At 47.8% G+C, this 136646-nt stretch overlaps 7 protein-coding genes and 1 pseudogene across 15 annotated transcripts; 4 read left to right on the top strand and 4 right to left on the bottom strand.

Moving 5' to 3' along the window:
- Positions 1-6878: 6878 nt before the first annotated feature.
- Positions 6879-8171, bottom strand: SPN (sialophorin; the record flags this gene model as incomplete). The annotated part of the gene is made up of 1 exon (XM_080678056.1): positions 6879-8171. The coding sequence occupies one exon, from the start codon at positions 8169-8171 to the stop codon at positions 6879-6881; it is 1293 nt and encodes a 430-aa protein (XP_080534182.1).
- Positions 8172-27289: 19118 nt separating this feature from the next.
- Positions 27290-27886, top strand: LOC308252662 (ubiquitin-conjugating enzyme E2 L3-like; annotated as a pseudogene). The gene has a single exon. The product of its transcript is annotated as a ubiquitin-conjugating enzyme E2 L3-like (transcript).
- A 13120-nt stretch (positions 27887-41006) lies between these two features.
- CD2BP2 (CD2 cytoplasmic tail binding protein 2) lies at positions 41007-44518 on the bottom strand. Of its 4 annotated transcripts, none has more exons than XM_080682363.1 (7): positions 44451-44518; positions 43841-43949; positions 42330-42465; positions 42057-42214; positions 41509-41944; positions 41332-41438; positions 41007-41253 (listed from the first exon to the last, which is right to left on the bottom strand). In XM_080682363.1, exons 2-7 carry the CDS (start codon positions 43916-43918, stop codon positions 41143-41145), a joined length of 1026 nt encoding a protein of 341 aa, XP_080538489.1. In that variant the 5' UTR covers positions 43919-43949; positions 44451-44518; the 3' UTR covers positions 41007-41142. The 4 variants fall into 4 exon arrangements, with proteins under 4 accessions (XP_080538489.1, XP_080538490.1, XP_080538492.1 ...); XM_080682364.1 differs by having other exon boundaries at positions 44286-44461; XM_080682366.1 differs by having other exon boundaries at positions 44333-44461.
- A 1711-nt stretch (positions 44519-46229) lies between these two features.
- Positions 46230-58878, bottom strand: TBC1D10B (TBC1 domain family member 10B). Its single transcript, XM_080682358.1, has 9 exons — positions 57677-58878; positions 53202-53301; positions 52793-52900; positions 52594-52700; positions 48975-49089; positions 48788-48853; positions 48416-48605; positions 47964-48118; positions 46230-47873 (listed from the first exon to the last, which is right to left on the bottom strand). The coding sequence occupies exons 1-9, from the start codon at positions 58729-58731 to the stop codon at positions 47190-47192; spliced, it is 2580 nt and encodes an 859-aa protein (XP_080538484.1). The 5' UTR covers positions 58732-58878; the 3' UTR covers positions 46230-47189.
- Positions 58123-64690, top strand: MYL11 (myosin light chain 11). Of its 4 annotated transcripts, none has more exons than XM_080682367.1 (7): positions 58123-58549; positions 63171-63266; positions 63511-63586; positions 63783-63887; positions 63983-64061; positions 64353-64401; positions 64493-64690. In XM_080682367.1, the coding sequence occupies exons 2-7, from the start codon at positions 63231-63233 to the stop codon at positions 64595-64597; spliced, it is 450 nt and encodes a 149-aa protein (XP_080538493.1). In that variant the 5' UTR covers positions 58123-58549; positions 63171-63230; the 3' UTR covers positions 64598-64690. The 4 variants fall into 4 exon arrangements, with proteins under 4 accessions (XP_080538493.1, XP_080538496.1, XP_080538495.1 ...); XM_080682370.1 differs by having other exon boundaries at positions 58319-58549; positions 63119-63266; XM_080682369.1 differs by lacking the exon at positions 58123-58549 and adding an exon at positions 59404-59514.
- A 382-nt stretch (positions 64691-65072) lies between these two features.
- SEPTIN1 (septin 1) lies at positions 65073-70001 on the bottom strand. 2 transcript variants are annotated; one of them, XM_080679299.1, is made up of 11 exons: positions 69744-69789; positions 69488-69578; positions 69318-69404; positions 68972-69095; positions 68513-68647; positions 68303-68420; positions 66671-66772; positions 66452-66551; positions 66046-66211; positions 65717-65825; positions 65073-65610 (listed from the first exon to the last, which is right to left on the bottom strand). In XM_080679299.1, the coding sequence occupies exons 1-11, from the start codon at positions 69744-69746 to the stop codon at positions 65524-65526; spliced, it is 1122 nt and encodes a 373-aa protein (XP_080535425.1). In that variant the 5' UTR covers positions 69747-69789; the 3' UTR covers positions 65073-65523. The 2 variants fall into 2 exon arrangements, with proteins under 2 accessions (XP_080535425.1, XP_080535424.1); XM_080679298.1 differs by lacking the exon at positions 69744-69789 and adding an exon at positions 69910-70001 and having other exon boundaries at positions 65477-65610.
- An 8493-nt stretch (positions 70002-78494) lies between these two features.
- Positions 78495-82248, top strand: ZNF48 (zinc finger protein 48). Its single transcript, XM_080678165.1, has 3 exons — positions 78495-78722; positions 78894-78986; positions 80200-82248. Exons 2-3 carry the CDS (start codon positions 78908-78910, stop codon positions 81990-81992), a joined length of 1872 nt encoding a protein of 623 aa, XP_080534291.1. The 5' UTR covers positions 78495-78722; positions 78894-78907; the 3' UTR covers positions 81993-82248.
- Positions 82249-117228: 34980 nt separating this feature from the next.
- Positions 117229-126826, top strand: LOC308253574 (uncharacterized protein). The gene is made up of 3 exons (XM_080679169.1): positions 117229-117278; positions 117621-117770; positions 125674-126826. The coding sequence occupies exons 1-3, from the start codon at positions 117261-117263 to the stop codon at positions 126568-126570; spliced, it is 1065 nt and encodes a 354-aa protein (XP_080535295.1). The 5' UTR covers positions 117229-117260; the 3' UTR covers positions 126571-126826.
- The last annotated feature ends 9820 nt before the right edge of the window (positions 126827-136646 follow it).

Below are 136646 nucleotides of genomic sequence, written 5' to 3'. Positions count from 1 at the left end.
TGAAATCAATAAAAATATACTAAAAAAAATCAACCAAGGAATGCATAAATAAGTGGAACAACAAATCGATGTTTTTCTCTCTCTCTCTCTAAAAATAAAAAATCAGATGATACTTAAACCCATATCTCTCACTCTGACATCCTTCCAAGATCCAGGTCTCTACTTCTAACCATCTCTAAACATCCCCCTCCTAACACTTCTAAAAATAAACTCAATATGTTTTCCCCCAAAATGCTCACCTCTCTGAATCTCCACATAATGATGTCAGCATCTGAATCTCCCAAGATAGAAACCTTGAAGTCTAACCTCATTCTTCCCCCATCACCTCAGCAGCCAATTAGCCCTAAACTGCATTCTCTGAATAAATATATTTCTGACCTGAACTCTACTTTCCTCTTGGGCCATGCTCGCACTATATTTAACTTGGACTAGAATAATGTCCTCGTCTTGGGGCCGCACTGCCTTCAGGCCATCCTCTGGATGCCAGGTTCACTCAAAAGACGGATCTGCTCTTGCCACATGTTTACTTAAAAACCATCATTTGGCCCTGGCTGGTTTGGCTCAGTGGATAGAGCGTCGGCCTTCAGACTGAAGGGTTGCAGGTTCAATTCTGGTCAAGGGCATGTTCCTCGGTTGCAGGCTGGATTCCCAGCCCTGGACCAGGCATGTGCAGGAGGCAACCAAGCAATGTGTCTCTCTCACATCGATGTTTCTCTCTCTCTCTGTCTCCCCCCTCCCTCCCACTCTTTCTAAAATATCAATGGGAAAATATCCTCGGGTGAGGATTACCAACAACAAAATAAATAAATAAAATAAAAGCAGTGTTTAAAAAAAGAAAAACAAACCCACTACCTCCATCATTGGTTCATTTATCATTTCATTTATCCCTCCATTCAGTAAACACATACCAGGTAGTTACTATGTGCCAGGCCCTGACTCTGGAGCCGCAAAGATGACACTTGGACTTGGAGGGGCTACACTGTAATGAGTGAGGACACCTTCACATAATTACAGCCCTGGTTTGTGCTGTAAGAGTGGAGGAGAAACATTGTCTGTTTAGGGTGGAGGCAGCAAGCGTGGCTTTAAAAAGGCAGTGGCATTAAAAATAAAAAAAGCAGTGACATTTGAGCTGAATCTTGACGGTTGAGTTTGGTGGGAAGTCAAGAAGTATGTGTGTGTGTGTGTGTGTGTTTTCTCTCCCTTTCCCTTCCTCTCTCTCTCAAAATTTTTTTAACTAATTTTAAAAAAAGTGTGTGTGTTGTGGGGCAAGCTGGGGGTGGGCTGGCTTCAGGCAGAGCGTGCACAGGTGTGCCGCGGTCCAGCCGGGCTGTCCTGCTGCCGCAAGATGAGCAGGCAGTCGATTGTCTCCAAATACCTCGGGTTCTGTTGTCTACTGCCTCGACAGCAAACCTGTCCTGAGCAGGACAGTCCCACTGTGCAGGCTCCTCACCCAATCCCCTTTTAGAGTTTGAAAGAGCTGGAGAGATCAGATTGGCAGGGGTCACTTCTGCCTGAAGCCCCAGGTAGCCCATCCTCCACAAGTTCTGCCTGCCAAGGGCCAAGGGTCAGAAATGGGGGTGCAGAGGAAAATTAGGTGTAAATGTCCGTTTCAGAGAGAAAATGTCCCTAAAACCATGCATTGAGGCCCCTTTCCTGTGTTTAATACGTTTCTCAAGGCCTTCCCCACCCAGACCCTCTTCCATCTGGAAGTTTCATTTTGGATGACAAAGCTTTATTTGTAACTCTGGTCTTAATGTGCACTTTTAACACTAAAATAGAAGCACGTATTTTAAAATGTAAGATGAAAAATAATACAATGTATACGATTTTGTCTATGTGAACCCTATTACTTAAGAAACTAGAATGTGTTGATAATTAACTTTTGCAAGAGAGGAAAAATGTTATTTTACTGTCTGGACAAAAATATTTTCAACTGCCAGGCCAGGGCATATGCCCAGGTTGTGGGCTCGATCCTCAGTGTGGGGCCTGCAGGAAGCAGCTGATCAATAATTGATGTTTCAATCTCTCTCTCCCTCTCCCTTCCTCTCTGAAATCAATAAAAAGATATATTTTTTAAAAAATCAACAGAATCATTCTGTTAGAACTAATTAGCTACACAGAATTTGTAATAAAGGATATTGTATATTTTTAAAATATATTTTTTCGGCTCTCTCTCACTCCCTCTCCCTCCCTCCCAGGAGCATGCCCTTGCCTGCCCACCTTCTTTCCCCACAGACCTGCATCTCCTAGACTCTAAGGGACCCCACAAGGCTTGCAACCAGGGCAGCAATGGGCAGCAACAGCTCATCCCAGGCAAACCCCCTGAGCCTGTTCCTAAGGCCCCCTTTTCTCTGATTTCTTAATGAGCCAAAGCAGGCCAATCTAGGCTCATTTCTCCAGCTCTTCCTTGTTTCACTGTTCCCAGCTTTAATAAACATCCTCTAAAATTAAAAAATATATATATTCAACATTTTTAAACATTGATTTCAGAGAGGAAAGGAGAGAGAGAGAAACATCAATGATGAGAGAAAATCATCGATTGGCTGCCCCCTGCACACCCCCTATGATTGAGCCTGTGACCTCCTGGTTCAGAGGTCAATGCTCAGCCACTGAGCCACACCACCTGGGCTATGTTCAACATTTTTAATTACCCCCCCCCACCCCCGCCAAGAAAAGCACATGGCATGTTCCGAGAGCTAGCTACAAGGAATTTGATGAGGCGGGAGAGCTAGAGGACTGACCAGACGACGGTGGGCAGAGGGAAAGCGAGGCCAGATCTTGGTGGGGTCTTATACTACAGGCTAAGGAAGGGGGGCTTGATCCTGACAGCCTTGGGGAGCACAGGGGTAACCTGGACAAAGTAGCCTTTTATTTATTAATATTTTAAAATTGATTTTTAAGAGAGAGGCAGGGAGAGAGAGAGAGAAACATTAATGTGAGAGCAAAACATGGATCAGCTGCCTCCCGCAGGCCTCTTACCAGGGTTCGAGCCTGCAACCCGAGCATGCGTCCTAACCAGGAATTCAACTGGCAACTTTTCGGTGCACGGAATGACGCCCAACCTACTGAGCAACACCAGCCAGGGCAGAGTGACTTTCTAGAAGTGTCACTGGGATTGCCGGGAGCAGAGGGTGGAAGGGATTGGGGTCGGGAAACCAAAAGGGCAGTCTCAGCAGGACCAGGTCAGGTTGGTGGGGCCTGGAGAGAAGGAAGGGCTCGCTGGGCCTGGGCACCTGCAGTGAGGACAGAGGAGAGAGCGAGGCTTTACAGGGATGCTCTCGTGTTTTGCTGAATGGCAGCAGTTTCGCCTGCTGTCCACGGGTAGAGCATTCCATTCCCATGAAATTTTCCCTGAGCTGAAATGGGCTAATGCAAAAATGCAATTACCATTCATTTACACGGAAAAATTGGGGGGGGGCGTTCCCAGAACCAAAAAATAACTTGCCAAACCATAGCAAATACTACACAAAACCTAAAATAACACCAACATATAGTAAAAGCGCTGACACGCTCGCTGCTCAGGGTGCGCGCTGCCCCTTTAACCACCGGCTACAAAGCAAATGCTGACCACTGTTTTCTCCTTTCGACTTTTTTAAATTTTTATTTTTAAAAACTTATTGTTGACAATGTTATAGATATTCCCCATTTCCCCCCCCCCTTACCTCCCACTCCCACCCAGCCCCTGCCCCACCCTAGGCCTTCCCCACACTCTGCTCTGTGACCATGGGCTGTGCACACGTGCATGTAAGTTCTTTGATTAATCTCTTCCCACCCACTCCCCTCTGAGCTCTGTCAGTCTGTTCCAGGCATCCCTGCCTCTGGACTTACTTTACATGTATTCCACATGTAAGTGAGATCATGTGATATTTGTCTTTCTCTAACTGGCTTATTTCACTTAGCATCATGCTCTCCAGTCGGATGAAAGTGAAAATCTTCTGTGGATTTCTTTCATTTAACAAAAACAGGTACTAATGTAGGTCTTTTGTAAAAGTGAAGTGGCAAACGAACATGAACCTTCCAAAAGCATGAGACACATACTATATATGTAGCACCTGCTGAGGCCCCAGACAGAGGCGTGAAGCTGGCTTCCGTTTAACTCCTCTCAGGCTTCCAGACCAACGAGAATGCTCCAGCCCTTCTTAGCATGGCTCCCACCGGCCTCTCCAGCCTCACCTCCTGCAGCTCTCCTCAAACCACACCCCCGCCTCCCCAGCCAAAACCTATTAGCTCATACTTTTTGTAATTGTAAAGTGATTGGTACTTATTGTATAAAATTTGGAGATATAGAAAAGTATAAACAAAATAAAAATCACCCATAAACCTTTATAGATAACCACGGTTACTATATATTCCCACTTGACATTATATTGTAGACATTTTTCAAAATCATGACATAGTTTTTTTAAACATTTTTAGCAACTATGAAAAGTATAATAAGCCGTTTATAGGTATTTTTTTTTTCCTATTTTGTCAGTTTATTTTATTCATTGGGTTCCACATGTGATATCATATGGCATTTGTCGTTCTCTGGGTCCCTCGTGACATTTATTTTATTTATTTATTATTATTATTTTTTTAATCCTCACCTGAGGATATTTTTCCATTGATTTTTTGAGAGAGTGGAAGCGAGAGGGAAAGACAGAGAAACATCGATGTGAGAGAAACATCCATTGGTTGCCTCCTTCATGCACCCAGACAGGGCCTGGGCCAGGGAGGACCCTGCAATGGAGGTACATGCCCTTGACCGGAATCGAACCCAGGACTCTTCAGTCTGCAGGCTGATGCTCTATACACTGAACCAAACGGCTAGGGCCCTCATGACATGTAGATTCTCAAGTTTCACTATCACTATCCAAAGTTCAAGTTAAGATCCTGAACGTGTGGACATAAATGTCCAAACTAGTCATGAGCTCTCTGAGGCAGCCAGGAAAGATGGCCAAGCGCTGACTCTGGCTCACAGGTGTGGGTTTCTGTTAGAGTGAAGATGTTGTAGGCAGCGGACTGGCACCGGGTGTCTGACCAGCAGGTTCAGACCAAACCTGGGTTTCAGCGACCTTCGTACTTGGGTTGTGGCTGGGAAAGAATTCAGAATCCAGACCCAAACTGTAAGAGAACACTTACTGGGTAAGTCACAGAGGTAGGAAAAGTAAACCCTGGAAGCAATGGGCTTAGGGAACAAGCTATAGAGCTAGAGGGGCCTTGGAGCTTGGGAATTAGGAAGCTAATCTACAGTGCTGAGTGAGTAGGGTGGAGGGCTGGCCTCTGAATTCAGGGACAAGATTTTCTGAAATCGGGGACTTGGTTTGATAAATCTAAGACAGCAGTTGCGGCACCCCTACGGGACTTTTGGAACTCCCTCCTGTTGCTCTGGGGCTACAGTCAGGCCAAACAGTGCTTGTGAGAAGTAGGAAAAGGTGCTCAGACACAGGCTCGTGGGCGCCCAGGCTGCATGGTGAAGGCCGGATTTCCGCCCCAGCCACTCTGTGCCCCTTCTCCCCCACCTCATGACCTGGCCACCAGGGCCCTTTCCCCCTCTGCCTCCTGGTGCCCCCCTGTCGGCCACATGGCAGTCACACTCACAGAGTTCCCTCCCGTCCTCTTTTTGTAGGTCAATCTGTCTGCTCTCAGCCACTGCACCCAGTGACTCAACAACTTCCTCTTTGCAAATTTCCTCTTTGCCCTGGGGAAATACCAACCGCCTCTGGCCCATGTGGCTCCCTGGGCGCTGGCCTGGGCTGGTCTCAGGGACAGCCAGTTGGGTCTTGTCCCCTCCTGCCTATCCCAGAGCCACAGGGGAAGCCCCTGGTGCTGCCGCCATCGCAGATCCTCTTTAGCTGGCTCTCACGGACTCCCATTGGAGAAGGGAAGGAACTTGCAAAAGACAAACACATTGCACATGTAACAGCAGAGCGTCACCAAGACCCGCTCCCAGGACTCCTCTCCCCTACCTCATGTGCAGGGGAGGCTGTGAGGGGGGCCGAGCTGAAGGACCAGGCTCGGGTCACACGCGCAGTCTTCCTATCAAGCCCAGCATTCTTTCATTGGGCCTTTTTCTACCTCCACCCCATCTGAGCAGAGATGAGGGCGCAGATGTTCTCAGCAGCTGGCATGTCCTCGGCCTCCAAAACCCTTCCTGCCTCTCCCTCACGTCCTCTGTACGCACCACCACCCTTCACAAGCCACCGAGCCCTTGCCTCCTGCACACAAACCACACCCACGAGTGGACCCACACAGGCGCTGGGGCTTCCGAGGACTCCACCTGCCCAGAAACTCTTCTCACCTCTGCCCTAGGAGGAGGAATAGCTGAAGCCTCTGGCTGCCTCGGTCCACAGGTGAGGGAGGGAGTGGTGGCTTGAGCCAGGGGCCAGCCTCGAGGCCAGGTGTGTCCCAGGTACACCCCAGGGCACAGCTGGATGACACTGCTCCAGGCTGGCCCAGCGCAGAGCACTGGGGCCCCGAGTTAAAGGAGTTTCATGGGTCGACCCAGTGGCTGTCCTAATCTATGGGGCCAAATGTACTTTACAGAGTAATCCTAGACGGAAGTTGTTGGCTTGTCATAGGTCAAGGAAATTTGGCATTATGGAAACTCAGCATCTGGTTTCAAAGACAAGACGTGGAGAACAGGTGATGGAGAGAAGTAGGGTTGATGAGGAAGTTTCATTCATTCAGTCTTGGAGCCTCCGTGCTGGGTTTGGGCGCTGGGTGGAGGTGCTGGTGTTGGGTGCGGAGGCTGGAAAGTCCAGGGTTAAGAAGCTGGATGAGGGGTCAGAGTGAAGATGCTGGGTGAGAACGCTGGGTGATGATGAGGTTGGAAGTGATGATAGGAGGTGCCGAAAGCTAGGACTGATTCTGACCTCCAGACTTGTTATTCACAAACACTAAGGGACCTCCACATCTCCCGCTTCTGGCCCATCAGAAGCGGGGCCCTCCACAGCCCCATCCTCACTGCCCACCAGTGGCTCTTCCTCCCCCATTAGGCTGGAGGCTGGCTCAGCCTTTAGCTCCTCCAGTGCCAAGGAGCCCTGGCGAGACTTCCGTCTACCAAAGAAAGTGGTGAGTGTGGGCCGACGGCCAGAACCCTCCCCTTCTGGGATCCCAGCGCCCTTGTCACCACCAGACACTCCTGCTGTTGTTATCACAGCCTCTTCGTCAGACACTCGGGCTGGCCCAGCCCAGGCATCTACCACCCCATTGCGCTTCCCACCTCTGTTTAGCGTCAGAGCCCCGGTCCTCCGCTTCTGCCGCCGGCGCCACAGCAGGATGAGTGCCAGGAGGATAATGACCGCCAGCAGGGCTACAAGCACAGCCACCACCAGGGTGTTCTTTGTCTTCTGATCTGAACTTCGGGAAGGCCCGCTGCCTTTGTTTGTGGAGATCGCTGGGGTAGACATGATGAATATTTTTACCCTAGAGTTGGGTGAGCCACTGGTCTCCTTGGGAGTCTCCAGAGAGCTGGTTGCCATGGTGATAGGGGGTCCACTAGTCACATCAGAGGTCTCCAAAGAGCTAGTTGTCATGGTGACAGGAAGTCCACTGGTCCCACTGGAGGGCTCCAGAGAGCTAGTTGTCATGGTGACAGGAGATTCACTCATCAACATCCCACTGGAGGTCTCTAGAGAGATAGTTGTCATGGTGACAGGAGATTTACTCATCAACGTCCCACTGGAGGTCTCTAGAGAGCTAGTTGTCATGGTGACAGGAGATTCACTCGTGAACGTCCCACTGGAGGTCTCCAGAGAGCTAACTGCCATGGTGTCACCAGCCGCAGTGTGAGGTCCCGGAGTAGTCATTGCTGGGACAGTAGGATCACTGGTTGCCTTAGAGACTTCCTGGAGCACTGGTAACTTCCTGGTGGGAGCTTCTTGGGTGGGTATTGCATCGGCCATAAGGCTGACGTCGGCTGCAGTGGAAGTCTCAGGAGAGGACACTTCGTATGGAGCTGAGGAAGGCAGGGAGATCTGGTGCCCAGCACTGCCATGTTCCTCAGGGACCCTTGTTATTGCATGATCGGAGGCCACTGAGTTAAGGTTTGAGGCCTCAGAGATGTTTGAGGCCAAAGAAAAAGAGGGCTCTCTGGGTGTAGAAATCTCCAGAGCCTCTGTGTCCACCTCGTGAGCCCATAAACCCCCAAAGAAGAGAAGAAGCAGGATCATTACCATGACAACAGACATGAGCAGGATGGGACCTGAGGGTGGAAAGTTGGAGAAATGGAACACATAAGAGGCTGGTGGTAGGATCTGTCCAGGCCCTTCCTCCTGCCGACTTCCCTGCCAACTGCCAGGCCTAACCTGTGGTTTAAAGGCTGCTTCCACCCTTCCTTTTACTATTATCAGAAATAACAAGGGAACAGATGCTGGGAGCTCCTCCATCAGCTCTATCCCCCAGGCGCCCTCCGGCCATAGCAGCCTGCAACCAGCGATGGCCACCCCTCCTGGCCTTCCCTCCGGAGACTCTGTTCAGCCCCAGTGGCTTCTGATCCTCTTTTCCCACCATTTGTTAGGGTCTTTTCGAGCCATTGGTGCATCCCTAGGTCTGATGAGACCCCCGCCCCACCAAGTCACACCCCCTTACCAGCTCACTTGATAAAGGCCCAGGCCTGGGGCCGGGCTGCTCCAACTCCTCCTGAAGCTGGGGTAGGACTGGGCGGACAGGGGCCCCAAGGGGAAAGGAAGTGGCCTTGGCTCCACCCACCCCACCCCAGCATCCTGCCCCACCCACCCTGTTCCCACTGCTGCCTTGTGAGGAGAGCGGCATCACTTACTCTTTCTGGGGTCTGAAGTAGTGCAGGGGCTCTGGGGTCTTAGCTGATGTGGGACGGGGAATCTGGGATCGGAAGTCCTCCATCTTAGCAGGGAAATGGGACGGCAAGAGGTTAAGCTGGGATAGGGTAGGGGGTCAGACCCGGGGTGATGGGAACCTGCACTTAAGAACTAGGGGGTGCAGGGAAGGAAATGGGAGGGGAGGGTGGTTTCCTTTGCATTTGTGGTCCCCAAGCTGTTAGGCCAGAATCCAGGAAGCACCAGGGGCACTGATTCTGCTGGGGGCAAAGAAAGCCTTTGCAGGCCGCACGGATCCCTGGTGGGCTCTTGACGGCTTCTCAAGAAGCTGGAGGGTTGCCACAGTGGCCCGTGTGGCTGCTTACCTACGTCCCGGCAGCTCCAGCACTGCACAGGTTATGATCTTACTCTGGTAGACGCCTAACAAACATGTGGCAATCTCCCTGGAAAGGGTAGTCTGGGAAGATCTGCTGAGGTTCTAACCAAGTCTCTGAGGACAGGTCTGAGCAGAGGTTCTTTATTTTCTTCTTTGGATGGTTGCTGTTTTCTGACTTGCCCCTAATTTGTAAGCTTTGACTTTTTTTTAAAATATATTTTATTGATTTTTTATAGAGAGGAAGGGAGTGGGATAGAGAGTTAGAAACATCAATGAGAGAGAAACATCGATCAGCTGCCTCCTGCACACTCCCTACTGGGGATGTGCGGGCAACCAAGGTACATGCCCTTGACCGGAATCGAACCTGGGACCCTTGAGTCTGCAGTCCGACGCTCTATCCACTGAGCCAAACCAGTCAGGGCGTAAGCTTTGACTTTTTTTTTCATTATAAATAAATCTTTATTGTTCAGATTATTACAGATGTTCCTCTTTTTTTCCCCCCATAGCTCGCCTTCACCTGATTCCTCCCCCCCATGCCCTTACCCCCTGCCACTGTCTTCATCCATAGTTGTAACATTTTTGTCCAATCTCTTCCCGCACCCCTCACAGCCCCTTCCCCCCGAGAATTGTCAGTCCACTCCCTTTCTATGCCCCTGATTCTATTATATTCACCAGTTTATTCTGTTCATCAGATTTTTCATTGACTTGATTTTTAGATTCACTTGTTGATAGATATGTATTTGTTGTCACTTTGTTGTTCATAATTTTTTTTAATACATTTTATTGATATTTTACAGAGAGGAAGGGAGAGGGATAGAGAGCTAGAAACATCGATGAGAGAGAAACATCGATCAGCTGCCTCCTGCACACCTCCCACTGGGGATGTGCCCGCAACCAAGGTACATGCCCTTGACCGGAATCGAACCCGGGACCCCTCAGTCCGCAGGCCGACGCTCTATCCACTGAGCCAAACCGGTTTCGGCTGTTGTTCATAATTTTTATCTTTACCTTTTTCTTCTTCTTCCTCTTCTTAAAGAATACCCTTCAGCATTTCATATAATACTGGTTTGGTGTTGATGAACTCCTTTAGCTTTTTCTTGTCTGTGAAGCTCTTTATCTGACCTTCAATTCTGAATGATAGCTTTGCTGGGTAGAGTAATCTTGGTTGTAGGTTCTTGCTGTTCATCACTTTGAATATTTCTTGCCACTCCCTTCTGGCCTGCATAGTTTCTGTTGAGAAATCAGCTGACAGTTGTATGGGTACTCCCTTGTAGGTAACTAACTGTTTTTCTCTTGCTGCTTTTAATATTCTCTCTTTGTCTTTTGCCCTTGGCATTTTAATTATGATGTGTCTTGGTGTGGTCCTCTTTGGATTCCTTTTGTTTGGGGTTCTCTGCACTTCCTGGACTTGTAAGTCTATTTCTTTCATCAGGTAGGGAAAGTTTTCGGTCATTATTTCTTCCAATAGGTTTTCAGTATCTTGCTCTCTCTCTTCTTCTGGCACCCCCATAATTCGGATGTTGGTATGCTTGAAGTTGTCCCAGAGGCTCCTTACACTATCTTCATATTTTTTTATTCTTTTTTCTTTTTGTTTTTCTGGTTGGGTGTTTTTTGCTTCCTCATATTTCAAATCTTTGGTTTGATTCTTGGGGTCCTCTAGTCTACTGTTGGATTTCTGTATATTATTCTTTATTTCAGACAGTGTATGCTCAATTTCTGACTGGTCCTTTTCCTTTTTTTTTTTTTTTTTTTGGCATTCTCATTAAGATCCTTGAAAGTCTCACTAAGTTCCTCGGAGGTCTCACTAAGTTTCTTGGCGATTTCTAGAAGATTCTTGAGTAACCTTGTAACTGTGGTTTTGAACTCTATATCCAGTCATTTGCTTTCCTCCATTTCTTTCATTCTTGACATGTTTCTTTGTCTCCGCATTTTGGCTGCTTCCCTGTGTTGATGGAGTGGCTTTGTGTGATAGGTGACCTATAGGGCCCAGTGGCTCAGCCTCCCCAATCACCTGAGGTGGACACTCTTGGTGCACCCCTTTGTGGGCTGGGTGCACAGTCTTGTTGTAGTTAAGCCTTGATTGCTGTTGGTACACTGGGAGGAATTGACCTCCAGGCCAATTGGCTGTGAGGATCAGCTGTGTCTATAACAGAAGAATTGCTGTGCTGGAGACACCCTTATGGGGCAGGACTTGCTTCAGTGGGGCTTTGGTGCTCACTGAGTCTGCCTCTTGAGTGTGTCACTTATGGATGTGAAGAGTTGAAATATGGTGTCATCTCACACTGACAACTAGGTACACTGGCTCCTAGATCTTCAAAGAGGTGCAAGTCAGCTACTGTCTGAGGCCACCCAGCAGGAACTACAGAGAGATCTGCAGATTTCTCCTCTTTGTTTGGGGTTTGGAAGTTTTGGAGCTGTCTGACCCAGCTGCAATTTGTTAGGTTAATCTGCAAAAGGGCAGGCCAGGGGTCCTCAAACTTTTTAAACAGGGGGCCAGTTCACTGTCCCTCGGACCGTTGGAGGGCCGGACTATAGTTAAAAAAAAAAACAACTATAAACAAATTTCTATGCGCACTGTGGGCCCAGGACGAGTCGGCTGCTAAGCAGGACAGGCAGTGGCACCCGGTGGGCTGGATAAATGTCCTCGGGGGGCCACATGTGGCCCGCAGGCCGTAGTTTGAGGACGCCTGGGGCAGGCCATTCATATGCAAAAGCCGCTGTGCACAGCTCCGGTGGGTTTGTAAATTGGGTGGGGCAGGGGTCTCAGGGAATCACTAGGGCATGGCAACCAGCAAAGGCTGCCAATCAGCCCTCTTTGCATCTCCACGTTTCCATGTCCCAGGGTCCTGTGCCCCAGTGCAGTAAACAATGATTCCTGTGCGCACCTCTGCGAGAAAGCCACCCTCACTTTCCGACCCGATGCCAGACAGTCCAGTTTCTCCCCGTAGGAGTCTGGATCCCCAGAGTCTCGCCGGAAACTGGAGTTCAGAGCTGTCGGGAGCTTGTGTCTCCCTCCCGCTTGAAAAAGACAACCGTGTCCTCAGTTGCCAGTGCTCTCCGCGCCTCCGTACCTCTGCTTTTCCGCGCTTGTGCACATCCTACCCCGTCTCAATGCGCTTCTTTCTTTCCTTCTAGTTGTAGAGCTTCTACTCCACCAGCTTTCCCGTGGTTCTGGGTGATAGTCGTTTTGTCTTTCAGTTGTAGTTTTGGTGTGGTTGTGAGAGGCAACACGTACAGGTGTTTACCTTATGCCACCATCTTGGTTTTTTTCAAGCTTTGACTTTGGTAAGTGTATGGCTTTGTTTTATGCCTTCTTTCTAAAAACATAAACACTGATTTTTATATTGTAAAAGCAATGGATGTACACATAGGTGAAACAAGCCAATGTCAGGCTGGGTCCTGCCCCACTCACAGGCTAACGAGCGAGTCTGACGCCAAGACCTGAGACACCTGGGTCAAAGACACAGGAGTTCAGTAGTCGCTGCACAGCAAGCAGCAGGCATTATGTGGTGACCAGCGCCCCTCGCCCCCGAGGCCCACAGGGTGACACAAAGAGGCTTGCCCCACAGCTGAGGAATTTCTCTTTTCAAGCAGGTGGTAAGGAAGCCTGCTCTTTGTCCTTAAGGGAGACATTACTTTGTCCCTTAGAGCTACTCACTGCAAACACAAACCTGAGAAGTGGCCCGATATAGAGTGGCTAGGACTTTGCCTTCTGGCATGCCAGCAGGAGCCACAGGGAAGCTCAGGGCCACAGCAGATGGCCTCTCCAACAGTCAGGAGAGCGTAAACTGGAAAGGCACCATTCACCACTAGCAGGTAAACATTCGTAACAAAGCCTTTACACATTCATGTATTTCATTATATTAGACTAGAGGCTCGGTGCACGAATTCATGCATGGGTGGGGTCCCTCGGGGTGGCCTGTGGGGATCGGGCCCCAGCTCGTGGCCCCAGCCTTGCAGCCCTGCCTGGCAACCCTCCATGGCACCCCGCCAGGGCCTGGCACCACCCCCTCACCTGCTCCACCATCCCGCCTGCAGGATGATCGCAGTCAGGCCTGGGCCCCCTGCCCGGCTCCCGCAGCACCTGGGAGCCGGGTGGCAGCCCCTCCCCTCACAGCTACTGCTGGTCACTGTCTATGGGGCAATTGGTGGGGCAATCAGGCCCTGCTCCCACCCACCTTGGCCTGGCACCGCCTGCTCACCTGCTCCACCATCCCACCTCGGTCCTGCTCTCGTCATCGGGGCCCATTGGGTTTGGCAGCACCTCCACTGCTGCTGGCTGCCACGCTGCATTGACGACTCCTGTCATGTTCCGCACCACCCCCTGGTGGTTAGCACACATCATAGCAAGCGGTCAAACTCCCAGTCGAACAATTTGCATATTAGGCTTTTATTATATAGGATTTCATTACATACACTGTTCTGTACTTTTCTTTCTTTTACTGAACTAATGAAAGAAGGAGAGAGGGAGGGAGGGAGGAAAGGAGGGAGGGAAACAGGGGAGGGGAGAAGAGAGGAGGGAGAAAGGGAGGAAGGAAGGAAGGAAGGAAGGAAGGAAGGAAGGAAGGAAGGAAGGAAGGAAGGAAAGAAGGAAGGAAGGGAAGAAGGAAATGATTCCATTGTTGGACCTTTAGGTTGCTGCAGCATTTTGCTACTGCAAACAGAAAAATAGGAATAATTGGCTGCAAAATAATAGGATGTTGAAAATGTTTTTAATTCTAAAAAAATAAAGATGTTTGGAAGACTGCACAAAGATTCCCAAATTTTCCAATCTTTAAAAAAAATAGCTAAAGCAAAATCTATCTATCTATCTATCTATCTATTTTTAATCTTCACCCCAGGGTATTTTTCCCATTAATTTCCAGAGAGAGGGAGGCAGGGAGGAGAGGGGGGAGAAAGAGAGAGAAACATTGATGTGAGAGAGACACATCGATTGACTGCCTCCAGCATGAGCCTCTACCAGGGCCAGGGAACCTCCAACCAGGGTTTGTGCCCTTGACCGGGAATCAAACTCATGACCCTTCGGTCTGAGGGCTGACGCTCTAACCACTGAGAAAAACCGGCCAGGATGCAAAATTTATTTTTGGCAAAATTGTCATTCCGACCAAATTGCTGCTGACAAAAGTGTATGTTCCCCAGGCTCTATGTGGGGCCTCAATTCTGGGGAAACCTGAGGTGATGTAGATGCGTCCAGCCTGAAGCACTCAAGAAACAAGACGTGGCCAGCACAGACTACGGACCCCGGGGTGGAGAGAGAGGTGATGGAATATGAACCAGGGGTGGTGGCCTCACGACATCACAAAAGGGCAATACTTTGGAAATACTCTTAGAAAATTCTGGTAGTAGCAGTTTTTCAGTACAAAATCTCTATGCAGTATTCCAGCCGTTCCTCACAGCAAGCCCTTTTTAAAAAATATATATGTGTGTGTATACATATACATATACATATACATATACATATACATATACATATACATATGTTTTTATAGATTTTTTTAGAGATAGAAGAAGGGAGAGTGATAGATAGAAACATCGATGGGAGAAACACCATCGATTGGCTGCCTCCTGCATACCCCCCCGTGGGGATGGAGCCCACAACCCGGGCATGTGCCCAAACTGGGAATCAAATGGTGACCTCTTGGTTCCTGCATTGGCACTCAATTGGGTGCAAGCTCATTTCACAGGTGAGGAAAAAAGGTAAGAGAGGTTAAGTAAACTCCCTTAGGCAGTTAGAATGGGCCAGGCTCAATGCCAAGCACTTCACATTCACATAGCATTTATGAGGTACCTATTATTACCCTAATTTTACTGATGAAGGAACTGAGAAACCAGTTAAGAGACTTGACCAGGTTCAGACTGTTGTGGAGCGAACGCGAGTGAACGACCACTGGAGTCCAGACCAAATTAAAATTTAGGGAGCCTTTATTAGCCGGCCGGTGACTGCTCTCTCTCCACGCAGGGAGTCCAGAGAGCAGCCCTGACCCTTTGTGCGGGACCACTTTTAAGCACATTTACCACATCCTGTTTTTGCAGAACAAGTAACCAAAGACAAAACAGTTTTTCCTAAGCAACGTCAGGATCATGCCATTGACGACCATGTTATTCACAGGGTCATCCTGTTCTTCAGAAAGCTGACAGTGTTCTATGAAAGAAGGCCTACATGCTGGGAAGGGGCCATGAGACCGTATCTCAAGACCTGGCCTGATGTCAGCACTGACAACTCTATCTGGGGCATAGTCCACGGCCTCTCTGGAATGGGCAAAAATTCCCACTCTCCAACACAGACAACCAACAAGTGCTAGAGATGAGCTTCAAAACCAGATGGTTGAAGGGCCCAAGGCCAAGAGTAAGAATCTCCAGGGCAGTACCAGAGTCTGTAAATTACCATGCTGCATTTAGAGACACGCTTGTGTATGAAGTTCAAATGATAGAAAACTTGCTAAAATAGAGGCTATATTCAGCCTTAGGGAGTGTCTAGGAATGCTACAGAAGACCAGAAAAAAAACCAATCCATGCCTAGAGAAAGGGAGTTACATTTTATTAAGGGCAGGGCCAGAGAAAAATGTGCCTTTCAAATTCTGTAGAGTTTAAAACAACCAAGTTATAGCCACCATGATAATTGATTCAGGTAAGGACGGGTGTTAAAACCATTGGGTGAAATTGGGGGGCAAGGGGTGCTGCATATAGGATAGTATTAGTCTTAAAGTATCTCCTCACAAGATACGTGTTCATTACCGAGGAAGAGTATGCAACTTTAGGTGGAGAAATCTTAACCAAGGGATCAAAGTTAACATCACCAACATGTGGTGGCTCCAGATGTGAAGGTGAGGGCACAGCGCCCCCTCTGTGGTAGCCCCAGCAAAAATGCATAACCCACGTCTAATTGTGAAGAAATATCAAGCCGCCCTGGCCGACTCAGTTGGTTAAGACCGTCATTCAGCCCTGGCTGGTTTGGCTCAGTGGATAGAGCATCGGCCTGTGGACTGAAGGGTCCCAGGTTCGGTTCTGGTCAGGGGCACTTGCACAGGTTGCAGGCTCGATCCCTAGTGGGGGTATGCAAGAGGCAGCCGGTCAATGATTCTCTCTCATCATTGATGTTTCTATCTTTCTCTCCCTCTCCCTTCCTCTCTGAAATCAATAAAATATATTTTTTAAAAAAGAAAGAATGGCATCCTGACACACCAAGGGTCAGGGCACATACAAGGACCAACCAATGAATGCACAACTAAGTGGAACAACGAAACAACGCCTCTCTCTCTCTCCATATATATATATATATATATATATATATATATATATATATATATATATATATTATGTATATATATATGTATATATATAAAATATTTATATATATATATAAAATAAAAGAGTAATATGCAAATTAACCATCACTCCACTATACCCACAAGCCACGCCCACCAGCCAATCAGGAGCGAGTATGCAAATTAACCCCAACCAAGATGGCTGCAGCCACGAAGTGAGCAGGAGGCTTGGGTTTCCCCAGCAATGGAGGAAGCCAAGCTTTCAACACACCCTGGCAGGCCCAGGCCTCCACTCAAGGCTACAAAGTTTCAATTATAGAAGATAAATAAATCCCAGATCCCAGGGCCTCCGCTTGGGTCTCTGGGGAACGTGGCCAGCCTGCAAACCACCACAGGCCCCTCGCCCAGGCTGCCCCACGCCCCAAGGGAACCCCCACCGTGATCCGGGACACCCTTCAGGGCAAACCAGCTGGCCCCCACCCGTGCAGCAGGCCTCTATCCTATCTAATAAAAGAGTAATATGCAAATTGACTGTCACTCCAACACACAAGATGGCTGCCCCTATGTGGTCAAAGATCTTGCTCCCATGTGGACACAGATGGCCACCACAAGATGGCCTGCAGGGAAGGGCAGTTGGGAGGGACCCAGGCCTGCAGGGGAGGGCAGTTGGGGGCTAACAGGTTGGCAGGGGAGCAGTTAGGCATCAGTCAGGCTGGCAGGGGAGTGGTTAGGGGGTGATTAGGCTGGCAGGCAGAAGGGTTAGGGGCAATCAGGAAGGCAGGCAGGCGAGCAGTTGGGAGCCAGCAGTCCTGGATTGTGAGAGGGATGTCCGACGGCCCGTTTAGGCCCAATCCTACCGGGATCGGGCCTAAACGGGCCGTCGGACATCCCTTGAGGGGTCCCAGATTGGAGAGGGTGCAGGCTGGGCTGAGGGACACCCCCCTTCCCCGTGCACGAATTTCATGCACCGGGCCTCTAGTATACTAATAAAAGAGAAACATGCAAATTACTGTCACTTGCTACGCTACCAGCCAATCAGAGTAAGTATGCAAATTTACCTGAAAACATGGCGGCAGCCCCGGGCCTGTGGGGGTCAGAGAAGTCAAGTGCCAGTGCCTGAGGCTGGCTGCAGCCGGGAGACAAAGAAGCCGCCTGCCCCATGATCCCAGGCCGCAGACAGCAGTAGAAGCCTCACGTCCGCCTGCCCCACATTCTGGGGGAGACAGAGAAACCGGGCCCCAGCGCCTGAGACTGGGTGCGGCCCGGGAGACGAAGAAGCCACCTGCCCCATGATCCCAGGCTGCAGCCAGCCGGAGAAGCCGCCCACACTGCATCCCAGGGAAGACAGAGAAGCCGTCCGCCTGCAGTCCAGGCGCCAGCACCTGCAGCTGGCTACAGCCTGGTAGACGGAGAAGCCGCCCACCCCACAGTCCCGGGCACCAGTACCTGCGGCTGGCTGTGGCCCGGAAGATGGAGAAGCCGCCCACCCTGCGGTCCCGGGTGCCAGCACTTGCAGCTGCAGTCCAGGCGAAGCCACCTGCCCACCATCCCCTGCAGCTACAGCTGGCCTGGGCACCTATGACTGACCAGAGGGAGGGAAGCCCGGATCCCGGGTGCCTGTGGTTGGCTGGAGGAGGGAATCCTGGGTCCCGGATACGGGGCCGAGGCAGAGGTGGTTAGGGGCAATCAAGCCAGCAGGGGAGCAGTTAGGGACAATCAGGCTGGCAGGCAGAAGCAGTTAGGGGCAATCAGGCAGGCAGGCGAGTGGTTAGGAGCCAGCATTTCTGGATTGTGAGAGGGATGTCCGACTGCCGGTTATCCCCTGAGGGGTCCCAGATTGGAGAGGGTGCAGGCCGGGCTGAGGGACACCCTCCCCCGCCTGCACAAATTTCATGCACCGGGCCACTAGATATATATATCACTCTCTCTCTCTCTCTCTCAAAATCAATCAATTTAAAAGAAATATCAAGCCAGTTATTGTAGAAAATAAATGTCTTGTACTCTTCAAAAACGTCAGTGTCTGGAAGAAAAAGAAAGCCTGAGACCTTCTTCCAGACCTTAAAAGAGGAAAGATGTGTGACAACTAAATGCAGTGTGGGGTTCCGAAACAGATCTGGGCTGGGGGAGGGGTAGAATGCATGGGGATAATGGCAAAATCCTAATACAGGCTTAAAGTAGACAATAGTATTGAATTAGCATTAATGTTCCTTAATTTAACAAGCATGCTATGGTTATGAAAAAGAATGTCCTAGTTCACAGGAAATATGTATTTGAAGTATGTAGGAGTGAAGGTGCACCATGCAGCAACTTGCTCTTAAATAGTTCCACAAAATAATAATAACAACAACACAAATAATAATACCAGAGAGAAAGTAGAGCCCATGTGGCCAACGTTAGCAGGTGGTGCAGGAGCTCCTGCTAGTGAATGGTGGCGATGTGGGAAGGATGGCGCACTCGGAGAGGGGGTGCTCTGCACCCTGTCCCCGTGCCCTGCCCTACGAATCTCTCCCAGCGGGCTGTTGCTGAGTTCTTTCCTTTTATAGCAAACTGATCGTCTAATATCTTCTAACATTTTCCTGAGCCACCGTCCTGAGCCTCCAGGTCAGACCCAGGGCTACAGGATTTGCGTTTGTTTCAAAGCCTGGGCCCTTTCTTCCCATCCACCCTCTCCAGAGAGAGGACTGGCAAGGCGAATGTATTCGTTGAACATCATTATTTCTTAATTTTTGTCAAATAACACATATTATAAGAACAAAGGGTTTATCATGAATGGTAATACTCTTCCTCTTCCCCTTCCAAGCCGTGGTCCTGGAAAGAAACTGCATTTTAAAATCTTTTTGACCTATTCTAGTCTCAGTTCTCCTGGAGGATCCATATACTTAAAACAGAATATGCTTGTTCTGCTGTTTCTTTTCTTTTTTTAATCCTCACCCAAGGATATGCTTCTTAGTATTTAGAGAGAGAGAGAGAGAAACATCGATCAGTTGCCCCCTGCATACTACCGGGGATCAAACCTGCAACCTAGGTATGTGCCATGACTGGGGACTCAACCCTGCAACTCTTCGGTGTACAGGATGATGCTCTGACCAACTGGGCCACCCAGCCAAGGCTGCTATTTCTTGATAGATCCATTTTGCCTGCCATTACCTACTGGATTCCAGCTCAATCGATGAGCATTTGGCTCACTGACACCAACCCATTGTTCAGGTCAGCTACATCCCTCTTTTTAGGCCCTTGGTAACGAAAGTGCTTTTGTTGCTTTAAAACACAGCCCTCTATGGACATTTTCCATATCAGCTGTTAGGCACAGCAGTGGTCGAGTGGGTAGACGCTAGAGCCAGACTTTCTGGCCCAGACCAAGGCTCAGCCACTGACTGAGTGAGTGACCCTGGGCCACAGATGTGAGCGTTGCCTCAGGCTGCTCATTCTCGAGGACAGGTTAACACGAACAGTCCCTGCCCACCCGCCTTGCTCTGAGGTTTAATGAGTTGGGACATGAGAGCGCTTGGGACAGTGCTGCGATCCCAACCCCGCAAAGGTGGCTCTTACAAATTCGTGGCTGTCTCCTTGTGGCTCCCTTCCTTTATCTCTTTTGTGCCCACTTTCTGCTATGTGCACACTGACCCTTCTAACGCTCAGGGTAGGTGGTACTGCATTCTCTTCCTCGCATGGCCTAGAGGTGCACTGTCCCATACAGCAGCCACCAACCACCGGGGGCTACTTTAATTTAAATTAGCCAAAATTAAGTAAGATTTGAAATTCATTTCCTCCATTACAACTAGCCAGCCACGTTTCAAGCGCTCAAAAACCACATGTGGCTAGTGGCTGCTGCACTGGACAGCACAGAGGGATACTTACATCATCTCAGAAATTCAAGATGAGCACTGTTTGGTCAGATGGAAAAAAGACAAGAAGCAAAGATTTCAATCCTATGTGGAGTATAAAAAGAGAAAACAACAAACAGGCAAACAAACTCATAACTACAGACACAGAACTGTGGTTACAGAGGGGAAGTGCGGAAGGATGAAGACGGGAAAGATACATGGTAATGGAAGGAGACTAGACTTTGGGTGAACACACAATAGAGTAAAGAGATGTTGTGCTATAAGGTTGTATACCTGAAATTTATATTATTAATTAGTATTACCCCCGATGAATTTAATTTTAAAAAAGGATAAAATATCTAGGAATAAATTTAACAAAGGAGGTGAAAGACCTATTCACTGAAAACTACAAGATATTGATGAAACAAATTGAAGATAACACAAATAAATGGGAAGATATTCCAAAAATTAATGTTGTTAAAATGTCCATACTACTCAATGCAATCTACAGATTCAATTTAAAAATCCAATGGCTGTAGTGTAGTCCTGTGCACTAAAGGGTTGCAGGTTCTATTCTGGTCAGGACACATACCCAGGTTGTGGGTTCAATTCCCAGGAGATCCTCTGTCAAGGAGCATACTGGAGGCAACCGATCAATGTTTCTCTTTCACATTGATGTTTCCTTCTCTCTCTCTCACTCGCACTCTCTCTCTCCCCCTTGCTCTCTTTCTGAAATAAATAAAAAATATATCATTGGGTGAGGATTTTTTAAAAAGCCAATGGTATTTTTCACAGAAATAGAACAAGCAATCCTAAAAGTATATGGTAGTATAAAAGATCCCAAATAGCCAAATAATCTTCCAAAAGAACAAGGATGAAGGCATCATGCTTCCTGATTTTAAACTAAATTCCAAAAACAAACAAATTATATTACAAAGCTATAGTAATCAAAACAGTTAAGTATAGACATAAAGTCAGACACTAGAACAATGGAACAGAAGAGAGAGCCTAGCAGTAAACCCACACATAAACAGTCTATTAACTTATGACAAAGAAGCCAGAATATACAAATGGGTAAAGGATAGTCTCTTCAATGAATGGTTCTGGGAAAACTAAAGAGTCACATGAAAAAGAATGAAAACAGACCCCTATCTTACACCATACACAAAACCAACTCAATATGGATAAAATACTTAAATATAAAAATCTTAGAAGAAAACATAGGGGTAAGCTCCTTGACATCAGTCTTGGTGGTTTTCAGATTTAGCACCAAAAGCAAAGGCAACCACCCTGGCCATTTGGCTCTGTGGTTAGAGGGTCGGCCCACGGATGGAAGGGTCTTGGGTTCAATTCCCGGTCAAGGAGCTCAAGGACATGTACCTCAGTTGCAGGTTCCCCAGCTCCAGTTGGTTGCGGAAGACAGCTAATCAATGTGTCTCTCTCAAGTGATGTTTCTCTCTCTCTCTTTCTCTCCCCCTCTCCTCCCTCTCTTCCACTCTCTCTAGAAATCAGTGGGAAAATATCCTTGTTTGAGGATTAACAACAATAAAAAAAAAGCAAAGGCAACAAAAGCAAAAACAAACAAATGGAACTACATCAAACTAAAAAGCTTCTGCACAGCGAAGGAAGCCATCAAAATGAAAAAGCAACCTAAAAAATGCAAGGAAACAGTTCAATCATATATCCGATAAGGGGTTAATATCCAAAATATACAAACAACTCATACAATTTAATAACAAAGAAACAATTTCAAAATGGGCACAGGATCTGAATAGATATTTTTCCAAAGAAGACATCCAGATAACCAACAGATACATGAAAAAAGTGCTCAATATCACTAATCATCAGGGAAATACAAATCGAAACCATCATAAGATATCACCTGACACATATTGGAATGGATATTATCAAAAGGATAAGAAATAACAAGTGTTGGTGAGTATGTGAAGAAAATGAAACCCTTGTGCACTGTTGGTGGGAATGTAAATTGGTGCAACCTTTATGAAAAGCAGTATGGAAGTTCCTCAAAATTTAAAAACTACCATCTGATTCAGCAATTCTACTTCTGGGTATTTATCTAAAGGAACTGAAAACACTAATTCAAAAAGATATCTGTACCCTACATTTATTGCAGCATTATTTACAATAGGCAAGATATGAAAGCAACACAGGTGTCCATCAATGGATCAACGAATAAAGAAAACATGGTGCATATGTATACAATGAGTATTATTTGGCCAAATAAAGGAAGGCAGTCTTGTCATTACAACAACATGGATGGATCTTGAGGGCATTACACTAAGGGATTATGTCAGACAGAGAGACACATACTGTCTGATCTCACTTATATGTGGCATCTAAAAAGCAAACAAAACAAAAAAACAACCTCAGATACAGAGAACAGATTGGTGGTTGCCAAAGTGGGGTGGACGAAATGGGCGAAAGGGGTCAAAGGGTACAAACTTCTAGTTATAAAATAAAAAAGTCCTGGTGATGTAATGCACAGCATGCTGACTATAGTTAGCAATACTGTATTGTATATTTATTTGAAAGTTGCTAAGAGAGTAGATCCTAAAATTTCTCATCACAAGAAAAAAATCGTAACTGTGTGGCAATGGATGTTAACTAGATGTATGTGGTGATCATTTCACAATATATGCAAACATCAAATCATTATGTTGTACAACTGAAACTAATATACTATTATATGTCAACTAGAGACCCGGTGCACGAAATCATGCACGGGTGAGGCCCGACCGGCCCGCCCCAATCGGGGATGATCAGGCCGTGCTGGCTGGGGGGGTGGAGGGGAGGTGGACCGCGGGAGGTTGGCCGGCTGGCCCCGCCCCCAATTGGGGTGGTGGGTGATTGGGGATGGGGCCAGCTGTGGGGAGGGGCCAGGGGTGGTTGGCAGGCTGGCCCTGCCCCCTGCTCAAACTCCCAGTCGAGCTCCTGGTCAAGGGAACAATTTGCATAGCCTTTTATTATATAGGATTATATCTCAATTAAAAAATGAGACCAAGAACAGCCCTGGCCAGGTAGCTCAGTTGGTTAGAGCAACATCCTGATATGCCAATCAACCAATGAATGCCTAAATAAGTGGAACAACAAATTGATGTTTCTCTCTTTCTCTCTCAAATCAATCAATCAATTTTAAAAATTTTAGTTAAAAAAATGTAGATTATAAGTTTAATAAAAATGAGAGAGAAAAAAATCAAGTGGAAGAAAGGGCTAATAGAGTGACCAACTTCACATTTGACTGAGCTTCCTGGGTTAACCCCAAAACAAACAATTTGCATGATGAGTTCTCTTAGTCAAAAAGGAGTCAGCGTGCCCTAGCTGGTTTGGCTCAGTGGATAGAGTGTCGACCTGTGGACTGAAGGGTCCCGAGTTCGATTCCAGTCAAGGGCACATGCCTGGGTTGCGGGCTTGATCCCCAATGGGGGGCATGCAGGAGGCAGCCAATCGATGATTCTCTCTCATCATTGATGTTTCTACCTCTCTCTCCCTCTCCCTTCCTCTGTGAAACCAATAAAATATATTAAAAAAAAAAAAAAAGGAGTCAGCGTGCTGTTGGCACTCACTTCTAAAATTGATTTTTACATAAGAACAGACTTTATACCACTTGATGTCATGTATGTAATGGCCAATGGGCAATGCATCTGTCATGAGCAAGAGCCTGGGCCTTGGAGTCTGACTGGCTAGCCTGACGGTGACTCTACCAGTCCTTAACAGTGTGCACTTGGACACCCTTTTGGGTCTCAGTTTTCCTGACCTGAGTGGTTCAGTTGGTTGGGCATCATCCAGTGCACCAAAAGGTTGCCAGTTCAATTCCTGGTCAAGGCACATGCCTGGGTTTCCAGGTCAATCCCTGGTGGGGGGCATGCAGGAGGTAGCCAATCAATGTACCACTCTCACATCCACATTTCTCTCTCTCTCTCTCTCCCCCCCTTCTTCTCTCTATAAAAATATTTTAAAAAGTGAAATAAAATGAGAATAACAGATTTACCTCACAATGTTATTTAACTTGTTCATTTATTCCACAAAATTTGTTGAGCACTATGTGTCAGGCATATGATACAGAATGAAGCAAATAAAATGCCAGTCATCTGTCCTCCTGCAGGTGACCATCTCTCAAAAGGAGACGGAGACTCTGCACAAATATATAATGTTAAGTATGATGGAGGAACATAACGCAGAAGCCTGAGGGAGTGAGGGAGCCAACCACGAAATCCCTGGGGAAGGGCATTACACAGGAGGACAAAGCCAGGCCAAAGGCCCTAAAATCGGATCGTGCCTGGCATGTTCTAGAAACCCCCAAGGCGGCCCTGGGGCTGGAACAGGGCACAGGACAGGGGAAGATGGGAAAAGGCGGCCCTGGGGCTGGACCAGGCACAGGACAGGGGAAGATGGGAAAAGGCGGCCCTGGGGCTGGACCAGGCACAGGACAGGGGAAGATGGGAAAAGGCGGCCCTGGGGCTGGACCAGGCACAGGACAGGGGAAGATGGGAAAAGGCGGCCCTGGGGCTGGACCAGGCACAGGACAGGGGAAGATGGGAAAAGGCGGCCCTGGGGCTGGACCAGGCACAGGACAGGGGAAGATGGGGAAAGGCGGCCACAGTGGAGACAGAACCAGGTTCGTTGAGGTGATCTTGAGGACTTTTGCTCTGAGGCCATGGGGAGCTGTTGGAGGGCTTTGACTTTGAAAAGGTTGCTTCTGGATGCTACAGATAAGACAGACTGTGGGGACGAAGGAGGGGGCAGAGGGACCAGTGAGGAGGCTCTTGCGCAGGCCCTGGTGAGAGATGATGGGGTCTGAATCAGGGTGATAGGAGATGTGGAGAGAAGTGGACGGTTGCCGAATACTTTTGAGGTAGAACCAACTGGGTTTTTTTAACATATGGGAGAGAGAGATTAAAGGACAACACCAAGGTCTTTGGTTTGACCAACTGTGAGAAAAGAACTGTTGTTTTCTAATATGGGAAGGCTGGGCAGAGCGGGTTTGGGGGAGAAGATAAAGAGTTCATTGGGGACATGCTAAGTTTGAGATGCCTATTAGACACTCAAGTGGAGATTTCAAAATGTAAATTTGGGGGACATCAGCATTTGGACAGTGTTTAAAGCCATGCGTCTGGAAGGGTTCACCTCAAGAGTGAGTGTTAAGACAAGAGGACCAGCACTGATGTGGGTGCTACTCCAATTACACAGCGAGCCATGGTATGTGACTTACCTAAGATCACCCCACTGGTAAGAGGCAGAATCAGGGTTCAAAGCCAGGCCCCAGGTTGCTCTCCTGGGAGCATGCCTTTGCCTTCCCCTTCCCCTTCTTCCTTCACAGGTCGGCATCTCCTAAACTCTAAGGGACCCCACGAGACTTGCAACCAGGGAGCAGTGGGCAGGGGAAGCTCCTCCCAGGCTAAGCCCCTGACCCTGCCCCCAAGGCTCCCTTTTCTCTGACTCTCCACTGAGCGGGCAGCAGCCCCCGTTGGCTCGCTTCTTTCCCATGAGCCAAAGCAGCCCCACCTAGTCCCTCTCCTGCTGCTCCTTCTACCCTAAGCCCTTCTTTGTTGCACTGTGCCTGGCTTTAATGAACGTACTCTCAAAATAAAATAAAAATATAAAATAAAATAAAAACCAGGTCCTAGTCCAGATCTTGTACTCCTCCACAGTGGCCCATGTAGGCTTCTGTCAATCTAATTGAACCCATGGCCATAATCTAGTAGATTCTAGACTACTGAGAGGATTTAACTGCAGATCTGAAAATTGCAGTCATTACTGAAGGTTCTCTTGGACAGCACTGCCCTAGAGCCACCTGAGTTGGATTCTGTTCCCTGCTGGAATTAACTGGCACATACCCCCACACCCATCAGAGCGAAGGCGCTTCCATCTGGTTTACATATTTGGGAATCCAGTTTAAACTGTCATTGGTCCTCCAGTATTCTAACAGGCATTCAAGACACCGTGTTTAGGAAGTGGCCTGGGAGCTGCAGAGGCCTGGGAGCTGCTCCGGCAGGCTTTCTGTGGTCGGAGGAAAGGGATCCAGAGCCCCTGGGAGGATGGTGCAGATCTTGGCCAATGGGGAAATCAAGCATGAGGACCCCTACCCTGCCTCGGAGTAGCATCCCTCAACAGAGCTTTCTTAATAGGGGCCATTATGCCCCCTGGGGGTCCTGGCCTTTCGAAGCTGGGAGGTTGCGGGGGGGCGGGGGGGGCAGACTGGCTGCTGCTTAGTTCCACTTTAATGACCTCAACCGGCAACTGGTGAACACGGGCTTCCCCAGTGGCATCTTGGCAACCACGCCATGGAGCCACCTGCTCCTCTTCCTGCTCGTGATGCTCAGTGTGCGTGGACTTACGCTGGTGGGCTCATCTACCTGAGTCAGCAGCGATCGCTGATGTGTGTTTTAGGGGGAGCAGGCAGAGGGGAGAGGGAGTTGCTAGGCCTTGGTGTGAGCAGGCGCATGGGGAGGGGACCCTAGCAGTGCCTTGAAGGTGTGCTCAGAGAACTTGGTTTCCACGTTGTGTTAACATGATTCAGAGGGAGTCTCTAGTCCAGCATTCCCAAAATATCAGGCGGCTACCCTCATTCTCTTGCGATGTTCTTAGGTAGTACGGGCCTGCATTAAGCACAAAGGGTAAAATAGGGGTTCCCTTTCCATTCTCAGCTTGGTGCCAGGATGTTCTCACGCCTCTGGGACACGTGCTCATCTCCTGCTTCTATGGAGCAGGCCTTGGGCTTAGGGCAGGTGGACAAAGTTCCCAGACTTTTAAAGATATACTTTTATCAGCTTTCTTTTATTTATGACAGGTGGCACTGGCACTCTATTTATCGTGGTGGTGCTTTCAATAAATAAATTTTAAATTTTAAAAAAACACCTTGTACACTGAATTGAAACATGTAATGGTGCAGCCACTTTGGAGAAGTTTGGCGGTTCCTCAAAATACTAAATGTTTTTAATCATATGGGCATAACCACATGACCCAACAATTCCACTCTTAGGTATATACTCAAAATAAATGAAAACTTATACACAGACCAGATCCAAGATGGCAGCCAGCAGGAGGCTGATGAAGGAGCTTGAAGAAACCTGAGAATTTGGAATGAAAACCTTCCATAACATCCAGGTTGATGAAGCTGATTTGTTGACTTGGCAAGGGCTTATTGTTCCTGACAACCTTCATCTGATTAGGGAGCCTTCAGAATGGAAATAAACTTTGCAGCAAATACCCATTCAAACCACCAAAGACCACGTTTAAAACAAAGATCTATCACCCCAATGTCGATGAAAAGGGACAGGTCTGTCTGCCAGGAATTAGTGCTGAAAACTGGAAGACAGCAATGAAAACCAACCAAGTAAGTAAGCCAGTCTCTCATGGCACTGGCGAACGACCTCACCCAGCCTGAGCACCCGCTTCAGGCTGACCTCGCTGAAGAACACTCCAAGGTCAGTACAAACTTCTGTAAGAATGCTGGAGTTTACAAAGAAATATGGGGAAAAGCGACCTGTGGACCAAAACCTGCCGCGATGGATTCCAGCGAGTGTGAGCAGAGACCCTGAGCAGTGCATTCAGACACCCCGCAAAGCAGGGCTCTGGAAAATTGACACCGGCCACCGCCTGGTATTTGCTTGTGGCAGTTACTAGCTTTCTACAGTTTTCTTTTTTTCTTTTTTTAAAGATACTCTTTCTTTTTTTAAAAAAAAAAATATTTTATTGATTTCAGAGAGGAAGGGAGAGGGAGAGAGAGATAAAAGCATCAATGATGAGAATCATTGATCATCTGCCTCCTGCACGGCCCCCACTGGGGATCGAGCCCACAACCCAGGCATGTGCCCTTGACCGGAATTGAACCTGGGACTCTTTAGTCCGCAGGCCAATGCTCTATATATACACTGAGCAAAACCAGCTAGGACTAGACCTTAAGGTTTAAAATAAAAGGTTGTGGCCCTGACCGGTTTGGCTCAGTGGATAGAGCACTGGCCTGCGGACTGGAGGGTCCCGGGTTCAATTCCGGTCAAGGGCATGTACCTTGGTTGCAGGCACATCTCCAGTGGGGAGTGTGCAGGAGGCAGCTGATCGATGTTTCTCTCTCATCGATGTTTCTAACTCTCTATCCCTCTCCCTTCCTCTCTGTAAAAAATCAATAAAATATATTTTTAAAAATAAAATAAAAGGTTGTGGTTCCCTTTCTTCCCATGCCCTTTCAACTCCCACTTTCTTGCATTCAGTTTATTTTTCACTTTCCCAGACCTAGACCCCACCTCCTCCACAAAGGAGAAGAGACAGCTCTGTTCGGTCTGGTGGCCTCTCTTCTCCCATGTTGCACTGCCCAGTGTGGGAGTTCGTTCAAGTTGTTCTGATCCAATTTATAACATCCTTTTTAAACATTTTTAAAAACAAGCAAACCATGACCACCACCAAAAAAAAACACCTGTGAAAAGGGAGGCCCACCTCTTATGTAAAAATCTGGCCAATGTTACCACAATAACACTGCTTAAATGGCAACCCTGATGTCTGTGTGTGGCCCGCCTGCTTGGGGAGACCCTGCAATATCAGGTCTGTGGCCACCCAGTGGGGGGGCAGCCAGCCAGAGGACACTACACTTGTTTGAGAAACTTCTTATCAGAGGCCCCTAAGGTCAAAGTTTTACGTCCGTCCCTGCAGCCATTTTAGAATATGTGCTGGTCGTTAGAGACAACACTAAACCCAGAATGTCCATTTGAAATTCCACACTCACCGGTCAGCAAGCTCCATCCGAATGTGCTCGTTCTCCACCTCCTCCATGCAGCAGCCCCACCCCAGCCCTCCATCAGCACAGTTTGACCCTTTGCAGGGTTGGTATTGGCAGGACTCAGCTGGAGCCTGAACCAGTCCAGGGTCACTGATGCCCTGCTAGCCTCTTCCTTCGAAGCAGCCAGCCAAGCCAGCTCAGGAACAAGATGGTCTTTCTCCCTCTGGACACACAGCCTTTGTAGAGTCACGCTCCACTTGGAGCTCACTCAGTAATATCCTTTACCTGTGTTTTACATTGTTTTGAATGCCTTTTTTTGTAGAAATAAAAATTGACTTTAGAATTAAAAAAACAACAACACAAGCTTATACACATGCAAAAACTTGTTCACAAAGCATCTATCCTATATAATAAAGAGGTAATATGAAAATTGACCATCACTCCAACACACAAGATGGCCGCACCCATGTGGTCAAAGATGGCCACCACAAGATGGCCAGCAGGGGAGGGCAGCTGTGGGTGATCAGGCCAGCAGGCAAGGGCAGTTGGGAGGGACCAGGCCTTGAAAGGGTGGGCAGTTAGGGGTGACCAGGCCAGCAAAGGAGGGCAGTTGAGGGGGACCCAGGCCTGCAGGGGAGGGCAGTTGGGGGGGACCAGGCCTACAGGGGAGGGCAGTTGGGGGTGACCAGGCCAGCAGGGGAGAGCAGTTAGGGGCAACCAGGCCAGCAGGGAAGGGTAGTTAGGGGTGACCGGGCCAGCAGGGGAGGGCAGTTAGGGGCAACTAGGCCTGCAGGGGAGGGCAGTTGGAGGTGACCAGGCCTGCAGGGGAAGGCAGTTGGGGGTGACCAGGCCGGCAGGGGAGGGCAGTTAGGCGCAATCAGGCTGGCAGGGGAGGGCAGTTAGGGGCGACCAAGCTGGCAAGGAAGGGAAGTTAGGGGTGACCGGGCCAGCAGGAGAGGGCAGTTGGGGAGGACCAGGCCTACAGGGGAGGGCAGTTGGGGGCGACCAGGCTGGCAGGGGAGGACAGTTAGGGCAACCAGGCTAGCAAGGGATGGCAGTTAGGGAGGACCAGGCCAGCAGGAGAGGGCAGTTAGGAGTGACCAGGCTTGCAGGGGAGGACAGTTAGGGGTGACCAGGCTGGCAAGGGAGAGCAGTTAGGGGTGACCCGGCCCACAGGGGAGGGCAGTTAGGGGCAATCGGTCTGGCAGGGGAGCAATTAGGCATCGATCAGGCTGACAGGGGAGTGGTTAGGGGGTGATCAGGCTGGCAGGCAGAAGTGGTTAGGGGCAATCAGACAGGCAGGCAGGTAAGCGGTTGGGAGCCAGCAGTCCTGGATTGTGAGAGGGATGTCCAACTGCCCGTTAAGGCCCAAACCACTGGGATTGGGCCTAAACGGGCAGTCGGACATCCCTTGAGGGGTCCCAGATTGGAGAGGGTGCAGACTGGGCTGAGGGACACCCCCCCCCCCGTGCATGAATTTCATGCACCAGGCCTCTAGTATATATGTAAAAGCCTAAGCGACTGTTATAGTCAAACAACCGGAACGACCGGTCAACCAGTCGCTATGACACACACTGACCATCAGGGGGCAGACACTCAACAAAGGAGCTGCCCATGGTGGTCAGTGCACTCCCACAGTGGAAGCACCACTCAGCCAGAAGCCAGGCTCACGGCTGGTGAGTGCAGTTGCGGTAGTGGTGGGAGCCTCTCCCACCTTTGTGGCAGTGCTACCAGCGGCAGCAGAAGCAGCAGCATCGGCAGGCTCAGCAGGCCGGGATGAGGGCAGTGGAGCTGCACCCAGCTCCGACTCCTCCCAGCTGCCTGCCACTTCGGCACTGCTACATCCCTCGGGGATCAGTCCAAAACTGGGCAGTCCGACATCCCCCAAGGGGTCCCGGATTGCGAGAGGGCAGAGGCCAGGCTGAGGGACCACACCTGTGCACGAATCCATACACTGGACCACTCGTTATTTATAACTGCCCAAAAGCAGAAATTAACCACATGTCCATCAACTGATGAATGGAATATTATTCAGCTTTAATAAGAAATGAGTAGTGACAGATGCTATAACACGGAACCTTGAAAACATTTTGGCAAGTGAAAGAAGCCGGTCATACAGAACCACATATTGTATGTATGATTCCATTCATTTGAAATGTTCAAAAAAGGAAAATCCATAAAAACAGAAATAGACTGGTGATTGTCAGGGCCTGGAAGGTAGAAAAGAAATGGGATTCGGGGTTTCATTTTGAGGTGATACAAATGTCCTAAAATTAAGTGTGGTGATGCCGTAGAACTCTGTGAATTTAAAAATTCATTGAGCCCTGGCCAGTGTGGCTCAGTTGGTTGATTGATTGGGCATGGTCCCGTGCACCAAAAGGTTGCCAGCTCAGTCCCCAGAAGGGAGCGTGCAGGAGGCAGTCAAACCAAATTCATTCTTGCATCAATGTTTCTCTCCCTCTCCTTCCTCTCTCTAAAAATCAATAAAAAATCTCACTGAGCCCTGGGCAGTGTGGCTCAGTTGTTTGGAGCATCATCCCGTACACCAAAAGATGTGGGTTCCATTCCCAGTCAGGGCACATGCCCAGGTTGCCAGTTTGATCTCTGGTTGCAGCATGTGCAAGAGGCAACCAATCAATGTTTCTCTCTCACATTGATGTTTCTCTCTCTCTCTCCCTCTCCCTTCTTCTCTCTCTAAAATCAATAAAAACATATTTTAAAAAATAATGAAAAATTTAAAAAGTGGTATGTTATTAGAAATATGGAGGTAAATAGCAGTAGAAACAGCTATAAGGAGATAGAACAGTTGTACAGGAGTCAGATTCGTGAGGGAGAGTGCAGGACATTGCTATTTTTCATTTGTTTATACCATGGAATGCTATCTGAATTTTTAAAACTATGTGCACTATTATTTTGAAAGAAAAATAAAAAATAAATTTTAAAAAAGACTTTTGCTACTGAAAACAATTACTTTAAGAAGTTTTTTAGGCCCGGCTAGTATTGCTCAGTGGTTGAGCATCTATGAACCAGCAAGTCACAGTTTGATTTCCGGTCAGGCACATGCCCAGGTTTCGGGCTCAATCTCAATCTCTCTCATCATTGATGTTTCTATCTCTCTCTCCCTCTCCCTTCTTCTCTCTGAAATCAATAAAAAACATTTAAGAAAGAAGTTATTTAGTATCAGCCCTCTGCTTGAAGACCTGTGCACTCAGGACATTCACTTTCACATAAATAATCTGGCAAGCGTCAGTCGTCTGCCCTGGTTCGACTGGGGGACAAAAACATTGTTCCATGAGCCTAAGACAGGGTGAAATAAATTCTCACAGAAGGAGGAAATGTGAGAGTGTTATCATAGACTGTCAGTCAGAGCGTCAGGGAGTATCCTCCATGGGCCAAAAGCTAGAAATATGAATGGACAGGACCCCTCCCCAGCACTCCAAAAGCTAGCAAGATGGAAAAAGAAGCCCTCCCTATCTCTATAAGAACGGCAGGCTTGAACAGGAAGAGGAGTGATCTCTGAGCAGGAAGGTGAGATTGGTTTCTGAGATGGGTTTCATTCTCCCAGGTCAGCCGTGGGCAAACTACGGCCCGCGGGCCGGATCTGGCCCGTTCGGCTGTTCTATCCGGCCAGCGGAGCTGAAAGAGCGAAGGGTTCTCTTGCTCTCCCCTCCGCTCCTTTACTTTGAATTTATATTAGTTCACACAAACACTCCATCCATGCTTTTGTTCCGGCCCTCCGGTCCAGTTTAAGAACCCATGTGGCCCTCGAGTCAAAAAGTTTGCCCACCCCTGTCCCAGGTCCTATGGCTCCTGAATAAAACTTTCTTGCTCTGGCCAGTGTTTCTCAGTGGTTAGAGCATCAAACTGTGCACCAAAGAGTCTCTGGTTCAATTCCTGGTCAAGGGCAGGTACCTAGGTTGCAGGTTCACCCCGATCGAGCTGTGTGCAGGAGACAACCAATTGATGTGTCTCTCTCACATAAGTGTTTCTCTTTCTCTCCCCCTCCCTTTCTTCCACTCTCTGAAAAGCAATAGAAAAATGTCCTTGGGTGAGGATTAACAACTACAACAAAACCTCTTTCCTTTTTCACCAGCACCTACCTCACAAGTTTGACTTCCTTTGCAGGAGGCAGCCGAACCTCCATTTTTTTGTTTGGTTTACAAGAGGGCTCTGTGGAGGAGTCTAGAGTGGGTGTTCCAGGAAGAGGGAACACCTTAAACAAAAGAGAGGCAGAAAGGGACAGGGCTAGCTGGGCTGGAGCCTGGGATAAGAAGGGGATATAAAGAAGACAAAGTTGGGGCCTGACGGGTTTGGCTCAGTGGATAGAGCGTCAGCCTGTGGACTGAAGGGTCCCAGGTTTGATTCCGGTCAGGGCACATGTCTGGGTTGCAGGCTTCATCTCCAGTAAGAGGAGTGCAGGAGGCAGCAGATTAATGATTCTCTCTCATCATTGATGTTTCTATCCCTCTCACTCTCCCTTCCTCTCTGAAATGAATTAAAAAATATATATTAAAAAAAACCACAGGAGACAAAGTTTGAAACTTGGGCTGGGCTCAGAGTTCATGACATCTGGAACAAGAAGAGTCTTGTTGAACCCCCTTGTATCCCAATAAACTTGTTGTGATTCCTTTGTACTCCAGTTTCCCGATTTCCTCCCTTGGGCCATTATCTGATGAGACTGGAGAGCTCTAAATAGCCCTTCTAAACCCTTTTCAACAAATATTTATTGAATATCTGCTATGTACTAAGGTATGACACTCAGTGCTGGGGATAAATGGGTTCCCCATGGTTCCAGCTCTTAGAGAACATACTGCAGTCATCGATAAGGATTACAAAGGAAAAGTACAAGGACCTATGGGACCACATAACAGGAGGCCTGGCTCAAATCTAGGGGTCAAGAAAAGCTTCCTGGAGGAAGTGATAGAGAAATTCCTCCCGGCCTTGGCATCAGGAACAGCTGGGTATCTGTGGGCTCCAGCTGGGGAGCAGAAGAGAAGACAAGCTGCTCAGTCTCAGGCCTCCACTCTGCCTGGGAGGGGAGGGTTCAGTGACTGTGCAATGAGGCAACAAGCCAGCTGGGTGGGTCTGGAAGGGGTGGCAGATGTGTCAAAGGCATTAAGACTTACCCCAACTCCTCCGACTTTGTGGCCCCTGATCCTTTGTTAATTTTAGCCCCTTTGGGGGCTTGTTTCCCTGGGACCCACCAGATGCCCAGGGCAGTGTGATGCCCAGACTCTCAGCCAGGAGTACCCAGATTGCCTTCCCCCGCTCCTGCTACTCCCCTGGAAAATGGCCTGCCAGAGGCTAGCAGCTGCATTTCAGAGGGTCTGTTGTCCTAGATGCAGTGATGACATCTGCAGTTCTGACCTTGAACCCCTCCTATGAACTTGTCCATGGCTCAGTGACACTCCCAGAGGCTAGGATGTCCCTCATGACTCCTCTGTCCTGCCCTTTGAGAGACTCTGAGGTCTAGACCTATACACCACCCACCCAGATCACTCCTCATCTTTTCTGGAGCAGCAAAGACAAACAGCCCCAGAGGCCTCCACTCTCTAGCCTGGCTCAGGAGGGGGTTGTCCCCCTGGCATACAGAACCAGGAAAGAATTGGCTCATTCCCTATTCCTTCATCACCACTGACCCGGTCTCAGGCTAACTGGTGGAGACAGACCAGGAGAAAATGCTCTAGGTTCGATGTCAGACATCTGTGCTTCTGGGCACAGTGGAAGAAATAAAGAGCCACCTGGGAAGTGGGGAGGAGATATGAAGCCTTTAGGAAAAGGAGGCCTAGCGCTAAGTCATAACAGATGCCTTAACTGGCCTCCCCCAGGTGGTCAGAAAAGAGAAAGGCATCACCGGCCCAGCCCGGAGAAGTGAAATGAGCTACCCTGCTCTGGGAACAGGCTGGAGCCTGGACTGGGGGGAAGATAAGGGAGAAAGGAAACAAAGGCAGATGTGGAACTGGAGGGGCTTGCTCCAGCCAGGCCACGCAAGGCCTCTCAGCCAGCTTCAAGCCTGTGAGCTTTATTATGAGGGCAATGTGGAGCCGTGAGATGCTTTCAGTAAAAGACAAGGAACTTCACCTCCAGGATCTTCCTCCCCCAAACCCATCACCCAGATCTAATCATGAGAAAAATACCAGACAAGCCCAAATTTTAGGAATATTTTACAAAATACCTAACCAGTGCTTCCAAAACTTTCAAGGCCAGCAAAAACAAGTCTGAGAAACTGTCACACCAGAGGAAGCTAAAGAGGTATGACAACTAAACGTAATGTGGTATCCTAGAAGGGATTCTGAAACAGATAAAGGACATTAGAGAAAACTTATAATTAAAACCCATATTAAGTGTGGTAGTTAATAGTAATATATCATACATCCATACAATAGAACATTATTCAACAACAAAAAGATAAAATACTGTTACACATTAGAATCTTGAAAACATACCAAGTGCAAGCAGCAGACACAAAAGACCACATATTGTACGACTCCATTTGTATGAAAGCCCAGAATAGGCAAATCTACAGAAGTAAATTAGTGGTTGCCAGAGACTGAAGGGTGAGGGGGAGAATGGGGAGTGATGGGAACTGCTAATGGGTGGGGTTGCTCTTAGGGTAGGCAAGAATGTTCCAAAATTAGATTGTAGTGATGACTGCACAACAATATGAATATACTAAAAACCACTGAATTGTTCACTTTAAATGGGTGGATAGCTCAATAACTCGTAAAAATAGTAACGTTGTTGGTTAGTTGTAACAGATGTACCACTGACAGATGTTAATAGGGGAAACAGTGAACTTTCTGTACTACTCTTGTAAATTTTTTGTAAATATACAAAACTACTGTAAAATATAAAAAGCTTACTTAATAAAAAATGTACACAGCCTAGTGTGGCTCAGTGGTTGAGCATCAACCTATGAACCAGGTCAGTTCGATTCCCAGTCAGGGTACATGTCCTGGTTGCAGGGTCAGCTCCCAGTAGGGGGGTGCAGGAGGCAGCCGATCAATGATTCTCTCATCATTGTTCTCTCTCCCTTCCTCTCTAAAATCAATAAAAATGTATTTTTAAAAAATTGACACATATACAAGTTTGTTTTTAAAGCAAGTGAGTTTAGTGCTGATAGGGACTTGAAAGAGACATGGCCACAGACTTAGGGGTATTCATGAGGGGGAGAGGCATTCAGCTGGATGGGGTATAGGATGGTTTCCTATTGGGGCTATAACAAATGACCAAAAACTCAATGGTTTAAAACAGCACATTTTATTATCTTGGAGGTCTAGTGGTCAGAAATCCAAAAGTACTTTCACTGGGCTAAATCCTGTCAATAGAGCTGCACTTCCTTGTGTTTTCTTGCCTTTTCCAGCTACTAAGGCCACTGCATTCCTGACACATGGCCCTTCCATTTTCAAAGCCAGCAGCAGTGTAACATCTTCACCTCCCTCACCCTGACCCTCCTGACTCCCTTTCACTTCATAGGACCCTTGATTACATAGGGCCCACCTCAATTATCCATGATAATCTTGTCTCAAGGTCAATCATTTCTGCAAAGGCCCTTTGTCATAAGGTCACATATGCACGGGTTCTGAGATTGAGGATTTGGACATCTTTGGGGGCAATTATCCTGCCCACACAGGGTGTCATCAGGGAGGTGAACAATGGAGCAGGCAGTGAGGGGAAGAGAAGTCAGCTCTGAGTAGTTGGAGCCTAAGGTGCCTGTGGGACATCCTGGGGAGTTGTACATCAGCTTCCTTCCATCTAATCACCAAACACTAAGCACCTCCCATGAGTTAGGCACTGGGAATATAAAGGTGAACAGTTTTGTTTTTAAATAAATCTTTATTGTTCAGATTATTACAGGTGTTCCTCTCTTTTTTCCCCCATAGCTCCCCTCCACCTGATTCCCCACCCCACCCCACCCCATGCCCTTACCCCCCTGCCACTGTCTTCATCCATAGGTGTAAGATTTTTGTCCAATATCTTCCCGCACCCCTCACACCCCCTTCACCCCGAGAATTGTCAGTCCACTCCCTTTTTATGTCCCTGATTCTATTATATTCACCAGTCCATTCTGTTCTTCGGATTTTTTATTCTCTTGATTTTTAGATTTACTTGTTGGTAGGTATGTATTTGATGTCATTTTGTTGTTCATAATTTTTACCTTTACCTTTTTCTTCTTCTTCCTCTTCTTAAAGAACACCCTTCAGCATTTCATATAATACTGGTTTGGTGGTGATGAACTCCTTTAGCTTTTTCTTGTATGTGAAGCTCTTTATCTGACCTTCAACTCTGAATGATAGCTTTGCTGGGTAGAGTAATCTTGGTTGTAGGTTCTTGATGTTCATCACTTTGAATATTTCTTGCCACTCCCTTCTGGCCTGCATAGTTTCTGTTGAGAAATCAGCTGACAATTGTATGGGTACTCCCTTGTAGGTAACTAACCGTTTTTCTCTTGCTGCTTTCAAGATTCTCTGTCTTTTGCCATTGGCATTTTAATTATGTGTCTTGGTGTGGTCCTCTTTGGATTCCTCTTGTATGGGGTTCTGTGCACTGCCTGGACTTGTAAGTCTATTTCTTTCACCAGGTAGGGAAAGTTTTCTGTCATTATTTCTTCTAATAGGTTTTCAATATTTTGCTCTCTCTCTTCTTCTGGCACCCCAAAAATTCAGATGTTGGTACGCTTAAAGTTGTCCCAGAGGCTCCTTACACTATTTTCATATTTTTGGATTCTTTTTTCTTTTTGTTTTTCTGGTTGGGTGTTTTTTGTTTCCTCATATTTCAGATCTTTGGTTTAATTCTTGGGGTCCTTTGATCTACAGTTGAATTTCTGTATATTCTTTATTTCAGACAGTGTATGCTTAATTTCTGACTGGTCCTTTTCCATTTTTTTTTTTTGGCATTCTCATTAAGGTCCTTGAAGGTCTCAATAAGCTCCTCGGAGGTCTCATCAAGTTTCTCAGCAGTTTTTAGAAGATTCTTGAGTAACCTTATAAATGTGGTTCTGAACCTTATAAATGTGGTTCTGAACTCTATGTCGTCCAGTAGTTTGCTTTCCTCCATTTCTTTTATTCGTGACACGTTTCTTTGTCTCTGCATTTTGCTGCTTCCCTGTGTTGATGGAGTGGCTTTGTGTGGTAGGTGACCTATAGGGGCCAGTGGCTCAGCCTCCCCGATCACCTGAGGTGGACACTCTTTGTACACCCCTTTGTGGGCCGAGTGCCAAGTCTTGGTGTAGTTAAGCCTTGATTGCTGTTGGTACACTGGGAGGCATTGACCTCCAGGCCAATTGGCTGTGAGGACCCGCTGTGTCTATAGTGGAAGAACTGCTGAGCTGGAGACACGCTTATGGTGCAGGACTTGTTTCAGTGGGGCTTTGGTGCTGAGTCTGCCTCTTGAATGTGTCACTTATGGATGTGAGGAGTTGAAATCTGGTGTCTCACACTGACCACTAGGTACACTGGCTTCTGGATCTCCAATGGGGTGCAGGTCAGCTACTGTCTGAGGCCACCCAGCAGGCGCTACAGCGAGAACTACAGTTTTTCTCCTCTTTGCTTGGGGTTTGGAGGTTTTGGAGCTGTCTGACCCGGGCTGCAAGTTTGCTATGTTAAGCTGCGATAGGGCAGGCCATTCATATGCTAAAGCCGCTGCTTGGAGCTTGGGTGGGTTTGTAGGTTGTGCGGGGCGGGGTCTCAGGGCGTCACTAGGCTAGGGCGTGGCAAACAGCGATGGCTGCCAGTAAGCCAGCTCTGTGTCTCCGACTGCATCCCCGTGTCCCACACCCCAGTGCAGTAAACAATTATTCCTACGTGCAGCCCTGCAAGCAAGCCACCCTCACTTTCTGACCTGATGGCAGACAGTCCAGCTTCTCCCCGTAGGAGTTTGGGTCCCCCACGTCTCCCCAGAAACTGGAGTTCAGAGTAATCGGGAGCTTGTCTCCCTTCGGGTTGAAAAAAGCAGCACTCCCAGTCACCCGCCGCCAGCCCGATACGCGCGCCTGCGTACCTCAGCTTTTCAGAGCTTGTGCACGTCTCAATGCTCTTTTCTCTTTCCTTCTAGTTGTAGAACTTCCACTCAGCCAGCTTTCCCGTGGTTCTGGGTGATAGATGTTTTGTCTTTTAGTTGTAGTTTTGAAATTGTTGTGCGAGGCAGCAGTTTAGGTGTTTACCTACGCCGCCATCTTGGATCCTCCTCAAGGTGAACACTGTTATTTCATCGGTCTTAAGAGACCTACTTTTCACTTCTGAACATTTCTGAAATCACGATGCACTTTTTAATCGATGACACCTTACAACTGTAATTGGTAGGGTTTCCTTTTTAATGACACGAAGTAAACCATTTTACAACCAAAGGCATCTTGGAGTCAATGAAAACGAGGTCTGGCTTAGCACTAGAGTGGGTCTGATTATTACAGAAACTGGAGGCCTCACTAGATAGAACATCAGGTATCCCCTCGTTCTGGCCTGGCCCCTCCACCCCCCAGGTGTCCCATGCCTCTGGTGCTCAGCTCTCCAGTAACTAACAAACTCCACCAGAGCCCTGGCCACACACATGATCTGCTAGCCAGTGGTCGGCAGAGCCAAATATCAACAGTACAACAATTGAAATTTCTTTTGAGCCAAATTTTTTAAACTTGAACTTCTTCTAACGCCACTTCTTCAAAATAGACTTGCCCAGGCCGTGGTATTTTGTGGAAGAGCCACACTCAAGGGGCCAAAGAGCTGCATGTGGCTCGCGAGCCGTGGTTTGCCGACCATGGATAGGCTACCACAGCAGGTCCAGGAACTGATCCCTCCCCAGGTGTAACCTGTCTTGGGAGCCAGGCCGTTGTTCTCCACCTGGCCGCACATTGGAAACACCCAGGAGCTTTTAAAAGACCCAGCCTCCAGGCCAGGGGTCCTCAAACTTTTTAAACAGGGGGCCAGTTCACTGTCCCTCAGACCGTTGGAGGGCCGGACTATAGTTTAAAAAAAAAAACTATGAACAAATTCCTATGCGGGCCTGGGACGAGTCGGCTGCTAAGCAGGACAGGCAGCAGCACCCGGCGGGCCGGATAAATGTCCTCGGCGGGCCACATGTGGCCCGCAGGCCATAGTTTGAGGACCCCTGCTCCAGGCCATTACCTAGAGATCAACTCATTCAATTCTCTGAGAAGTAATTTGACAGCTCCCCGTGAGATCCCAATGGCCAGCCAAGGTAAAAAGTGGAGGAATCAACCTAATTTGGTGCAAGTGAGGAGACCTAAGGCAGCACTAATGGGATTGGGGGGAGGGGGGGGTCAGGTCTCACTATAGAATTATACCTGTCTGAGACATGGTATAATTCCACCCCACTCCCTCCCCCCCCAACTCTGAATTCCTGGAAGGGGACCAGCTCAGTTATCTTAGACCCCTCAAGGCATTAGTCCTGTGCTAGGCACACTGTGGGAGCCCAGAAAATATAAGCTTCAGGGCCTCAAATGCCAGGCAGAAAAGACTTGGTACCAAGAAAAGTCTGGGAAAGAAGCCCATTGGGTCTGTGCCAACCCTCTGATTTACTGTGTCACCTCCAGTGAGGCACAGCCCCTCAGTGCTTGTTCAATGGACAGTTGTCCCAAGTGACCTTGAAGGGTCCTTCAAGTGCCAACACTGAGTCTGCACTTCACCTAAGGAGCGTGAGGCAGTGGGAGCCAGTGAATACCAGGCTTCCTGCTCACACCCAACAGATGTTCCAGCCCTTCAAGGCTTGAAATCTCCACTTCTGGGGCTCTATCCTATACTGGCTGCAAGGACAGAGACTCTGAGGTCCTAAAAGCCAACGACCTAAGAACAGCGAAACAGGAACTCCCAATACTGGAGAATGACATGGAAGTGAAGGGATTTTCAGACGGTGGGCAGAGTCCAGGTGGGGAGGCCACAGGACACCCAACAGCCCTGGCTCTGCCCCTAGGAGTGGTAAACAAAAATCAGAAACTCTCATAAGGAAATACTCAGGGACAGAGGCAAATCCAAAGGGGCTGTGGAGGTCCCTGGCTTCTGGCCATCAGGACAGTCGAGGACCTAATACACAACTATAGGCTTTTATTGGGAAAGGAAATTGACTGAAAAGTGCCCCCAATATTCTCACTGCTTGAGGCAACTGGGGCCTCCTCCAGAGTCCAGGAAAGAAAGAGCCACTAAACTGGCCCTCAGAAGGCTCAGGTGTAGAGGTCAAAGTCAATTCGTTTTGAGTTGTAGAACTGTCCACCAGGGGGGTCCAGCTTCCGGCAATAAACACCATCAGGGAAGTAGCCTTCATTCACCCAAGTCTGTAGGAAGAGAGGGCAGAACTGCAGGAGGACTGAGGTGAGGGCTGGGAGGGGAGAGAAGAGGCAGATGGGGCTTACCTGCATCTGGCTGCTGGTGAAGGGTCCGTATAGCTCAGCATCACCTGTATTCTCCCACTTATATTCCCACATCACATCCAGCAGACCAGCTCCTGGTGACTCTGCTTCTAAAATAGCAAGCAAAGCCATTTGTCCTGCCCCTGCCCACAACACCCCACCTCTGCCCTTAAATCTCACCTCCTCTCTGGACAGGGGTTGGGGTCTCCAGCTCCCCTTCTGCTACTTCCTCAGCAAACATGTCCAGAGAAGGTTGGGGCATGGGATCAGGGGGTCCCTGGGTCCGGCATCCCAACCCCTTCAACTGCATGGCCAAGCGTTCTCTTGTCTCCTGATAAACACCAAGGTTGCCTCGAGCCACCATCTGGTCGGCCAAACCGCACAGCCGGTCCAAGCGCTGGGGGGAACTGGGCCGCCCGGGCCCCTTGCTACCCCCTTTGCCTCCTCCTCTGGCCCCCAGACGCCTCAGTGCCCCAGCCACTGTCTCTCTTGGCAGCAGGAGCTCCAGAAGGCCCTCCAGGAGGGCTTGGGCACTCATTGGTGTCTGGCCCAGGCTGTCTTCCTCCTCTGAGTCTGACGGTGAGCGCTGACCAGGTGGCCGCTCCCTGATCTTCACCTGTAATGTGAAAATGGGTGGGGGGGGTGGGGATTAATTTCCTACAAACTGCCAGCAGGGCCCAAGTACTTGCTGCCTCCAGGCCCCAGCCATGCCAGCCCCTGAGCCACACCCAGTCAATGTTGTCCAGCCAGCTGTCTCGGATCTGAGCATCCTGGTTCAGGAAGTAGTTGCCATCAGCATCAAAATGACCTTCTTCCATCTCTTCCTGTAGGTTGAAGGGTGTGATCCGCACACCTCCCTCACTGGGGAGTGTGGCTGCTTCCTGACCTGCACCAAAGACACAGGTGTCCATGCTGGCATGCAAAAGAGACAGGAGCCTCCTGTGTCCACATTCCCAGAAGCCCATTTGTCCCCCAGCAGTTAGTTCTTGGGTATAACTCACCTTCCACATCCTCTGAGGCCAGGATGTCATATTTGCTGGACCCCTCCTCCTCATCATCCTCCTCATCGCTGTCCAAAGAGTGTTTGCCTTTGAAGCGGCTCCCAGGACCTCCTGTCCCAGCCACAGGGTCCGCTAGCTGTGAGCAGGAGCCAAACAGTCACACTTACTGGTTATTGAAGGGAACCAAAGTTTTGCCAACCTGAAAATGCCTTTTTGGAATATTAATTTTAAGCTATTAAGAAACAAGACTCAGAAAGAACCTTTGGCCCTCCCCGCTTTCCTGCCCAATAGATTCAGACAAGAGAAACCTATTATAGGAAGGAAATCTTAGGATGTTCACCTCAGTCTAATTTGAATTAAGCATGGTAAACAAGACAGCTTTTAGCTAGGGTCCCTGAGACTCATTGTTTCTTGAGTTGCCTAGAAAGAATTTGCCTGCCATGTGTATTCTGCTCTTCCTCAACTACCTGTAAATTACCCAATTCTCACTTCTACAAACTAAGAGTTGCCCAGCCAGTGTGGCTCAGTGGTTGAGTGTCAACCTATGAACCAAAAGGTCGAGGTTCGATTCCCAGTCAGGGCACATGCCCAGGTTGTGGGCTCAGTCCCCAGTGTGCGGCTTGCAGGAGGCAGCTAATCGATTCTCTCTTATCATTGACTAGAGGCCCGGTGCACGAAATCCATGCATGGGTAGGGTCCCTAGGCCTGGCTGGCGACCAGGGCTGATTTGTAGGGTGACTGGTGGGGCAATCGGGAGGCCCCCGCTGGCACCCACCTTGACTGGCTTGGTGCCGCCTGCTCGCTGGCCCAGCCCCTTGCTGCCACCGCCAGTCACCTCCCTCTGCGGGGTGATGGGGGTGGGGTGGGGGGGAGCTCCTGCTGGCATCCACCTTGGCTGGCCTGGTGCCACCCACTTGCCCACCCCGCCCCCTGCCACCACCGCTGGGGGCAGCTCCTGTGTTGAGCGTCTGCCCCCTGGTGTCAGTACACATCATCGCAACCAGTCGTTCTGCCCATCATTCTGCTGGTCAGTCGATTTGCATATTAGGCTTTTATTATATAGGATGTTTCTATCTCCCTCTGCCTCTCCCTTCTGCTCTGAAATCAATTTAAAAAATTGTTTTAAATAAAAACTAAGAACCCATTTTACTCCTTTGTCCAAAATGTCATATATACCTAATGTTGCCTCACTGTCTGGGATTTTCATGCTTATGTGAATTTCCCATGTGCATGTATTAAAATTTGATTTTCCCCTGTTAATTTGATTATTGGCCCAGCTACAAGAACTTGAAGGTGGGAGGAAAAGTATTAATTTTTTTGTTAGCACCCGCACTATTCCTCAAAATGCTCTAGGATCTGGACTCAACCTGAAAATCCTCCAAACCCATTTCTCAGAGAACATGAAAAAGCTTGCCCTTTCCTTCTCCCCCAAACGTTTCCCGCTTCTGGCTTCCAGTTCCTTTTTCCTCCCCCTCACTCCTCCCCAGGACATAGGAGTCTGGCCTCCTCACCTTCTTCTTGGGAACACTGATCTCATCCTCATCATCCTCATTTCCCACGCCTTGGAAGGTCACTTTCCTCTTTGGCATGACTGGACAGAGGGGTCTTCCCCAAACTGAGCTGAGGGGAAAGGTGTAGATTAAGGGAACTGGGCGAGGAGGACACTCACCACGAGAGGGCCCTCCGCTCAACAAACATTTCCCCAGGTACGTACTAGATCCAGTTTGTGAGGGGAAGGAGCACAGAATCAGGGGCCGAAAGGGGAGTTGGCAGCCAAGAGGCCCCCGGGACCTAGACTGGCATCCAAAAGATTTGCTGGAGCAGAGTCCGAGAGGTGAACACACGGGGGAGCTCCCACCGGCACCCCCACCCTAGACGCAAGACCGGCTTCCTCACGTGGCCACCCCATCCCGGCTCCCACAGTCCTAGTAGCGACGCGGGTCCGCGGGCTGACACCTGCTCCTCCACCCCAGCTCCCTCGGATCCGTGAGGCCCGAGCGGACCTAGGACCTAGCGCCCTGGTCTCCCCGCGCCGAACTCCCAACTCCGCCGCGGGCTATGTGCACAATTCAGAGAAGCGGCAGAGCCACAGGGACTCGAGCAGTCCACCGGCGCGCTCACCTAAGGACCCTGGGCAGGCTGGCAAAGGAAAGGGGAGCTGCTCGCGCCAGGGCTACATCCGGGGCACCGGCCTTCACCCGGAAGAGAACTGTGGAAAGCGCCCGGGAAGACCGGAAGTGGCTTCGCTCAAGTGTGCGGACCAACTGACGGAGCGAGCGAGAGTTCGTGTGGAGCGGGGAGGACACACCCCCCCTCTCAGAAGTGACGTAAGCTGTTTGGGGCAATACAACTGGAAGACGGGACCTGTGGACTACTAGACCCTCATCGAACAAGAGGGATGGCCCCCAGCAGTGTTCATTCCCTCCCACAGCAGTAGAGGCTCTGGGGAGAAAGAGGGGCACCCAGGGTCACGGTGGAGAGCAAATCCGAGTAGGGCCAATGGGTTCCTGCCCTAGTTACTCTAAGGTTGCGACACCTTTCCTCAGGGCTGGCCAAGGGCTCTGCGCCCCGCACCATCCCACTGGAAATCCTTTCCCACTCTCCGCGTCCAGTCACCTGCCCTCTCCTAGTCCGAGGTACAGTCCTGCTCCTCTCCCTGGGGGTAAGCCCGGCTCTCCTGATGGCCCGCCTTGAGGCCCCTGACCGCTATGGGACACTTTCCAGACTCCGCTCCCTTTAGGACCCAGGGGGAGTAATTTACCCCACCCCTATCCCCTGGGCTGATTCTAGGTTTCTGAAGAGTATTTTGAGGAATAGTGCGGGTGCCACTACAGGAGAGGTGGCGGGCCGTGGCACCGGTTCCCAGCACCTAGGCCAGAGCCCCTTGTGCCCTGATCTCAGGTAGGCCTGGGAAAGGTCACCAGAGCCTCTCTCTCCAACCACAGCCGCAGAATAAAGACCCTGTCTTAGCAAACAGGGCCCCAACCCAGTGGCCCTTCCCAGGTTCTGTAATCTGGCCCAAGAGGCAGAGCTGGGGTGGGGAAGTGGGTCTCTGTGCTGCGGGGACAAGACCTCTAGTTTTTGAGGACACTCATAGAGTCTGAATTCCACTAAGCTAAGGCTGTGCCCAAAAAGCCTACTGGAACCACAGGAGGGCAGCATGGGGGTCCCCAGGGTAACGAGAACCACCCCTCCTCCTGCCCCGTTTCCTCCAGGTTGTACTACCATGAAACCGCACCCAAAGTCTGTGCTCAGTTTCTCCCACAGGTACAGAATACAGGTTCCAGACGGGGAGGGCATCATGCTAACGAAGGGGGACCAAAATACCAGCTACCAGCGTATCTGGTTCATCTTCCGGGGAAACCTCTTCTCCCAGGAGCACCAGGCAGACAGCATGCCCCTGGGCCTCATCCTGTTGGAGAACTGCCAGGTGGAGCCATGCCTTGGGGCCACAGAACCCTATGCCTTTACCATCCTGTCCCCTGGGGTAGAGGGCACAGAAGTTGGGCAGGCCTACAAGCTGGAAGCAGAAAACCAGCAGCTGGGAATGGGGCTGTGGGTTCAGGCTGGGGTGAGCTGGAGGCAACTGGCTGTGCTACTACCCCCACCCCCTAGAGGATCAGTACCAAAGCTGTGCCAAGCAGCTGGCCAAAAACCCAGCTCACCCCCACATCCCTATCCCCCCCAGGACTGTGGCCTTCTAGCCACCCTCAGTCCCCACTCCAGGTTCCAGGAATTGCATGAGCGCTTTGGGAAGGAGATCCGGGCGCTGCAGGTGATACGTAGAGGGCTTCGGGAGGCCAGTGACAATGGAGACAGCCAATCTCAGGCAAAGATGGAGCAGGAGTTCAACCATTGTTTGTTGATGAATGACTGAGAGATGGACCAAAGGCCAAGCGGAACCTGCCAAGAACAGCCAACTGCTTTAATAGATCCTGGCTCACTCATCACTTGTTCCCTCCCTCTCTAGTCCTTATTCTAACCCCCTTCATCAAAAACAAGGCAGAAGACATGCCCAGGTATAATAGGTTCTTTTCTGGTTCCTCAAAGCGCCACATGGGGTGGGGGCAGATACAGAAGAGAATGTAAACATTGGGTTCCACCCCCTGGAGCTCAGGAAAAGACCCCTTTCCCAAATAGGGACTGGAGGGTTAGAAGGAAATAAGGTGAAAGGTGGGGGTCCTGGTGAGGCAAAGCAGGGAGGCATGAGAATACAGATACAGGTGGGTGAATAGGAAGGAGAGCAGGAGGGTGGTGGGTGAGGAAGTGGGGGACATTTCCTGTTCCAGTGCATGTCCCCTTAAATAGAGTGCAAGAACATTGTGGAAGGAGAACCAAAGGACAAGATTAAGGGAACATCCCCACCCCTGAGCCAACCAGGTCCTTTATACATAATTACAACATAGAGATGTCCAGAAGTCAAGGAGGCCCCTGGCCAGGAAGTGGGGGAGGCAGGCAGGACTGGAGAAAAAGGAACCTAGCTCCACTTCATGGGTAAGGGGAGCAACTGGAGTGTAAGAATCTAAACTTCTGACTCCCCCATTGCCAAGAGTCACCCCTTTGGTGACAAAAGGCCAATCAGGACAGCACCTGGAAAGGGACCCCAAAGGGAACTGGGGCAGGAGAGAGACCCCAGCTGGACCTAAATGGAGGTGAGGGGCTCCAGACTTGTTCAACAGCTGCGTCGGAGAAATGCAGCTGCCCCATGCACTCGACTGTCCTGGCTGTGTAGGGATCAGCAGCTGGCAAGGAGACGGGGAATCAAGCCACTTTCCTCAGAAAGAGGGACAACCTACTGAGGGGTCTGCTCTTGGCTGAGGGAAAAAGAGAGGGCCATGCAGTCCAGCCCCAGGGCAGAGGTCAGAAGTAAGCGTCCTGCCGGGTCTCAGAGGCTGAGGACCTGTCCCCACCATCCTGGGGGGCTGGAGGCCCATCTGCCTTTCGACGCAGCGAAAGCTTCCTGCCTTGGGCCTTCTTCTCCTGCTTCTGACGTTCCTTCTCTTGCTTCTGCTGTTCCTTCTCCAGCTCTTTTTCCCACTTCTGCCGCTCCTTCTCCCGCTTCTCCCGCTCTTTCTCTTGTTTCTGTCGCTCTTTCTCACGTTCCTTTTCTTGTTTCTCACGTTCCTTTTCCTGTTTCTGCCGTTCCTTCTCCTGCCTCCGGTCCTTCTCCTGCCTCCGGGTCTCCTTGCTGGGACCCAGTGGGGTGCTGTTACCAGTGGGCGAAGGAAGGGATGGATGCAGTCCCTCAGCGGTGACCACAGGCCCTGGGGCAGGCCCAGCACTGGCCCTGTGGGAAGGAGGGGGTGGAGATGGGACACCTCCAGCTGCTAGGGAGCCCCGACTCTTGAGGCCAGGGAGGCTGAGGAGGCTAGAGGAGGGGCCCAGGGGTGGCTGCTGCCTCCGGCGTTCCTCATGGATGGCCCGGGAGCCATGTAGTCGCCGTGAGGGCCGATACTGTAGTTCCCCCCGGGTTTCCCGCCACTTCTTGAGCTGGGCTGTGTTTTCTCGCTCAATCAGTGCTTCTGTCACTGGAAGGTTAGTCACCTAGATGGAGAAGAAATGGGTACCAAAATGCAGATGAGGTGGGGATGGCCTGAAGCAGATTTGGGCTTTGCCAAAGCCACTCATGCCTACCTCATGCACCAGAAAGTCCTCCTGCATGCACTGTTGGGGCAGGTTACGCAGCTGCTCCATGGTTTCATACATGCCCTGGCAGGAGCGCAGCTTCTCCACTGAGCCCAGTGTGTGCCGCAGCAACACCAGGGCCACCCGGAAAATGATCTTTACGCCTGCAGAGTGGAGAAAAGACAGCACTGGTGATCATGCCTGGGATCTCAGCATGTCCCATGTAGGAGGGACTCACAGCTCCCATCACTATCTACTGTAAACCTCACATACGAGGAAACTGAGGTCCCAAGATGGGAAATGAGCTGCCATGGGTTTCAGGTTCCTGGGAGGGAGAGTAGGCTCTGCACTGGTGGCAGAGCCAAGACCAGGCCTCAGTTTCCAACCCCCAGACCCAACAAGCACCTTCTAATCAGCGGACCACCACCTGGCAGGCACCATGAAAACCCCTACAAATGTACCTTCACAGAAGAACATATCCCAGACACGCAGCACTGAAGCCCAGGGCAGAGTGCGGGCAAAGATGCACATGAACCATTCCGTCATGTAGAGCACGGGGTCAATGCGCTGCCGCCGCAGGTGTCTGTGTGCCAGTGGGGAGGCACGGCGCAACAGTGCAAAAAAGATTTCTCCGTCCAGCTGAATGGCCTCCTAAAAGTGAGATGAGCAATGAGAAGGGGCCTACTGTGGCCCCCTTGAGCAGGGGGGTCCTCACCTCAGTGGGAAAGGCCCAGAGCAGAAGGGACAGAAGGGCACAGGGTGGGGCAGGACAAGGACCTCTTGCAGCCTTGGGGAAAGTCACAGCCTGTTGTACCAAGCCCTCAGATACTCACCAGCCCTGCACTGTAGTAACCCGGGAGGTACTTATCGCAGATCTGTACCAGGCACCAAAAGGCTTGCTGAAGAAGGGCAAAAACAAAGAGGGAGGGGGCCTGAGAAATGGAGAGAGAGCTCCTCCATCACCACTGTAGGCCAAGATCCTCCCCACCCGCTCCCCAACCAGGACCAGAATATGCTGACCTCAGCAGGCATGTGCATGAGCAGCACTGCGGCCACTGGGGCCTGGGCCTGGCAGTAGCCCTCGTCGGGCCGGTAGATAGTGTAGGCCTTAAGGATTCGATACAGGTCCTGTTGCCTGTGGGTATTGGGAAAGACCATGAGGGCAATCACAAGAGTTGGGAGCTCTCTGCCCCCAACTAAACCTGCCCAGCCTCCAGCCCCAGCCCAGACCCCTCCTAAATCTAATTCCAGATTAACTTCTGAGCTTTACTACCACACAACTCAACCCCCTTCCTAGTCCTGCCTATCAAGCTTAAACCAAAGACTCAGACCACACAAAACATTCCAGGCTGCAGACTTCCACCCTTGCCTGCACACCCCATGTGCTCCCTACCATTCCCAGCAGTCTGTGTTCACTCTCTCTCCATCTGCCAGCATTCAATAAACCTTCAAGGTCATCTTCTTACAGAAGCTTTCAATAGCCACAGCTTCAGTCCTCCTCTAGCACAGTCTGAATGTTTGTATCACGCCCCCCTCCCAAACCACCACCACCAATGGGCCCTGGTTCTTGGTGAAGGCTTGGGAAGCCAGGTGTGCCTTAGACCTCTCGTCTCTGCAGCCAAAAGAATAAAATCTCTTCCCTAGACTTGCTCCTCTTCCTTGAAGGTGCTGCAACGCTGTGTCTGGGAATTCCATCCACTCAACCCCACATCAGAAAACAGAAAGCCTTCCTTTACTCCCCCCATGGCTAATCACCAGTCTTCGCAACACTACGACCTAAATTTATTCCGTCTGTTCCTTCACAACCACTTCACAGCTCACACCTTCATCACTTACCCAGAAAAAAGTAATGACCTTCCAGATCACCTCCCTGTATCCAGTCACACACATACTCCTGACCACTGCTTACAATCGTGTTTCCAAAATTCAGTCACTGAAGTGTGATCTTCATTTGTGCTTTATCTGCATTCCACTCCTACTATTATTCTCCACTTTGCAATAGCATCCATGAAATGACAGGTTTGATATACTAGTTAGTTACCTAATACCTGTCAGCTTTTATGCCCTGCCTTCTCCCCTGTTACTATGGGTGAACTGTCTGTGATCCTGAACAAGCACAGCCTTTCCACTTGGGACTGGGTCCCATCCCCTTGCCTACACAGGCCATCTCCAGTAACCTTCCCATCTCTCCTGCATCATCAATTTTCCTCCCTCTTACTGTACCATTCCCACTGGCAAACTACATCTGTTATTTTCTTTAAAGTAAGTCTCTTGACCCCACTTTCCTCTCCAAATACCACACTGTTTCCTTCCTTACCTATTAAGTGAAACTCCGCCAGAGTATAGACTCACTGTCTTCTATTTCTTTCCTCCCTTTCTCCAGTGAGGCTTTAATATACTGTTCCCCACAAAGCTGTTTTTATCAAAGTCACCAATGACCTCCCACAGTTTTAGTCCAGAGGTCAATTTGCAGCTTGACTTTACTTGACCCATCAGAAGCATTTCATACAGCTGATCCTGAAACCCCTCTTCACTTTGCTTCCAGGAATCACATACTCCTGGTTTTCCTTCTACCTCTCCAGCTTCTTCTTCCAGTCCATTTACTGGTTCATTCACAGTAATTACTATTCTTGAAATGTTGGAGCTGCAGGGCTCAATCTCTGAGCTTCCTTTCATTTATACACTTGCTGCCTTGACAACCTCATCCAGTCCCATGGGTGAGATTTAGTCCCATTTAGAGAGTGACAGGTCTTCACTTTCCAATTTATTTCCAATTTAAACCTCTCCCCGAAATCCCTACTTATATTTACCTCCAACCTACTTGACATCTCCATCTTGATGTCCAATAAGCATTTCAAACTACACATTCCAAAACTGAACTCCTGATATACCTCCCAAACTTACTTTCCCCCCAGTTTTCCCCATCCCTATCAGTATATGGTAACTCCATTCTCCCAGTTTCTCAGGCCAAAAACCTTAAGAGTCATTGATAACTCCTCCTTGTCCCTCTCTCTCTCTCTCACACTCCACATTAATTGACTGGCAAATCTTTTTGGCTCTACCTTCAAAATATAACCAGAATCCAACCATTTCTCCCAGTAGTTCCACTGCTACCATCCTTATCTATCAATATCTCTCCTGAATTATGGAAATAGTCTCCTCACTGTTCTCTCTGCTTCTGTCCTTGTCTCCTTATAGGCTATCCTTAGCACAGCAGCCAGGATGAACCTTTTAAAATATGCAAGTCAGCCCTAGCCAGCTGTTCAGTGGTTAGAGCATTGGCCTATAGACTTGAAGGGTCTCAGGTTTAATTCCAATCAAGGGCACATACCTGGGTCGCAGGCTCAATCCTAGACCCCGTGCAGGAGGAAACCAATGTGTCACTCAAACATCGATTTTTCTCTCTCTCTGCCTCTCCCCATCCCTTCTACTCTATCTGAAAATCAATGGAAAAAATATCCTCAGGTGTGGATTAACAAAAAAAGTAAAATAAAATACAAGTCAGATCTGCTCAGCTGGTGTTGCTCAGTGGTTGACCATCCAGGGGTGGGCAAACTTTTTGACTTAAGGGCCACAATGGGTTCTTAAACTGGACCGGAGGGCCGGGACAAAAGCATGGATGGAGTGTTTGTGTGAACTAATATAAATTCAAAGTAAAGGAGCGGAGGGGAGAGCAAGAGAACCAGATAGAACAGCCGGATCCGGCCCGCGGGCCGTAGTTTGCCCACGGCTGCCATAGACCCATGAACCAAGAAGTCACCAGTTCTTCCTGGTCAGGGCACATGTCCAGGTTGCTGGCCCAATCCCCAATCGATGATGTTTCTCTCTCATCAATGTTTCTAACTATCCCTTTCCCTTCCTCTCTCTCTAAAAATCAATAAAAACATATTTTAAAAAAATAAAATGTTAAGTCAGATCCAATCACTTATAACCCCAATTTCCATTCACATTCTCTATTACCCTCTTAAACTCCTCTTTATTACTTACCATCATTTATTTCACATACAATATACTTTCTTTCATCTTATTGTCTATCCCCACTAAAATATAATAAGCCCCCTGAGGGCAAGAGTTTTTGTCTCTTGTTCACTGCTGTCATCTGTGACTAGAAAAATGCCTAGCAGATAGTAGATGCTCAATAAATATTTGCTGAAAGGATGAACTTGTTGATGAAAAATGTCCATTCGAGAACCACCTAAGATCAACTTGCATATTACTGGGGAGCAGTAAAAATACATCTTGAAAAAGCCTGGGAAAAAGAATAAAAATTCAAGTGCCTTAGCACAGTATTTAAGGGCCCTTGGTGATCTGGCCCTAAACTACTTTTCCAGCCTCAACTACCCAACCTCACTGCCCAAACACAGCTTACATAACCCCCAGGCAGGAAAACCTTGTCCCCTGCTCTGCTCCCATCTAGCCTTCAAAGCCCAGCGCAAATGCCATGAGCCCTTGCTGTGCCTCCCTTTCTTGCCCCTACAACAGCCCCCCAACCCCACCCACCAAGTCAGAGTCTTCTGAGAACACTTCCCTCAATATGGCTTGACACTCAATCCATGAAGGATCAGCCTTCTATTAAGTCCTGTACCTGGAGCCATCAACAAATGTTTGCTACCTAATCCACATGGCCAGGCCACCTTACCCATGCCCCCCTCGAGCAGCAAACATCTCATGGAAAGGGAACTGGCGGTGCAGGTCCTTCTCAATCACATCCAGCCACTTGGGGTCCCCAGGAGCCCGTTCCAGCTCCTGCAGTGGGAAAGCAACAATTACCTCAGGATCTGGAGGGAGCTGATGATATCTTTCAGCCAGTGTCACATGTCCCCACACCCTGGACACACCTCAAACTTGCCCGGGTTCTGCTCCAGGAGTTCCTTGCTATTGGACAGATACTGCCAGGCCTTGGCTCTGAGGGAGGAGGGTATTCCCTTCCGGCAGCGCAGCTTCACCTAAGGCAGAATGGCAGGCAGGGGAACAGCTTCAGGGACTGGCTCAGCCTCCAAGTTTTCCCTGGCAATCCTCAGGCTCCCTGGGACACCCCTCCCACATCCATAGACTTCACTCCACTCCACTAGACCTTGCCTGGCTTATCTTTAAAGTTACTACTTCCACCAGGCCCAAGTCCCACTTCTCCCCAGGTTGCTCCATAGAGCAGATACTATCATGTTCCTGGGTTTCCCCAGAGCACGAGGGCCCACCCTGCCCCTGCCCCTTGTGCATTGCCCTGCCCACCACTTAGCCTTCTCAAACCTTCTGGAAACGTCGTGACAGCCACTTATCCCAGTTACTGAACATCTCCAGCCACTTGAGCTCCCGCTGCCGAGCCACATCCACGGGAATGGAGCTCTCTCTGCAGGATGGGGGGAGCATGGAAAGGGTCAGTAGCAGTAGTGTAATACCAGGATTGCTGAGGGAACTGAGGCAAGCCACCTCTCCAGGCTCAAATGAGAGACTGGACATAAAAACATTTTGTGAGCTGCCAAACATCAGGTGTCTGGCCATTTAACTATCCAAGGTCCTAGTTAACCAAACTGAAAGGACTTCTTCCCTTTGGAAGGAATCTCTGCACAGAGTTTATGCTCTCATGTTGGATTTCTATACAGAAGTGTGTTTAAATCCTACTTCTGGTGTATATAAGTTTGGGGGGAGAGTACAGAATATTTAAAACCATAGTTTGCATTAGACCTGAATTCAAGTTCTAGCTTTTAACACTTATTTATTGTATAACCCTGGGTAAGTCACTTAATTCCTCTAAGCCTCAATTTCCTCATGTATAAGATGGAGAGAAAAACAATATCTACCTGACAGTTTATATGAGACAATACATATAGGGGTGCAGGAAATAATAATTATTATCCATAAAATAATATATAGCCAAAACTGGTTTGGCTCAGTGGATAGAGCGTCGGCCTGCGGACTGAAGTGTCCCGGGTTCGATTCCGGTCAAGGGCATGTACCTTGGTTGCGGGCACATCCCCAGTGGGAGGTGTACAGGAGGCAGCTGATCGATGTTTCTCTCTCATCGATGTTTCTAGCTCTCTATCCCTCTCCCTTCCTCTCTGTAAAATATCAATAAAATATATTTTAAAAAAATATATAGAATATACTTCTCTGTCTCCTTAGAAGCAACTGTCTGAGTTTCCTCCTATCAGACTCTTGAGATTCCCTTGGACCATCTGCAATTCTCTTTACCTCCTCCTCTCTGAAATCACTCCAGATTCCCAGGCAAATGAAGCTTTCTTTACACTGTTTGCTCACAGTCTGTCAGAGCTACACATCAAAATGCCCCATCAAGTCTTTGTTTTTAATAGACTTTTTAAAAATATTTTTGTTGATCTGAGAGAGAGACAGAGAGAGAGAGAGAAAGAGAGAGAGAGAGAGAGAGAGAGAGAGAAACATCAATTTGTTGTTCCACTTATTTATGCATTCATTGGTCGATTCTTGTATGTGCCCTGGTTGGGGATCAAACCCACAACCTTGGCATATAGAGATGATGCTCTAACCGAGTGAACTACCCAGCCAGGGTCCTCATCAGTCTTGAAATAGTTACTTTTAGGAGCCAATGCCAGGAGGTGAGTAAAATGGAAGAGCGAGCTTGGGTTTCCAGACAGACCTGAGCTCAAATCCCATTTCTGTCCTTAGAAGTTGGGATGTCTTGATAAGTGATAACCTGAATCTCTTCCTCATCTGTAAAACAGGGATGTCACAACCTACATCACAAAGTTATGAGAGCCCTAGCTGGTATGGCTCATGGATAGAGCATCAGCCTGTGGACTGAAGGTCCCAGGTTCGATTCCAGTCAAGGGCACATGCCTGGGTTGCAAGCTCGAATCCCCAGTGGGGGGCATGCAGGAGGCAGCCAATCAATGACTCTCTCTCATCATTGATGTTTTTCTCTCTCTCTCTCCCTCTCCCTACCCCTCTGAAGTCAATAAAAATATATTTAAAAATAACAAAAACACACACAAAGAGAAGAGAAGTCTATTGAGAAACTATATATAAAGGACTATTAAAAGAGAGGGCTCACCCAGCCAGCATGGCTCAGTGATTGAGCATCAACCTATGAACCAGGTCACAGTTCGATTCCCGGTCAAGGACATGCCCAGGTTTCGGGCTCGATCCCCAATGGGGGCTTGCAGGAGGCAGCGATCAATGATTCTCTCATCATTGATGGTTCTATTTCTCTCTCCCTTCCTCTGTGAAATTAATAAAAAATATATATGTTTTTAAAAATGCACAGAAGAGCCTGGCCAGTGTGGCTCAGTGGTTGAGCGGCAACCTATGAACCAGGATCCTGATCACAGTTCGATTCCTGGTCAGGGCACATGCCTGGGTTGTGGGCTTGATCCCCCCTGTGGGGCGTGCAGGAGGCAGCCGATCAAGGATTCTCTCTCAGCATCAATGTTTCTTTTTTGCTTTTCTTTTAATATATTTTTATTGATTTCAGAGAGGAAGGGAGAGGGAAAGAGAGATAGAAACATCAATGATGAGAGGGAATCATGATTGGCTGCCTCTTGCATGCCCCACTCTGGGGATCCAGTCCGCAATCCGGGCATGTGCCCTGACTGGGAATCGAACCGTGACCTCTTGGTTCATAGGTCGACGCTCAACCGCTGAGCCACGTTGGCCAGGCTCATCACTGATGTTTCTATCTCCCTCCCCCTTCCTCTCTGAAATCAATAAAAAAAATATTAAAAAATAAATAAAAATAAGCCCTAGCTGGTTTTGCTCAGTGGATAGAGTGTCGGCCTGCAGACTGAAGGATCCCTGGTTTGATTCGGGTCAAGGGTACATACCTCATCTGCAGATTCGATCCCTGGCCCTGGTTAGGGTGTGCGGGAGGCAATCAATTGATGTGTCTCTCTTATATCAATGTTTCTCTGTGTTCCTCTCCCTTCCACCTCTCTAAAAATCAATGGAAAAAATATCCTCCAGTGAGGATTAACAAAAATAAAAAAATGCACAGAAGAGGCATCTAATTGAAGTAAGGGAAGTGGATATCAGGAAAGGCTTCCTGGAGAAGGAGACATGTGAGGTAAGCCACAAAAGACTGGGTAGAACTTAGCAGGAAAAGGGGGAGAAAGGTATCCCTGGCCTGAGTATGAATCAGTTCAACAGGACCACAGCACTAAGTGATGGTGAGGAGCAGCAGGAGAGAAGACCAGAGGGACTGGCAGGGCCAGATAATAAGGAGCCTATGCGCAGGCTAAAGCACTTGGACTTTATCCTGTTGCCAGTGGGGAGCCACTAAAAGTTTTTAAGGTATGGCCCAGTCAGCCTTGCGCCTCAGTAGATTCCTCCAGCACAGAAGATGGATTTTAGAGGGACAAAACTACAAAGCAGAGAAACAGCACTCAGCACAATGCCTGGCATACAAGTGTGGCTCACTAAAATCCAATTCAATCCAAGAGTTCTTTAGGATAATATGGTATTAAGGAGAGAACCACTGATCACAGAGATCCAGATTGAGTAGAGCAATTCATTCAATTGCTTCTTCATTTGTAAATTGGGTACAACACATACCTCAAGCATGGGAAAGCATCAGGGTCAAATTTCAGTTGCCTTCCCCTTTAGGACCAAGTATGTTGGTGCGCAAAGGTTTTCTGATTTTTTTTTTTTTTTTTTTTTTTGGGTGGCTAATAATCCCTGACTAGAATACTCTCTCACCACCAGGCAGGTACTCCACCAACCCCAACAGGCCCAGCCATGACTGAATCCTACATATTCTTTAAGATTCAGATTAGCTCCAGCAGGATTCCCAGACTGGGCAAAACATCCCTTCCCCAGGTGCTCACAAAATCCTGTGATCATCTCTAAGCGAAACCTAACATACATTGGAACCAAGTACCTAGGTTTATTTCTCCCTCTAAATGATGAACAACTTGAAATGACTGTTTTGTCCTTAATATCCTGCACAGGGCCTGCCACCTGGGTACTCAGGTGATGCTGAACTGACCAGCAGGTCAGAGGGGTAGAGGAACAATGTGCAGGATCCAGAGAGAGAGAAGGAAGAAGTCAGAGGTGATCACACCCCCCCACCTCAGGAGTGACTCAGGCCCCTGGAGGGAACTAGGAAAGAGTAAGCTGGGCTGGGGAGATGAGAAAATGGGGAAGAGACCTTCCCCACCCCCTTTCCCTCAGTGAAAACACAAGACTGTCCTCCGTTCCGCAGAGACGCCCTGTTTTCAGGGTCTCCCTCCATCAACCAGATTTCTCCATCTCCCCACCCCATCAGACCTAGGGTTGTGAGGAAGATGAGATGCCTGCTTCACTCACAGACTCTCCCACTAGGGGACCAAAGATCTCTACCAGAATCCCTGCCCAGCCAACACTGTAGAATATCTGGCTCAAAGCTAGAGTTTCATATTAAGGAGCTGGGATGATCTTAGATATCATCTCATTCAGCCTTTCATTTCATAGAGGAAACTGAGCACGGAAATGGGGAAGACACCAGCTCAAGGGCACACAACACACCAAAGGCAAAGCTTAGGCTCAAACCCAGAACTCCTGACACCTGCTCTGAAACACAAACATGTGCAGAACTTCCAGATGAGGCTGCTCTAGGCTAGGGCATGACAGGAACCGCCAGGTATCCCACACCCACTAATCACCCCTGGATTCTCAGAGGAGGCTGGGCTGCCAGAGTCTGAGCAAGGTACTTCTTCTCCCCCTCCCCAAACCTGCTTCAATGAAGCAGTCCCACTGGGTGCCCACTGCGTACTCACAGGCTGCCCGAATACTGGCTGCCCCCAAGGAAGCCATACTTGTCCGTCTTCCGCAGGGCCAGCCCATTTATCTCTGAGTCTGAGCCCATGGAGCTCATATCATCCGCCAAGGACTCCAAGGTCCCAGACATGAGGCTCACGGAGTCCAAGTAGCTCAGAGTGTCTGGGGCCTGCCCTCGAGGCCCAGAGATGCCAGGTCCCAGGCTGGACATGGAACCTAGATCCTGAGAGTTTTCTGCAGGCTCTGGAGCAGGGGTCACCATCACAACCGCTACCAGAGCCTCACTAGCCCCTGAAGGCCCTGTGCCAGACACTGAGGGGTCCTCTGGAACCTGTCCTGTTGACGCTGATGTTGCAGCTCCATGTCCACTTGTCACCTGTCCTGCTGTCACTGCTGCAATCCGTGCAGTCACTCCTGAAGCCACTGTGGTTCCCGGCTTGGGGGCAAGCGGGGGTTTGGCGGTCAGCGCTCCAGGAGCCGTTCTGGAAGAGGTTCTGGTGGAGGTCCCGGTGGAGGTTCCTGGTCCAGAGGCGGGTGAGGTTCTAGTCTCCTCCGTCTTTGGAGAGTCTGCCCCTAGGGCCTGTGCCATTGACGTCTGGTCCCCTACTGACGTCTGGACTGCCGCGGGCACCAAGACCTCTGGACCAGGGGAGACCTGCGCTTCGGGTGAGGCCTCCAGTGTTAGCACCACCACTGTGCTGCCCGTGACCGTCGGGGCTGGGGCCGAAGCCGGGGCCGGAGCTGAAGCCGGGATCGGAGCTGAAGCCGGGACCGGGGCTGAAGCCGGGACCGGGGCTGAAGCCGGAATCGGAGCTGAAGCCGGGATCGAAGCTAAAGCCGGGGCCGAGGTCTGGGTCGGCCCCGGTAACCAGGTGGGCCGCGCCTCCCCGGGGGCCACCAGGGTGACCGGGGCTGAAGTGGCCGTGGTCACTGGCGGCCCCGGAGCCACCACCACGACGGGCCCGGCCCGGGAGCCGCGGGGCGGCGGCGAGGGGGCCGCGGGAGCGCCATGACGGCGTGGCGGGGCCACAAGGGGCGCCGGGCCCGTCTCCATGGCCGCGGGCCGCCCCTCACATCCCCCTCTCGGCCAGGACGGCCGCAGTAGGCGCCGCCCTCAGGCCGCTCCGCGCCGCCCGTCGAGAAAGGGGAGGTGAAGGGCGCGGCCCGGCGCGCGCTGGAGGCGGGGACGGCGCGCGGGCGGCCGTGGGCCCGCCGAGACGGCGCTCGGGTCCGGGGGCTCCGGGTGCCAGGGTCTCTCTCGCGCCCTCTCACCCCTATCCCTCTCTCGCCGCCGCCCCCTCCCTCCTGCTTTCGGCAGGCAACCGACCTCGCGCCTGCGCACACGACCGGGTGCCGGCTAAGCGGCCAGCGTTTCGGCGTTTCACGCCTGCGCGCGGGCCGTCCCATCGCGCTTCTTTTTGCTCCCGCCTTGTTAGAGGGTTTGGGCGAATAATAGGAGAAAGGGAACTGGGTTTCTGCCAATCGTTGTACTGGTGGGTGAGGTTGGAGATGGGAAGAGGAAATGGAGAAAAGGTATAAGACCAATGAGAGGGCGGGTGAAGGTAGGAGGAGGCGGGACGAAAGGAGTAACTAATAGAAAATCAGGAAGCTGAACCTCCTGGCCAATAAAAATGGCGGGAGAGTGAATGACCGCGGAAGGAGGCGGGCACTATGCGAGAAGAGGCGGGCTTGGCTAATATAAACGATAAAAAGGCAGCCAATGAAAAGGAATAGGCGGAGGTCAAATTGACAAGACAGTCGCGTCTATTTGGGCGGTGACAGACAGCATCCGCAGTCAATAGGAAGAGCTGAGATATTCTTTACGTCTCCCAAGAAGGTCAGAAGGAATGACAGCTGGGGGGCGGGCAAAATTTGCAATTAACTTGCCTCGTCAGCCAATGAGCGCATTCTCTCACTTTAGCAACAGGCCAAAGGGGAGGGGTGCTGCCAGCAGGCGGTGCCAGCCTAGGGATATCAGTAACAGCCGGAGACTAGCGCAGGAGGGAGGTGACAGTTGGGGACAGCGCGGAGTAGAGACGGGGGCCGGGGGCACTAGCGGAAACCCTTAGCCAGTAAGAATGCCGCTGCCCTGCCAAGTCCTTTCTGGGCCCCCATTCTCCATCCAGCTACCGATCTTCCCTCACTCTCCTCCACTCTGGTGGCATGTGAGACCCTGAGCTCTGACACAGATCCAGTGCCCTGATCCAGCGCTCTCCACCTCCACTCTGTCTCTCACCCCGGATCGCAACCAATTCCTACACTTCAAGCCCAGGCGACTGTAACCAAAACCTCCAATGGCCAATTTCTCTGAATCCTCCATTTCCTGTGGGAATCCTAAGCCCCAAGTCCTCACACCTCATCCTTTCAATTTGCCCGATTCTAGTGAGTATCCCAGACCGCAAACCATGAAATCTTACATCTATGTTCTTATTCTTTTGGTAATTCAAGACCTTTCAATCAACTACTATCCCCTCGTTGCCACACTTCTCTGTGCTCATTTTCTTCTAAGAAACCAGACCCCAATCTCATGAGCGCCCCAGCCTATCCTAGACCACAAACACAAAGTCCTGACTTTCTGAGCCTTTTCTCTCTCTGACCCTCATTACCCCGAGTTCCCTGATTATAGGCTGCTGATTTCCACAGAGTCCACCATCTTGAAACTTCAATCAGACCTTACTCCCCTGTTCCTCCTTGGTTTCTGAGTTCTGGAACTCCCTCCCACTCAGTGTCTGAAATATATTGCTCCTGATCTCCTTCTCAACTTCCCCACTTTCCAGCTGACCCAAGCTTCCCCCATTCCTGTCTTTGGAGTTCTCCTCCCGTCCCAGAACCCAGTAATAAGTGGGTTTCCCCTTGGCCTGGACCCCCATAGTAACCTTATAAGGTGAGGCAGCTGTCAAACGAGGCAGGGAGGGGCCAGTTCAGGAGGCCAAGAGCAGCTGCTAAGTTTAGGGTGGTTTCTTCTCTCTTCTTAGAGACAACAGGTGGCTGGGCCCCAGTGCCCAGAAAAGAAAATGTCTTAGAGGCATTGGCATGAGGCTGGAGGAGGGAAAGGGAAGGAGGCACCTTGCTCAGGACATTGGGTCCTAGAGGGAGCAAGAAGAGGATATATCATTGCCAACCTTGGGCCTTCTGGAGCTTCCTCAGCCAATATTGCCCCAGACCTCCACTGTATGGAGGGGACTGGACACTGAGGCCTAGAAGGGTGGGAGAGAATACTTCAAAGTCACACAGTCAGCCAAGCTGGTTTTTGTCCAGAATGGATTGAGAAGCCACTGACCATTCCGTCAACCAAGAGGAGGTGACCAACTAATTTCTCTTATCGTGTCTCTGACTCCCTTCCTCTGAGTTCTAACTTTCAAACTAGTATCCAAATAAATGGTTATAGACTCACACTAGACTATGTCCTTCTCCTGTTTCAAACCTTTTCAAGACTCCCAAGGTCTCGGGTCTCAGCCTGGCGTTGAAGGCCCTCCAGTTCCAGTATCAGATGTTTCTAGCCCCTCTGTTCATGCCCCATCACAATTCTGGCAACCTGACCACTTCTGATCTTTCACTTCTCCATGCCTTTGCCCATCCATGCCCTCTGCTTGGCACACCTGCTCCTCCATGTTCACCTGACTCACCTCTACTGATCTTCATAAACTCATTTTTATGCTCCTAGACAAGGCTGCTCTGTATTTATCCTGTCTTCATGGCAGGGCCTAAGTAATAATATGATTACATTTCACTAAACTGTTTCCAAATAGTGTTCAGATCCACAAGTTCTGTGGGATGAGCATTAAATTCCATTTTACAGACAGGGAAACCAAGGCCCGGGGAGCTGAAGCACAAAGCCCAAGATGACAGAGCAGGCTCTCTGCCCTAGGCTGTCTAGTCTCCTCATACCTAGTGATTCCACATTCTATATCTTTCCTCACAAATTCTTCCTTCTCCTTGAAGGGAATGTAGACAACTTTCCTGGTCCTTCAGGTTCCCCAGACGGCTCTCACCCACCTCTAAACTCTGCCACTATCCCTACACATACTCGCACTTGACTGAGAACTCCAAATGGGAGTGGGCTATGTTTGTCAAAGTGCACCCATAAAGCACAGCACAGCCCTAGCTGGCTTGGCTCAGTGGATAGAGTGTTGGCCTGCGGACTGGGGGGTCCCAGGTTCGATTCCGGCCAAGGGCACATACCCGTGTTGCGCCTGGGTTGCGGGCTCAATCCCCCCCCAGTGAGGGGCGTGCGGGAGGCAGCCTATCAATGATTCTCTCTCATTGATGTTTCTATCTCTCTGTCCCTCTCCCTTCCTCTCTGAAATCAATTTAAAAACAATAAAATAAAATTAAAAAAGACTTTAAAAAAAAAAAAAGCACAACACCTGGCACACTATAGGTGCTCAATAAACTTACTGGGTTTAAATCTAGGCACACCCCACTCAGGGGTACAGGGATGTGGTTCATCTCTCTCCAAGCACTGTGGCCCGGCTTGGGCCTTCTCTGAACTCTGGCACATTCTAGCCCCCTTTTGAGAGAAAGAACAACCCTTCCTGCCCAGGTCCTAATGAGACATGCATCCCAAGACTCATTCCCTCCTCCCTCTCTCCCTGGACTCCAGCTGCTGCAGGCCCTCCAAGAAAGGAAAGGCCCTGAGCCAGGCTATTTTGGTCTCTGGGGTGGGCACCCGCAGGGCTAAGGTTACCCTGGTATGTTAAGGGCTCCCTGGGGCAAGACTATATAACCCCAGAGAGACTGCGGCAAGCTTGCTCTCTGCTACTTTCCAGCCTTGCCCCCAGGGAACTGAAGACATGGTAAGAATCCCCCAGCCCCTGCCCAGATCCCTCAGACTTCAGAGCAGCCTCACTCTTTGAAAGAAGGTAGCTGGTTCCCAGTCCATCAAGAGGAAGAAAGATGAGTCCTTCTTTCCTTGGTATCACTAATGGGGTGCATAGGATAATCCACTCAGACACTCCTTTCACTGGAGCCCAATCCCTCTCAAAGCATGCTCCATACTTTCCTGCTCTCCATCTTCCTAAAACCCTCTGGGACCAAGCTGGCAAGGATTCCCATTCCCATGTTTTTTTAAATCTTTATTGTTGAAAGTATTACAAATGTCCCCTTTTCCCCCATTGATCCCTTCTGCCCCCCCCCCCCACCTTCCCCACTCCCATTTTATAAATGAGAAAGTAGAGGTTCATACAGAATGAATGAGTGGATCAGGGTCATACAGGAAGTCTGGGACTCAGAGGAGGCAGGCTCAGGACACTAAGAAGAGGAAACTTCCACTTGGGTAGGATGGAGGGATGGGACTCATGGGCTACAGAGAGGAATTTGGGGATGCAACTGAAACAAGCACCCACAGCAAAGCAGTCACAAAGAGGAGGAAGCTTAGAGCCAGATGAGTTGCTTTACAAGAAGGGACTCAAAGAACCCTGAATCTAATCCATTGCCTCCAGAGAATAGTAGGATCTGGCCCATGGATGTCTTTGCCCAACCCTCACCCCCCAGGCACCCAAGAAGGCCAAGAGAAGGGCAGCAGCAGAGGGTGGAAGCTCCAATGTCTTCTCAATGTTCGACCAGACTCAGATCCAGGAGTTCAAGGAGGTGAGTGAAGGGGAGGGAGACTGAAGGCTGACCAAAGGCACCCTTGCTGTCCTCCCCCACCCTCCCACCCCAGAATGTGCACCTGTTTTAGTGGGAGGGGAAGGGTTTAGAATTCCTTACTCCCCTCTCTTCTTGGCACAAAAGAGAACAGCTGGCTGGGAGCCACAATCTGATCTGCCTGGAGTAAGGATGCTAAAGCCTGGCCATGGGGGACCTAACCCCTCCCTGCCCTTGCCCTCCACAGGCCTTCACAGTCATTGACCAGAACCGTGATGGCATTATTGACAAGGAAGACCTTCGGGACACCTTTGCAGCCATGGGTGAGCCCCCACCCAATCCCCTTAAAGATCCAAGGCTGTGGAGTCCTGGGAATTCAGCAGCCTGGGGGCCAGCCCTGCTGACTCTACCTCAGTCTACCCAGATGAAAAATGGGTGGGATGATCTGAATTTATTAGAAATATCACCCTCTGGTCCCAGGACCCCACGCCAGCCCATGCTTCCCCTGCCCCATTCCAGGGCGCCTCAATGTGAAGAATGAGGAGCTAGATGAAATGATGAAGGAAGCCAGCGGTCCCATCAACTTCACCGTCTTCCTGACTATGTTTGGAGAGAAGCTCAAAGGTGAATGAAGTGTCCTGGGTCCAAGCTCCCAGCTGCCCTTTCCCAGATCTTTCAGAGACAGACCCTTCAGGGACCCTTGTGCCCTCTTACTCCAGGTGCCGACCCTGAAGATGTGATCACTGGAGCCTTCAAGGTCCTGGACCCTGAAGGGAAGGGTACTATCAAGAAGCAGTTGTAAGTGATCCCTCCAGCTGCTCACCCACAGAAGGCCGCCTTAAATTCCTGACAAGGGTTAGGCATTGCCAGGGATAAGGGAGAAATGAAGACTGTGATTAGGATTAAATTTTCACATCACGTGTGGGGAGAAGAGCAAAAGCCTTTTGTGTTTGTGTTTGTGAGATCACTGGAAGGATTCTAGAGTAACCCTGGTTTTCAGGTGAAACTGGGAATAGCAACAAGGATGAGGTGGGAGTGGAAAGAATTTACAGGCCCCATCTCAACTCCCCTTATGTCACCTTTCTCCAGCTTAGAGGAGCTACTTACCACTCAATGTGACCGCTTCTCCCAGGAAGAGGTGAGTGGGGCAGGAGCCTGGGAAAGGCAGAGGGGTGGGGGAGGGGAGCCCAAGGAACCCGCAGGAAACGCGATCTGGCCATCTTTCCCAGATCAAGAATATGTGGGCGGCCTTCCCTCCTGACGTGACCGGCATGGTAGACTACAAGAATATCTGCTACGTCATCACGCATGGCGACGCCAAGGACCAGGAGTAGAGGGCCCTTGTAGGCCTCCTCTAGCCAACGCCTTCCTGACAGCCTGACCCCCACCCCGAGTCCTAATAAAATTGAGCTGGTCTTTGTTTCTTACCCGCGGCCCGTCAGCGTGTTATTGTGAGGGCGCCGGCGGGAGAGTGGGCTGAAACACTGCACAAGGCCAGTGCCCGACAAATGAATGAAGGCCTGGGCCCGCTAAGCACGCCGCTTATTCCCGCAGGGAAAGAGAAGGCGCGTGGCCTCAGGAAACTTAGCTTTGTTTTTTAATTTTTAAAAAATACATTATATTGATATTTTACAGAAAGGAAGGGAGAGGGAGAGAGAGTTAGAAACATCGACCAGCTGCCTCCTGCACACCCCCTACTGGAGATGTGCCCACAACCCTTGACCGGAATCGAACCTGGGACCTTTGAGTCCACAGGCTGACGCTCTATCCACTGAGCCAAACCGGTTGGGGCTGTTTTTTTAATTTTTTAATTGATCTTAGAAAATGACATCTATTTGAGAGAGAAACATCGATGTGAGAAACATGGAACATCGATCGGTTGCAGTTGCCTCCCGAACGCACCCCGGTCGGGACCGGCAATCTGGCCTTGTGCCCTGACCGGAGTCCAAGGTGCACAGGACAACGGCCAACCAATTGGGCCGCACTGGTCAGGGCAGGAAACAGTTTTTTCGAAGACACCGTTGGGGTTTAGAGGAGCTGGGCTGGAAGCTCCGGCTCCGGGAGGGGCGGAGGGCGGGGGCGGGGCGGGGCGGGGCCAAAGGCAGGACTACCAGCTCTGGGATTGGGAGAACCTGTTTGCCCCGAGCCCAGTGCAAAGGGTGGGCTCCGGGGTTAGGCGCTGGGCAGCCTGGGGCTCGGGGATTGGACAAGAGACGGAGGAAGGCGGAGCTGAGGTAAAGCAGCACCCGGGCGGGGGTCCTCAGAGAGCGTCCGACTGCTCGCCCTGAGCCTGGCTCTGCTGCACCTGGGCCTGCATCTTCTCCAGCATCTCTTGCATGCGACGCAGCTGTACGGGGCAAGATTGCAGGCGGTGGGGCCGGGCGTGGCCAGAGAGTGACTTCTTCGAAGAGGACTGGGGCTTTGGTCAGTGGGGAGGCGAGGTGCTTGCTCACCTCTTCGTCTTTCTCGCGGATCAACTTCTCCGTCTCGGCCAGAGGCAGCATGGGCAGCATGGGCAGCATGGGCAGCGGGATCTCAGTGGTGCTCCGGCGGGAAAGCTTACTAGGGGGTGAGGAAAAGGAATAGGAATCAAGGGCGGGACTGTCGTTGTGTGGGTCACTACCTGAGGCCGGGCCTGGAAGGGGGTTGGACTCTAGGAGGTGGGCTCTTGTCCTTGAGGTTAGGGCCGGAAGCAAGCTGGGTGAGGAAAGACTTTGGGGAAAAGATCTGGAGGGTGAAGGCGGGGTCCTGGAAGCACCTAGGAGTCAACTCCGGCTCTCACCTACGGCTGGCCCGATCACGAGCCCCAGGCCGGGCCAGGCTCTGTAGACAGCGGGCCCGGTAGCCCTCATAGAGCAGATCGTGTGTCACCTCCTTCAGGTCCTGCAGGTGTGTCTGCACCAGCATCCGTCGCAGGTTCAGGAAATCGCAGTGATGTGGGTTCTCCACTGGGGGACCGACCGCGTGCATCAGGAAGCTTCCGGTCCAGTCCCACCCTCTGGGTAAGGTCTTCCCGAAATCCTACCCCGCTGTAGGGGAGGGCCAACGCTCTGCAGCTCAAAGACCTCTTATTTGGCTCCTAGGACCTCTAAGACTAGAGCTTACCCACCATCACATGTTGGGTGCGGTTGACTTGGAGGTGGCCTGGGCTCCTGCTGGCCTCAGAATGCATGCGCAGCCTTACTCACCCTCCACGGTACCCCAGGAGTAGCGGCGACCCCTCACTGGTCGGGAGCCGATGTCCCTCACTACCTCGCATGAACCGACAACTGCGAAAGGGATGCTTTCCTATAGGGCAGGAATCAGGGATCACCACTGGCCCCTCAAGGGCAGAAACTTCTTTCTCGGCTTCCACCTCCACCTCTGCCTCCCCTGCTTCTCTGCCCCTTCCTCCCTTGCCTCTGCACCTTCATCTCTGCATCCTGCCTCTTGAAGTCTTCATCTTCATCTGAGTCACAATCGGGGAACTGGTAGATGTTGATTTCCTCCTCCTTCAACTGGTCCCGTATCTCAGAGGAAAAAGATGCAGAGACAATGAGAATCACAGAGGCTGTGAACAACAGATATTGCATGGCTGAGACAGATTCAGATACTGACACTTGCCCTAGCCGGTTTGGCTCAGTGTCAAGGGCATGTACCTAGGTTGCAGGTTTGATCCCTGGCCCTGGTTGGGGCACGTGCAGAAGGCAACCAATTAATGTTTCTCTGTCTCTCCCCCTCCCACTCTAAAAGTCAATGGAAAAATATCCTCAAGTGAGGATTAACCAAAAAAAAAAGAAAAAAAAAGTGCTTAGATACAGACACTGGGTGGTCAAGACAGGAAAGACAGATGGTGAGAAATGAACTGAAAGTGCAGCCCTGGGCTGTGTGGCTCAGTTGGTTGGGCATCATCCTGGGCACCGAAAGGTTGAAGGTTTGATTCCTGGTCAGGGCACATGCCCAAGTTTCAGGTTCTGTCCCTGGTCAGGGTGTGTGGAGGAGGCAATTCATGTTTCTCATGTCAATGTTTCTCTCCCTCTCCCTTCTCTCTCTAAAATCAATAAAAAAGAAAAGAGCTCTAGCCAGTTGGGCTCAGTGGATAGAGTGTTGGCCCTCGGACTGAAGGGTCCCAGGTTCAATTCTGGTCAAGGGCACATACCTCATTTACAGGCTCCATCCCCAGCCCTGGCGGAGGCCTTTGTGGAAGGCAACCAATTGATGTGTCTCTCTCACATCGGTGCTTCTCTCTCTGTGTCTCTCCCTGTTTCTTCCACTCTCTAAAAATCAATGGAGCCCTAGCCAGTTTGGCTCTGTGGATAGAGCGTTGGCCTGCAAACTGAAAGGTCCCAGGTTCGATTCCGGTCAAGAGCACATGCCCATGTTGTGGGCTCGATCCCCAGTGGGGGGCTTGTAGGAGGCAGCCGAACAATGATTCTCTCTCATCATTGATGTTTCTATCTCCCTCTTCCTTCCTCTATGAAATCAATAAAAATATATTTAAAAAAACACACAAATCTCACACAAGGGAGGGGCATCACTGAATTTAATTTAAAAAAATTTTTTTAAAACATCAATGGAAAAAATATCCACAGGTGAGGATTAACAAAAAACAAACAAAAGAAATGAACATAAAATCTCAGAGATAATGAGAGAGTCATAGGGTGAAAAGACTGGGACAAAGACACCCTAACAGCCAGGGAAGAGACCTGGAAAGATTCTAAGATGAGGCAGATACCAAAATACCAGGAGAGAGAAATATAAGCAGAAACAGTGGGAGAGGGCTCTGAAGACACTGGAGGGTAGGGGCCATTAGGGGTCATCATGTCTATGTTCCTACCCTCAGACAGGCTAAGAATCCAGCCCAGGGATTCCATTCTGAGCTTCCAGAGACATGGCTCTTTCAGGCAGCTTACTACTTATCTTCCTCAGAAACTTTAATAGCATTACACATCATGCTCCAAGAAGTCTACCCCAAGATCAAAGGAGTCAAAGCTGCGTTCAGGTTTGATCATGACTTTTGGCTTCATGTGGGGCCAAAGATCAGAAGTCACCACACCCACCTTCTGCTTGAGAGCCTGGGTTTCTCTAGGCATCAGGGCATCTGCTTTGCCAATGACTGGGATGATGTTGACCTTCTCGTGCACTGCCCGGAGGAAGGCCACATCTAGGGGCCGGAGCCTGCACCAAGGATGGGGCAGGGTTTGGTCTCAGGATACAGAGTCACCTCCCAAGCCCTCCCAAATGCCCAACCCCCAGGTTGACCCCCAGACCCCCGGCCAAAGGGTGAGATGAAGTAGAGGCAGCAGTGGACACGGGAATCCTGGATGTTCTTCCGGTTCAGGCCACTCTCATCCCTAAGATACTGCTCAAATTGCTCCTCAATGAAGCGCACCACGGGCAGCCAGCTGGGATGTGGGGAGGGAAGAGAGCATGTGGTGGGAGATCAGGGGTCACATGGCAGGGAAGGGGGCAAGACTAGCCAGACTGTGGGGGTGGGAAGTAGTTTCTTTGTCTCCAATCAAAGAAATCAGGAAACTGGCAGGGTCATAAGTGAGATGTCAGGAAGCACAGGGCACTTTGGGGCACACAGCCACCAGAAATGCCCCCCATCTTTCAGTTGGGATGGGTGGGAGGCCAGGGCAGACCAGCCCTGTAACTGACCCCTCCGTTTCCACCAAGTAGCCAGCCATATTGGGAGACCATCCCTCATTCCCTCCCCCACTCCTCACCAGTCTGAGCAATCCACTGAGTCCCCAAAGCCAGGTGTGTCCACCAAGGTCAGCTTCACCTTAATACCCCCCTCCTCGATCTCCACACCCCGACGCTCAATCGTCAGTGTTTGTGTCAAGCGAGCTATGGGTACGGGAAGAGATCAGGGAACTGGGTAGGGGTCTGAGGCAGGACTAGTTTCCTTTCTCAGTATCACAATTGCCCCACCTATTTTTTTAGGGGAAGAAGCAGTAAGCTGCCTGAGTCCCCCAGAAAGTCATTGGAGACGCAGATGGAAAGGAAGACAGTGTAGCCTAGGGATACAGGAGGGGGTAGAATGCCTGGAGAGGATGGGGAGGGTCTTACCACTGGCCTCTGGCAGTTGCCGATCCTCATAGAGGTTGGTGAGAAACAGGCTGTTGATGAGGGTGGATTTCCCCAGGCCTGACTCCCCTGTAGACAGGACAGGCCCAGTTGGTCAGGTCAGAGGACAGCTAGGGTCTCTTGAGGACCCACCCCCTCCAAAACCCCCAGACCTGCCACCATGAGTGTGAAGTCAAACCCCTTCTTGATGGACTTGCGGTGCAGCTGGTTGGGAAGGGCTGCGAAACCCACATACTCCTTGTCCTGTTGGTGAGGGGTATATAATATAAGGCTGCTGGGAGCAGCAGACAGGGCATCAGTATAACCTGATCTCCAGGGCTAGAAGTCAGCCTACTGTGGGTTGACATGGGCCTGGCTGCCCTTGCGGTTGAGGCCTAGGGACCTGGATTCTTAGGCATAAGGACTCACCATGGCCCCCGTAGCTGTTGCTGTACCTGCTGTCTCTCACCACTTCCTCTGGTTGGGCAGGAAGTTGAGTGCAGCAAACAAGGGGGCGGGCAATGTAGAAAGCTGAATGCTTAACTGACCCAGAGAGGTGGGGAAAGCCAAGACCAAGAACACCTGGGGTCCTTACCATCTGGATCCCTTTGCCCATCATCCCTTTAGGAAGCTTGAACCCCTCTGTTCTTTGCACACCTTTCTCCCAAGGCCCATTGTCTGGTGCATCACCCTGGTGGGAGGTGGAGTGTAGGCAGAGAGGAAGGAAGCAGGTTGGTCTGTCTAGCAGTGAGATGAAGGCTTTGACAGCGATGGTTAAAAAAAAAAAATCCTAGGTCTAAGTGATAAAACCCATAAAAGGATTGGAGGTGGGAGGGGCCATCATTTTTTCTCACTAACTCATACAATGGATTTTTTTTCTTTAAATGCAATGGATTCTTAAAAAGACTACAGGTCATTGGACAACTGCCAGAGAGACCTTCCTTAGAATCCTGACCGAGGCATCCCCTGCTTGAGACTCTTCCAGGGTTCCCCAGTGATCTCAGAATCAAGTCAGATTTCTGACCTGCAGCCAAAGCCTTCCCCATCTGGCCTCATCATGCCATTACTCACTCTCCCTTAGCAAGTACCCACATCCTTGACTCTGCCCATACTGAGCTTTTCCTTTTTTTGCATCAGGTGAACTCTTCATCCTTCAAGGATTTGATTAAAAGCGCTCTTCCTCCTCTGAAATCTTCCTCAACTTACCCTAGGCAGAGTCATTTTCCCTCCTCTGGACTTCCCAGCACCTTTAACAGGGCCCTCCAATGACCACATTTGCTTACCTGGATGTCTCTTCTATTCATGGCTGAGCTTTTTAAGGGCAGGGACCATGTTTTCCTAATTTCTATATCCTCAGTGTCTTACACAAGGACTGGCACAAAGAAAGTGCCATTAAAACTCAGAAAGAGCACTAACCAGTTTGGCTCAGTGGATAGAGCATCGGCCTTCGGACTGAAGGGTCCCAGGTTTGATTCCGGTCAAGGGCATGTACCTTGGTTGAAGGCACATCCCCAGTAGGGGGTGTGCAGAAGGCAGCTGATCGATGTTTCTCTCTCATCGATGTTTCTAACTCTCTATCCCTCTCCCTTCCTCTCTGTAAAAAATCAATAAAATATATAGTTTTTAAAAACTAAGAATTTCTTCTATGTGACCTTAGGCAAGTCATTTGGCCTCTCTGAACTCCATTTTCCTAATGTAAAATGAAATACACACATTTCCACTTTGTTATCAGGACTCAGTGGTTTCAGATGACAAGAACTTTGGAGTCAATCAGTTATATACCATTTGACCTTAGCATTTATGAACTGAGTGACTTCTCTGAGCCTTTTTAAAAAATTTATTTTTATTTATTTGTTTGTTTTTAAAATATATCTTTATTGATTTCAGAGAGGAAGGGAGAGGGAGATAGAAACATCAATGATGAGAATCATTGATTGGCTACCTCCTGCACACCCCTTACTGGTGCTTGAGCCAACAACCTGCCCATGTGCCCTTGACCGGAATTAAACCCAGGACTCTTCAGTCCACAGGCCTACGCTCTATCCACTAAGCCAAACCAAGTAGGGTTCTGAGCCTTTTTTTTAAAAGATTTTTTTCTTGAGTTTTATTTTTTAAAAGACTTTTAGAGTGAGAGGAATGGAGTGGGAGAGAGTGAAACATTGATCAACTGCCTCCTGCACAACCCCCTCTCCCTCTATCAAGCCAGAAACCCAAAACCTGGGCATGTGCCCTGACCTGAAATCGAACCAGCAACCTTTAAGTGCACAGGAGGATGCTCAACCAACTGAGCCACAGAGACCAGGGCCTCTCTGAGCCTTTGGAGCTAGTCTCCTTGCCTTGGCCAGTGTGGCAAAGTGGATTCTTGTAGATTAGGGCCTGCACACTGAAGGATCGCAGGTTTGATTCCCAGTCAAGGGCAGGCACATACTTGGGCTCTCCACCCCCTGGACAGGGCACGTTGGGAAGGTAGCCAGTCCATGGTCTCTCTCACATTGATGTTTCACTCTCTCCCCATCCCTCCCGCCCTTCTATTTTCTCTGAAAAAGCAATGGGAAAATATCCTCAGGTGAGGATTAACAACAATAAAAAAGCAAGCAGTTAAAAAAAGCTAGCCCAGCCAGCATAGCTCAGTGGTTGAGCATCGACCTAGGAACCAGGAGGTCATGGTTCGATTCCCAGTCCAGGCGTACGCCTGGTTGCTGGCTGGATCCATCATTGATATTTCTCTCTCTCTCTCCCTCTCTGAAATCAATAAAAATATATTTTAAAAATAAAAAAGCTAGTCTCCTTATTATGCCTTATAAGGGCCTGCTTGTTCTGGATCCTGCCCATTTTCTTTCTCTACTTCTTGTGGTTTTATTATGTCCCTTTTAGTCCATGTTACGGACTGACTTGTGTTTCTCAAAAATTCATGTGTGGAACCCTTACCCACAAAGTGACTATATTTGGAGATAGGGCCTTTAAGGAGGTAATTAAAGTGAAAGGAGGTCATAAGTGTGGGGCCCTGATCTGGTAGGTCTGGGGTCATAAGAAGAGATACCACTGATCTCTCTCTGCAGAGAGGAAGGACATGTAAGAATACAGTGAGAAGATGGCTATCTACAACCTCTGGAGAGAGGCCTCACCAGAAACCAACCCTACTGGCACCTTGAATTTGGACTTCCAATCTCTAGAACTATGAGGAAATAAATGTCTGTTTAAGATTGTGGCATTCTGTTATGGCAGCCTGAGCAGATTAATACAGCCTATAGCTCAATCCTTTCTCCTCTTCAGTCTAATGAGTTTAATGTGTAATTTTTGTATTTGTATAAATTTTGAAATATGTGTACAATACAGTACATTTTTTATTTTATTATTGATTTTAGAGAAAGGGAGAGAAAGAGAAAGAGAAAGAAACATCGATGTGAGAGAGAAACATCTATCAGTTGCTTCCTGCACACACCCCAACCCACAACCTGGGTAAATGCCCAGATGGGGAATCAAATTCTCCTTTTGTGTACAGAATAATGCTCCAACCGAGCCACACCAGCCAGGGCTAGTATACAGTATATGTTTATACAAATGGTTTTATATATATGAATATATATATACATGAATATATTTCTGTGAATTTTTTCATTCAGCACTATTATTTTAAAATATACTTTATTGATTTTTTACAGAGAGGAAGGGAAAGGGATAGAGTGTTCGAAACATCCATGAGAGAGAAATATCAATCAGCTGCCTCCTGCACATCCCTCACTGGGGATGTGCCCGCAACCAAGGTACATGCCCTTGATCAGAATTGAACCTGGGACCCTTCAGTCAGCAGGCCAACGCTCTTATCCACTGAACCAAACTGGCCAGGGCTCAGCACTATTTTTTAAAATATATTTTTATTGATTTCAGAGAGGAAGGGAGAGGGAGAGAAAGAAACATCAACGATGAGAGAGAATCATTGATCGGCTGCCTCCTGCACACCCCACACTGGGGATCAAGCCCACAACCCGGGCATGTGCCCTGACCAGGAATCGAACCGCAATCTCCTGGTTCATAGGTCAATGTTCAACCACTGAGCCACGCTGGCTGGGCAATTCAGCACTATTTTTAAGATTTATCCATGTTGCCATGTGTATATCTTATCCTTACTTCAACTTCATTTCTAGTACTGTTCCCTTCATGTAACCTTGGGAAAAATCACCCGAGTCTTACTTTCCTCATCTATCAAATGGGATTGGAAGCTCCTGCCACACTGAAGTCACAGAAGTTGTGCAAACTTCATGTGATTATAGAGACATTAAGAGTGTCATTTTACTAGTTGTGTGACCATGGGCATTTTACTTTAACCTCTCTGTGACTTAGTTTCTTTTTCTATTTTTTTTCTTTTTTTTTTTGAAGATGGTATAGCAAAGGTGGAGATTTATTGAAGAACAAGTACAGACTCCCAAGTGGGTAGTGGGAAAGAGTCCCCTGACTTAGTTTATCTGTTAAATGGCACCAACAATAAATTCTATCTGATAGGGTCATGATGATTATATGATCTAATACACAAAAAGCCCTCAGTACCGTGCCTGGCAGATGAGAGGAGCTCGCACAGAATGCTAGTATTGTTATGAAATGAGCTGGGGATGACAGTGCCACCAGTTCAAATCTAGTGGGTTCTTGTAGATTAGTTGCTGAGGATCCAAACAGAGTGAATCAGTCAGGGTTACTTACAGTCCTCTGGGAAGACAGAAATAGCCAAAAGTTGTGACAGCATCGACGCTAAAGTAGTGTAAGAGGGGATAAACAGTCCTTCCAGAAGCCAAGGGAAGGGATAATGCTCCTCCCCCTTCACCACAACCCTTCCTCCTTGCTCATCAGGCTGAGCAGCCCTACAGTCAGTTAAAACTGAACTCCTCCCACCCTTGCTCTCCACAGGATATATCCAATTGGTGTCCAAGTGCTTCCTAACAATCAGAAAAATTGGTCCCCTTCTTTCTCTACCCTCTTGCTCCTGCCCTAGGTTCAGACTCTGATCAGCTCTTCCCTGAGTTATTCAGCAACTTTTAAGACAATAACATGGGCCTGGCTGGCGTGGCTCAATGGTTGAGTGTAGACCTATGAACCACGAGGTCATGGTTCAATTTCCAGTCAGGGCACATACTATGTGGGGCGTGCAGGAGGGAGCTGATCAATGATTCTCTCTCATCATAGATGTTTCTATCTCTCTCTCCTCCCTTCCTCTCTGAAATCAATAAAATATATTTAAAATAACATGTAAAATAAACATGTATATTCACTTATTTATTACATAACCAACACATATTCTCATAGAAAAATTTTAAAAATGCAAATAGATTAGAAAAATTTACATCTAATATCACTATTAAGCCTTTTTAACTTTCTAGATTTTCTCCTATGTCTATACATATTAATATATATTTACAAAAATAGGATACTATAACTTTGTTTGGAAACCTGTTTTTGTCCATTCATACTAGTATGTTCTATACATCTTTCTTTTTTCTCTTATTAATATATTTTTATTGATTTCAGAGAGGAAGGGAGGGAGATAGAAACATCAATGATGAGAATCATTGATTGGCTGCCTCCTGCACGCCCCACACTGGGGATCGAGCCCACAACCTGGGCATGAGCCCTTGACTAGAATCGAACCAGGGACCCTTCAGTCCGAAGGCCGATGCTCTATCCACTGAGCCAAACCAGCCAGGGCTATACATCTTTCTTTTTTCTTTTTTGTACATTTTTTCTTTTTCTATGATAATAAATGCACATCTACATTGTTATTTTTATAGATGCTCAGTATTTAGGTTTATTCCCATTCTTCACTGTGATAAACAATGTTGAGCAGGGATGAACATCTTTGTGGTAATATCATTGTGTACTTGTCCAGCCATTTCCTTGGGCCTAATTCCTATAAAAGGAATTGCTGAGTCAAAGGAAGTAACATAGCTCTAGCCAGTGTGGCTCAATTGGTTGGGCATCGTCCTGTGCACTGAAAGATTGCCAGTTCAATTCCCAGTCAGGGCACTTGCCTGGGTTGCTGGTTCTATCCCAGGTTGGGATGCGTACAGGAGGCAACTGATTGATGTCGATGTTTCTCTTCTCTCTCTCTCTCTCCCCCTTTCTCTCTGAAATCAATAAAAACATTTAAAAAATAGTAAGTGAAACAACAAATCAATGTTTCTGTCTCCCTTCTTCACTCGCTAAAAAATCAATAAATATATTTTTAAAATGTGCTCTGCAGAAAAGGTGCTTGGCTGGTCTTTGTGTTTAGAGATGATGTGAATTAATAGTGACACAATATTCTATTTATATGCTTTTTAACTCCAACAAATCATGCATAGTCATTCGTATGATAAGGTCTGGGGCTTGTTTAGAGAAAGATCCCACCTTAAGCTTCCTATGGGGCAATGCACGGTGTTCAGCAATTTTTCCATTTAATAATCTGGATTAGTTATTTTTATTTTTAATATATTTTTAGCCAGGCCGGTGTGGTTCAGTGGCTGAGCATCAACCCATAAGCAGGAGGTCACCAGTTCAATTCTGGTCAGGCACATGCCCACATTGCGGGCTCCATCCCCAGTAGGGGGTCATGTAGGCAGCCGATCAATGATTCTCTCATCATTGATGTTTCCTCTCTCCTCCCTTATTCTCTGAAATCAATAAAAACATATTTAAAAAATATATATATATATAGATATGTATACACATATCTATATATATATATATATATATTTTTTTTTTATTTGGATTAGTTTTTTATCTTGCTATGTTTTCATAGCTACCTATGGCCCCACCAGGCATTTCCTGGAGGGGCTTCTGTATCTTTAAAACCAAGTTCAGACCTAGTAACTCCAGGCTTTGTCTTCTCAGTCAAAGCTAGCTTTGCAAAAGGGTATGATGTGTGGGCTGCTCAGCTTTTGGAGGGAAGGTTCCTTCAAGAGGGGCTAGCTCTTTGCCATTTTTTAACCTCTTCTTACCTGTTTGCTGGCACAGATACCTGGCACATGTTGGACCCCCAAGAAATGTTTGTGGCATAAATGAATAAACTTACCATACACGCTTTCACTGTTTTCCTATTATATAAACTCATGACACATTAAAATGGGAATGTTCTCAATTGTCCTCTTTGAGGATAGGTCTTAATCATTTTTGGATCTCAATCTGCTAGACAGTGGTTGGCAAACTCATTAGTCAACAGAGCCAAATATCAACAGTACAACGATTGAAATTTCTTTTGAGAGCCGAAAACCGACTTCTGCACATGGGCCACGAAGTTTCAATTGCACTGTACGTGGTATTTTGTGGAAGAGTCGCAGTTTGCCGACCACTGTGCTAGCATATTCTAGGTTTTTAGTTAGTATGTGGGCCATTGTTCATTTCATTCCCTCCGTATGGAGTTCTTCATTCAACCCCCACTTCAGCCAGGCTCTGGACTTTGAAATCTTAGCTGCCCTTGAAGTACCAGCTCAAAAATGCCACACCTTCCTTGGTTACTCTAGCCAAAAAACCAATAGCTGATATTTTTTGCCAAGTGTTTTTACACATACTACTCTTCAACCATTCAAATTAGGTATTAATGTTCCCATTTCACAGCTCAGGAAACAGAAGTAATTTCCCCAAGGTCAAACAGTAGTAAATGACAGAGCCAGAAATCAAACAAATGACCTTAAAGACATGTCCAAAGCCACCAAACTCTACAGAAGTATCTCGCTCTCTCTGCCCCTACTCTCCTTTCAGTATAGGATCTGTCATGTCATCTGCACATTTCCATACTCTAGTGGGCCAAGAGCTTCCTAATAAGCTTCTGTGTATTTTCAAGGCCTAAACAGTGTCTAGACATTGGTTGGTGACCCATAAGCATGTGTTAATTGATTTGTGGTCCTTGTTTCTGTCTGTGTCTAACATCCATGCATACCAGACACACAAAATAAAGCAATTAGAACTCATTCCCCAATTAGAACTCTTCCTGCTCTCCCACTACGGGTGCATGTAACACAGGCCTTATAGTTCATGTTTCACGATTTGTGTGCTTGTCCCTTTAAACTGGCAGCATTCCCAAGGACAAATCTTACATGTGTTCCATCGCTTTATACCAATTCTTGGCTTAGCAATGAGTTGCTAATAAACGTGAATTAATATAGTTACCCCTCCCCATCATCAGATGGGCTGCAGAAACTTCCAGGCACTACTCCCCAAAGACAAGCCGACCCAAAGTACAGATATTGGGACTCAGGCCCTGGTCTGCAGGAACACAGCGCCAGCCAGGGCCCTCCCAAGCTGGGAAACAGGGTTTAATGTTTCAGCCTCTCCTGGCTTGGCCTTTGGTAGGGCTGTGGACCTGTCCCTTAGTCTCCCCTTGGCCTCTTTATGTCTGCCTCTTTGTCTCTGCTTGTTTCATTGTCTTTGTTCCTCTGCCTCTAGACCTGTTTCTCTCCAGGATCCTGGCCTTTTCTTACAGCTCCTCCGCCTCTGCTTCAATGACTTTATATCTCTCTGTTTCTACATCTCTGTCTCTGGCGGCTCCGGCTATTTTCGTCTGCCGCTGCCTCTCGGCCTCTCAGCCTCAGCGTCTTCTCTGACACAGTGCCCTTAGGTTACGACTTTGTGAGTCTCTGGCTCAGGGTCTCCGTTCTGGCCGCAGGTCCGATTCCATCTGCCCGCCTCTCCCCGGAGGCGTCCCTGGAGGCATCCGGCCTCCGTCTCCGTCTCCGTCGCCGCCGCCACCGCCCCAGCCCCCAGCCCCCACCCCCATCCCCACCCCCACCCCCACCGCGGCTCTCGGCTTTCCAGACCGGCCCCGCTTTGTTTCTCGAGTCTCCGACCGGCCGGCTTTGTTTCCAGCGTCTCGGAGCCACGCCCCCGCCCGTCGGAGGTCTCCGCCGCCCTTTGTCTGCCTGGGTCTGCCCCCCACCCCTCCGCCGGGTCCGCAGTTAGATCTCTTTGTCTCTCCGGCCCGGGTGGTGAGCGCCGTCCGCCGACCCCGCAGGTCGGCGCGGAGGGCCCGGCCCAGCGACAATTAGGAAGAGTCTCGGCTCATCACCAGCGCTGGCCCAGGAGGCACACGGTTAATACCACCGAGTTCGGGCCCCGTCCTCGGCTTAGAGCAGCCCTCTCCGCGGCACGCGGCCGCCCGCCCGCCGCCACCGAGCTCGGGCCGACCGCGCGGCCGCCGCAGGCGCGCGGCTCCTCCGGGTCCTAGAGTGGCTCCGCGCGGCCCGCTCTTCCGCTTCCCGTCCCCGCCCCCGGCAGCCGCCCCGGGACGCCCGGGCCGAGTCCCCTCCCCGTTGGACGCGGAGCCCGCATCCCAGAGCTGTCGGGGGCTCGGACACCGAGCCTCATCCAGAGGCTCCGGGGAGCGTGGGGTGGCGGAGCCGGAGGCACCCAGAGGTGCGGGCGGCTGCAAGCCGGAAGGAGCAGCAGGTGCAGGGGCGCCGGCGGGGGCAGGGGTGCAGGGCGGGCACCGGGAGCCGCGCCCTGCACCTCGGACCCAGATGTTGCCCGGTGCCCGCGCCAGCCGGCAGAGGGCAACGTCAGGGCGCGGGCCGCACATGGTTGTGTGACCGTGGATTGTATGCTTGTCCCCTTGCCCAGGCGGCGTGCCTGCGATGGAGCGCGCGGGAGAGCCCTGGGGTCCAGACCTTCATGGCCCGGAGGAAAGGGAGCAGCTGAGAGGCGCCCGAACAGGTGAGGGCCGCAGCGATGCGCCGCCATGTATAGGTGATAGCTGGGTTGAGGACTGCGATGCTGGGCTCTGCCTAGCAAAGACCCAGAAAAATCGGTAATCAACTGTGTTTCCAGGGAGAGAGGGGGAGCAGGAGCAAACACAGAGTGGGGAGTCAGTGTATCTCTGCACCTACTGTGCGCCAGGCCGGTAGGGAGTCATCTCAAGGACTCTCCCCCTCCCCAACAGTCCTCACGGTCCTCGCTGCCTTTGCCCTACTTCGGGTCTCATGCTGCCTCATCAGGCAGTTGCAACAACCTCCCCTCAGCCCTCTTTTCTCCAGTGATGCACTCTGCGCCCACATTGATCCAAGACTACATCTAATCTGGTCTCCCTCCTCTAAAACCTGCCCTAGCTCCCTTCTGCCTACTAATTAAGAGTGTTAGCCTAGTGTTCAGTTCAGCCCTAGTCCCAACATCCCTTTCCAGCTTTCCAGCTTTATCCTCCAGTCTTCTCCATGGTTTATTTTTTTCTCGAAGTGAAAGCCCATTCCTATCTCCTTATTCTCTCTCTCTCTCTCTCTCTCTCTCTCTCTCTCTCTCTATATATATATATATATATATATATATATATATATATATATATATATTTGCTACTTTTGTGACAGTGCAGTTATTCTGAACCCACCAGTATAATTATTTTTGCTTTGTCTTATTTCTCCTACCAACCCTAAGCATCTTGAGGGATAGGTGTGTGCCTGGGGCATCTCAGGTAAACACAGATGACTGAAGTAATAAATTACAGAATGGGCTAATATCAAAAAGATATAATTGAAATAGCAAATACCAGGTTTTCTAAATAGGAACAATGTAATGTAGTGGTAACAGGCTTGGAGGTCAGACAGACCTGAGTTAGAAACTGGCTTTGCTACTTTCTAATCTTTATAACCTTGAGCAAGTGACTTAAATTCTCTGAGTCTGAAAATGGGCATGGTAATAGTATTACCCCATAGGATCGTTTGCAAGTGCTCAGTAATGCTTAGTTCGGTTATTGGCACGTATTAAAGGCATGGTTAAAAGGAAAATACTATTATTAATGAGAGGCACAAATAATATTAAGTTCTTTAGAAGTTCAGAGTGGGGAGAGAGAGAGAGATCCTTGTGACAACAGATTGTCAAGTAAGCCTTTCTGGGCTGAGCGAAAGGGCAGGTCTACAAATCGCTTTTCTTTCCCCAGGTCTAGGGGGTGAGAATGTGGAGATGTCTCAGACGGATGAGTTTGAACATACCCCACAGGAGGATGACTTGGCGTTCCAGGAAGAGGAAGATTTGGCCCCAGGTCATGAAATAGGAAATGCCTCCCTCAAACCTGAAGGCATCCAGACCTGGGATGACTTGTGGGTCCAGAGAGAGGGACCAGGAAAACCTCAGGCTCGAGATAGAGGCCCCCGGCTCCTGGGAGAACCACGCTGGGGCCAGGCTAGTGATCGGGCTGCTGTATGTGGCGAGTGTGGCAAGAGCTTTCGGCAGATGTCGGATCTGGTGAAGCATCAGCGGACACACACAGGGGAGAAACCCTACAAGTGTGGGGTCTGCGGCAAGGGCTTTGGGGATAGCTCTGCCCGGATCAAACACCAGCGAACTCATAGTGGTGAAAAGCCCTACAGAGCCAGACCGCCGGCCCAGGGCCCTCCAAAGATTCCTAGGTCCAGGGTCCCTGCTGGTGAGCGCCCCACTATCTGTGGAGAATGTGGCAAGAGCTTCCGGCAGAGTTCAGACTTGGTGAAACACCAGCGGACACACACGGGTGAGAAGCCCTACAAGTGTGGCATCTGTGGCAAGGGCTTTGGTGACAGTTCTGCTCGCATCAAGCACCAGCGAACACACCGTGGGGAGCAGCCCCCCCGGCCCATGGTGCCCCGGCGGCAGCCATCTCGAGCAGCCACAGCAGCCGCACAGGGACCCAAAGCCCAGGACAAGCCATATATCTGCACCGATTGTGGCAAAAGATTTGTGCTCAGCTGCAGTCTTCTGAGCCACCAGCGCAGTCACCTGGGGCCCAAACCTTTTGGCTGTGATGTGTGTGGAAAGGAATTTGCCCGGGGCTCAGACTTGGTGAAGCACCTACGGGTGCACACGGGAGAGAAGCCCTACCTCTGCCCTGAGTGTGGCAAGGGCTTTGCTGACAGCTCTGCCAGGGTCAAGCACCTCCGCACCCACACTGGCGAGAGGCCTCACGCCTGCCCTGAATGTGACTGCACCTTCAGCCTCAGCTCCACTCTTCTCCGCCACCGCCTGACGCACATGGAGCCGCAGGACTTCAGCTTCCCAGGCTACCCCCTGATCCCCAGCCCACCCCCCAGCTCAAGCTCCCCCCCACCTCCTCTTGGTACCAGCCCCCCACTGATACCTCGAAGCCCCTCACACTCAGGTGATGGGCCTTTTGGCCTGCCTGGCTTGGAGCCAGAACCCAGGGGCCCACAGGCTGGGGAGCCACCTCCACCACTAGCGGGTGACAAGCCCCACAAGTGCCCCGAGTGTGGCAAGGGCTTCCGCCGAAGCTCAGACCTGGTGAAACACCATCGGGTGCACACAGGGGAGAAACCCTATCTCTGCCCTGAATGTGGCAAGGGTTTTGCTGACAGCTCAGCCCGAGTCAAGCACCTCCGTACCCACCGTGGTGAACAGGCTCGGCCACCACCACCATCCACTCTCCTGAGGCCACATAACCCCCCAGGCCCAGCACCCATGGCCCCTCGACCCCGAGGCCGGGCCCAGCCCTCTGGACTCAGCCAGCCCCACGTGTGTAGCTTCTGTGGGAAGGAGTTCCCCCGGAGCTCAGATCTGGTCAAACATAGGCGCACGCACACTGGGGAGAAGCCATACAAATGTGCAGAGTGTGGCAAGGGTTTTGGCGACAGCTCTGCCCGTATCAAGCACCAGCGTGGGCATCTGGCCCTGAGGCCCTTTGGGACCGGGGGTGGGCTGGCAAGGCCCCTCAAGGAGGAGCCACCCATGGGACTGGAATGATGGGGTAGAGGGAGAGTGGAGGAGCAGAGACCACAGGGATGGTATCTTTCCTAATCAGAGAAAAAAGGACCTGGGAGTTGGTGGGAGGGGAAGAACTGGAGAAAGGAGTGAATAGATGAAGATTGGAGACAATGATCTTGAAGCTCAGGAAACTATCCCAGCTGGGCTCAGTCAGGACCGTGCCAGTGTGGTCTATACCCCCAGCTTCTAAAACACTGCCTAGTGCACAGTAGGCACTCAATAAATATTTGTTGAATTAATAAACTGGTCTTAGCCTGAAGTCTTTAACCCTAAATTCCTGTAGCCTCTAACCTGTTAAGAATTGGTCAGTAACCTCAACCATGGTTTGGTCAAAACTTTATGAGACTTGGGTTTTAGGGTAACAGAACTAGGCAGGGGCAACTTGATCATCCTTCTAAGGAGAGTATTGCTGTGCGGCAGGCAGTACCCAGCCTCAGGCCATTGGACATGGTCTTAGCCAGGAAGGGCCCTCGTAGACAGAGCCCAGAACTGCCTGCCCTGGGGGACCCCACCCACCCTGACACCTGGACACGGCAGAATAGGCCAGAGACAGCAGAAGGAGAACTCTGCTCTGCATGCCAGGCCCAGGCCCTGTGGACATCATAGAAAGTGGCTGGGAGGGCAGAGCTGGAATGAGGAGAAGCCAGGGAAGTTCCAAGGTCAGACAGACATCTCCATGTTTCCTTGCCAATAAACTGCTTGTCTGTGGCTTGGACTCGTGTGTATGTGTTTGTGTGTGTGTGTGTGTGTGTGGTGAGGGGTGAAAAAGGTTTCCAAGGGTCACAACAGGCGGAATCCCCAAGCTGTGTGTAAACTTGTGTGGGTCCCCTGCCCTCTGCTCTGGTGAAAGAAGTGGGCCTAGCTGTTTTCTAGCTCTGACATCTGGTTGAATAGCCACCAGTTCTGTCAACAGGTCCCAGGTCTTGATGCCCACAAGGCGCCATCCATATAGCGCGGTCCTTAAAAGGAAAATCTCTGGATCCCATAGGCTGAGGGTGTTCAGTGGCAACAAGTGGGGCAGAAGTGTGGTGGGCTGCTCTGGTACAGACACAGAAGGCCCCAGCATTGATGCTCTGCCTGCTGAGAACCCCACTTCTCTGAGACCCTTTTTCATTTGTCAAGGAACAGGTCATCTGGCTGCACATCACAAAGAGAAGGCAAAAGAGATACCTCTTTATCGCCTGGAAAAGGCAAACCTACTTCCCAGCGACCCAGGTGTCTTTATGAGCAGGACTCCAATTGCTAGCTTTTCCTAAGGAGGGCGGCAATAGGGAGGAAGGAGTGAGAGGAACTGATATGATTGGCCAGGGACAAAAACAACTGGGGTGGCCCTGGCAGGGTAGCTCAGTTGCTTAGAGTGTCCCCCACATGCTAGAGTTGCAGGTTCCATCTCCAGTCAAGGCACATACAAGAAGTAACCAATGAATACATGGATGATTGATGGGTGTTTTTCTCTTCCTCCCCCTCCCTCCCTCTCTCCCTCTCCCTCTGTTTCTCTCAAAATCAATTTAAAAAGAAAACAGAGAGAGAGAAAGACTAGGGAAGTTCACCCACCTAAGAAATGAAGTACAAGAGCCAAAACCGGTTAGGCTCAGTGGATAGAGCGTCGGCCTGCTGACTCAAGGGTCCCAGGTTCGATTCCGGTCAAGGGCATGTACCTTGGTTGCGGGCACATCCCCAGTAGGGGGCGTGCAAGAGGCAGCTGATCGATGTTTCTCTCTCATCGATGTTTCTAACTCTATCCCTCCACTCCCTTCCACTCCCTTCCGCTCTGTAAAAAATCAATAAAATATATTAAAAAAAAAAAAAGAAATGAAGTACAAGACTGCTTTGCTACTTCACTGGTTGGTTGTCTGCTAATCTGCATGAGGGAATGGTACCCAGATAAAAGCTCTCAGATCATAACCCTCCGACAGGCTTGCCTGAAGCCCATAAAAGATTGTTACAATGCGGTTCCTCCCCCTGACCAAGTTGTTATACACACTCAAAACCTTAGAGTTGTGCATTCAGGCCTGGGATTCTTGGAGGCTTTGGCACACAAACCCATAGGCCTACCTGGAGGCCCTTTGGGGCTTTTGGAAGGTCCTCCTTGCTGGTTTTCTTGCCTCCCCTCCTTGGCAGATTGGCCCTGAAGCCCACCTGCAGTGATTTGTAAAATTACATCTGACTGAGAACAAAAAAGGGGCCACAAACTAAACCTGACAAGCTCAGCGGAGGCCTGCACGGTGGCCTTACAAACTCAGAGACCTGAAGTAACCACAGAGGATGGTCTGAAATTAAAACTTTCTGACTAGCCCAGCTGGTGTGGCTCAGTGGTTGAGCATCGACCTATGAACCAGGAGCTCACCGTTCAATTCTTTTTTTTTTTTTTTTTAATATTTTATTGACTTTTTACAGATTGGAAGGGAGAGGGATAGAGAGTTAGAAACATCGATCAGCTGCTCCTGCACACCTCCTACTGGGGATGTGCCTGCAACCAAGGTACATGCACTTGACCAGAATCGAACCTGGGACTTTTCAGTCTGCAGGCCGACGCTCTATCCACTGAGCCAAACCGGTTTCGGCAATTCAATTATTAATCAGGGCACATGCCTGGGTTGTGGGCTCGAGCCCCAGTGGGGAGGCATGCAGGAGGCAGCTGATTGATAAGTCTCTCATCATTAATGTTTCTATCTCTCCCTCTCCCTTCCTCTCTGAAAGCAATAAAAATATTTTTTTAAAATAAAAAACAACTTTCTGACTGAAAGCCGTTCATGGTGAGCAATCATGTCCTAGGTAGGTATTTTTCCCTAACAAAGGTCCATCTGTACCTTAGCTGAGCCTGTCGTCTTTTTTGCATTTGCAAAAATATACCTAATAACATGCCTTTGGAATATCAAAGAAATTTCCTTTTTTTCAGACCCCTCAAAGCACAACTACCAGGCCAGAGCAGAGACTACAAATCCCCGCATTGTTATTATGATCATGTTAATTAACTATTAGCTATCCTATACCCACCTATGTAAAAGAAGTATGTGTCTATTCCTTTTACTTTTTATTCAATCCCAGAGATTCTCTCCCTGCTACCCCTGCCCCCGCCTTGCTTTGTCCTGCTTCCCTAATCTACCACCAATGAATTTCATGTAACCAATGCCTCCTCCTTTGATTGTAGTGTATAAATAAGGTGCAAAACTGCCATTCTCTGGAGCATTTTCTCAGTCTGTTGGGATTTTGCTTCCTGGCAATTGTCATCAATTTAGCTCAAATAAACTAAAAAAAAAAAATTTCTATAGGTTTGAACATTTATTATTTTGGCATTTACTTGGTGTTGTGCAACAAGATTCCAAAGAGGCCCACCAGAACTACCTGCAGACCTGGGCCCATGCTTAGCACCAGCAGGAGCCCAAGGTGCCCCACTGACCTGTTCTTTGTTTTTTTTTTTTTTGTTTGTTTGTTTTTTAATAAATCTTTATTCAGATTATTACAATTATTTCTCCTTTTTCCCCCCATAGCTCCCCTCCACCCATTTCCCACCCCACCTTCTGCCCTTACCTCCCCCGCACTGTCCTCATCCATAGGTGTATGATTTTTGTCCAGTCACTTCATGAACCCCCCATACCCCTTTCTCCCTGAGAATTATCAGTCCACTCCCTTTCTATGCCCCTGATTCTATTATATTCACCAGATTATTCTGTTCCTCAGGTTTTTAATTCACTTGATTTTTAGGTTCACTTGTTGATAGATATGTATTTGTTGTTCATAATTTTTCTCTTTACTTTTTTCTTCTTCCTCTTCTTTAAGAATACCTTTCAGCATTTCATATAATACTGGTTTGGTGGTGATGAACTCCTTCAGCTTTTTCTTATCTGTGAAGCTCTTTATCTGCCCTTCAATTCTGAATGATAGCTTTGCTGGGTAGAGTAATCTTGGTTGTAGGTTCTTGCTATTCATCACATTGAAAATTTCTTGCCACTCCCGTCTGGCCTGCATAGTTTCTGTTGAGAAGTCAGCTGACAGTCGTATGGGTGCTCCCTTGTAGGTAATTAACTGTTTTTCTCTTGCTGCTTTTAATATTCTCTCTTTGTCTTTTGCTCTTGGCATTTTAATTATGATGTGTCTTGGTGTGGTCCTCTTTGGATTCCTTTTGTTTGGGGTTCTGTGGGCTTCCTGGACTTGTAAGTCTATTTCTTTCATCAGGTGGGGGAAGTTTTCGGTCATTATTTCTTCCAATAGGTTTTCAGTATCTTGCTCTCTCTCTTCTTCTGGCACCCCCATAATTCTGATGTTGGTACGCTTGAAGTTGTCCCAGAGTCTTCTTACATTATCTTCAACTTTTTGGATTTTTTTTTTTGCTTTTTGCTTTTTCAGTTGAGTGTTTTTTGCTTCTTTGTATTTCAATTCTTTGACTTGATTCTTGTGTTCCTCTATTCTGTTTCTGGGTCTCTGTATAATATTTTTTATTCCAGTCAGTGTATGTTTAATTTCTAGTTGGTCCTTTTTCATATCTTCGAGGGTCTCGTTATATTTATAGGCCTTTTCTAGGATATTCTTAAAAAGTCTTATAACCGTGGTTTTGAATTCTATATCCAGTTGTTTGTTTTCCTCCATTTCTTTCGTTTGTGATCTGATTCTTTGACGCCGCATTTTCACTGCTTCCCTGAGTTGGTAAGGTAGATATTTGTGCTAGGTTTCCAATATGGCCCAGTGGGTCTGCCTCCCCAGTTAACCTGAGGTGGACACTCTTGGTGCACCCCTTTGCGGACTGTGTGTACAGCCTTGTTGTAATTAAGTCTTTATTGTTGTTGGTATCCCTGGGAAGAATTGACCTCCGGGCCAGTTGGCTGTAAGGATCAGCTGTGTCTATGCTGGGAGAAGTTCGGTGCTGGAGACAGCCTTATAGGATTAGACTTGCCAAATTGCAATAGCCTCTGCGCTCAGCTTGGATGGGGTGGAGTCTCAGTCTTGGCTTCCTGTCAGCCTTGCCCTTGCGCGCATGTGCGCTTTCAGTCCTCCGCCTTCCCCAGCTCGAGTCTCCGCCTGAGAGTCCAGACCCCCCCACAAGAGCGTGGGTCCCCAGGGGCTCGCCTGGAACTGGGGTTCACTGCAGTCAGAACTGGGGCTCAGTGCAGTCAGAATCCTCTGACTCCCTTCCACTAGGGAAAGCCTGTGGCAACTTCCGCAGCGTTTGTGCGCACTGGCGCGCGCGCGCGTGCGCACTTTCAGTCCTCCGCCTTCCCTGGCTCCCGAGTCTCCGCCCGAGAGTCCAGACTCCCCCCACAAGAGCGTGGGTCCCCAGGGGCTCGCCTGGAACTGGGGTTCACTGCAGTCAGAACTGGGGATCAGTGCAGTCAGGATCCTCTGACTCCCTTCCACTAGGGAAAGCCTGTGGCAACCTCCGCAGCCTTTGTGTGCACTGGCCCGCGCGCGCCTTCAGACTTCTGCCTTTCCCAGCTCGAGTCTCAGCCCGAGAGTCCAGACTCCCCCCGTAAGAGCGTGGGTCCCCAGGGGTTCTCCCGGAACTGGGGTTCAGTGCAGTCAGAACTGGGGTTCAGTGCGGTCGGAGGCTTCCTTCCCCCTTCCGCCAGAGAAAGTCAGCCAGGCTCTCAGCCGCCCTTCCTCTCTGCGCGCACAAAGCCCCTTTGCCGTACCTCCAATTCTCTGTGAGCTTTTCTCTTTCCTTCTAGTTGTAGAATTTTCACTCAGCCAGCTTTCCTGTGGTTCTGGATGGTGTCCGTTCTGTCTTTTAGTTGTAGTTTTGAAATTGTTGTGCGAGGCAGCAGTTTAGGTGTTTACCTATGCCGCCATCTTGGTTTCTCTCTCCTGTTCTTTGTTTTGCATCTTTTTTGCATTGGGTGAACTTGGGTGAGTTTCCATTGGAATTCTGGACCTCCTGGTTTTAAGATAAGAGGCCCTGATTTTATTTGAGCCGGTTTTTAAATTAATTAATTAATTTTATTTATTTATTTATGTTAATCCTCACCCAATGATTTTTTTCCCATTGATTTTTAGAGAGAGTGAAAGGGAAGGGGGCGAGAGAGAGATAGAAACATCGATGTGAGAGGGACACATTGATTGGTTGCCTCCCACAAACCCCTGATTGGGGTTGGGGATCAAACCTGCAACCCAGATATCTGCCCTTGACCAGGAATTGAACCCTTGACCCTTTGATGCATGGGCTGACACTCTAACCACTGAGAAGACTGGCCAGGGCATTGAGCTATTTTTTTTTTAAAATATATTTTATTGATATTTTACAGAGAGGAAGGGAGAGGGATAGAGAGCTAGAAACATCGATGAGAGAGAAACATCGATCAGCTGCCTCCTGCACACCTCCCACTGGGGATGTGCCCGCAACCAAGGTACATGCCCTTGACCGGAATCGAACCCGGGACCCTTCAGTCCGCAGGCCGACGCTCTATCCACTGAGCCAAACCGGTTTTGGCGAGCTATTTTTTTAAAAATATATTTTTATTGATTTCAGAGAGGAAAGGAGAGGGAGAGAAAGATAGAAACATCAATGGTGAGAATCACTGATTGGCCTCCTGCACCCCCCACTTTGGGGATTGAGCCTGCAACTGGCAACTGGGCACGTACCCTGACCGGGAATCTAACTGTGACTTCCCAGTTCATAGACTGATGCTCAACCACTGACCCACACTGGCTGGGTGTGAGCTGCTTTTAAAAAATCCTCCAGATAGAGCCTTGGTTGGTGTGGCTCAGTTGGTTGGAGCATTGTCCTGTACACCAAGAGATTGCAAGTTCGATCCCTGGTCAGAGCAGGTATGGAAGGCAACCATCAATCAATCTCTCTCTCTCTCTCTCTCTCTCTCTCTCTCTCTCTCAAAAATCAACAAGCATATCCTTGGGTGAGTATTAAAAAATAAATCCTGCCCTAGCCAGTTTGGCTAAATGGAGAGAGCATCAGCCTATGGACTGAAGGGTCCCAGGATCAATTCCCGGTCAATGGCACATGCCTGGGTTGCAGGCTCCATTCCCTGTAGGGGGTGTGCAGGAGGCAGCCGATCAATGAATCTCATCATTGATGTTTCTATCTCTCCCTCTCTCTTCCTGTCTGAAATCAATAAAAAATATCTTTTTAAAAATCCTTCAGATAGAACTAAAGTTTAAGGGTTGGTAGAACCCAGGCTAAGGCAGGACAGGAGAAAAAAAATGAGTGGCTAATTTTTAACTTTGGTCTTTCAATTGGAATTGCTTTCTGAGAGTCTGACCAAATAACTTTTTGCTGGATAAATGAGAATCCGAACTCTTTTGGCTATGAAGATAAGGGGCATTTCCTCCCTCCAGCCCAAATTTCCACTTTTCTTTCTTTTTTAAAAAAATATATTTTATTGATTTTTTTAAAGAGAGGAGGGGAGAGGGATAGAGAGTTAGAAACATCCATGAGAGAGAAACATCGATCAGCTGCCTCCTGCACACTCCCTACTCTGGATGTGCCCGCAACCAAAGTACATGCCCTTGACTGGAATCGAACCTGGGACCCTTCAGTCCACAGGCCGATGCTCTATCCACTGAGCCAAACCGGTTAGGGCCCAAATTTCCATTTTTCCTTGTGGAGATGCCAGGGTGTTACCAGACAGGGGACCTGGTCCTGAGCAGGTCTGCCCAGGGCCAGCCTGTAGCTTGTAGCATGTGGGTTCTTGACTTCGTGCAGGAAAGATGCCACAACATGAGTCCAGGCGATTGAGAGTACGTTTATTAAAGCTGGGCCAGTGAACCAAGGAAGGGCTTAGCATAAAAGAAGCAGCAGGAGAGACCTAAGTGAGGCTGCTTTGGCTCTCTAGAAATGTTATAGGGAAGAAATGAGCCAGGGCAGGGCTGCTTTTGCTCACTGGGAAGTCACAGAAAAGGGGGCCTTGGAGACAGGTTCAGGAGGTTAGCCCAGGATGAGCTGCTGCTGCCTGTTGCTCCCCTGATTGCAGGTCTCATGGGGACCCTTAAAGTTTAAGGGATGAGTGCCTGTGGGGGAGGAGGGGGAATGGAAAGGCACATGTGCTCCTGGAAGCTTAGGAAAAGTCTAGGGATCAGTAGAATATTCCAGTTTTCCAGGTGTGCCCTTTTAGGGACATGATCTCTACTGATTGGTCAGCATCAGGGCAGAGGATCATTAGTCATTGCAGCTGGTCCTGGTGCTGCCCACCTGGTCTTGCTGCTTTTCTGGGCCTGGAGCTAAAATACAAGAGCCTAGATCAGTGGTCGGCAAACTCATTAGTCAACAGAGCCAAATATCAACAGTACAACGATTGAAATTTCTTTTGAGAGCCAAATTTTTTAAACTTAAACTTCTCCTAACGCCACTTCTTCAAAATAGACTCGCCCAGGCCGTGGTATTTTGTGGAAGAGCCACACTCAAGGGGCCAAAGAGCTGCATGTGGCTCTCGAGCCGCAGTTTGCCGACCACGGGCCTAGATGTTATCTCTAGGGAGGTGACCTTCTGTATCTGACTAAATTGCTAGACCAGTTTGTTCAGCTGTCTGTCTCATTTTCCTCATTCCACTTGGCAAGGAATTTTTCTAGTGTCTTACTGACCTGCTGCAAGGAGGCATCCCCCATGATATGTAGGAGCCCCATAAGGGATTCCAACTAAACTGTAATTAATTAATTGACTCGTCCGGGGATGTGCACTTCAAAGTTTGTTACCTAGTGCTCTCAGTTCTCACCACTGTATTAGAGAGCTGGGGAGAGAAATCAGGACACATAAGAGGGTTGAATGCAACTACAGAGGTGATGGCCCCTTGCAGTCAACTCAAGCAGCATACTTCAACTCACCACACAATATCCCTAGAAATTTGTTCAGATTCTGCAGATATCTAAATAAAACTAAAATTAATGTGAAAAATCATGCCTCTAAGACTAAAAACTCCCAGCCTCCAGTCCCCATTAATACTCCTGCAGATATATAATACATACGAAGCCTTTACTTACAAGTACTTACAAAAATGGGAAGACTTAACTAGAAATTATATCAACTTAAGGTGGCCAAAACTGATATTTTTTGGTGCCTAAATTATTTTTTGCATGCAAAATTAGAAAATGCCAGCTGTAAAATTAAACTGAATGATTGGAAATTAGAAGCTTCTAGGAGGAGCACAGATCAATTCTTTTTTATTTTTTATTTTACTTATTGATTCATTTTAGAGAGAGAAACATTGATTTGCTACTTCACTTACATATGCATTCACTAGTTGATTCTTGTATGTGCCCTGAGCAGGGATCAAACCTGCAACCTTGGCATATTGGGATGATGCTCTAACCAACTGTCCAGCCAGGGCCGATAATTTTATTTTTAGCCTGGCCAATGTTGCTCAGCGGTTGAGCATTGACCTAAGAACCAGAAGGTCACAGTTCAATTCCCGGACAGTTTGTGGGCTTCAGCCCTAGTAAGTGACATACAGGAGGCAGCCGCTCAATGATTCTCTTTCATTATTACTGTTTTTATCTCTCTCTCCCTCTCCCTTCCTCTCTGAAATCAATAAAAAAATATTTTTAAGTTTATAAGAAATATTAGAGTTCTGGCCAGGTGGCTCAGTTGATTAGAGCATCATCCTGATATGTCAAGGTTGCAGGTTCGATCCCCAGTCAGGGCACATACAAGACTCAAACATGAATGCATAAATAAGTAAAGCAACAAGTTTCTCTCTCTCTCAAATCAATCAATAAATTAAAAAAAAAATTTTAGAGACTGTCCCTGATCTAAAGAAGACTGCTAACGCTAATAAATGCCAATTCCCCGTTCATCCCCTTTCTACAGTTCTTCCCCTATATCCTTTGCTCTCTGAGCTTTCTTGTCCAGACTTGCCCTCTCTCTCCCTTCTACCTTTCCCTTCTATCTCCTCTATATCTCTTCCACTACCACTTCCCACTACTGACCTAGGGGAAAATGAGGATAGAAATTCAGACAAGGACAATCCAGGAATTCTAGCAGCTCCCTTTGGAGAAAAGCTGGTCTCAGGCAGAGGGGAACCAGCAATTGTATACATTACTTGGACTAGAACATAATTAAGGAATCTACCTAAAGAGTTACCTGATTTTCTCCGGGACCCTGATGGATTCACAAAGGAATTTAATTTAACTGTTAGAGCATGTGATTCTGGCCATTTTGACCTATTCCAAGTAATGTACCAACTGGTTTCTGAGAGCAAAAGCAGTGGAATTAATAGTTGGGGCATGTGTGGGAGGCAACCATTCAATGTGTCTCTCTCACATTGATGTTTCTCTCTCTCTGTCTCTCCCCCTGCCTTCCACTCTATCTAAAAATCAATGGGAGACAGCCAGTTAGGGGACAGAGGAGTGCCTGTCGTGATGATACAGAGACCTGGCAAAGGGACTCAGGTTCAATCTAAATCTAAATCTGTGATACTGTCCTGAGACAGAAGCTTGGCTCCTTCGCGTCTAAAGTCAAGTGACTGGGGAGTGGCTTGGCTGGCTAGCTGCACAGATTCCCCCTCGGTGTTGGAATAGATTTTTAGCACATTTTATTAAAGTTTAAAAGGGAATGGCGGTGGAATAGACAGACGTGTTCCGAGCCTTGTCCCGGAGCAGAAAGAAAGAACAGCTGAGGGTCGCACAAGGAGTGTTTGTTGGCTGGTTGGGAGACAGCTGAATTCCAGAAGGAGGTGGGGGACTGCTGAACGGGGTTCCCCTGACCTGGCAGCACCAACTGTGGCTGGGTCCCCTCCCGGAGCTGCGGGGTTGGACACGGAGTCTGCGCCATCTTGATCCGGAAAGTGGAGCTTATCTGAAGCCTGAGAATCCACAACTGCGGCACCCCAGGAACAGCTGCGAGCCCCAGAACAACGCTCCCCAACTGGCGCAAGCACACGGGTTCAGAGGAGCTCTACACTCCACCACGGAAAGGTCAGATTTCGCCTGGGATAAGGTGAGGTCTCTGGTCCCGGCGGGAGAGAGGAACGCGCGTTTTGCGGGAGCTGGAGGACCAGGGAAGTCTGTGCCTAGAAAAATCCGTGGCTGTAGGGGCTGGCGTGATCTGTGATTGTGGAAAGGGGTCCTCAGAGCTGCTAAGAGAAGGGCACTCTAAAAAGCAACCCATTTTGATCTGAAGTGCAGGGACACCCTAAGAATTTCAGGCAGTCCAGACTTACGCGCAGCCCCTGCGTTCCCTGGGTGCCTGGGCTTACGCGGAGTCCCGGAGTTCGCACAACTGGGCTTTTTCCTCTTGAAATTCTTGCTTCTGATTACTAAGCCCAATACATAGGATCACCCAGTTGGGGACACCCTGGGAGACTGCAGGGGAAGGTTGTTTTTCTGGAACCTGGGGATCGGAGCGGGGAGTGACCATCGGAGAGTCAGCTCTGAGGCAGACCACTCCCACAGGCCGGTGGCGAGTGCCACAGGGAAAGAAGGCTCTAACACTGCCTAGAGAGGCCATAGATAGACCCGGAAGTTAATCCAGAAACACTGCCACCCAGGGGCTGAATCACAAATCGACTCTTGTGTAATCAAAAATAAAGGAATACGAGAAATTAAGACACACCACCTGCTTAAAATCAGGACTGGCTTACAACACCGAAGAGCAGTGGATCGCAGGGAACTGCAATACTGTCTGGACTGAGAAACAGGCGTGCCAAACAGAAAAACAGAGGAAGTGAATGACCTTCACTACTTCACATTTTATTTTTACCTTTTATTTTTTTATTTTTTTTATTTTTTTTTATTTTTTATTTTCATTTTTTGCATCTTTTAATCAAGAAACTTTTTTTTTCTTTTTTCATCACTTGATTTTACCTTTTTAATGATTACATTTTTATTTTCAATCCGTATTATTACTACTGCTATTTTATCTTTTTTTTTTTTTTTAAAGTTTCATTTTATTTTCTCTTCATTTTATTTTGGGATTAGGGTTCTACATTCTATTTTTATCTTTCCTTTAGCATCGTTTTACTCTATCTCAACTCTACCTTTAGGCCATCACTCTCTTCCTAACCTCCCCCTTTTCAGTGTCCTGTTTATCTTACCCTTTTACTGCTTTAGATTTTCCCTATTCTTTCTGTTTACCCCTTGTTAAAATTTCACCCTACTTACATATCTAATCTCCAATCTTCTGCTCCAAGTCCACATACACCTCTCCCTTCGCTGTCTGAGCTATCCATAAACTTGTCCTTCTCTCTGTCCTTTTGTTGTTGTTTGCTTGAATGTAGATTATATCCAATTTTTATGCTTTTTTGTGAGATTGTTTTGCTTATTCTTCTTTTGTTTATTTTTTTGTTTGTTTTGTGCTTCAGCTTTCCCTTGCCTCACTCCATATTAGTTGGTGTGGTAGTTTGTACTAATCCCCAGGCACTTGTTGCTGGCATTTGCTGGGATTAGTGATTGTTCTATTGGAGTTTTATCCCCAATATATATAGTCTGTTCCCCTTTCTCTCTTAGTCACTTTCTTGTCTCTCTTACTTTTTTTTTTTTCTCTTTACTTTCCCTTTTCCCAATTTCATTTTCACACTCCTTTTTTCTTTCTTTCTTTCTTTCTTTCTTTTTTCCTCTTCTTCTTTCTCTCCTATCACCTAATTTGCCTTTCTCTGGTGGTCACCTTTATTGGAGGTTATTAATTTCGTGAATACATTCCTGTTCAGTGCCTTGTGAGTTGTACCTGGTAGTGCTGTATTTTGTGCCTTTAAATCAACCCAGGAGAGAGAGAACTACATAACCAGACACCCAGAGAAGAGAGACCATGGGGAGACAAAGAAGCAGCCCGCATATGAAAGAAAAGCAGGCATCACCAGAAAAGGAAGTAAACGAAATGGAGGCAAGCAACCTTCCAGAAAAAGAATTCAGAGAAATGGTCATAAGGTGGCTGAAAAGAATGGAAGACAAATTCGACAATATGAGCAAGAACCAAGAGGAAATGAAGAAGAACCAAGAAGAAATGAAAAATGACATCGCTGCTGTAAAGAACTCAATAGAAAGCATCAAGAGTAGACTAGAAGAAGCAGAGGACCGCATCAGTGAGCTAGAAGACAAGATGGAAAAAAATACCCAAGAAAAGCAACTTCTAGAAAAAAAAATTAAAAGGCAGGAGGAGAGTCTAAGGGAACTTTGGGACAACACGAAACAAAACAACATCCGCATAATAGGGGTACCAGAAGGAAAGGAAGCTGAGCAAGGAATAGAAAACCTCTTTGAAGAAATAATGACAGAAAATTTCCCAGATATAGGGAAGAAAAAACACACACAAATCCAAGAAGCTCACAGAGTCCCAAGCAAAATGAACCCCAAAAGACCGACGCCAAGGCACATTATAATTAAATTGGCAAACACCAATGACAAAGTAAGAATCTTAAAAGCAGCAAGAGAGAGACAGAAAGTTACATACAAAGGAACCCCCATCAGCTAGCAACTGATTTCTCAACAGAAACTCATCAGGCCAGAAGGGAATGGAATGAAATATACAAAGTCATGCAAAGGAAGGGTCTGAATCCAAGAATACTGTACCCAGCAAGGCTGTCAATCAAAATTGAAGGTGAAATCAGGAGCTTCACAGACAAAAAAGGACTAAGGGAATTTATTACCACCAAACCAGCAATGCAAGAAATGCTAAAGGGTCTGCTGTAAAAAAAAAAGAAAGAAAGAAAGAAAGAAAGAAACAGGAAGCGAAGAAGTAACACAGGGGTAAAGAATAGGAATGGCGACAAATAAGTACCTATCAATAATAACTTTAAATGTAAATGGATTAAATGCCCCAATCAAAAGACATAGGGTAATGGATTGGATAAGAAAACACAACCCATATATCTGCTGTCTACAAGAAACCCACCTCAGAAAAAAAGACGCACACAGACTGAGGGTGAAGGGATGGAAAAAGGTTTTCCAGGCAAATGGAACTGAAAAAAAAGCTGGGGTAGCAATACTTATTTCTGACAAATTAGATCTCAAACTGAAGGACATAACAAGAGATAAGGAAGGCCATTTCATAATACTAAAGGGAGCAATCCAACAAGAAGAAATAACTCTGGTAAACATATATGCACCCAATAAAGGAGCACCCAAATACATAAAAAAACTCCTGGAGGATATCAAGGGAGAGATTGACAGCAATACAATCATAGTAGGAGACTTTAATACCCCACTGTCACCATTGGACAAATCCTCTAAACAAAACATCAGCAAAGAAACATCAATCCTAAATGACTCACTAGACCAGATGGAATTAATTGACATCTTCAGAACATTTCACCCCAAAGCCACAGAATATACATTCTTCTCAAGTGCACATGGGTCATTTTCAAAGATAGACCATATGTTGGGACATAGGCAAAGTCTCTTCAAATTCAAGAAGATAGAAATCATATCAAGCATCTTCTCAGACCACAGTGGCATAAAACTGGAAATCAACTACAATAAAAACAACCCAAAGAAATCAAACACATGGAGACTAAACAGCATGCTATTAAACCATGACTGGGTTACCAGAGAGATCAAAGAAGAAATAAAAAACATCATGACAACAAATGACAATGAAAACACTACAATCCAAAATCTATGGGACACAGCGAAAGCAGTCCTGAGAGGGAAGTTCATAGCTCTACAAGCCTACTGCAAAAAACAAGAAACAGGGGTAATAAATTACCTAACCCAACAACTCAAAGAGTTAGAAAAAGAGCAACAAGAAAAGCCCAGTGTAAGCAGAAGGAAGGAAATAATAAAGATCAGAGCACAGATAAACGACATAGAGACCAAAGAAACAATACAAAAGATCAACAAAACCAAGAGCTGGTTCTTTGAAAGGATAAACAAGATTGATGAACCTCTAGCCAGGCTCACCAAGAAGCAAAGAGAGAGGACCCAAATAAACAAGATCAGAAATGAAAGAGGTGAAATAACAACAGATCCCGCCGAAATACAAAGGATTGTTAAAAAATACTACGAACAACTCTATTCCAACAAACTGGACAACCTGGAGGAAATGGACATATTCCTAGAAAAATATAACCTTCCAAAACTCAATCAGGAAGAATCTAAACAGCTCAACATGCCAGTAACTATGGAAGAAATTGAAGCAGTCATCAAAGAGCTTCCGGCAAACAAAAGCCCGGGGCCAGACGGCTTCACAGGAGAGTTCTACCAAACATTCAAGGAAGAACTAAAACCTATCCTCCTCAGACTATTCCAAAAAATTCAAGAAGAAGGAACACTTCCAAGCTCCTTCTATGAAGCCAGCATCACCCTAATACCAAAACCAGATAAAGACAACACAATGAAGGAGAATTACAGGCCAATATCCCTCATGAATGTAGATGCCAAAATCCTCAATAAAATTCTAGCAAATCAGATCCAGCAGTACATCAGAAAGATCAGACACCATGACCAAGTAGGATTTATCCCAGGAATGCAAGGATGGTTCAATATCCGCAAATCAATAAATGTGATACATCACATAAACAAATTGAGAGATAAAAATCACATAGTCATATCAATTGATGCAGAAAAAGCATTTGACAAAATCCAACACCCTTTCTTGATAAAAACTCTCAACAAGGTGGGAATAGAAGGATCATACCTCAACATAATAAAAGCTATATATGATAAACCCACAGCTAACATCATACTCAATGGGCAAAAACTAAAACCATTTCCCCTAAGAACAGGAACAAGACAGGGATGCCCACTCTCACCACTCCTGTTCGACATAGTACTGGAAGTATTAGCCACTGCAATTAGACAAGAAGAAGAAATAAAAGGCATCCAAATTGGAAAAGAAGAAGTAAAGCTGTCCTTATTTGCAGATGACATGATATTGTACATAAAAAACCCGAAAGACTCCATCAAAAAACTAACAGACTTAATAAATGAATTCGGCAATGTAGCAGGATACAAAATTAACACCAAGAAATCTATGGCATTTCTATACACCAACAATGAACTTACAGAAAGAGAGACTAAAAAAGCAATCCCATTTTCCATCGCACCAAAAAAATTAAGATACTTAGGAATAAACCTAACCAAGGAGGTAAAAGACCTATATGCGGAAAACTACAGGACACTGAAAAAAGAGATAGAGGAAGATGTAAACAGATGGAAGAACATACCATGTTCATGGATTGGTAGAATCAACATCATTAAAATGTCCATACTACCCAAAGCAATCTATAGATTCAATGCACTCCCCATTAAAATACCAACGGCGTATTTCACAGACCTAGAAAGAACTCTCCAAAAATTCATCTGGAATAAAAAAAGACCCCGAATAGCCACAGCAATCCTGAGAAAGAAGAATAAAGTAGGAGGGATCTCAATACCAGATTTCAAGCTGTATTACAAAGCCACTGTCCTCAAAACAGCCTGGTACTGGCACAAGAACAGACATATAGATCAATGGAACAGAATAGAGAATCCAGATATCGACCCAAACCAATATGCGCATTTAATATTTGACAAAGGAGGCATGAGCATACAATGGAGTCAAGACAGTCTCTTTAATAAATGGTGTTGGGAAAATTGGACAGATACATGCAAAAAAATGAAACTAGATCACCAACTTACACCATACACAAAAATAAACTCAAAATGGGTACAGGACTTAAATATAAGACGGGAAACCATAAAAATACTAGAGGAATCCACAGGCAGCAAAATCTCAGACATATGCCAAAAGAACTTTTTCAGTGATACTGCCCCTAGGGCAATGGAAGCCAAACAGAAAATAAACAAATGGGACTACATCAAAATAAAAAGCTTTTGCACAGCAAAAGAAACCATCAACAAAACAACAAGAAACCCCACTGTATGGGAGAACATATTTGCAAATGGTATCACTGATAAAGGTTTAATTTCCAACATCTACAGGCAGCTTATACAACTTAATAAAAGGAAGATAAAGGATCCAATAAAAAAATGGGCAACGGACCTAAATAGAATCTTTTCGAAAGAAGACAGAAGGAAGGCCAAGAGACACATGGAAACATGCTCAAAGTCACTAATTATCTGAGAGATGCAAATCAAAACAACAATGCGATACCATCTCACACCTGTCAGAATGGCTATCATCAACAAATCAACAAACGACAAGTGTTGGCGAGGATGCGGAGAAAAAGGAACCCTCGTGCACTGCTGGTGGGAATGCAGACTGGTGCAGCCACTGTGGAGAACAGTATGGAGTTTCCTCAAAAAACTGAAAATGGAACTCCCATTTGACCCAGTAATCCCACTCCTAGGAATATATCCTAAGAAACCAGAAACACCAATCAGAAAGGATATATGCACCCCTATGTTCATAGCAGCACAATTTACAATAGCTAAGATTTGGAAACAGCCTAGGTGCCCATCAGCAGATGACTGGATCAGAAAACTATGGTACATCTACACAATGGAATACTATGCTGCCGTAAAAAAGAAGGAATTACTACCATTTGTAGGCACTTGGATGGAATTAGAGAACATTATGCTAAGTGAAATAAGCCAGTCAATGAAAGAAAAATACCACATGATCCCACTCATTTGGGGATAATGAAAAACATTATAAACTGATGAACAAAAAGATAGTTACAGAGGCAGTAAAGCATCAAACAGACTGTCAAATTACAGGGGTAAGGTTAGGGAGAGGTGGGGGAAATAAGAGATCAACTGAAGGACTTATATGCAGGTATATAAGAGTAACCAACGGATGCAAAACATTGGGGGGTGAGGGCATGTATGGGAGTGGGGTGGGGGTGGGGGGCAATGGTAAGATATGTACACATATAATACCTTAATAAAAATTTGAAAAGAAAAAAAAAATAAAAAAAAAATAAAAATAAAAATCAATGGGAAAGAAATATCCTCGGGTGAGGATTAAGAAAGAAAGAAAGAAAGAAAGAAAGAAAGAAAGAAAGAAAGAAAGAAAGAAAGAAAGGAAGGAAGGAAGGAAGGAAGGAAGGAAGGAAGGAAGGAAGGAAGGAAGGAAGAAAGAAAGAAGAAAGAAAGAAAGAAAGAAAGAAAGGTTATAGAAAACTAAAATAGGATTTAGAAAAAAAAAAAAAAAAAAAAAAAAAGAGCCCAGCTGGTGTTGCTTAGTGGTTGAGCATCAACCTATGAACCAGGCTATCACGATTGGATTCCCGGTTGATCCTGAGTGTGGGATGTGTAGGAGGCAGCAGATCAATGATTCTCTCTCATCACTGATGTTTCTTTCTTTCTTCCTTCCTTCCTTTCTTTATTGTTTAAAGTATTACATATTTCTTATTCCCACCCCCCCATTGACCCCACCCTCAAGGGCAAGCCCCCACTGCCCCAGTGTCTGTGTCCATTGGTTATGCTAATATGCATGCCTACAAGTCCTTTGGTTGATCTCTAACCACCACCCCCCCCCCCCCCCCCGCTTCCCTGCCTTCTCTCTGAGGTTGGACGGTCTATTCAGTGCTACCTTGTCTCTGGATCTATTTTTGTTCATCAGTTTATGTTGATTGTTATATCCCACATATGCGTGAGATCATGTGATATTTATCTTTCTTCTACTGGCTTATTTCACTTAGCATAATGCTATCCAGTTCCATCCATGCTGTTGCAAATGGTAAAAGTTCCTTTTTTTAAAAAAAAAAAAAGAAGAAGAAGTATATTTTTATTGATTTCAGAGAGGAAGAAAGAGATAGAAACATCAATGATGAGAGAGAGAATCACTGATTGGCTGCCTCCTGCACGCCCCCTACTGGGGATCAAGCCCACAACCTGGACATGTGCCCTTGACCAGAATTGAACCTGGGACCTTTCAGTCCACAGGCCGACGTTCTATCCACTGAGCCACTCCGGCTACAGCAAACATTCCCTTTTTTTTATAGCAGCATAGTATTCCATTGTGTAGATGTACTACAGTTTTTTAATCCACTCATCTGCTGATGGGCACTTAGGCTGTTTCCAAATCTTAGCTATGGTAAATTGTGCTGCTATGAACATAGGGGTGCATATGTTCTTTCTGATTGGTGTTTCTGTTTCTTGGGATATATTCCCAGAAGTAGGATCACTGGGTCAAATGGGAGCTCCATTTTTAAGTATTTGAGGAAACTCCATACTGTTCTCCACAGTAGCTGCACCAGTCTGCATTCCCACCAGCAGTGCAAGAGGGTTCCTTTTTCTCCGCATCCTCGCCAGCACTTGTCATTTGTTGATTTGTTGATGATAGCCATTCTGAGAGGTGTGAGGTGGTACCTCATTGTCGTTTTCATTTGCATCTCTCAGATGATTAGTGACTTTGAGCATGTTTTCATATGTCTCTTGGCCTTCTGTATGTCCTCTTTCGAAAAGTGTCTATTCAGGTCCTTTGCCCATTTTTTGATTGGATTGTTTATTCATCATTGATGTTTCTATCTTCTTTCCCTCTCCCTTCTTCTCTGAAATCAATAAAATATTTTAAAAAGAAACAGAAGCAAGCATACGGTTGCTCCAATGAAGTTGCCTTCCCCCTCGGAGTAAAGCTTCTGTGCGAATGGAAGGGATATCTAATCAACCTCTGACTTTTAAATCAGAACCTGTCCCTTTCCACCTAGGGAATGTTTTGGGGCAATATATATTTTTGCTAACCAGATCAGTCCCAATTCACCTGATAGGGCAAGATTTTCTTGAAAACAATGACACCCACATATTCTTTTTCTAGAAGGGTGAAATGTATTTAGGACTAAGTAAATCAGATACTGAACCAATTGGGAAAATAATGATTTAAAAGAAACTTCCACAAGAGGAAAATAATCTTGAGACTGAATGTGGGTTGTTGTTGTGTGTGTGTGTTTTTAAATATTTTTTTATTGATTTCAGAGAGGAAGGAAGAGGGGGAAAGAGAGATAGAAACATCAATGATGAGAGAAAATCATTGATCGGCAGCCTCCTGCACGCCCCACAGTGGGGATTGACCCCACAACCCGGGCATGTGACCTGATCTAATTCAGTGGAACACAGAAGGGAAAAAAGTTGTAAAAGCTCTAAATTTATAGCCCGGCCGGTGTTTGCTCATTGGTTAAGGGTCAGCCTATGAACCAGGAGGTCATGGTTTGATTCCTGGTCATGCTTCACTTATTCATGCATTCACTGGTTGATTCTTGTATGTGCCCTGACTAGGGATTGAACCTGCAACCTTGGCATATTGGGACGATGATCTAACCAACTGTCCAGCCAGGCCGATAATTTTTATTTTTAGCCTGGCCAGTGTGGCTCAGTGGTTGAGCCAGGAGGTCACGGTTCAATTCCCAGTCAGGGCACATGCCTGGGTTGTGAGCTCGATCCCTAGTATGGGGGTGCAGGAGGCAGCCGATCAATGATTCTCTCTCATCGTTGATGTTTCTATTTCTCTCTCCCTCTCTGAAATCAATAATAAAAATATATTTTAAAAAAAGCTCTAAATTTATATATTTTAATTTTTTCCCTTTTTTATTAAATTTATTGGGGTGACATCGGTTAATATGATCATAGAGGTTTCAGGTGTGGGTTTCTATGTTACAAGATCTGTATATTGCACTGTGTGCCCACCACCCTGTTAATGAGCTAAAGAAAAAATTGCCTCAAACTCCCACTCTGGGACACATTAATTATAAACTTTCTAATTTTTTAAATTAATCTTTTAAAAGATAATATTTATTGAAAACTATTCAGAATTTCTAATTTTTTGTAGCCCTTTTCATAAGAGTCTCTCATAATTAGATAGAATGTTAAGTTAGTATGTTTTGTTTTTAATGTATTTTTATCATAGATGTAGAATATTATAGTATGCAATTAGACTCAGTAGCCAAAAGGCTCCCGCTCTGCATGACAGCCATTTCTGCTAAGACAGGTCATGCGGGGAGTGAGGAGGGGGTGTGGGGGATCAAGAGGTCAACCAAAGGACTTGTAGGCATGCATATGAGCATAACCAATGGACACAGATGGTAGGGGGTGAGGGAATGTGCTGGGGGGTGGGAGCGCCCAGGGAGAGGTCAATGGGGGGAAAGGGAGACTTAGGTAATACTTTAAACAATAAATAATTTAAATTAAAAAAAAAAGGCAGGTTATGCAAACAAGCAGAAGAGAAAAGATAGTTATGGGCTCTCCTTTGTTCATGTTCCTCACTCTGTTGAATTTCCACTGAATTCTCATCGCACTCAACACTTCTGACAGTCAACTGGTCCTTGCTTTCTGCGCCTAATATTACTTAACTCGATGTGACAGTCTTTTAAAAAGTATTGTATATTTTTATTGATTTTTAGAGAGAGAGGAAGGGAGAGGGAGAAAGGGAAATATGGATATGAGAGGGGAACATCCAATCAGCTGTCTCCTGCATGCCCCCTACTGGGATCAAGCTCACAACTCAGGCATGTGCTCTTGTCGGGAATTGAAATGGCAACATTTCCCAACCAATGCCCAACCAATGGGCCAAACTATCAGGGCTGATGTAACAGTCTTAACTCAGCAGCTTTGCTGCCTTCTTTGTAGGTTGAAGACATCAGTGATTATGTTTTGCCCACTGACCACCTTCTTGTTCCTAGGAATGGTTTACAGAAAACTTCTTGGTAATGCTGACTTAATTTAGTTTACAGATGGAGCTGTGAAAGGTGAACAGTGATGTTACCTAGTTGGATACGCGATTAACTTCCAGGGTGGATATAATTGAAGGTTCTTATTTACCTAAATAAGATCTGTCCAACAAGCTGAATTAATTATTCTAACTTGGGCTTGTCAATTGGCCAACAATCAAATAGCCAATATTTGTACTAATCTATGCCCTTGGTGTAGCTCACAACTCTAGAATGTTGTAGAAACAGTGAGACTTCTTAACTTTCTCAGGGCACCGCATAAAGAATAGAAAATAGGTTGCAGAATTATTAGATGTCATACAGAAATTGAAACAGTTGGCAATTATCAAAATTCCAGGACCTTCTAAAGCTGCCTCCATGACAGCAATAGGAAATCATTTAGCTGATGCTGCAGCTGGACAGGCAGCATTAAACAGCCAAATTATCTAGACCTGAGAATGATCCTTGCTTCCTATGAAATCAACAAGACTCACTTTTACCGTTCTAATGGACAGCTGAAGAAGAAAAGAGGATATGGCAACAAAAAGGGGGAACCTTTGCCCTAGCTGGTTTGGCTCAGTGGATAGAGCGTCAGCATTAGACTCAGTAGCCAAAGGGCTCCCTCTCTGTCCCAGGTTTGATTCCAGTCAAGGGCATGTGCCTGGGTTTCAGGCTTGATCCCCAGTGGGGGATATGCAGGAGGCGGCCAATCCATGATTCTCTCTCATCATTGATGTTTCTATCTCTCTTTCTCTCTCCCTCCCTCTCTGAAATAAATAAAAATATATTAAAAAAAAAAGGCGGGGTTGGGGGGCGCGGGGCAGGGAACCTTTGCCTTGGCCAGTGTAGCTCAGTTGGTTAGACCATTGTCTCACACACCAAAAGGTTGTGGGTTTGATTCCCGGTTGAGAAACATACGGGAGACAACAAATCAATGTTTCCCATTCACATCAATATTTCTCTCTCTCCCTTCCTCTCTCTCTAAAATCAATAAACATCCTCCGGTGAGGATTAAAAAGGTCATGTAGTGGGAATCTTTTTTTTTTCTAATATATTTTATTGATTTTTTACAGAGAGGAAGGGAGAGGGAGAGAGAGTTAGAAACATCGATGAGAGAGAAACATCAATCAGCTGCCTCCTGCACACCCCCCACTGTGGATGTGCCAGCAACCAAGGTACATGCCCTTGACCGGAATCGAACCTGGGACCCTTGAGTCTGTAGGCTGACGTTCTATCCACTGAGTCAAACCGGTTAGGGCTGTAGTGGGAATCTTTGACCCAGGCAAACACATGTGGCTTGGACTCAATCAGAAACCAATCTTACTTATAGGGGCCCAACTCCCTATACTTCAACATATACATGTAAATCATCCCAAAAAGGTGATTTCATGAAGTAAACAATATTACTAGAAACCTTCTCTTACTGTATCATAAAGCATACAGCCGATGTTCTATCTGTCCAAATATAATCCTGGAAAACCAGTCCATGGATCCCAAGGACATTTTCCACTTCCTTTAGATCCATTTGAGGTACGGTAATTGTTTTTTGTGTTTTTTTTTTCCTTTTTACATATTTTTATTGAGTTCAGAGAGGAAGGGAGAGAGAGATAGAAACATCAATGATGAGAGAGAATCATTGCTCGACTGCCTTCTGCATGCCCCACACTGAGGATCAAGCCCACAACCCAGGCATGTACCCTGACCAGAATTGAACCTGGGACCCTTCAATCCACGGGTTGACGCTCTATCCATTGAGCCAAATATACATATGATGATTTGTATGTTTTCTCACTAGGTTGAGGCATTTCCTAGCAGGAGAGCATCAACCTTAAGGCTAGGTAAATTATTGGGAAAAATTAAATCCCAATTGGAGAATTCCCTCAGAATTAGTGACTGAAGGACTCATTTCACTGGGCAAATATAATGCAATCCATTTGTAATATTTGGTCTATTCTAGTGTTTTTATTGTGTTTACCACCCCAGTTCTCTGGATGGATTGAACATACAAATGGCACAATTCAAACTCAACTAGGGAAAACCCACTCGGGCCCCCTCCCTGCCTGCTGCAGGGAGTCCCTCTGTCTCTCAATAAACTTTGCTTCCGCTTACAAAAAACAAACAAAAAAACTCAACTAGATATATTTTCAGAAGCTTTTAATTTCTGTTGGCCAGAAGATCTCCCTATACTGCTCCTCAACCTGAAATCTACTTCTTTTGGAAAACATAGCCTTTCTCCTTATGAAATAGTCACCAGTTACCCCATAAATCTGGATGAAGGAACATATGCATCAACTTTACTAAAAGGAGACATTCTGAATTATTACCAGGGCTCATTGCCAGCTTTTAGAAACTGACAAATTAGTAACATTTCATTTCACTGCAAACTCCTGGGAGAAGAAGACTTCAAAGACCACTTAGCCCGGCTGGTGTGGCTCAGCAGTTCAGCGTCCCTCCAGGAAACAGGAGGTCACCAGTTCGATTCCCGGTCAGGGCACATGCCCGGATTGCAGGCTTGATCCTCAGTGGGGGATGTGCAGGAAGCAGCTGATCAATAATGTTTCTCTCTCATTGATGTTTCTATCTCTCTATTTCTTTCCCTTCTTCTCTCTCTAAAAATCAATCAATACATTTTTTAAATGTTGTTTTTTTAAAAAAAAACACACACAACTTACAAACAGGAAAATATATTAATTAAAGACTCTCTCCAACAGTGTTGGAAGAGACTTTATAGGTACCTAAATGGATATCTGCCTGTCTTTGACGCTTGCCTCCACCTACAGAGGGGATCGAAGACTTCTTTTTTTTTTAAAAAAAATATATTTTATTGAGCCGAAACCGGTTTGGCTCTGTGGATAGAGCGTCGGCCTGTGGACTAAAGGGTCCCGGGTTCGATTCCGGTCAAGGGCATGTACCTTGGTTGCGGGCACATCCCCAGTGGGAGGTGTGCGGGAGGCAGCTGATCGATGTTTTTCTCTCATCGATGTTTCTAGCTCTCTATCCCTCTCCCTTCCTCTCTGTAAAAAATCAATAAAAATATATTTAAATAAATAAATAAATAAATAAATAAATAAATAAATAAATATATTTTATTGATATTTTACAGAGAGAGGAAGGGAGAGGGACAGAGAGCCAGAAACATCGATGAGAGAGAAACATCGATCAGCTGCCTCCCGCACGCCCCCCACTGGGGATGTGCCCGCAACCAAGGCACACGCTCTTGACCGGAATCGAACCCGGGACCCTTCAGTCCGCAGGCCGACGCTCCATCCACTGAGCCAAACCGGTTTCAGCTCTTTTTTTTAAAAAACATATTTTTATTGATTTCAGAGAGGAAGGAAGAGGGAGATAGACACATCAATGATGAGAGAGAATCACTGATTGACTGCTTCCTGTAGCCCCCCACTGAGAATCAAGCCGGAAACCCAGGCATGTGCCCTGACCAAGAATTGAACCATGACCTCCTGGTTCATAGGTCAACACTCAACCACTGAGCCACGCCGGCCGGGCAATCGAAGACTTCTTAAAGATGAGAAGCCAATGACATCAGAGATAGACAGCTTTCCCAAGACATCAGCAAGGCCTGTATACCTACAAATTGATGTTCAACTTCATTTGTTTGATTATCTTTACCTGTCTGCTAATAATATTAAACATCATCATAATATACTTGTTCTTTGAGCTTTTCAAACTTTGTATATATAGCCAAACTGTTAATAATTGCTAAAAGTGCATAAGATAACTTTTGTATTATCAATAATATCCTTTTTATGATTTCTCTTTTTAAATTTAGAGGAAATGCGCCCAAGCCAGTTTGGCTCAGTGGATATAGTGTCGGCCTGTGGACTGAAGGATCCCGGGTTTAATACCAGTCCAGGGCACATACTTCAGTTGCATGCTCGATCCCTGGCCCTGGTTGGGACATGTGCAGGAGGCAACTAATCAGTGTGTCTCTTTCACATCGCTGTTTCTCTCTGTCTCTCCCCGCCTTTCTGCTCTCTCTAAAAATCAATGGAAAAATATTCTCTGGTGAGGATTAACAAAAATTAATTAATTAATTAATTTAGAAGAAATGCCATTATGTTATAGTAGATGCAAAACACAGCAAAAGGAAGAAAAGGGATGTGTATATTTTTAAGAGTAGTTAAAAGAAATAAGTTTACTCTATGACTTTGTTATTTCTAAATGAGTGAAAAGAGAGAAACTAAGAAGAACAAGGGAAGATGTAGAAGGTTAGTAGAAAAGGAATATTGAGAAAGGGACCCTACCAGTGCACGATCAGGGCCAGGGAAGGACCGCAGGAGGGCTCCAGGGCATGTCTGGCCTGTCTCACCCAGTCCCGATCAGCCAGACCCCAGCAGCAAGCTAACCTACCGGTCGGAGCGTCTACCCCCTGGTGGTCAGTGTGTGTCATAGTGACTAGTCAAAAAGCCAAATGGTTGGACACTTAACATATTAGGCTTTTATTATATAGGATGCTAGAACCCAATTATGGGAATGTGCTTACCCCTAATCCAAAAAGGGCTACTAATATATTAATTCATATGGAAGCTGAAGGGTCTAAAAAAAAAAAACTTTAATAACTGCTGCTGAGGCACAGGAAATTTACTTATGAAACTTACTGTCGGAGAAACCAAGATGGCGGCATAGGTAAACACCTAAACTGCTGCCTTGCACAACAATTTCAAAACTACAACTAAAAGACAGAACGGACACCATCCAGAACCACAGGAAAGTTGGCTGAGTGAAAATTCTACAACTAGAAGGAAAGAGAAAAGCTCACAGAGAATTGGAGGTACGGCAAAGGGTCTTTGTGCGCGCAGAGAGGAAGGGTGGCTGAAAGCCTGGCTGACTTTCTCTGGTGGAAGGGGGAAGGAAGCCGCACTGAACCCCAGTTCTGACTGCACTGAACCCCAGTTCTGACTGCACTGAACCCCAACCGCACTGAACCCCAGTTCTGACTGCACTGAACCCCAGTTCCAGGCGAGCCCCTGGGGACCCACGCTCTTGTGGGGGGAGTCTGGACTCTCGGGCGGAGACTCGGGAGCCGGGGAAGGCGGAGGACTGAAAGCGCGCGCGCGCCAGTGCGCATAAAGGCTGCGGAGGTTGCCACAGGCTTTCCCTAGTGGAAGGGAGTCAGAGGCTCCTGACTGCACTGAGCCCCAGTTCTGACTGCAGTGAACCCCAGTTCCAGGCGAGCCCCTGGGGACCCACACTCTTGTGGGGGGAATCTGGACTCTCGGGCGGAGACTCGGGAGCCGGGAAGGCAGAGGTCTGAATGCACGCACGTGCGCGCAAGGGCAAGGCTGACGGGAAGCCAAGACTGAGACTCCACCCCATCCAAGCTGAGCACAGAGGCTATTGCAATTTGGCAAGTCTAATCCTATAAGGCTGTCTCCAGCACCGAACTTCTCCCAGCATAGACACAGCTAATCCTTACAGCCAACTGGCCTGGAGGTCAATTCTTCCCAGTGATACCAACAACAATAAAGACTTAATTACAACAAGGCTGTACACACAGTCCACAAAGGGGTGCACCAAGAGTGTCCACCTCAGGTTAACTGGGGAGGCAGACCCACTGGGCCATATTGGAAACCTAGCACAAATATCTACCTTACCAACTCAGGGAAGCAGTGAAAATGCGGCGTCAAAGAATCAGATCACAATCGAAAGAAATGGAGGAAAACAAACGACTGGATATAGAATTCAAAACCACGGTTATAAGGCTTTTTAAGAATATCCTAGAAAAGGCCGATAAATATAACGAGACCCTCGAAGATATGAAAAAGGACCAACTAGAAATTAAACATACACTGACTGAAATAAAAAATATTATACAGAGACCCAAAAACAGACAAGAGGAACACAAAAATCAAGTCAAAGAATTGAATTACAAAGAAGCAAAAAACACTCAACCGAAAAAGCAAAAAGCAAAAAAAAGAATCCAAAAAGTTGAAGATAATGTAAGAAGACTCTGGGACAACTTCAAGCGTACCAACATCAGAATTATGGGGGTGCCAGAAGAAGAGAGAGAGCAAGATACTGAAAACCTATTTGAAGAAATAATGACCGAAAACTTCCCCCACCTGGTGAAAGAAATAGACTTACAAGTCCAGGAAGCCCACAGAACCCCAAACAAAAGGAATCCAAAGAGGACCACACCAAGACACATCATAATTAAAATGCCAAGAGCAAAAGACAAAGAGAGAATATTAAAAGCAGCAAGAGAAAAACAGTTAGTTACCTACAAGGGAGCACCCATACGACTGTCAGCTGACTTTTCAACAGAAACTATGCAGGCCAGACGGGAATGGCAAGAAATTTTCAATGTGATGAATAGCAAGAACCTACAACCAAGATTACTCTACCCAGCAAAGCTATCATTCAGAATTGAAGGGCAGATAAAGAGTTTCACAGACAAGAAAAAGCTAAAGGAGTTCATTACCACCAAACCAGTATTATATGAAATGCTGAAAGGTATTCTTAAAGAAGAGGAAGAAGAAAAAAGTAAAGATAAAAATTATGAACAACAAATACATATCTATCAACAAGTGAACCTAAAAATCAAGTGAATTAAAAACCTGAGGGACAGAATAATCTGTTGAATATAATAGAATCAGGGGCATAGAAAGGGAGTGGACTGATAATTCTCAGGGGGAAAGGGGTATGGGGGGTTCATGAAGAGACTGGACAAAAATCATACACCTATGGATGAGGACAGTGGGGGGGAGGTAAGGGCAGAAGGTGGGGTGGGAAATGGGTGGAGGGGAGCTATGGGGAGAAAAAGGAGAAATAATTGTAATAATCTGAATAAAGATTTATTTATTTATTTATTTATTTTAAAAAGAAACTTACTGTCCTCCTGGCCTCTGGAACTTTTAAATGGTAATTGTAATTTACAACACTGTGTTCTTTTAGAGCCTTGGCCTGATTAAGCCTTAAGATTACAGCATCCAATTGAACAACTAGCGAGAGTCGGTTTAATAAATAACAGCACTTCAGTGCTCCCTATGGCAGTAGATGAGCCATAGTAAATGGGAACTCATCTCATGGTCAGACTACACTGAAAAGTGGTATGGGGTGTCCTCAATCTATAAGTAAATGTTATAGTAGATGCAAAACACAGAGAAGTAAGACAGACAGCAAAGCCTAGATCATATTAGCTTATAGGTTAGAAATGATCCAGAGTGTTTTTCTTAATGAAGGCCCAAAAGACCTGACTGCCTCCCATTTACCTGCCTTTCACTTTTGGGAAAAATTTGGCCCTGACTTCCATCCAAGGTTACAGTCTTGCCTCCTTCCTGTGGATGAAAAGGGGCCAGGCCACATGTTAACCTGACAAGCTCAGGGAAGGCCTGAGGAGTGGCCTTGCAAACTCAGAGACCTAAAGTATCCAAAAAGAATGAAAGGTGGCCCAGCCAGCGTGGCTGTGTGAACCAGGAGGTCACGGTTCTATTCCTGGTGGTCAGGGCACATGCCTGGGTTTCGGGCTCAATCCCCAATAGTGGGGCATGCAGGAGGCAGCCGATCAATGATTCTCTCTCATCACTAATGTTTCTATCTCTCCTTCTCCCTTCTTCTCTGAAATCAATAAAAATACATATTTTTAAAAAAAGAATGAAAGGTGAACATGGTGGATGCCGTGTGCGGGCAGGCTAAATAGTATCTCAGATATTGATTTAGAAAAATTGAATTTATTTAAGGAAAGGGGATGGGGAATGGAATATCCAAAGGAAAGGGCTGCACAGCCCCAAGCCAAGGAGACATTGAGTGGATGATGGTGCACCCAGGCGCTGGAATTTCATCCTTATATGCAGTCAGTGGTGGGAAACTTTTGTCACCCGTGGGTTTGGGGGCTGAGCTGGTGGGCTTGGAATGCAGAGGGAATGCAGGTGTGCGATCAGGTATCTTCAGGACAGTTTCAGTTCCTTGTTTGGTCTGACTCCTGGTGTTCAGCAAGTTTTTCCTGCTCTTTGTTCTCAAATGGGAAGCTTTCAAATGGTTGTTAAGGATTGTATTGCCCTACAGTCCTAACAAAGAATAGTCAGGCCCAGCGGGTGTGGCTCAGTAGTTGAGCGTCCACCCATGAATCAAGAGGTCTCCAGTTCCATTCCCAGTCAGGACACATGCCCGAGTTGAACACTTTTTTTTTTTTTTTAAATATATTTTATTGATATTTTACAGAGAGGAAGGGAGAGGGATAGAGAGCTAGAAACATCGATGAGCGAGAAACATCGATCAGCTGCCTCCTGCACACCTCCCACTGGAGATGTGCCCGCAACCCAGGTACATGCCCTTGACCGGAATCGAACCCGGGACCCTTCAGTCCGCAGGCCGACGCTCTATCCACTGAGCCAAACCGGTTTCGGCTCGAGTTGAACACTTGATACCCAGTAGGGGGTGTGCAGGAGGCAGCTGATCAATGTTTCTCTCTCATCCATGTTTCTATCTCTCTATCCCTTTCTCTAAAATCAATCAATTAAAAAAAAAAGGAATAGTCTGAAATTAAAACTTTTTACCTGAAAGAAGTTTAAAGCAGGTAGTCATGTCCTAGGCTAGAATTTTCTCTAAGGTCAATCTTTGAGCCTGTCTATTGTCTTTTTGCATCTACTATAACATATCTTGGGAATGTTTAAGTAATTGTCCTTTTTCCGGATCCCTCAAAGCATAGGCACCACTCTCCAGAGACAACAAGTCCCCTCATTGTTATTGGGTTAATTGTTAACTGTTAACTATCCTGCATCCACCTACATAAAAGATGTATGTGTCTATAATTTTACATTTCATCCAATCCCAGAGGTTTCCCCACTTTGCTTTCTCCCACCTCCCTAATCAATCACCAGTAGATTTCATGTAATCCACTTGCATCTGCTCTTTTGATTGTAACCTATATACATGAAAGGCTAAGTGACCGACCATACATCTGTCCAATCAGCCAGTACATATGACACGCACTGGCAATTTAAAAATAAACGTTGACTCATGCATGCATGATACATATAAAGCTCTTGCTGGCGCAAATTAGTCACGCACTCTGAAAGTGTTTTTACTCTTAATGTGGTAAACAGGGAGATATTAGAATAAATTTAATCAATTTATCAGACATTGTTTTTACCAATGTTGTTTTTATATCATGTTTTTGTTGTTTTTATGTCATGTCTTTGTTGTTATATAATGTTGTTATTGTTTAGTTATTAATCAATTTATATACTATTTTCATATAATTTTACTAATTTTCTTTCATCTCTGACACTTCTATTATAGAGAAAGGGTGAATAGCAATATTAAAATATTTCTTTTAATTAATTTCCTTTCAATGTGCACGAATCCGTGCACCGGGCCACTAGTGTATAATATAGAGTGCAAAACTGCCATTCTCTATAACACTGTCTCAGTCCATTGAGACTTTGCTTCCAGTAATTGTCAAGCTCAAATAAACTCACAAAATTTCTCTACAGGTTTGAATGTTTCTTACCTTGACAACATCTAGAGCTTCTTGAGGATAGTCACTCAACAGCACTACCTAGTGTATGCTGGTTACTGGGGACAGAAGGATGAATAAGACCAAGTCTCTGCCCTCAGTTTCTACACAGAAGATTGCCACTGAACAGGTGATTTCAAGTGTGGTAAGGACTATGCTAGAAGCACACATGCAGCAGAGAATTCTGTGTGATCCAAAGGCCTCTCCAGCCCTAGCATTAGCCTTCGGACTGAAGGTTCCCAGGTTCAATTCTGGGTTTCGGGCTCAATCCCCACTGGGGGGCATGCAGGAGGCAGCTGATCAATGATTCTCTCATCATTCATGTTTCTATCTCTCTGAAATCAATAAAAATATATTTTAAAAAACAAAAAAATAAACAACAACAACAAAAAAAACCCAAAGGCCTCTCCTGTGTGATCCAAAGGCCTCTCCTCCAAAGAAGTGGTAAAGAATGACTTGGAATAAACTAAGAAAGGAGGAAGTGGGGGGTGGGGGGTGGGGGATGGGGGGTGGGGCAGGAGGCAGAGTGTTCTAGGCAGAGTGAAGAGTATACACCAAGTTGCTGGGGATTCAAGACCTGAAGTTCTAGTGAGGCTGAAGACAAATACTGTAGTGACATGCAGAGTAATGAGGAAGATAAAGACTTTCCCAAATTCAACTTTCTATCTCCCAGTCCTCAAAGGGGCCGGGCACACAGTAGGCCTCACTAAATACTTTGGTGAAGTGTCCTTGGACCATCTCACAAGCTGCTACCTCTTTGTTAATCTGGCAAACTCCCACTCATCTTTGAAGGTCCTTTCACATTTGTCTCCTCAGTGAGGCCTGTACCCAATACCCACTCCCTTCAACAGTTATTCATTTACCTCTCTATCTGCCAGAACAACTATTGTTTCCTTTTCATTTATATGTAAATATTTAAAAATATTTTTTATTGATTTTAGAGTGGAGAGGGAGAGAGAGAAACATCAGTGATGATCAGCTGCCACCTGCACACTCCACACTGAGGATCAAGCCTGCAACCCCGGCATGTGCACTGAGCCACGCTGGCCAGGCTATATGTAAATTTAATCATATATACTCCTATGCATTTTTCATCACAATCTTCTTTACTAGACTATGAGATTCTCAAGAACAGGAACTAGCTCCAATTCTAGGTAGATACTTGTACATGTTTGCAGATCAAATGGATGCAGTCCTTTTCCATTTCAAAGGACTGTTCCTTAGTCCTTCCATAGCAGAAGGCCCTTCTAGAAGGAACTTTCAGTGCTCCCAGCCCAGTCTCCTCACTGACTCTCTGAATCAGGGCAAGCAGGCCTTGCCTTTTTAGAGGTGGGGTTTCAGCCATAATCGGGTCCCTGCCTAACCCACTTCCATCTTCCACACTACATTTTCCCTCCTTAACTTACTTGGCTCCAGCCACATAAGCCTTTCTGTTTCTCAAATAGGCCAAACTCATTCCTACCTTAAGTAGTTCTCTCTCACACTCTATTATTATTATTATTATTATTATTATTATTATTATTGATTTCAGAGAGAAAAGGAGAGGGAGAGATAGTAACATCAATTATGAGAGAAAATCATTAATTGGTTGCCTCCTGCACACCACACATTGGGGATTGAGCCCCCAACCCAGACATGTACCTTGACCCGGAATTGAACCGTGACCACCTGGTTCATAGGTTGATGCTCAACCACTGAGCCATGTCAGCCAGGCTGTAGTTCTCTTTAGACACTCTTCCTCCAGATTCAAATAGCTAACGTTTTCTCATCATTCAAGGCATCTCAGATATTACTTCCTCAGAGATGCCTTCCCTGCCCATTCAGGAAGCCCCCAACCACACCACTCCCTATCTCATCCTCTCGTATCTATCAGGATCTGAAATTCTCTTGATTATTGTTCATATTTTTTACACCCTTAGAAGGACCCTGGTAGTCAAGATTTTTGTCTGCTTTGTTCACTACTGCATCTCCAATACCTAGAATGGTGCCAGGCACATAGTAGGGCTCACTGAATATTTAAGAGAATGAACAAAATCAAAGTGGCTTTGGGGATCTTGAGTGTGAGTATTCAGCCATTTAACACCTTTGCCTACCTCTGGGGAGACACAAATATTTGACCAGATTTAATCCCAACATCCAAATTATGCCCTGGGCTCTGCGGACTGAGGCTCAGGTTTGAGTCCTGTGGCTCTGCTACCAATTTCCTTGTGTAACCTCATTTCTTTTCTTCTTTTTTTTTTTCTTTTGCTGGCCCTGAGGCACAGAGATCCTAGCCACGCCTGCTTCAGGTGACATGAGCAGGTAGCTCAGTGTCAGAGAGGTAAGGACCAGCCTTCCAGCTTCCACATGGCACTGGATTCAAGGAAAACACTACCAGATCATTGAGACTCCCTTGACCCTCCGACCCTTTGTCCCTCGCTTGTATCTTTTTTAAAAAATAATTGCTTATTGTTGAAAGTATTACATATTTCCCCCCTTCCCCCTATTGACCCCCTCCAGCCCGTGTAACCTCATTTCTGATAGTTTGGAGCAGCCTTGGGCAAACTACGGCCCGCTGACCGGATCCGGCTGTTCTATCCAGTTCTCTTGCTCTCACCTCCACTCCTTTACTTTGAATTTATTTTAGTTCACACAAACACTCCATCCATGCTTTTGTTCCGGCCCTCCGGTCCAGTTTAAGAACCCATTGTGGCCCTCGAGTCAAAAAGTTTGCCCACCCCTGGTTTGGAGCAATAGAAAGAACGTGAGCTTTGGGATCTGCTACTTACCAGCTGTGACTTAGAACTAATTACTTAAGTTCTCTAACCTTTAGTTCCCTCATTTGTCAAAGGGAGATGTTTTATAGATCCTCACATAGAGCTGTTGTAAAGAGGCAAGGTAGGGATTTTAAGCATTCACTGAATGTTATTTCTCTTTGCTTTCTTCATTTCTGATTCTTAGTTGCCCTGTCCATAAAATGGGAGAAATAGACATCTTTTTTCAAGAGGAATGGGAAATACTGAATCTTTAAATGATATTTTGAAATGTTGGAAATAAAAAATTTGCACAAGACCTCTTTTTTGAAGCTAATTTTTAAATGTAAAAGCATACAGAGGGACAAACAAGATACTTCTGTGAACCAGATTTGGCCTGTGAGCTACCCATTTTCCACCTAGGCTACTAGGTTGTGGGGGATGATGTGAAAACCCTTATTGTATAATTTAGGCAAATCAGTTTACTTCCCAGAACTTCAATTAGCCCATCCACAAAATGGACCCACCTTTGTGTATATAAAAAGAGATCAATAAATTCATAGATACAGACAACACAGCAGTAGGTAGAAGGGCGGGGTTGGGGTGGATGGGGGGAAGGTGAGGACCAGGGAAAAGGGTCAAATATATGGTGTCTGAAGGAGACTAGACTTTGAGTGGTGATAATTTACCCCAATACATTTAGTTTTACGCCCTAGCCGGTTTTGCTCCGTGGTTAGAGCATGGGCCAGAGGACTGAAGGGTCCCGGTATCGATTCCGGTCAGGGGCATGTACCTCGGTTGCAGGCTGGATCCCCCGAAGGTTAGCAATTGATGTGTCTCTCTCACATCTATGTTTCTGTCTCCCACTCCCTTTCACTCTCTCTAAAAATCAATTTAAAAAATATTCTCGGGTGAGGATTAACAACAACAACAAAAAAACACAAAAAACCGACACATATTTAATTTTCAAGAGATCTGGAGTGTGAGACGCTTAGCTTGCTGGTGCATAGTAGTCACATGACTCAAGACAGGGCAGCGGTAGCTTTATGTGGGTGTAGATTTGGTAAGCATATTTTCAAGGAGCAAGCTATCTCAGAGTCCAGGAAAAACAACGCCGGTGAAGGAGAAAAGACAGCGAAGGAGGAAAAGGGAAGAGGTGAGGAGGCAACAGGGTCCGCCCTCCAGGCGGGGCGCCAGCGAGAGGCCCAGGCCCAGGCCCGGGCTGGAGCGCACGTGGCCTATTTTGGGCGGAGCGGACGTGCTCGGCCGCAGCGGAGACCTCCGAGCCGGACACAGGAGAAACGCCTTGAAGGTGGGTCAGAACCGACTGCGAGGACCTTGAAAGTCGGGGTAGAGCGGACTGGGGTCCTGGGAGCTGGGGAACAGCAGAGGTCACTGGCTCTGGGCTCTCCATCCTCCAGGGGCAGCTCGGACTGGACGCCTGGGTCCTCCGGACCCCTCCCCTAGGGGGCGCGGTTATCTGTTCTGACCAATGACAGGTCTCCCTGAGGCCCCGCCTCCGAAGCATCACAAGTGTCCAAACCCGGGGAGCCCTGTCCTGGTCGGGGGGGTTGCGCTAATGCGAAACCTGCAGCTGGTGAGTGCGCACCCCCAGGTCTCCGCACCGATCCCGCCTGCAGCCGGTGCCCTGGAGTTCCGGGCCGCCGACCCAGGCACCAGGCAGTGACTCAGCGCGGGAGGGTAACGACTCGTTGGCACTGGAGATTCGAACTGTTCTGGGCCTTTCACGCAGGGATGCGTGGGGTGAACAAGTGTCTTCGGAGCTAGTCGCGGGCAAGTGCTGGTGCCTAGGGCCGAGCTGGGGTGGGAGGGAGAGGGCCAGACCCAGAGACCAGGTCGGGCAAGGCAACCGCCTTGCCTGGGCCAGGGCCGGGGTGCGGGGTGGGTCCTGAGCTTCTGACCCAGCTGCCCACCCTAGGACACCAAGATGCCTGACGAACAACAGGCACAGAAGGAGGAGGAGGAGGAAGAGATGCAAGAGGAGATGGTACTGCTGGTGAAGGATGAAAATGAGGGTGAGGAGAAGTATGAGGTGGTGAAACTCAAGATCCCCGTGGACAACAAGGAGGTATGTGTCCCACACCCTGATCCCTAATCTGGAATCTGAGGATCAGCAACCCATCCTTCTGCCCCACTGCCTATGCTGAGGTCAAAGAGATCTCACACCTACGGTGCCAGGGTTTGTGCTGGGTGACCATATATATATGTTCCTTGGTTCCCCATGGAGCTTGATGTGTAGCACTGGTAGACTGCTGAGTAACCACGCAGCTACAATCCTGTGTGATGAGAGCAGCCACCAGGGGGGAGAAGCCCAGAGCTGGGAACCTAATGCAGATGTCGTGGGGGAGGGGCCAGGTTAGGCAATAGACAACAGAAACCCCTGACTCTTGGTAGCATTTACTATTCTCCAGACACTGTTTTAAGCACCTCAATTCTATAACATAGGTAGTATTTGTTCCGTTTTACAGGTGAGGAAACTGCGGCTCAGGAAGCTTGATAGCTTGGTGACTGGCCAAGGTCTCAAAGTTAGTAAAGAGATGGCTTATCTGAGACCAGTGAGAGTGAGGGGTGAGGTGAGTGACTACTCCAGGCAGAAGAAATGGGCCTTTCAGTGGCTCAGAGGGGGTGAGTGGGGCACTGGGAGAAGCGTGGATGAGCTTAGGGTGTGTGGCAGGCCAGGTAGGGCATTTGGGATTTATCCTGAGGGTGATGAAGGTTTAAAGAGAGGAGCTTTAATATCAGAATATGAGTTAGATTTTCCCATTCAAGCCCCGAACTGCCACAACTTCCAGTGCAACCCTGCTCATACCTGGAGAACTCTGGCTGGGCCAGGTTTCTGGGCCCAGGCTCTGGTTTCTTTCTGCAAGGGAGCCAGTTGCCAGGGAAAGAACGTTCTGCTGCCCCCTAGTGAGTGTGGTGGGCCCTAGGGGGCGGGGGCTGGCTGCTTTGGCCTCTGCTCCCAGTCAAAATAACTCTGTAGGTCTGTTTTTCTCAGGCCTCCTTGGCCCATCATCCTAGCTTAGTCTGCTTCTTCTGGCCCTGTGGATCTCCTCATTTCACCTATAAGTTAAGAACTCAGACTCCAGCCTGGCCGGTTTTGCTCAATGGTTGAACCTCAGCCTATGAACCTGGAGGTCACGGTTTGATTCCTGGTCAGGCACATGCCCAGGTTGCAGGCTTGATTCCCAGTAGGGGGGGGGGGTGTGCAGGAGGCAGCCAATCAATGATTCTCCCTCTTCATTGATGTTGCTATCTCTTCCTCTCCCTTCCTCTCTGAAATCAATATAAATATATTTTTAAAAAAATAAAAAGAGAACTCAAACTCTAGAGCTCAGGGTGGACTTCCATCTCCATCAGTTACCAGCTGTATCACCTTGGGCAATCTCTTCTAGATTAAGTGTCTTTGTGCCTCACTTTCCTCATTTGTAAAAGGAAAGTCATACCCGTACCTACTTCTTAGGGTTGTGAGGATGAAATGAGTTAATACATGTAAAGAGCAAGAACTGTGTATGGCACATCCTAAATACTAGGTAAATATTATTCATCTTTCTTCTTCTTAAACTTTAAGGGCATGGTCTATGTCATCCTTCTGGAGGATTGTTTTTAACATATATTTTTTATTGATTTCAGAGAGGAAGGGAGTGGGAGAGATAGAAACATCAATGATGAGAAAGAATCATTGATCTGCTGCCTCCTGCACACCCCCTACTGGTGAACAAACCTGCAACCCAGGCATGTGCCCTTGACCAGAATATAACCCGGGACCCTTCAGCCCCCAGGCTAACACTCTACCCACTGAACAAACCAGCTAGGGCCTTCTGGAGAATTTTCAACTCATTTTTATCAGAGGCCTTTTTGGGCTGTATCCTAGGGCTGGGTATGAAAGGGAAACCAACATGGAGGCCTAGACAGAGGATTGAGGGCAGACAACTCAAGGCAGTGGGGAAGGTTCACAGACAAAACTCAGTGGGGATTTGGCAAATGGAGGCAGAGGAGGGGCATTCCAGGAGGAGGAAACAGCAAAAGCAAAGGCTCAGAGGAGATGGGGCCAGAGAGCTACAGGTGTTGGAAGCCAGCATAGGAATTTTACCTACCGCGTGAGGTTATACGGTGCCATCAGAAGCCTCAAATCAGAGGAGGCACTGGCTGTTGTGGGGAGAACAGGCCATGTAAGGCTGGTAGCCTGCTCTCAGGTAGTGACAGCAGTGGAGACAAGTCAGAAAGTTGGGGATATTTATGAACCTTGATTGGACTGGCTAGAGCTAAGGATGGGATGAAGGAGGCTGGGCATGGCTAGTCATGAAATGTACAGAGGGCTAGACTCTAGACCAGCCGTGGGCAAACTACGGCCCGCGGGCTGGATCCGGCCCGTTTGGCTGCGGCCTGCGGAGCCGAAAGAGCGGAGGGTTCTCTTGCTCTCCCCTCCGCTCCTTTACTTTGAATTTATATTAGTTCACACTCCATCCATGCTTTTGTTCCGGCCCTCCGGTCCAGTTTAAGAACCCATTGTGGCCCTCGAGTCAAAAAGTTTGCCCACCCCTGCTCTAGACGAACCTGTAGCAGTCAAAAACATCCGTTCAAATCCCAACTTCACCATTTATCAGCTTTGCCTTGGCTTTCTCATCTGTAAAATGAGATAATGAAAGTAAGATTTTTGAAAGCCAGACTGAGTATCCTCTGGGTGACTGGATTTGGAGGAGGAGAGTGGAAGTGAGGATTACTCACACACATCCCATCAACATTTAGCACAGCACTCTGCCCACAAGATGGCTCATGAGCTCGCTGTGTGGTCTCCTTGAGCCTCCGTTTCTATGAAAATTGTCATCTCCCAAGCTCTCTCCAGTGCTGACATCCTGTATCTCTTAGCTATCATCACCCAGTCCCATGGCCACAACAGGCCTGAATCATGCTGCACGCAGGCGCCGAAGCATTCTCTCACTGCCTATCAAAACCCAACATCTCCAGTCCTGGCTGGTTTGGCTCAGTGGATAGAGTGTTGACCTGCAGACTGAAGGGTCCCAGGTTTGATTCCAGTCAAGGGCACATGCCTGGGTTGTCAAGCCCCACCAGGCAGGGGGGCGCAGCCTCAGGTCCCCTGGCTCGGTGCTGGGGCCAGGGAAGCAGGCTGAGGTCCCCTAGCCCAGCACCAGGACAGGAAGCACACCTTGAGGTCCCCAGTCAAGCCCTGCTGGGTGGGGGGTGTGGCCTGAGGTCTCCTGTCAAGCCCTGCCAGGTGGGGGGCATGGTCTGAGGTCCCCCGGCTTGGTGCTGGGGTGGGGGGAGCAGCCTGAGGTCCCCTAGCCCAGCACCAGGACGGGAAGCGCACCTTGAGGTCCCCCGTCAAGCCCTGCTGGTTGGGGGGCATGGCCTGATGTCCCCCAGCCTGGTGCTGGGGCAAGGGGAGCAGCCTGAGGTCCCCTAGCCCAGCACCAGGACGGGAAGCGCACCTTGAGGTCCCCTGTCAAGCCCCATGGGGGCGGGGGAGGGCGTAACCTCAGGTCCCTGCTGATTGCTTGTTAAGGCTCCTTATGGGAACTTGGCCTCAGCTGTGGGTGCAGCCATCTTTGTGATGGAGTGATGGTTAATTAGCATATTCCCTCTTTATTAGATAGGATTTCTATCTATCTCTCCCTCTCCCTTCCTCTCTAAAATCAATAAAAATATATATATATATTAAAAAATTAAAAATCCAACCTCTCCTTAATGAACACAAAGATTTTCTCCAAGGGCTCTGTGCACATCTAATCCTCTCTCTCTGTCTGTTCAAACCTTTGAGTGTTTTTCTGTTTCCCTCAGGATAAAGTCTCAGCTTCTAGGTCTGTCATTCAAAGCTCTACACCACCTCACCTCATGTCCTGACTTAATGACCCAACACCCATCCCCCGCCCCAGCTTCAAACAGACCTGGCCCTTTCTCACCTCCAAGACTTTGCCTGTGTGGTCCTTCAGCCTGTAACACTCTCTTCACCTTTCCACCTGCTTTCTCCAGGAGGTGTCCTCTCTTCTAGATTAAAAGTGTCTTAATTTTAACAAGCATACGAAACACCTGGGAATCTTGTTAAAGTGAAGATTTTGATTCAGTAGGTCTGTGGTAAGACTTCAGATTCTAGCAAGGAGCTAGAGGATAGGGATTGTATTACCAAAAAGAAGGGGGATTCTGAAAAGGGTCCAGGGCGGGGAGACAAGCTGTGTAGGGTGACCTCAAACTTGTCAGTGAGGTAGACCTGCATCATGATTAAGAGAACAGGTGTTTTGGATGATGAGATTTGGAGTTCAGACCCCAGTTCTGCCATTGATTGGCTGTAGGGCCTTGTGTGGTCACTTTCCTTCTGAGTCTTGTTTCCTTATCTATAAAATGGAGCTAATGAAACCTAACCCAAAGGGTTGTGAGAATTTAACCAGAACATGGGTGAAAAGCACTTAGCACAGTCCCTGGCACATAGAGAACTCAATTCATGGTAGTTGTTGTTATTAATTGGACAAGTAATGGCTGAGGAGGAAACTGGGAACTTTGCTCTGGTAAAAAAAAAAAAAAAAAAAACATAAACAGGAAGACAAACTCAAAAACTTCAAGTTTATATATCTTAGTATACTACATTGTATCCCCATTGGACCCTCTTAGTATAGTGCAAATACTACTTATTCTTATTTTTAAATCTAATAGCTGTAGAATTTAACACATGTAAAGGCCTTGACTGACCACCTAGTTTGGTATTTGCCCAGCTTTAGTCACATGTATAGCGCTCACTGTTGTGCTTATTTATTTATTATTTTAAATATTTTTTTTCTTACTGATTTCAGAGAGGAAGGGAGAGGGAGATAGAAACATCAATGATGCAAGAGAATCATTGTTGGGCTGCCTCCTGCAGGACTCCTACTGGGGATGGTGTCTGAAACCGGGGCATGTGCCCTGACCAGGAATTCAACCTTGATCTCCTGGTTCATGGGATGACGCTCAACCACTGAGCCACACCAGTGGGTCAGTGCTCATTTATTTCTCTATTATTATTATTTAAATAATTCTTTATTGTTGAAAGTATTACTATGTCCCTCTTTTTTCCCCATTGACCCCCTCCAGCTCGCCCCAGTGCTCATTTATTTAATGCTTTTCTTCAGAGATTCACATTGTTTATGTTAAATCCATGTTCATCCAAAAAAAAATAATACTGATGAAACTGTTGCCAAAACCGGTTTGGCTCAGTGGATAGAGCGTCGGCCTGTGGACTGAAGGGTCCCAGGTTCGATTCCGGTCAAGGGCATGTACCTTGGTTGCAGGCACATCCCCAGTAGGGGGTGTGCAGGAGGCAGCTGATGGATGTTTCTCTCTCAACGATGTTTCTAACTCTCTATCCCTCTCCCTTCCTCTCTGTAAAAAATCAATAAAATATATTAAAAAAAAAAAGAAACTGTGGGTTTCATATGATGCATAGTTTTTCTAATATCCATGAAAATAGGTACATAATGATCATAATGATAAGAGTGCGCTGACAGAAGACTTAAAATCCTTTTGCATCCTGTGATGTGTGCATACCTCAAGTTGGGCAGTTTTTATCTCACCTAGCCGACCTAACTCGCCTTCCTGGGTTCACTGAGGCAAGCAGGTTCACTGGGAAGGGAGTGACTTCCCTGGGAAATAGATGTCAAAACCAGGGCAAGACTGGAAAGTGTGACCTTGAATTCTCACTGTGCCAAATCAGCTATGGGGAGTTTCTTGATCTAAAGTATCAGGTTGTACTTTAACTTTGAATCCCTTTTGGAAAGTGCCAGGACTTGGAGTCCAGCCTCTGTCACATCTTGGCTGTGCGAGCGCAGGGCAGCGCAGAGTAGCCTGCTAGTTAAGTAAGGGTCCTGACTCCCACTGGCTCTGGGAATTTAATCTGCCTCAGCCTGTTTTCCTAAATATCAAAGGATAACAACTGACTCAAGGCGGTGACAGGAAGATTTCATACAATAATGTACATCCAATAGCATTTAGAAACTTTACGCTGTAATGTTGGTATCACTGTTATTATTATATATACTGTTTAAACCAGAATTCTGATCTTCAAGGCCTTGAAGTTCCTCCTTGCAGCTTAAGAAAGTAAAGGCCTGAACTGCTCACAAGCTGTCACCCTCTCTTAACCAGTTTCCTTATCTATAAAATAAGACTATGGTAACTGCTTTGTGGGGAGAAGCTAAGATTGTCTTGTCCTTAATATGTGTCAGGTATTTCATTTAATCATTAACTAATGTACCTAACTGCTCCGCCCGCTGTAGATACTCAATATCACTTTGCCTGGATGAGCCCTCTCTTTCCTAAGAAGGGAGCAATATGCCCTCAATAGTCCTCTTCCTTCTACTGTTAATACAAAATGTTAACACAATATAATGTTAACACTTAATACAACATGTGCCCTTTGCCTTTTACAAAATATTTCTTTTTCTGATTTTATCTCTAGAAGCCCAGGCTTCATGAAACTGACTCATTTTCATTTCAGGCCTCAGAATTGTATTTGGGTTTTACCCTTGCCTCCTTCTTCACAGCTTAAAAAATGCTACATGCTGTATCTTAAAAGTTTATTCAAAAGCCTGGATTTGTTTTTTGCCTCGCTTCTAAGTCGCCATCCTCTCCTACCTCACTGGCTGCTCCTCATTTTGGTGCCCTTGGTTCTCTCTGCCCATCCCTTGGTTAATCTCATTCAGCCTCAAGTTTTAAAACCATCTACAGGCTGGCGGCTTCCCAATTAACATCTCTAGCCTAGGAATGTCTTCTGAGCTCCAGATTATCAAGAAATGGAGATGTGACCTGAAACAGATCTCACCCTTCAACTTGCTCTTCCCACCATCCTCATGTCTGCATATGGCAGCTCGACTTCTGTTTGAACCTAAATTCAAAATCTTTGGAGTAATTTTGACTCCTCTTTTCCTTACATCTCATGTCTGATCTTATTTATCAAATCTGTTGTCTCAAATGGCAAAAATATATTCAGAAGCAGACCACTTCTCGCCACCTTCACTCCTTCGCTTTTCACCTGTCACCAGGGCCTGAGCCACTGTATTCTCTTGCCAGATGACTGCAGTGCAGTAGCCTCCTCCCTGGGCTCCTGTTCTGCCTGCTGCCTCCTTCTACCCCAGCATCCTGATGGAGGCTTTTAAAATGAGTCTGATCTAGCCCAAACCGGTTTTGATCAGTGGATAGAGAGCGTCAGCCTGAAGACTGAAGGGTCCCAGGTTCAATTCTGGTCAAGGGCATGTACCTTGGTTTCCCGCACATCCCCAGTAGGGGGTGTGCAGGAGGCAGCTGATCGATGTTTCTCTCTCATCGACTTTTCTATCACTCTCCCTTCCTCTCTGTAAAAAAATCAATAAAACATATTTAAAAAATAAAAATAAAATGAGTCTGATCTAGTCATGTTCCTAACATCTCTAATGGTTCTCCATCTCTTTCATATTACAGGGTCCTAGGCTAAGAGATCTCCTCCAGGGCACCCCATCCATTACTCTCCCCTCCATGCATTCGGCCCTACTCACTTTTTCTTGTCATTCTTGGGGCTTCACTGGGAAAACTCCTGCCTCAGGGTCTTGCTGTGCCCTCTGTAGCCTGCTTTCTCACTTCCTTTAGTTTTTGATCGTTACATCGATATTTTAACCTTATTTAAATTTGAAACATTCACCCAATATCAGCACTCATCCGTTTTTCCCGAAAGCAGGAATTTTAAAAATATAACACTCAATCCCTAGTACCTAGTCTGGCACATTGTACGCCTTTAATAAATACTTGCTGAATTATTAAAGAACAGGCAGGATGACACTGGGCATGTGCTATGTACATTAATGCAGTACCTAATTTAATGTGCACAGCAGTGCTATGAGGGAGGAACCCTTGCTTTCCTGTTTTCCATAAGCGGGACTGAGCATGCAGCTTGCGGAGACCCAAGTCTCTTGCTCCCGGGCCTGTGGGTCAGGACTGACCTATCTCCTCTTTCCCAGCAGATCCCGAGCAAGGCCTCAGCGCAGTCCGCCGACCCGGCGCGCCCACATGCATGCCCGGACTGTGGCCGTGCTTTTGCGCGCCGGTCCACGCTAGCCAAGCATTCGCGCACCCACACGGGTGAACGCCCCTTCGAATGCCCTGAGTGTGGCCGGGGCTTCTCGCAGAAGTCGGCGCTGACCAAACACGGCCGCACGCACACCGGCGAGCGGCCCTTCGTATGCACCGAGTGCGGCCAGCGCTTTTCCCAGAAGTCGGCGCTGACCAAACACGGCCGCATGCACACCGGCGAGCGGCCCTACAAGTGCCCGGAGTGTGACAAGAGCTTCTCCGCAGCCTCGAACCTGCAGCAACATAGGCGGCGCCACACTGGCGAGAAGCCCTATGTGTGCACGCAGTGCGGGCGCCGCTTCGCACAGAGCTCCAACTACGCGCAGCATCTGCGTGTGCACACAGGCGAGAAGCCCTATGCCTGCCCTGACTGCGGACGCGCCTTTGGCGGCAGTTCGTGCTTGGCGCGCCACCGACGCACGCACACCGGGGAGCGGCCGTACGCATGCGCCGACTGCGGCACGCGCTTCGCGCAGAGCTCGGCGCTGGCCAAGCACCGGCGTGTACACACGGGCGAGAAGCCGCACCGCTGTACTGTGTGTGGCCGCCGTTTTGGCCACCGGTCCAACCTTGCGGAGCATTCACGCACGCATACAGGCGAGCGGCCCTACCCATGCACCGAGTGCGGCCGGCGCTTCCGCCTCAGCTCACACTTCGTCCGCCACCGTCGTTCGCACATGCTAAGCCGTCTCTATATCTGCACTGTGTGCGGCCAGGACTTCCAGCTACCCCCTGGCGCTACAGCCGCCACTGTCACTGAGCGCTGCCCAGAGTGTGAGAGTAGATGAGCCCCCTTGTCGCTGCGGGCTGCTAGTGTCTGGCTGAGGAGGAGCATGACAGGGCCCCAACCCCCAGGGGCTGGACTAACCTGGACAAGGACTCCGGGACCCTGGTCTGGGAAAGTGTGGGATGGCAGAACTGGCTGCCCTGGACCTGGAAGACATGGCAAATCCCCTACTGGGATTTTTGGAAACCGTGGCCTCTTTCCCCTCACTACAAATCCTCGACCCGTGTTAGTGAATAAAGTCATATATATTCACGCACATGTGCCTGTGAATGAGGTTAATGGGGAGAGGAAGCAAAGTTGGGGTTTTCCCCTGGGCTTAGGTGACTTAAGTGAATCGTCACGGAACCAAGTGGGGCTATTAGTCCAAAAGGGTTCCTGGAACTGGGTTTGTGTGTGTGAAGTCATCCCACACTCGGCCCTTGGTTATGTCCTCATAACCTCTGATCTGGAAGGGTCCATAAATGTAGCACATTCGTTACAAATTTCTACTAGGTGCCTAGGCATTGCCCTAAGCACTCTATTGACACCTAAACTTTACAACCCCATCAGGTAGGCACTATTATTTCTTTTTAGGTGAGGAAACCGATGCACATCAGCTAAGTATGAAAAATGGCATTTGATCCCTGATGGCCTGGCTCAAAAATCTGGGCTCTAAAGCTATGTATAGCCTCCAATCTGTTAGAGGCCCCGAAGGGAAAGGAAACTGGCTGGAAACTCACAGGCAACCTGCTAGAAATCAGATCTCTGCCCTGCAGGTGGGAGCTACAATAGAGAAACATGGGAGTTGGGCTCAGAGGAAACCCTGGTGCCCCTCTTCAGCACCTGCTGAGACGGAGCCTCCCCAGCCACCGCAGAAAGAATCTGGAGGTAGTTGAACAAAACTTTTATTGAGGGAGAAGAGTACCAATAGGCTGTCTTCCAGAGGTTCTTTTTTTTTTTTTTCTTTGTTTTAAAAAAAATATATGGAACGCTTCACGAATTTGCGTGTCATCCTTGCGCAGGGGCCATGCTAATCTTCTCTGTATCGTTCCAATTTTAGTATATGTGCTGCCGAAGCGAGCACCTTCCAGAGGTTCTTGAGTCTCAGACCTGAAAGTAACTCCTTGAATGGCCTTTAGTCGTGTCTTTTCTAGGGGACTACAAAATGGACCAGCCCCTACACAGACCCTAAACTCTATGGAAACCCAACAATACCCTCTTTACCATTCCATCTCCTGTTGCTGCTGCTGCAGTTTCCTCCACCTGGCACGTCCCTATCTCTGCATATCTAAATCCTATGATCTTACAGAGACCTTGTAGGCCCACTGGGACTTCTCCTAATGAGCCTTTCTTAGTTTCCTCCAGCAAGAAATAATGCCTCCCCCCCTCACTGGATTTGTCTATGTTCTCTCTCCCATTCCTGGAGGGCAGAGCATCTGACCGAGTATTTCCTCAGGGCGGGCCTTAACATTACTCACCAGACGTCACCATCCCCCTGCCTCAGGTGTGCACTGCTAAGCCCATTTTGAATATGAAGTTAGAAGGCTCGCCAGAGGTCAGAGTGCAGAGCTGGGACCCGAGCACAGCTACTAGACTTCTTCCCGACACGTGGAGGGACCCGCCCCAATAAAAGGGCGAGAGGGGGTGATTCCCCAGCCCAGGTTGGGGAAAGACCGCTTATATGTCCTCAAGGCTGAGCTGAAGGGGCCGACAGTATCAGTGCCCTTGCCCCCACCCCGCATCCCCAGGCTTCTCCCCACCCACAGTGGACATGTAGCCCACCAAGCTGCTGCCCAGATTGCACTAAGAACCCCCCAACTCAGCTCGGAGCCCGCCTCCAGAGGCTCTGACCAATCACAGGCGTTAGCGATTGCTTCCGGGGGCGGAGCCGCAGGAAAGGCGAGTTACTTGTGTGGAGCTTGCTATAGCCCGCCCCTTACCCGGACTGGACCAACACGAGCAAGCTTCAGGCGTGTGCTCATAGGCCTCTGTCCTGGAATGCTTCAGTGTTGGCCAACCATCTTAAAGGTGTGGATACCAAACTATTTGAGCTGTCCTATTAAGTGATTAATATATATTTCAGACCAAATCCTAAAATTAAAGCCAGAAAAATGCTCAGTGTGGATGGATTTCAGCAAATCACTGATCATTCTATCTAGAAGACCTCATCAATAATACCTCCATTATTGCTCTCTCCCTCCAGGGAGCATGCCCGTGCTATTCCCCCACAGGCGCATGTCTCCTAACCTCTAAGGGACCCCATGAGACTTGCAACCAGGGGAGCAATGGGCAGTGTCAGCTCCTCCCTGGCTAACCCCCTGAACCTGTCTTCAAGGGCCCCCTTTTCTCTGACTTCCCAGTGAGCCAAAGCAGCCCAGCCTAGGCTCTCTTGTTGCTTCTATGCCCTTCCTTGTTTCACTGCCCTAAGTATGTTTCTGCTGCGCCTCAATAAATTCTTGCTTGCTTTTGTACAATAATCCTATATAATCTATATATATAAGACCCTAATATGCAAATAGACTGAACAGCAGAACAACGGAACAACCCGTCATTATGACATGCACTGACCACCAAGGGCTGCGCGCAAAACATGGTGGGCATTGGCAGCAGGCGGCAGAGTGCGGAACATGGAAGTGTCGGCCTGGGGCGATGGTGGAGCAGGTGAGCGGAGGCGCCAGACCAAGGCAGGGCGCCCGTAACTGTCATCGGGGCTAGCTTCTAGTGGTTACTGAAAATTCTTTGCTCCTATGTGCCATGGTCCCACCTGGTGCTCACACCTGCTGCCAGCACCAGAGCTGCCGCTCACACCCATTGCAGGTGTCCGATGCTGGCCCCGATCACATGGCACTGTCAGCGGATGCGAATGGTGGCTGCCAGCCCCAATCACCCCTGAGGGCTTCTCCACCTCCCCCTGCTCCTGAGGGGCCATCAGGGCAGCAGCTGCCACTCGCACCTACTGCTGGTGCAGGCCCCAATTGCTTCGCACTGTCAGCGGGTGCAAGTGGGACGGCCCCGTCAGTGTGTGGGAGCAGTGGCAGAAGTGGGGCTGCCAGCAGACAGGGGACGGGTGGGGGAGGGGCGTGGAGGGTGAGGCTGGGGGCGGGGGAAAGATGGGTGGAGACCTGCCCCTGTGCCTACTGCAGCCTGTAGGCCTACAGTTCCTTTCAAGGTGCATGAATTTATGCACTGGGCCCCTAGTAATAATAATAATACCTCTCTTATAGAGGTAATGAAAAACCTGGGCCAATTACACCAATATGATGCTTGCCATAAGATGTCAATAGGAATATCAAGAAATCTTAGGTGCCTAACTCAGGAATGGGTCACTAAAACTATTGCTAAGGCCCTACTGTGATACTCAGGCTTAGGAACGGTCAATCCCATCTGATAAGATGTCCCTCTGATAACAAGGCAAACCAAATTTACAAACTGGCAATACTTAAGCAGTTGTATGCCTCACCTTTAAAATCAACTTGAGTCTTACTATGGCTCACGGTAGTTCCACACTCAGTACTGTCATCCAAGTAACAATCCTAGGTCGGTATCATTAGCATGATGACCATTTTGCTGATAAGGAAACCTAAGCATTTACCAATTAGGTCTTGTGTTATTGCTTTCTTACTCAGATTTTTGCATTAACACCAGTCAATCCCACCTCTCTGTCATATTTTTAGCTGCTAACTAAGGCAATTTCCAACATTCACAACCCCAATCTTGAAGCAAATAAAAACTGTAAGAGGGGGGGAGAATTTGTAGGTGGAAGAGGCAAAGCACAGAGGGCCGGGAGAGTGCAGGTGCGTCACTTCCCTTATGGGCATCCGATGGCGGGAAAGGGAAATGACGGGGCAGGGAGAAGGGAAGGGCACTTGGTTAAGAACCCCAGAAATGGACGGTTTAAGAAAAAAGGGGGAATTTATTATAAGGATACAAGGATATCTCCAGAGACCTGGCTGGTGTGGCTCAGTTGGTTGGGTGTCCTCCTGTGCACGGAAAGGTTGCCCATTTGATTTCTGGTCAGGGCACATGCCCATGTTGCAGACTCCATCCCCACTAAGGGGCTTGCAGGAGGCAGCCCACTGATTTTTTTTAAAATTGTTTAAAGTATTACATATGTGTCCTTCCCCCCCCTCCCCCACTAACCCCTCCCTGCCACTCCCACCCCCCAGGACAAGCCCCCACTGCCCCAGGGTCCGTTTCCATTGATTATGCTAATATGCATGCATACTAGTCCTTTGGTTGATCTCTTACCCTCCCACCACCCTCCCCTGCCTTCCCTCTGAGGTTGGATGGTCTGTTCCGTGTTTCTTTGTCTCTGGATCTATTTTTGTTCATCAGTTTATATTGTTCAACCCACTGATGTTTGCTCTCACATCAGTGTTTCTCTCTCTCTCTTCCCCTCTCTCAATTAATAATAATAATAATAATAATAAATCTCCAGAATACAGCTGGAATGAACTGGAACCAGATAGCTGTTTTAAACATTCTACATATTTAATCCTTCTAGCAACTCATTTAATCCTCACAACAACCTATGAGGTAGGTAGTATCATTGTCCTCCTCCTCCTCATTTTACAGATAAGGAACAGAGATAGTGAGTCATTTAACTCAATAGTCTGTAAAGTGGTAGCCAGGTTTCAACTCCAGGCAGTTTGACCTTGGCCTACACCATTGGTCGGCAAACTGTGGCTCGCCAGCCACATGCGGCTCACGAGCTGCGGTTTGCCGCTCTGTTGACTAATGAGTTTGCCGACCACTGGCCTACACTATATTGGGTCAAGTGGTAAGTACTACGAAAACAAATTTTAAACGTATTTAAACATTATGAAAAATGGGGGCAACTTTAGATTGCATGGCCCAGGGAAGATATGATAAGGACTGTTGTTTACCTATACAACTGCCCTTTTGACACCTTCATCTTTTCAGAACAGTGATTTTGTTCTGGGGCCCACCCTTCTCTACTTGATTATGTGCGTCTGTTGTAGGCGGCAGGAACCGCACCAGGTGTCTGACCAGTGGGGTCTGATCAAATCTGGGTTCAGCAATCTCAGTACTTGGGTTCTGGCTAGGAAGAAATTCAGAGCCAAGACTCAAACTGTAAGAGAATATTTATTTGGTAAATCATAGTGGTAGAAAAGATAATTCCTAAAAGAAATGGGAAACAAGTTATAGAAGTAAAGAAGGGCCCTTGGAGGTTGCCAGCTAGGAAGCTAATGGTAATGTGCCTGAGGTGGGGTGGGGTGGGGTGGGGTGTGGTGGGGAAAGGCAAGGACAGATCCTGGGAGGGAGAGCACACTGGATCTTCTGTCCTAAGGGTTTTAAGTGTGGAGATTTTAGGGGAGGTCCCAGAGGAAGATTTCATTAGAATAGTCGTCATTTTTCCAGGTGTGTCCTTTCAGGGTTGTGGTCTCCACTGCCAGGGCAAGGGGTCATATTCAGTGCAGCTGGTCCTGAGGTTGGTTTTGTTGCTTATGTGGGCCTGAAGAAATACAACTGAGGCCCTAGCTGGTTTGGCTCAGTGGATAGAGCATCAGCCTGTAGACGGTAAGAGTCCCGGGTTCAATTCTAATCAAAGGGCACATGCCCAGGTTGTGGTCTTGATCCCCAGTAGGGGGCATTCAGGAGGCAGCTGATCAATGATTATCTCTCATCGTTGATGTTTCTATCTCTCTCTCCCCTCTCCCTTCCTCTCTGAAACTAATAAAAGTATATTTAAAAAAAAAAGGGAAATACAACTGAGGTGTAGATATTATCTCTAGGGGAGGAAAGGTCATTGGGTCCAAACCTCATGACCAGTGATATGCTAGGGGAGGAAAGGTCACCCTGGGGGCAAAGTCTTGCCCTACAATTGATTGGTGCCTGCTAGGCACCTGAGGCTCCACTGGTGACCTTCGGTACTTGGCCCATCCTCCTTGCTCTGCTCGTGTCTGTCTAACTGCTTGCAACAGCCCCATTGCCCTACTATTGATTGGTTTATGGGTGAACATGTGGCCTAGTTCTTGACAAGGAGGAGAGCGATAAAGGAAGTCTATTAGAGATTCCTAGGAAAGGTTCTTAGTTCTCTTTTAAAAAAGACATAGTAAGTTTCTACCTTTGATGTTGGTATGTGAAGACTGGATTATGAGGAGAGCTAGCCCACCAGCTGAGACTGGTAGATAACAAGATGGAAGGGACCTGAATCCATTTATTTTTATGTTTAAATATATATATATATATATATATATATATATATATATATATATATATATATATGTTTTGGGGTATTTTTGTTGCTGTTTGTTAATCCTCACCGTAGGATATTTTTTCCATTGATCCCTAAAAAGAGTGGAAGTGAGGGGGATGAACTGGAACCAGGTAGGAATGAACTGGAACCATGTAGCTGTTTTAAGCATTCTACATATTTAATCCTTAAAGCACAGCATGGGGGGGGGAGAGAGAGAGAGAGAAACATCAATGTGAGAGACACATATCGATTGGTTGCCTCCCCCACGTGCCCAGACCTGGGTGGGGATCGAACCTGCAACCAAGCCAGGTATGTGTCCTTGACAAGGAATGGAACCCAAGACCCTTGGGTGCACAGGCCGATGCTCCAACCAATGAGCAACACCAGCCAGGGCTTTTAAAATATCTTTTAAAATGGATTTTAGAGAGAGATAGAAAGGAGGAGAGAGAGATAGAAATATCAATGAAATAAATGTGTCCACTGTCTTCTGCACACCCCCTGACCAGGAATCGAACCAGTGACTTCTTGGTGCATGGGAAGATGTTCAATTCCCTGGGCCACACTGGCCAAGCAGGAGCTGGATCCTTGATAATTGCTGGGCAAATTACTCTTACAAATTCCAGAAAAGCTCTAATTTAGGATTCTGGATATATAAATTAAAAAATCCTTTATTGGTCAATCCATTTTCAGTTGGTTTTTCTGTAACTTGTCTTTGAGAAGGTGACATTGAAGATGAGGTGAAGGATTTAACACATGTGGCTTCAGGAGTTTGATTTATGACAAAACGAGTTGAAGATACATGTAAAGTTGGCAGGTGGATTTATTAGCCTAAGCTTTAGAGGAGAGTTCAAGAGTGTGGGGGCCAGCCAAAACCGGTTTGGCTCAGTGGATAGAGCGTCAGCCTGCGACTGAGGGGTCCCAGGTTCGATTCCAGGCAAGGGCATGTACCTTGGTTGCGGGCACATCCCCAGTGGGAGGCGTACAGGAGGCAGCTGATCAATGTTTCTCTCTCATCGATGTTTCTAACTCTCTAACCCTCTCCCTTCCTCTCTGTAAAAAATCAATAAAATATATATTTTTAAAAAATTTATTTTGGGAAACATGGAGTCTAAGATGGCTCTAGGACATCGAGATGATGTCCTGAAGGCAGGTAGACACACAGGCCTGAAGTTCAGAGCACTGAGTTGCCTTATGGATTTGTGAACTGAAAGTTTCAGGAGCCAACTACCTTCCCTAGCACCTTCCTTGGTGTTTGCTAAGCTTCTCCAATAAGAACCCAAAAACTTCTACTGGAAAATAAAACACACTTGGAGAGCAACGTTTTTAGGAGTCTTCTGCATCTCAGATTTTTGAATAGCCGAGGACTAGGAGTTCTAGAGCTCACAGGTCAGATGGTCCTTGGAGATTGACAAGGAGGAAGAGGCATTCTGTGGGACTGCTTCAGCCCTCTTCCCAGGAGATCCCTGGCTGAGCTGTAAGGCTCTCCTGAAAAACCTGCAGGGACATCCAAGTTCTTTGCTCCACAGCATCATCCTCTGAAGACCAACCAAACCCAGCTCCAGCACAGCATGGAGTTGGGGGATAAGGGAGGCCTTCATGGGGGAAACGGAACAGACCTGCACATATGATTGGCCCTATCATCTGGACTCCTCATCCCATGCTCTTTCCACCCTCACCCTCATATCCAGTCAATTTTCACCATCCCCCCAGACATATCTAGGCAAACCCACCTCCCTGCTTTTGTCAGGGCCACAGTGTGCTTGGTCTTGTGTTTTGGTCCACATTTGTGATTAACCCTTTAGAAACCTATGCCCACGCCTCTCTGGTGTTGGGTCACTTAGTCTTTTCAAAACTAATGTGTTTCTGGCCCAGCCGGTATGGCTCAGTGGTTGAGCATCTACCTGTGAACCAGGAGGTCATGGTTTGATTCCTGGTCTCGTCAGGCCATATGCCCGGGTTGCAGGCTCGATCCCCAGTGTGGGACATGCAGGAGGCAGCCAATCAATGATTCTCTCTCTCTCATCATTGATGTTTCTATCTCTCTCTCCCTCTCTCTTCCTCTCTGAAATCAATAAAAATATATATTTCAAACAAACAAACAAACAGACCAAAAACCTAAGGTGTTTCCCCAGCACAGGCTGACAAATGTTTAATGACAGGATGGACGGGCTGGGACAGGCACACATGAGCATGCACACACATGCCCTTCTGCTACTCATTAGAGTTTGGCCACCTTCCTTATTAGAGCCAAGCTGTGCAACTGCTCCCAGTAAGGCTTTTGGGAAACCCTGGAGTGGAAGAGGCAGAAGCATCTGGAGAACAAAGTAGTAGAGGCCCATAAGCTGGGTGGGTGTTATGGGGGTGGGAGAACCTGAGCCAGTCTGAGATCCCAAAGACAAGAGTGTGTGATGGGAAACTAGGAGTCAGGTTATTGGGACCCCATTAACCTATGCCCTTGGGAAAATTATTTCTCCTCTTTGAGCCTAATTTTCTATTTATGGAATGATGGCCTTCAAGGCCCCTTCATGTGTATGCTGGGAGGACCAGGACAATATGTGTTTTGTTGATTTTTTGGGGGGTTTGGTCTTTACATATATTTTTATTGATTTCAGAGAGGAAAGGAGAGGGAGAGATAGAAACATCAGTGATGAAAGAGAATCATTGATTGGCTGCCTCCTGCACGCCCCCTACTGGGGATGGAGCCCACAGCCTGGGCATGTGCCCTTGACAGGAATCAAACCTGGGACCCTTCAGTCTACAGGTCGACGCTTTATCCACTGAGCGAAACTGGCTAGAGCTCTGATACCAGTCTTATCCCCAAACCTTTGTACATGATCTTCCCTCTCCCCACAAGATTTTAGGAGAGCATGGTGAATACAAGCATGGGCTCTGGAGTCACACTGTCTAGAAGACTGATTGTGTACCCTTGGGCAAATTTCTTTTTAAAATATATTTTTATTGATATCAGAGAGAGAGAGAGAAAGACAGAAACATCAATGATGAGAATCATTAGTTGGCTGCCTCCTGCACACCCCACCATGGGAAACAAGCCCATAACCTGGACATATGCCTGACCAGGGACTTCCTGGTTCATAGCTCAACACTCAACCACTGAGCAACGCTGGCCAGGCTTGAGCAAATTTCTTAATCTCCCGGCACCTCAGCTTCCTTATTGACAAAATGGGGTTGGGATTTTGATATTTTTACAGAGAGGGAGAGGGATAGAAAGCTAGAAACATCGATGAGAGAGAAACATCGATCAGCTGCCTCCTGCACACCCCCCACTGGGGATGTGCCCGCAGCCAAGGTACATGCCCTTGACTGGAATCGAACCCGGGACCCTTCAGTCCGCAGGCCAACGCTCTATCCGCTGAGCCAAACCGGTTTCGGCAGGAATTTTAAATTAGTTAACACATATAAAACACTTAGAACGGTGCCTGGCAAAGAGTATGCATTATATAAATATTTGTGACTATTATTAAAATTAGTGTCATTTTTCACTCCCTATGGTAGGAATTAAGAGGTATGTGACACAACTTCTAAGTTTTAAAAACTGTTCTTGTATTACTCTTTGATAATTTTCTTTCTTCCATACGCTTTTTTACCTCTTCCTAGAATTTCTCTTAGATGTTGAACCTCCTAACTCACCTATGATTTTCATATATCTTTCTCTTCTATTGTGTATCTTTTTTGTATGTGTTCTATTTTCTGGTAAACTTATTCAACTTTATCTTCTAAGTCTTATACTGAATTTTAAAATATTAGCTATATTTTTATATTCTAAGTGCTTTGTTCTTATCTTCTCATGGACACTTTATCTTCTTTTATCTTTGCCTGTATTTTTTTTCTTCCACTCCCTTTATTGTCCCTTTCCTGAA

The sequence above is a fragment of the Plecotus auritus genome (genome assembly GCF_963455305.1).
Source record: "Plecotus auritus genome assembly, chromosome: 7".
Classification (NCBI taxonomy): domain Eukaryota; kingdom Metazoa; phylum Chordata; class Mammalia; order Chiroptera; family Vespertilionidae; genus Plecotus; species Plecotus auritus.
This window is presented reverse-complemented; position numbering and strand designations above follow the sequence as displayed.

What these genes read in the sequence shown, in the direction of transcription:
- SEPTIN1 (XM_080679298.1), bottom strand. Translation starts at nt 69,933, where the DNA reads ATGATGGGCAAAGGGATCCAGATG. An exon ending in ATCTCACCCTTTGGCCGGGG is followed by an intron (nt 68,421 to 68,512) that starts GTCTGGGGGTCA and finishes TCCTTGGTGCAG; the next exon opens with GCTCCGGCCCCTAGATGTGG. An exon ending in TCCGCGAGAAAGACGAAGAG is followed by an intron (nt 65,611 to 65,716) that starts GTGAGCAAGCAC and finishes TGCCCCGTACAG; the next exon opens with CTGCGTCGCATGCAAGAGAT.
- LOC308253574 (XM_080679169.1), top strand. An exon ending in TCCCCGTGGACAACAAGGAG is followed by an intron (nt 117,771 to 125,673) that starts GTATGTGTCCCA and finishes CTTTCCCAGCAG; the next exon opens with ATCCCGAGCAAGGCCTCAGC.
- CD2BP2 (XM_080682363.1), bottom strand. Translation starts at nt 43,918, where the DNA reads ATGCCAAAGAGGAAAGTGACCTTCCAAGGCGTGGGAAATGAGGATGAT. An exon ending in TCAGTGTTCCCAAGAAGAAG is followed by an intron (nt 42,466 to 43,840) that starts GTGAGGAGGCCA and finishes TCCTGCTCACAG; the next exon opens with CTAGCGGACCCTGTGGCTGG. An exon ending in GGCTGGACAACATTGACTGG is followed by an intron (nt 41,945 to 42,056) that starts GTGTGGCTCAGG and finishes TTCACATTACAG; the next exon opens with GTGAAGATCAGGGAGCGGCC.
- MYL11 (XM_080682368.1), top strand. An exon ending in GGACACCTTTGCAGCCATGG is followed by an intron (nt 63,587 to 63,782) that starts GTGAGCCCCCAC and finishes GCCCCATTCCAG; the next exon opens with GGCGCCTCAATGTGAAGAAT. An exon ending in ACCGCTTCTCCCAGGAAGAG is followed by an intron (nt 64,402 to 64,492) that starts GTGAGTGGGGCA and finishes CATCTTTCCCAG; the next exon opens with ATCAAGAATATGTGGGCGGC.
- TBC1D10B (XM_080682358.1), bottom strand. Translation starts at nt 58,731, where the DNA reads ATGGAGACGGGCCCGGCGCCCCTTGTGGCCCCGCCACGCCGTCATGGC. An exon ending in TCATGCACATGCCTGCTGAG is followed by an intron (nt 48,854 to 48,974) that starts GTCAGCATATTC and finishes GCCCTTCTTCAG; the next exon opens with CAAGCCTTTTGGTGCCTGGT. An exon ending in GTTACTACAGTGCAGGGCTG is followed by an intron (nt 48,606 to 48,787) that starts GTGAGTATCTGA and finishes TCTCACTTTTAG; the next exon opens with GAGGCCATTCAGCTGGACGG.
- ZNF48 (XM_080678165.1), top strand. Translation starts at nt 78,908, where the DNA reads ATGGAGCGCGCGGGAGAGCCCTGGGGTCCAGACCTTCATGGCCCGGAG. An exon ending in GCTGAGAGGCGCCCGAACAG is followed by an intron (nt 78,987 to 80,199) that starts GTGAGGGCCGCA and finishes TTCTTTCCCCAG; the next exon opens with GTCTAGGGGGTGAGAATGTG.